The 115,387-nt window shown below is 35.6% G+C and overlaps 1 protein-coding gene across 1 annotated transcript; it reads right to left on the bottom strand.

The window, feature by feature from the left end:
- Positions 1 to 2,214: 2,214 nt before the first annotated feature.
- nkd (NKD inhibitor of WNT signaling pathway naked cuticle) lies at positions 2,215 to 80,803 on the bottom strand. The gene is made up of 7 exons (XM_089097866.1): positions 80,711 to 80,803; positions 79,430 to 79,574; positions 77,104 to 77,318; positions 62,081 to 62,185; positions 39,564 to 39,961; positions 28,654 to 28,833; positions 2,215 to 6,118 (listed from the first exon to the last, which is right to left on the bottom strand). The coding sequence occupies exons 2-7, from the start codon at positions 79,491 to 79,493 to the stop codon at positions 5,509 to 5,511; spliced, it is 1,572 nt and encodes a 523-aa protein (XP_088953992.1). The 5' UTR covers positions 79,494 to 79,574; positions 80,711 to 80,803; the 3' UTR covers positions 2,215 to 5,508.
- Between the last annotated feature and the right edge of the window lie 34,584 nt (positions 80,804 to 115,387).

Genomic DNA, 115,387 nt, shown 5'->3' with positions numbered 1-115,387 from the left:
ATTTGACCACTGTCATCGCTGTAACTTCCAATATTACTTTTTAAATATTCATTACACCCACCGTCTTTAATAATAAAACTCCGTAGATAAGTGAAGCTGTCCACATGACTGATCTTCTCGTAGCCCAAGATCACCTCTTCACCTTCACCTATTCCCAGTCTTAGCAACTTAGTCTTCTTAACATTAATTTTTAAGCTCCTTCTTTACCTTGAACTCCCAAAACCTGCAAAATATCATTCATTTTGCTAAAATTTCATCTGGGACACCCAAATCATTAGTATAATCTAAGTGTGGGAGAGTTTTAGTTCCCCATTTGATTCCGTGCTCTCCCTCAGCCTTTGCTGTGCTTCTTCGGACCAAGCACATCAAAACGATCCATATAAATGGCCATAGAACGCAACCCTGGTCAACTCCTGATTCAAGGCAAAACCAGAAACCCCATTTCCTACCTTAATCTATAAGGACAGAACTCCTTATTCTCAATAACCAAGGAATAGTTTAAGCAAAGAAAGTTTTCAAAGTCCTTAAACCCTGTTTACAAAACAAATTTTGGTTACCGTCCATTAGGCGTATGTCAAAAGTTTTTTTTTTCGTCGGAAGTACATTCAAGGGGCTCATATTTTAAATTTAATTTCAATAACATGGAGTCAGAACCAAGAAAACTGAAGACGGACAGAACAATATATTCTGTCTATATTTTGGAATATAGACGAAACATTCTAATTTCCCTTCTTTTCTTCATTCTACTTTCTCTTTGGCAGCTCAATTTTACATATCGAGGGAATATTCCACAGTGGCTTAGAACCGTTTCATTTATCTAACCCAGCGGTCGGCAACCTGCGCCTCTTTCGCCCCAAAACCATATTTGACCACTGTCATCGCTGTAACTTCCAATATTACTTTTTAAATATTCATTACACCCACCGTCTTTAATAATAAAACTCCGTAGATAAGTGAAGCTGTCCACTTGACTGATCTTCTCGTAGCCCAAGATCACCTCTTCACCTTCACCTATTCCCAGTCTTAGCAACTTAGTCTTCTTAACATTAATTTTTAAGCTCCTTCTTTACCTTGAACTCCCAAAACCTGCAAAATATCATTCATTTTGCTAAAATTCCATCTGGGACACCCAAATCATTAGTATAATCTAAGTGTGGGAGAGTTTTAGTTCCCCATTTGATTCCGTGCTCTCCCTCAGCCTTTGCTGTGCTTCTTCGGACCAAGCACATCAAAACGATCCATATAAATGGCCATAGAACGCAACCCTGGTCAACTCCTGATTCAAGGCAAAACCAGAAACCCCATTTCCTACCTTAACCGCAGCAACATTATTCTGGTACATAGCACTAAACACTTATGTCCTTAAGTGGTATACCATACAAGGATATGACCTTCTCTAAAAGCTCTTCTATCGGCTGAATCATGCGCTTGCTCACAATCTATAACACTGCGGACTAAAGGGGTCTGATGACTCGGGCACTTCTCAATTAGTACTGTACGACTTTTGTAAAAGGGGAAGTACCTAGTGATTTTAGGAAAATTCTGTAGGAAATTACTCTTGTCATCTTTCTTATAGACGGATTTAAGTAGTTTTCCTAATATCGTTTCCCCTTTTTCAAAAACAATACTGATAATCATCAGTAATTTATCTTTTTCACAACCACCATATTTGAAAAAAAACTCACTTACCATACTCCTAGCACCTGGGGCCTTTGTTTTTTTTTTTTTTGGTACAAATGTAGGTTGTTATGGTATCCAGGGGCGCAGTTAAGCAGGGAGAAGTTATCTTGTACTTTTAGTTTAATTTACCTTATGTGTCCGCATTTGTCGGCACATTCTTCATATCCCCCCTCAAAACCCTAGCTGCGCCTCTGATGGTATCTTTGCCATCAATAAGAAAACTGTTTCTGACAAAAGCTTGAAAACCTCATTTTCTTGTCTTGAAAATCATCGAAAATGTTAGATATATCCTTTGTGTCGGTGGGTTTTTTTTGTGCAGATATGAGGTCATGATATCTTTACCATCATTGAAATTGTTTTTGGAAAATGCTTACAAACTTCAATTTCTCTCCATTAAAATCACCGAAGTTTGAGATACGCCCTTCGATTTTATTTTTCTGTACTGACGTAGACTGTCATGATTCTTTACATTCAAAAATATTGAAAAAAAATTTCCCTAACAAAAAACATCAATATTATTATTATTATATTCATAAAAAAATTGTTAATAACGTATTATACAAAATACACTCTGGGGAAAACATAATGAGTTTACTACATATCAGAGGTAGATAGTACAAAAAAGGATTTTTCTACATTTTTGCATATTTGACATATTGTTAAATCCAGGGATGAAACCAAAAAAGAAAAGACTCTTTTCGCAAAAATTAATTAATTTTGTACAAATATTGATAATTCGCTGAAACACTATTACAACACAACATTTGATTCCGTGTTTATAAATACATCGATGAGTTGCAGTTAAAGGAGATATGAAAGTAACCAAAAATGTGGTTAAAGGAACAAAATTGAGTTTGGGATACAAACCAGAACTCATCTTTGAAAATCCATTAAATTCTATAAAATTAAATAAGATTAAAATAAGACTTTACCGAGCACTGTAAAGTTCACTCCTAACTCCCAGTTCCATGTTTCAGTCTTTATGACTTGCAGTCCCATTTCATGACTTAGTGGGAAGATGGCTTTCAAGGCTGTATCTAGAGGAGGGGGGGATGTACCGGATTTGACCCCCCCCCTCCTAAAAAAATGTCTGGCTCGTCAAAACGTAACAAAAATACATGTAAACAAATTTTTGATGCGTTGTTAAAGTTTTTTGTCCCCCGCCCCCGAACAAAAATCTTGATACACCCTTGCTGGGTTTATATTTTTAGAACAAAATTGTCTTTTCTTTAGAATGGGCCACAGGGTTTCTGATAAAATACCATAAGATCAGTAGCGAAGCTGGGGGGAGGGGAAGGGTGGATAGCTGTCCCTGGGCGCAGGGACAGCTGAGGGGGCGTCAAACTTTTTTTTTGTCAAAACTACGATCTTCTTATATTGTGGTAGTGATGGTGAAGGGGGAGGGGATTAAAGGCCGACATTGTCCCTGGGCACTGAAAATCCAAGCTACGCCTCTGTTGAAAATATTTTAAACGGTAAAGGAACAATAAGAAATAGGTTATTTGCTGTTAAAAATATCATGTTTAATTAACATTTCAGTTTATTGATTTTTTTTTTATACAAATATCATATTATGTAATTGTACAAAACAGCTGATGAAATAACCCCAGAAACTTACCAACTCCTCCTAGCTGTCATGATATGCATCTGACAAATTGAATGCTTGTTAAATAGACCCTAAAAACACATACACAGCGTATAATATCAACGAGCCCCCCCCCCCCCCAACACACCCACCCTATGGTTCTTACTTGTAAGTCGTTAAAAACAAATAGGGAATGAGTCTCAAAGAGATAGATATCTTCATACAAAGTATGCAATTAAGCCCTTTCATATCTACTTTAACAGAAATGCAAATCATATTTCACAAAAAAAAACACTTGTATCCAAATGAAGAAGAAATACCATTACTACCAGAATAATACAGACTATACAGAATAACATAAATTAAGAATAATATAACTATAGATGTAATACTTAGTCACTGGAAAGAAATGAAGAAAAACTGAATCACCTCCACAGAGTAACATAACGGAAAATTGAGGCATTGCATTGAAAATTTATTTGGATACATAGGTACATATTTTCAAAAATAAAGATTTTTCGACAATGGTGCGGGGAAGGTAATTAAGAAAACTGCATTTTTTGGCTCAGATATTCAAATGTTGGCAATCGTCTCTTTATTCTACGTACTTAATCTATCTTTGTCGCCATAAAAACTATTTGGGAAAAAAAAGTTTTGACCGTTACCAGAATACTTAACAATCTGTTTTCACATTTGTATATAAATCTGGCCCTTTCAACATTAAAATTCCCTCGAAAACCCAAAACATTCATTTCTTAGCACAGAAGGGAAACCTTTTCTACGACAAGCTATCAGCCATGGCCACTTAAAACTGAACATCCAAAAGGATGTTAAAACCTTGAACGTGTATTAAAATAGAAATTTATTTAGTCTTACACCCGTCCCCAAAAAAATGATCCGGTGTTTTCCCATCATTCAAGATAGCAAAAGTGAAGTGACGTTTCTGAGGTACAGCAGGGACAATCAATGTTTTCTTGCACTTTTCGTTCATTCAATCACCCAGCGTTCATCCTGAACTACCAAAGCAATGCCTTATAGTTTGAAAACGAATGCAAGTCTTCGTAAAAGCTCAAGGAAAATGTAAAAAAAAAAAAAAAAAAAAAAAAAAAAAAAAAAAAACAGATCAGCATTTCCCAGATCTAATTAAAATAGCGGATTTGTCCATAATTTACTATGTAGTAATAAAAAATAGAACAACAGAAAACAGAAAAACAGAAAACAATGTGTTATTTAACAATATTCGTAATGCTTACCTTTATGACTATAGAAACATCGCATCTTTGTAGACAAAAGGCAAAATAAAAAAAACAATTTGGACAATTTTCGTTTTATGGTTTTAAGCCTTAAAAGGACTTATTTTATTTCATTAGAATGGAAATTGATAATTATATTTTCAGAGCATCAGGTGGCATTTATTTCAAAAAGGAAAAAAGGCCTTCTTAAAGTTGAAACTTAAGTCGCATTCCGGAATGAATACCAGTAACACAGTGAGGATTGAAAGATTTATTCTTCAAAAAGAAAACGCATTTCTGCACCCAGAGGGGGGGGGGGGGATTTGAAGCGAAAACAACATCAGTTTAATGTCTGAAATTGTCTTTCTGGTGGTCCTTGAGGTCCTTCTGATTCCGTCTCACAACAGGAGTAGATGTCTCACTCAGGAAACCTCCCTCAAGTCACGGGTGCGAAATATCCCCCCCCCCCTCCCCCTCTGTAGATATACAAGCAAAATATATTTCAAGTTAAAGCTACTACTCTGTCAACACTATCTACTTTTGAGTAACCAGTCAGCAGGGTATAAGTTGTTTTTTTTTTTTTTTTTTTTTTTTCTTTTTTTTTTGGGGGGGGGGGGTACAAAAAAAAAACTTTATAAAACGCAACAACAATTTTTGACACGTATTTTTCTTACTTTTGTGCGCATCGGACTAAAATTTCAATGGAGAGGGGAAGGGGTCAACCAGTCACCCCATGGGTATGGCCCTGTGAAATAGTATTCATTTAGGTAAATAGACCTATGAGCAAGACGTAATAAAGCTGAAGAGAATTTAATAAAACACAATACTTATTAAAAAAAAAAAAACCAATAAATAATTAGGACATTAACTTAAAAACCAGTCATTTGAAGTCCGAAGAGACGGGTAATAAAAAATTACAAATACTGTATGTAACAACACTCCGTCTAGTCAGAAATAAAGCAACTGATTATGTCTGAATTGTAATACATCTTATGTCAAAATACTCTGTTGTTAGAGAACAATTGTTTGTTGTCCATTGTAGTGATGATAATGATGGTGAATATGTTCATGTACATGTCTATGTTCATGTTTCCGTGTTCTATATCCATTTAAGACACTGGCTGGCACTGTTGTTGACCTCTGTCGGGATTTAGTTTTCTTCGTCCGTTTTTCCTCAAATCCACGAAAATCATTAAACACACCGTTCTCTTCATATAACTTAAATGATCCACATAATTTATAATCACTATCACGCTTGGTATATTTGTATTTTGTACCGTCAACGGTTTCCCAATCATCATCATCAATATCAGCCTCTGTGCCTGCTTCTGGATCACAAATTTTCTGTCGCGCAAGCCACCGAGCTACTTGCTGCATAGCTCGGGCCTGATCGCGTTCACGATGCTTATGACGAAGGAGATGATGCGGTGAAGCCATCTCTGAAAAGCACTCTGGTTGACGAATACGATAGCGCTGTGGTTGAGGAGAAGCAACTTCAGAGTTTTCGCAAGAACGACTTCTCAAATGATGAACTGGTTTTTCAAGGCGTGAATAATATGCTGGACGCATAGGCTTAATGCATTCTCTCTCTTGATTGCATATATTATTCAAATCGTGCGACCTAGAAAAAGGAATTATAATTATAAAATATGAATACGCTGAGAATAATCACAGAAAGAGGAAGATGGAAATGAAAAAAAAACTAAATATTTTTAATACTTCAATTACCCTATGTCTGCCAACCAATATAAAAAAAAAAGAAAAAAAAAACAGGGATCATTTGAGACAAGCGCCCCCTCCCCAGAATCTTGAAAGTTGCACTAGTTACAGGGTGAGAGACGCTAAATATACCTATGGGGGAGCCCAATTTTTACCCCACTGCCAATATTCATCCTATATCCACCCCTGCTAATACACATAATCTTACTTTTCACATAAGAAATTCTTTTCCACAACCTGAATTTGACTTATGTGGGTATGCACAAAAGGTTTTGTTTCAGGAGGGGGATGGATGATTTAAGCTCAAAAAAAAGAAAGAAAATTCACACAAATAACTACAATAAAATATAGGGAAAGCCTTAAACTTTTGAGGGCATAGGGCTGAGGACCCGTTTTCTGCCTTTTCATACCTGGCAATCATGATTCTCTAAGATTTTTGTTTGGTTATTTTAAATTATGAAGTTTTTAGGTAGTATGATATTTTCGTTAGCTTTGCCATGTTAAACCGTGAAAACAAATTAGAAAATTATTTGTTTAAATTTGACAACACTTTTTGCAGTGGCATAACTTCGTCAAAATCTTGGGGTGGGGGGTAAAGTTGAAGCCAATATTTCCAAATCAAGTGACAAAGACAGTGAAAACTGAGAAATGAGCCATATAGTACCATAAAGGCAAAGATATATTAAAGAAAATTGACCCGTTTATCTGCATGCTTGAATTATTCAGGCTTATCTTAGTTTTGACAGGAATTTTTAATAAACTAAATTTCAGAGGGAGGGGTGATGCAGGGCAAACTAGGGTCTGGGGGGCAGTTGCCCCCTGTCCCAAAGCAAATTACGCCCCTGGCTTTGTGTCCATAAAAATTTAAACATTAACAGTTTTTTCATCTCCAAAGACAACTACACCTTCAAGGGAAAGCTAAGTTTTCCTAAGGTCCTTCAAGGGAAAGCTAAGTTTTCCTAAGGTGTTTCATGCCATGTTCTTAAACTCTCTCTAATTTTTTACCCACGTTTCTTTTTCTAATTCAGCATTCACTACTATCATAAACTCGATAACTACATACAGAAACCTTTTCCGTACCGGATTCCCTTAAATACCGTACCTGATTTTTTTAGTTATGAGTTTTGAACCTTAACCAGTCCGAGATAAAATTTAATCAGTAAGTATCGGTTCCCTAACAATCTCTGATAATTATATTTTGAATATAAGATTACCTTGTAACATACAGACAGAGTTGTACATTCTCTGCACGCAATGGCATAGAACATGACCCCCCTCAATTGAAAACCACTCTGGCTAAGAACACCTGTCAAGCTTCTCTTTACTTTTGTTTTCAACTTAGAAGTAAATCCATTTGTTTTGTTTATACCGAGTCAAATGAAAATATTAGTTCTCTCCTTTGGCAAAATATTATAACCAGTCATCGAATCCCCACGCAGCAGGGATGAAAGTGTTGTGCATTTCCCAATAAGAATCCCTATGGATAGCTTTAGTCATTGTGACAAGGGAGTAAGACCTCAGACGATATGGCAAATAAGAAATTACTGAATTTATGAAAGGAAAATTTCCCAACGGTGCTAATCGCGAATATCCAATCAAAAGTAAGGTGAAAACAGTGGCATCACTTCATGAAAGCTTGGGGAAAGGGAAGAACGAAGTTTTCAAAATCTAGTGAAGGGGGCTATTTCGTTGGTTTTTTCTAAATTTTCTATGCAAATACAGAAAAAGGGCATTTTTCAAATAAATACACCAAAAAGATATTTTTCCAAATCTAGGTGGGGGGGGGGGCAAATTCCCTGATCAACTCCCTCAACCCATTCAACTGAACCCCTATGCAACTCAACCCCACTACGTTTAATCCAACCCCCGTGCAACTCAACCTCACTGAACTTAACCCAATTGAACTTTCAGCCCCTATTTAACTAAACCCCATTCAATTCAAACCGCATTTAAATCAAGACTCATTAAAATCAACTGGACCCAACTAAACCCCATGAAACCATTTTTTGGTAGAACCCATTTAAGCAAATGTTTGCAGAAATCAATAGCCGGCCTTTGAATTAGCATTAACTGGTCCTGATTTGAAGCTCAAAATTTGCTTATGACTTCGCTTGCAGTTGCCATCTTACATTGTAATGCCCTAAACTAAAAGTCATATCTAAAGATTTAATAATTTTACAGTTTATACTTTAAGTGAAATCGAACTTTTTAATGTTTTAGCAGATACATCTCTTCGTCGTAGGGTTTAAATTAGAAATTACAATTATTAAAAGTGCAATGAGTTTATAACACACATTGAGTGTCAAATATTTATTTGGTTCTAAAAAGAAACATTTTTATATATTTTTTCTTTCTTCTGCTATTGTAATTCTTTACATGGTATTGTTGGGAGAGGGTGGCAGACCGATTGTTTTTCACTCAAACTGGATTACTTGAAAAGGTTTTTTTTCAGTATTCTATTCTTTAATTTAGGGTTATTTGGCAATAAATTATGTAGATGCTTCAATTAATTCACAAGCTGAAAGATAAACATATCATTCAATTTACCATACAACACTTTTTCCAAATATAAAAATTTCTCATGTGTTCTAGATGTGGCCGTACGCTATGTACAAAACGCTGCTGATTTCTTTGGCACATTCAGTCAGAGAAGTGTAAATTCAAAAAAAAGGTAAACTATGTCAAAAATATAACAAAACATATAAATATTCCAAGAGAGGACATAGGCCCAAAGACCACCCCAACTACGTACATGTCCGAGGAGGGATCCATTTGCCAAGTTAGGGCAACATTGTCAAATTAGGGCAGACACACACAGACGAATTTTTCCGGGTGGGAAGGAATAATAAATAGAACTTTTATTTGATAACTTGAATAAGAAGTGCCCAGAAATTTGGAATTTTTTCCAGATTCGGGGTTTGGCTACGAGGCCACCCCTGTTGCTTCCCTAAATTAGAAGTAGGCCCTATGCGAGGGAATATTGCGACAAAGTGGTTTGGACAAAGTTAAAGCTCATTCAGAGGCATTATAAAGGAGATCCGTCTTTGTGTCTCCCTGAAAAAAATTCAAAGAACTTTGTGACAGTATAATGTCTAAGAATGACCTTGTAGTTGATTATTACCTCCAATTGTTTGATTTTACTTTAAATAAGAACCATGGGGACGCCCTTGGCTTCAAGAATTCACCGTAAATCAGGGTTGTACTGCAAATTGATTTCCCAAATTAACCCTCAGGTTAATCGGGTCATACCTGGTTCAAAAGTAAAGACAGCGAAGATCTGTAAAGCTCTAAAATTATTTGGCGAGGAGGCCATCGAAAACAACGGAATAAACTGGAGAGAAAGGAATATATATATATATATATCTCCACGGCCTCTGTGGGTTAAAGGAATCCTTCAGATAACTTTAACATTGTCAGGTAATTTATATCGTCCCTGTGCTTTCAATTACACGCTTCAGAATAATTTCTAAAAACCGCTGGCTAAGCTGTTCTCATAGGGAGTATTAGCACTGCAATAGATATCCAATTACACTTTGATCCTCCTGATCTACATTACCGGGCTGATCATCCCTTTGAGAACAGCCTAGCAAACCGTTTTTGGCAATTATCTCTGAAGTGTGAACATGTCCGATAGGCCTACAACCTTTAACCGTGACAGTACCGAAAAATACATAAAATAACACGGGCAAAAAATTGAAAGTCGTGCCAAAAAGTTATTTGATCAAACTCCTTTTTTACACAGTTAGGTTGCCCAACTTTAACTGGTTTTTAAAGTGGTGTATTTGCACCTGCAAAATGGAATTTCCACTTAAATAAGCATTTAGGTTTGGTAAATTCAGTACAACTGACCTTTATCAAAAAGATCTAAATCAGAGTACTTCAACTGCTATATAATAATTATCTCTTCCATCCCCATTTTTAAGGAAGCTACACAGCGATATGAACAACGATGAAAAGTCTGATAATTGTCTCTACAATTATCATTCTTTAAAAATGAAATAAAATTTCTCTCAAATGTACCCAAAGATCGCCCTTACCTGAAGCCTGTGATCAAAACTATGGGCTGGATTCTTTTTCACCCCACCTCCTTTTCCTACTAATATTAGATACTTTATTTAGTTTTATTAAAAGGGAGAGGGACAAGAACCAATATTTTCTTTTTAGGGTAACCGGTTTCCGAAAACGGATAATTAAAGTACATTTGCTACCGGAATATAGATAAATTCTGTCAGGCAACAGTCTGGAAACCTTTGCCATATATATCTAAATTCTAATTTCAAATTGAAAATGGAGGGCAAACGTCCCTCCAAAACAGGGATATACGCAGGGGGAGAAGGTTCAAACCTTCCCCCTGAAATCAGAAACTTTGTCATTCAAATAATAAAATTAAATTTGTTTCTTTCATTATCGGTCCCCTCGAAAACCAAATACTTTTGGACCCCCTCCCGGGAAAATTCCAGCGTATATACCAATTAAAAATAGTACAATAAAGAAGCTGTCTCGTGTTACAATGCTATAAGCCCCTTAAAACTGGCTTTAGACACAAAAATTATTTATCCAAATTATCCTCAACTGTATCAGTAAATTATTCCAAGGATCAATCCCGTAAAAAAAATGGATTTTTCGATACCACGTGGCCGTTGAATTAAGCTGTTTCAGGTTTCAGTTCAGATCTTTATGAAGTCAAGCACGATCCATAGGCTGAGACCTCGAAAGCTTGACTCTGGACGCTCGTAACGCCAGATGTCCATCGACATTTGGACAAAAGTCATTTTCGAGCCAAGTCGGCAATTCCCAAAACAAAGAGAGGAATGTTCACTCTTTAAACTTCACAAGAAAAGATAGGAATTAAGGTTAGATGCACAAGAAAGCTGTTCAAGTATTCAGTCAGATCGAAAGGGAGACTGTTCTACAGGTACGGATTGTGGAAAGATATTCATAGGTGCAGGTATATCATCAAAGATTTTAACTATGCCTCACGTGGCGTCAGTAAGACTTTAGAGCAGTTATTTAACATGAAGGGCCTGTTTAATTTTGACAGGAACTAGACTTTAAAATGCCCTGTTTGGCAGCAGTTTCTTCGGCGATCATTTCCAGTTCTTGCCCCATCTGCGACCAAGTCCTCGAAACCCGTGGCTACAAATCCTTCTTAGATTCCCCTCAATCTCCAGAATTCCATTTACACAGAACCTTTGGTACTTATGTATTATTGCGGCAACAGTCAAGTTTACGCTGTGTAAAACTTGAGAACAAACCGGTTTATCAGTCTGTATTAAGAGACAATTAGCTTACGCTCAGTGGAAAACAAGTGGTGGGGGAGGGGTAAAGTATTTGGACAGCGTAAAGTTTAAAAACAATTCTTACTTCATTATACGCAGAAAAATTGTAGCTCAACACATTTTGCATGCAGACCCACTATACTTTACCCCCCACCCTAATATGCAAATATATAGCCCAAATTTGTTTATAAAGTATTATATTTTCATCATGTTTTGGTATTTTTCATTAGGAATAACCTAACTTCACTTCTTGAGTAGGATCGCTATAACAGAAAAGTACCCCAAATTAAAATGATATGGAACTTTCTATATTTCGTTGACCAATTGCGTGGAATCAACAGTAACCGGAATACCGTTGCTTATCGGTAAATACCGAGAACGGATGTTCGACCGTGAGATTTTCCAAAAATATCCCGAGATCTCGCGAGGCATCTTGAAGAAACACTGCTTAGCGTATTCTCTTCTTTAACTACCGGAGAAAAAACATACTCGCCCTTCCCACAAGCAGAGAATCAAAGGTCATAGTTGTTCGTGAATCATAGTTGTTTAACATTCTCTAATTTTTAATATTTAACTACTTAACTTAATTATTTAATTATACAGGCTTATGATTTAATTATTCTAACACTTATTATTTAATACTTATAATAGAGCAAATTTTCACCGTAAAGTGGGCTGTGTCAAGCGGATTCGGCCTCACTGAGTTTTTCGGTACATAAGTTTATATCACGCTAGAAAAGTCAATACAGCAACAACAATATAAAATTTCTGAGTGAACAAATTAATTTTTTACTGAAAACGCAGTAGGCTACAAAACTTTTCTTAGAAAAACTTTCACGCCTGATCAGAGCTAGGATCTTCGTCTCCATTCAAAATTCAACTTTTGTATGAATGTTTAAGTAGAGAGCTATCTTATACTCGTGTCACCCACCCCTGCTGCCACCTACAACTTTTTTTTAACACCATATATTAGCACGAGAACCACGTGGTTTATGGTTTTTGTCAATGAGAATTTGAAAAACAGGAATTTTGTCAATTTTATGTATGTTTTCTTGGATGGTTATGTGTGTGTGGGTCGATTTATTTGATGTTTTTCATGGATGTTTAATGGTTTTTGTCAGTGAGAATTTGAAAAAAACAGGAACTTTGTCACATTTATGGATGACAACAGCAATTCATGTCTGTTTTATGGTTTTCTCAGTGAGAATGAAAAAACAGGAACTTTCTCACTTGGAAAACCATAAACCACGTGGTCCTGTCACGAGTAGCACCTGTGCTGTCGACCTCAATTCACCTATCGTGACTCAATAATTCCCCTTAGAAACAACAAATTAATTTTCCCTTTCTTGACAGATCAATCAATCAATGACATCATCTGTCAGACTTTAAAAATTTTCGCCTAGAAACATTTCTCCAGGAATAGATCCAAAATCATTAATGTCTTTGCCTCGGGAACAGTTCTACTGGTCGAACTCCAAAGGATAGTAATAACCAAAGGCCCTGGAAACAATTAGGCAAGAAACATCTTAGCGATGAATTGTTTTAGCGCGCGAGAAGGTTTCATATTAATTTGAAATGCATTAGCACAGAGATGCCAATAACAAAGGAACACGCTGAATTTGCGTTTAGGGATTATTTGGGCGAAACCGTTTTAGACAGGTTATGGAACTATTTCGGCGAAACAGATAGAGACATTTTAAAAGAAGATTTTTGAAGAGATTTTGGAGGAGGTTTTGAGTGTGGTCGTTATAATACACAAGTTTCATTTGAACAGTGTTGTGAGGTCCTCTAACCCAACCCCAAAGGGTCCCAATCCTCCTACCCCAACCCCGAAGGAAGTCCCCTGTCCTCAAAGGTCCCCCAAGCTCCCAGAGCCCCAGCCCCCCCCCCCCAAACGCCATCCTCAGACCCTCAAAGACCCTCCTCTGGTCCTCAAAGGGCACCCGGATCCCCAAAGGACATCCCGGACCCCCCAGGCCCTCCCCCCCGGGCCCCCAGGGCCCCCGCGCGCCACCCCCCCCCCCCGCCCCCCCCCCGCCCCCCCCCCCCCCCGCCCCGCCCCCCGCCGGCCCCCCCCCGGCCCATCGAGCTCCCAAAGGACCAACGGAGTCCCAAAGGCCCCCCCCTGGTCCTCAAAGGTCCCCCAAGCTCCCAAAGAGCCAACCGGCCCCCCAAGGGTCCTCCCAAACACCCTCCCTGGACCCCCCAAAGAGCCCCCTCTCCATTTTTTTTTTAATACTTTTTTATTGCTTTATTATATATTTTATTAACAATTTCCATTAATAATTTAATTCCTAAAACCATTTAACAACCACAAAGAGTCCCCTCCCCAATTCGTAAATACTTTCTAAAATTTTTTAACATGGTATTTTTTTAACTTTTTACGTATCTTAAAATGACATGAAATATGCTTACGGCTCTACCACTCGTACTCTGTGCTTGTTCATGGACACGACGCGGCTTTTCCACTGGTACTCTATTGTAGATTATCGACACTACCTAGTTTATTGCATGCATTAAATCAGTATTTTTTACGCAGTGGAAGGATCAACACACAATTCATATCTGTAAAAAGTGAAGATGAATTATTCGACGAAAGTATGTGCACATGAAAAAATCATTGTCGTGTTGAACGCTGACAAGGAGAAATACCTGAACTATGAAACGAGTGCAAGTGGAGATCTTATTGGCAATGTATGCATACGTTGTCATCACAGTGAGGAGTTAAATTCCTTTGGTGTACCCAAGAATTTCATTCGTGTAAACGGTGGATATGCAAGAGTATCATTACCAGAGAAATTAGTGCTCAAAGAGAATGCCAACTTAAAAATAATTGTCGATGATAGGGGACAGCTCCTTGCTACGGCTTCTGGTAACACATTACCTGTTGATAAATCCTATCATCCTCTTTCCGGTATTAGCATTTCAAAGAGAACAAGAAAAAGACAAGCATACTCCTGCACCAACATCATAAATCATATCTTGTCAATGTGTCAAAACTGCCATCTATGTAAAAATAATGTGACAATAGACAGTGAAATCGCAGGCAGAATAAAAAGAACATTAGCAGACAATATCATCAGTGAATATAAAGATGAATTGACGGAAAGTGAAGCGCAAGTGTACTAATAATGTGTAATAATGTATTTAACTTTTTTTTATATTAATATTCTACATGTAATTATTTCATTAAAAATATTCTATGCATTATTTTTTTAATTGTTCTTTATTTTATGGTATGATAGAACGTCAAAAGTTCAGAATATATATTAAAAAGGTCAGAGATGAAAGAAAAAGAATTTTTATAGATAAAGATACTACTAGCAGGCTCAATGTTTCATATAATATAGAAAATTTCAAGATCTCTTCTTAATTTTACCAAAGAACACATTTCACTTCTAATTTCACCAGAGAAAATAAAAAGATTTCACTTCAGTTGTTTATTTCACCGAGACATAAAAAATTTAAAGTTCACTTCTAAATTTTTCTGTAGAAGATAGGAAAAGTTATACTATGATTTTGATTATTTTCTATGAAGGTAAAAAGTTCTAGTTCATTTTTAAATTTTCTCAACGAAGTGAATAAAAGTTCAAGTTCTATTCTGAATTTTACCAAAGAACACACTTTAATTCTAATTTCTCAGAGAAAACAAAAATCTTCCGCTTCAGTTGTTTATTTCACAAAGACATAAAGAAATTTAAAGTTCAATTCTAAATTTTTCGGTGGTAGATATGAAAAGCAATACCGTACTTATGAAATATTTTCACGGAAGATAAAAAGCTCTAGTTCAATTTAAAAATTTCTCAACGAAGTCAAGGAAAGTTCAAGTTCTCTTCTGAATTTTACCAAAGAACACGCTACAATTCTAATTTCTCAGAGAAAACAAAAATCTTCCACTTCAGTTCTTTATTTCACAAAGACATAAAGAAATTTAAAGCTCAATTCTAATTTTTTCGGTGGAAGATAGAAAAAGTAATACCATACTTGTGAATATTTTCATGGAAGATAAAAAGTACTAGTTCATTTTTAAATTTTCTCAACGAAGTGAAGAAAAAGTTCAAGTTCTCTTCTGAATTTTACCAAAGAACACGCTACAATTCTAATTTCTCCAGAGAAAGCAAAAATCTTCCACTTCAGTTGTTTATTTCACAAAGACATAAAGAAATTTAAAGTTCAATTCTAAATTTTTCGGTGGTAGATAGGAAAAGCAATACCGTACTTGTGAAATATTTTCACGGAAGATAAAAAGTTCTAGTTCAATTTATAATTTTCTCAACGAGGTGAAGAAAAGTTCAAGTTCTCTTCGGAATTTTACCAAAGAACACGCTACAAGTCTAATTTCTCCAGAGAAAAACAAAAATCTTCCACTTCAGTTGTTTATTTCACAAAGACATAAAGAAATTTAAAGTTCATTTCTACTTTTTCAGTTGGAAGATAGAAAAAGCAATACCATACTTTTGAATATTTTCATGGAAGATAAAAAGTTCTAGTTCAATTTAAAATTTTCTCAATGAAGTTAAGGAGAGTTCAAGTTCTCTTCTGAATTTTACCAAAGAACACGCTACAATTCTAATTTCTCAGAGAAAAAAAAAATCTTCCACTTCAGTTCTTTATTTCACAAAGACATAAAGAAATTTAAAGCTCAATTCTAATTTTTCGGTGGAAGATAGAAAAAGCAATACCATACTTGTGAATATTTTCATGGAAGATAAAAAGTTCTAGTTCAATTTAAAATTTTCTCAACGAAGTTAAGGAGAGTTCAAGTTCTCTTCTGAATTTTACCAAAGAACACGCTACAATTCTACTTTCTCCAGAGACAGCAAAAATCAACAACTTCAGTTGTTTATTTCACAAAGAGATAAATAAATTTGAACTTCAATTCTAATTTTTCTGTTGTTAGATAGAAAAAGTAATACCATACTTGTGAATATTTTCATGTAAGATAAAAAAGTTCTAATTCAATTTAAAATTTTCTCAAAGAAGTTAAGTATATTTCAAGTTCTCTTCTGAATTTTACCAAACAACACGCTACAATTCTAATTTCTCCAGAGAAAACAAAAATCTTCCACTTCAGTTCTTTATTTCACAAAGACATAAAGAAATTTAAAGTTCATTTCTAATTTTTAGGTTGGAAGATAGAAAAAGTAATACCATACTTGTGAATATTTTCATGGAAGATAAAAAGTTCTAGTTCAATTTAAAATTTTCTCAACAAAGTGAACAAAAATTCAAGTTCTCTTCTGAATTTTACCAAAGAACACGCTACAATTCTAATTTCTCCAGAGAAAACAAAAATCTTCCACTTCAGTTCTTTATTTCACAAAGACATAAAGAAATTTGAAGTTCATTTCTAATTTTTCGGTTGGAAGATAGAAAAAGTAATACCATACTTGTGAATATTTTCATGGAAGATAAAAAGTTCTATTTCATTTTAAAATTTTCTCAACAAAGTTAAGAAAAATTCAATTTCTCTTCTGAATTTTAACAAAGAACACTCTACAATTCTAATTTCTCCATAGAAAACAAAAATCTTCCACTTCAGTTGTTTATTTCACAAAGAGATAAAGAAATTTAAAGTTCATTTCTAATTTGTCGGTTGGAATATAGAAAAAGCAATACCATACTTGTGAATATTTTCATTGAAGATAAAAAGTTCTACTTCAATTTAAAATTTTCACAACAAAGTTAAGAAAAATTAATGTTCTCTTCTGAATTTTACCAAAGAACACGCTACAATTCTAATTTCTCCAGAGAAAGCTAAAATCCCCTACTTCAGTTATTTATTTCACAAAGAGATAAAGAAATTTAAAGTTCATTTCTAATTTTTCGGTTGGAAGATAGAAAAAGTAATACCATACTTGTGAATATTTTCATGGAAGATAAAAAGTTCTAGTTCAATTTAAAATTTTATCAAAAAAGTGAATAAAAATTCAAGTTCTCTTCTGAATTTTACCAAAGAACACGCTACAATTCTAATTTCTCCAGAGAAAACAAATATCTTCCACTTCATTTCTTTATTTCACAAAGACATAAAGAAATTTAAAGTTCATTTCTAATTTTTAAGTTGGAAGATAGAAAAAGCAATACCGTACTTATGAAATATTTTCATGGAAGATAAAAAGTTCTAATTAAATTTAAAATTTTCTCAAAAAAGTGAATAAAAATTCATGTTCTCTTCTGAATTTTACCACAGAACACGCTACAATTCTAATTTCTCCAGAGAAAACAAAAATCTACCACTTCAGTTCTTTATTTAACATTGAGATAAATAAATTTAAAGTTCATTTCTAATTTTTCGGTTGGAAGATAGAAAAAGCAATACCATACTTGTGAATATTTTCAAGGAAGATAAAAATTTATAGTTCAATTTAAAATTTTCTCCAAAAAGTTAAGTATATTTCAAGTTCTCTTCTGAATTTTACCAAAGAACTCTCTTCAATTCTAATTTCTCCAGAGAAATCTAAAATCCCCCACTTCAGTTGTTTATTTCACAAAGAGATAAAGAAATTTAAAGTTCAATTCTAATTTTTCGGTTGGAAGATAGAAAAAGTAATACCATACTTGTGAATATTTTCATGGAAGATAAAAGTTCTAGTTCAATTTAAAATTTTCTCAACACAGTGAAGAAAAATTCAAGTTCTCTTCTGAATTTTACCAAAGAACACACTACAATTCTAATTTCACCAGAGAAAGCAAAAATCTTCCACTTCATTTCTTTATTTCACAAAGACAAAACTAAATATAAAGTTCATTTCTAATTTTTCGTTTGGAAGATAGAAAAAGCAATACCATACTTGTTAATATTTTCATGGAAGATAAAAAGTTCTAATTCAATTTAAAATTTTCTCAACAAAGTGAAGAAAAATTCATGTTCTCTTCTGAATTTTACCAAAGAACACGCTACAATTCTAATTTCTCCAGATAAAACAAAAAACTTCCACTTCAGTTCTTTATTTCAAAAAGAGATAAAGAAATTTAAAGTTCTTTTCTAATTTTTCGGTTGGAAGATAGAAAAAGAAATACCTTACTTGTGAATATTTTCATGGAAGATAAAAAGTTCTAATTCAATTTAAAATTTTCTCAACGAAGTGAATAAAAATTCAAGGTCTCGTCTTAATATTACCACACAACTCCCTTCCCGTATAAGTACTACATAGAAAGCAACCCGCCCCTCCGACACGTAATGATAAAACAAATAGAGAAATAAAGATAAATGTAATTAATCATTTTTCGGGTTTTCGAGAGAAAAAGTAATAAAATACTAGTGATTATTTTAAGGGACGAGCAAATGTTATATTTCAATTTAATATTTTCTCAACAAAGTGAAGAAAAATTCAAGTTCTCTTCTGAATTTTACAACAGAACACACTACAAGACTACTTTCGTCAGAGAAAACAAACTCTTCCAATTGAGTTATATATTTCACAAAGACGTAAAGAAATTTAAAGTTCATTTCTAAATTTTTTCGATGGAAGATAGAAAAAAGCAATACAATACTTGTGAATATTTTCTCTGACATAAAAATTCTAGTTTAATTTTAAATTTTCTCAACGAAGTGAAGAAAAGTTCAATTTCTCTACTGAATTTTACCAAAGAACACAATACAATTCTAAGGTCTCAAGATAAAACAAAACTCCCCCCAGTAATGTCTATATTTAACACAGACATAAAGAACTTTATTGTTAATGTATAATTTTTCGGTGGCCTAGAGAACAGTCTCAATAGTACATGAGACATATTTTAACGGACGATAAAATGTTCTAATTCAATTTTAAATTTTCTCAATGAAGTGAAGAAAAGCTCAAGTTCTCTTCTGAACTTTACCAAAGAACACGCTTAAATTCTAATTTCTCAGAGAAAACATAAATCTTCCACTTCAGTTCTTTATTTCACAAAGACATAAAGAAATTTAAAGTTCATTTCTAATTTTTCGGTTGGAAGATAGAAAAAGTAATACCATACTTGTGAATATTTTCACGGAAGATACAAAGTTCTAGTTCAATTTAAAATTTTCTGTTCTACATGTTTAAGTTAGGTTAGATTAACTTGTCATGAGCTCTCATGATAAGTTAACCTAACCTTTTACGGCGAGTATGGTTAGGTTAGGTTAGGCTAGATTAAGTTAGGTTAGATTAGGTTAGGTTAAGTTAGGTTAGGTTAGCCCACGTACGCGTCACTTAGGTTAGCTTAGGTTAGGTGAGAGACAGGCAAAAAGTTAGGTGTATCATTCGGTTCGGGGCGGGGAGATTAAGTTAGGGTCGATTAAGTTAGGTTAGATTAAGTGAGGTTAGTTTAAGTGAAGTTAGGTTAGGTTCGCCGACGAACGTGCGCGTACGTAGGCGAACCTAGCTTAACCGAACGTAAACTAAACAAAATTCATCTAAGCTAACTTAATCGAACCTCACCTAATCGCACCGAAACTCACCTAATGATACACCTAACTGTTTGCCTGTCTCTCACCTAACCTAAGCTAACCTGTGACGCGTACGTGGGCTAACCTAACCTAACTTAACCTAACCTAATCTAACCTAACTTAATCTAGCCTAACCTCACCTAACCATACTCGCCGGAAAAGGTTAGGTTAACTTATCATGAGAGCTCATGACAAGTTAATCTAACCTAACTTAAACATGTAGAAAAGAAAATTTTAAATTGAACTAGAACTTTGTATCTTCCGTGAAAATAATCACAAGTATGGCATTAATTTTTCTATCTTCCACCGAAAAATTAGAATTGAACTTTAAATTTCTTTATGTCTTTGTGAAATAAAGAACTGAAGTGGAAGATTTTTGTTTTCTCTGAAAAATTAGAATTTAAGCGTGTTCTTTGGTAAAGTTCAGAAGAGAACTTGAGCTTTTCTTCACTTCATTGAGAAAATTTTAAATTGAACTAGAACTTTTTATCTTCCGTTAAAATATTTCACATGTACTCTATTGCCTTTTCTATCTTCCACCGAAAAATTAGAAATTAACTTTAAATTTCTTTATGTCTTTGTGAAATATAGAAATTAAGTGGGGGATTTTTATTTTCTCTGGAGAAATTAGAATTGAATTGTGTTCTTTGGTAAAATTCAGTAGAGAAATTGAACTTTTCTTCACTTCGTTGAGAAAATTTAAAATTAAACTAGAACTTTTTATTTCCGTGAAAATATTCACAAGTATGGTATTGCTTTTTTCTATCTTCCATCGAAAAAAATTTAGAAATGAACTTTAAATTTCTTTACGTCTTTGTGAAATAAGTAACTGAAGTGGAAGATTTTGTTTTCTCTGACGAAATTAGAATTGAAGTGTGTTCTTTGGTAAAATTCAGAAGTGAACTTGAATTTTTCTTCACTTTGTTGAGAAAATTTTAAATTGAAATAGTACTTTTTATCTTCCATGAAAATATTCAAAAGTAAGGTATTACTTTTTCTATCTTCCAACCGAAAAATTAGAAATGAACTTTAAATTTCTTTATCTCTTTGTGAAATAAAGAACTGAAGTGGGGGATTTTAGATGTCTCTGGTGACATTCGAATTGAAGTGCGTTCTTTGGTAAAATTCAGAAGAGAACTTGAATTTTTCTTCACTTCGTTGAGAAAATTTGAAATTGAATTAGAACTTTTTATCTTCCATGAAAATATTCACAAGTATGGTATTGCTTTTTCTATCTTCCAATCGAAAAATTAGAAATGAAGTTTAACTTTCTTTATCTCTTAGTGAAATAAAGAACTGAAGTGGAAGATTTTTGTTTTCTCTGGAGACATTAGAATTGTAGAGTGTTCTTTTGTAAAATTAAGATGAGAACAAGAATTTTTCTTCACTTTGTTGAGAAAATTTGAAAATGAATTAGACCTTTTTATCTTCCATGAAAATATTCACAAGTATGGTATTGGTTTTTCTATCTTCCAACCGAAAAATTAGAAATGAACTTTAAATTTCGTTATGTCTTTGTGAAATAAATAACTGAAGTGGAAGATTTTTGTTTTCTCTGGTGAAATTAGAATTGTAGCGTGTTCTTTGGTAAAATTCAGAAGAGAACTTGAATTTTTCTTCACTTTTTTGAGAAAATTTTAAATTGAACTAGAACTTTTTATCTTCCATGAAAATATTCACAAGTAAGGTATTGCTTTTTCTATCTTCCACCGAAAAATTAGAAATGAACTTTAAATTTCTTTATCTCTTTGTGAAATAAAGAACTGAAGTAGAGGATTTTAGCTTTCTCTGGTGAAATTAGAATTGTAGCGTGTTCTTTGGTAAAATTCAGAAGAGAACTTGAATTTTTCTTCACTTTTTTGAGAAAATTTTAAATTGAACTAGAACTTTTTATCTTCCATGAAAATATTCACAAGTATGGTATTACTTTTTCTATCTTCCAACCTAAAAATTAGAAATGAACTTTAAATTTCTTTATCTCTGAGTGAAATAAAGAACTGAAGTGGAAGATTTTTGTTTTCTATGGAGAAATTAGAAGTGTTGCGTGTTCTTTGGTAAAATTCAGCATAGAACATGAATTTTTCTTCACTTTTTTGAGAAAATTTTAAATTGAAATAGAACTTTTTATATTCCATGAAAATATTCACAAGTACGGTATTGCTTTTTCTATCTTCCAACTTAAAAATTATAATTGAACTTAAAATTTCTTTATGTCTTTGTGAAATAAACAACTGAAGTTGAAGATTTTTGTTTTCTCTGGAGAAATTATAATTGTAGCCTGTTCTTTGGTAAAATTCAGAAGAGAACTTGAATTTTTCTTCTCTTTTTTGAGAAAATTTTAAATTGAAATAGAACTTTTTATCTTCCATGAAAATATTCACAAGTATGGTATTACTTTTTCTATCTTCCAACCGAAAAATTAGAAATGAACTTTAAATTTCTTTATCTCTTTGTGAAATAAAGAACTGAAGTAGGGGATTTTTGTTTTCTCTGGAGAAATTAGAATTGTAGCGTGTTCTTTGGTAAAATTCAGAAGAGAACATGAATTTTTCTTCACTTTGTTGAGAAAATTTTAAATTGAATTAGAACTTTTTATCTTCCGTGAAAATATTCACAAGTACGGTATTGCTTTTTCTATCTTCCAACCTAAAAATTAGAAATGAACTTTAAATTTCTTTATGTCTTTTTGAAATAAAGAACTGAAGATCTATATTTGTTTTGTCTAGTTATATTTGATATGTGTATATATTAAATGTTTTAAATTAATAAGATTTCTATTAAATAAAGTATATTTTGATATAATAAAATATATTTCTTTATCTCATAAATTAGTAATAGTCAAAATACAAACGTCTTGTCGAGATAAATATCTATAAAATCAGAAAAATTCTTCATTAACTTTATTTTTCTTTATGTCTTTGTGAAATAAAGAACTGAAGTGGAAGATTTTTGTTTTCTCTGGAGAAATTAGAATTGTAGCGTGTTCTTTGGTAAAATTCAGAAGAGAACTTGAAATTTACTTCACTTTGTTGAGAAAATTTTAAATTGAATTAGAACTTTTTATCTTCCATGAAAATATTAACCAGGATGGTATTACTTTTTCTATCTTCCAACCGAAAAATTAGAAATGAACTTTAAATTTCTTTATGTCTTTGTGAAATAAAGAACTGAAGTGGAAGATTTTTGTTTTCTCTGGAGAAATTAGAATTGTAGCGTGTTCTTTGGTAAAATTCAGAAGAGAACTTGAACTATCCTTCACTTTTATTATAATATTTTAAAAAGAACGAGACCTTATTATCTTCCATGAAAATATTTACTAGTAAGGTATTACTTTTTCTATCTTCCAACAAAAAAATTAGAAATGAACTTTAAATTAATTTATGTATTTTTTACATACTGAAATGAAGTAGGGGATTTTTTATTTCTCTGGAGAAATTAGAATTGTAGCGTGTTCTTTGGTAAAATTCAGAAGAGAACTTGAACTCTCCTTAACTTCTTTGAGAAAATTTTAAAATGAACTAGAACTTTTTATCTTCGATTAAAATATTCACAAGTATGGTATTGATTTTTCTAACGACCACATAAATATTAGAATTTAGATTTAATTTTATTTCGGTAATTTTTAAATAAATAAAATAAGGTTTTTTATTATGTGGTCAGTGATTTGAGATTTTTTGATCGTGTGATGTTTTAAAATTATTACGAGAAATAGTAATCTAATTTACTTCGTATAGAAAATTTTAAAATTAAATAGTACATTTTATCTTAACTGATATTATTAAAAAGTATGGTATTGCTTTTTCTATCTTCCACCGAAAAATTTAGAATTGAACTTTAAATTTCTTTATCTCTTTGTGAAATAAACAACTGAAGTGGAAGATTTTTGTTTTCTCTGGAGAAATTAGAATTGTAGAGTGTTCTTTGGTAAAATTCAGAAGAGAACTTGAACTATACTTGAATTAGTTGAGAAAATTTTAAATTGAACTAGAACATTTTATCGTACGTGAAAATATTTCACAAGTACGGTATTGCTTTTCCTATCTACCACCGAAAAATTTAGAATTGAACTTTAAATTTCTTTATGTCTTTGTGAAATAAACAACTGAAGTTGAATAATTTTTATGTATCTTGATATAATAGTATTGTAGCGTTGTATTTTTTAAAATTCATACTATAGATTGATCTTTTTATTCAATTATATTATAATATTTTAAATTTATATATTCCATTTTATATAAAATTATATAATAAAAAGTGCTGTTCTTAGTGTTCCTATATTCAACCGAAAAATTAGAATTGAGCTTTAAATTTATTTATGTCTTTGTGAAATAAAGAACTGAAGTGGAAGATTTTTGTTTTCTCTGGAGAACTGAGAATTGTAGCGTGTTCTTTGGTAAAATTCAGAAGAGAACTGGAACTTTCCTTGACTTCTTTGAGAAAATTTTAAATTGAACTAGAGCTTTTTATCTTCCGTGAAAATATTTCATAAGTACGGTATTGCTTTTCCTATCTACCACCGAAAAATTTAGAATTGAACTTTAATTTTCTTTATGTCTTTGTGAAATAAACAACTGAAGCGGAAGATTTTTGTTTTCTCTGGAGAAATTAGAATTAAATTGTGTTCTTTGGTAAAATTCAGAAGAGAACTTGAACTTTTCTTCACTTCGTTGAGAAAATTTAAAAATGAACTAGAACTTTTTACCTTCATAGAAAATAATCAAAATCATAGTATAACTTTTCCTATCTTCTACAGAAAAATTTAGAAGTGAACTTTAAATTTTTTATGTCTCGGTGAAATAAACAACTGAAGTGAAAGCTTTTTATTTTCTCTGGTGAAATTAGAAGTGAAATGTGTTCTTTGGTAAAATTCAGAAGAGATCTTGAACTTTTCTATCTTCTATGAAACATTGAGCCTGCTAGTAGTATCTTTATCTCTAAAAATTCTTTTTCTTTCATCTCTGACCTTTTTAATAGATATTCTGAACGATTGACGTTCTAGCATACCCTAAAATAATGAACACTTAACAAAATAATGCATAAAATATTTTTAATGAAATAATGACATGTAGAATATTAATATAAAAATACGTTAAATACATTATTACACATTATTAGTACACTTGCGCTTCACTTTCCGTCAATTCATCTTTATATTCACTGATGATATTGTCTGCTAATGTCCTTTTTATTCTGCCTGCGATTTCACTGTCTTTTGTCACATTATTTTTACATAGATGGGAGTTTTGACACATTGACAAGATATGATTTATGATGTTGGTGCAGGAGTATGCTTGTCTTTTTCTTGTTCTCTTTGAAATGCTAATACCGGAAAGAGGATGATAGGATTTATCAACAGGTAATGTGTTACCAGAAGCCGTAGCAAGGAGTTGTCCCCTATCATCAACAATTATTTTTAAGTTGGCATTCTCTTTGAGCACTAATTTCTCTGGTAATGATACTCTTGCATATCCACCGTTTACACGAATGAAATTCTTGGGTACACCAAAGGAATTTAACTCCTCACTGTCATGACAACGTATGCATACATTGCCAATAAGATCTCCACTTGCACTCGTTTTATAGTTCAGGTATTTCTCCTTGTCAGCGTTCAACACGACAATGATTTTTTCATGTGCACATACTTTCGTCGAATAATTCATGTTCAATTTTTACAGATATGAATTGTGTGTTGATCCTTCCACTGAGTAAAAAATACTGATTTAATGCATGCAATAAACTCGGTAGTGTCGATAATCTACCATAGAGTACCAGTGGAAAAGCCGCGTCGTGTCCATGAACAAGCACAGAGTACGATTGGTAGATCCGTAAGCATATTTCATTTAATTTTAAGATACGTAAAAATTTAAAAAAATACCATGTTAAAAAATTTAAGAAAGTATTTACGAATTGGGGAGGGGACTCTTTGAGGTTGGATAATGGGTTTAGTACTTACAGTATTCTTTTAAATTTTAAATAAACTATATCCAACCGAAATAAAAAAGTTTTAAAAAAAAAATGGCGAGGAGAATCTGTGGGGGGTCAAGGGCGGGTGTTTGGGAGTAACTGTGGGGGGGGCCGGTTGGCGGGGGGGGCGCTTGGGGGACCGTTGAGGACCAGGGGAGGGCCTTTGGGACCCCGTTGGGCCTTGGGGAGCTCGAGGGGCCTTGGGGGGGGCCCGGGGATGGCCTGGGGCGGGCGGGGGGGGCCGGGGGGGGGGCGGGGGGCTAGGGGGGCGGGGGGGGGCCGTGGGCGCCCCGGGGGGGGGCCTTTGGGGTCCGGGTGCCCTTTGGGGATCCGGGTGCCCTTTGAGGACCAGAGGAGGGTCTTTGAGGGTCTGAGGAGGGCGTTTGGGGGGGGGGGGCTGGGGCTCTGGGAGCTTGGGGGACCTTTGAGGACAGGGGACTTCCTTCGGGGTTGGGGTAGGAGGATTGGGACCCTTTGGGGTTGGGTTAGAGGACCTCACAACACTGTTCAAATGAAACTTGTGTATTATAACGACCACACTCAAAACCTCCTCCAAAATCTCTTCAAAAATCTTCTTTTAAAATGTCTCTATCTGTTTCGCCGAAATAGTTCCATAACCTGTCTAAAACGGTTTCGCCCAAATAATCCCTAAACGCAAATTCAGCGTGTTCCTTTGTTATTGGCATCTCTGTGCTAATGCATTTCAAATTAATATGAAACCTTCTCGCGCGCTAAAACAATTCATCGCTAAGATGTTTCTTGCCTAATTGTTTCCATGGCCGTGGGTTATTAATATCCTTTGGAGTTCGACCAGTAGAACTGTTCCCGAGGCAAAGACATTAATGATTTTGGATCTATTCCTGGAGAAATGTTTCTAGGCGAAAATTTTTAAAGTCTGACAGATGATGTCATTGATTGATTGATCTGTCAAGAAAGGGAAAATTAATTTGTTGTTTCTAAGGGGAATTATTGATTCACGATAGGTGAATTGAGGTCGACAGCACAGGTGTTCTGACTCGTGACAGCACCACGTGGTTTATGGTTTTCCAAGTGAGAAAGTTCCTGTTTTTTCATTCTCACTGAGAAAACCATAAAACAGACATGAATTGCTGTTGACATACATAAATGTGACAATGTTCCTGTTTTTTCAAATTCTCACTGACAAAAACAATTAAACATCCATGAAAAACATCAAATAAATCGACCCACACACATAACCATCCAAGAAAACATACATAAAATTGAAAAAATTCCTGTTTTTTCAAATTCTCATTGACAAAAAAAACATAAACCACGTGGTTCTCGTGCCAATATATGGTGTTAAAAAAAAGTTGTAGGTGGCAGCAGGGGTGCGTGACACGAGTATAAGATAGCTCTCTACTTGTTTATGATGATTGTGATCATTTTACAGTGATTATGATGCTTTTAGGGATTTCCACGTTAGTCTAGCGTGAAACTTGTTTAAGTGTAGGACGGTATTTTTAACGTAACATAACTTTACCACTCAGCACAGAAAATTACGAATGTAGTGGGAAATCCAGTCAACCCTTTATATTTAAATCCAAAACAATACGCCAAGAAAGTATCCCATTTTTTTTTATACATGGATAAAACTGAACCTCAGCTGTGAAATAAAAGCAAGGTTGTCGTCTTGCGCTGAAACATCGAATTCATAGGAGTAAAAAAAAATAACATACCAAAAACTTAAGCAGAGAACATAAGCTTTAGGGATTTTCAACCGTTCCATACAGTAAACTTTATTATCCTCAAGACTAACGACACACGACTATTGTTGACACCACATATGGCAGGAAGGGTGTCACCCTTCTTCTTTCCTCTATCTTAAAAATTGGCGAATCCTACGAAGACGTTGTATAAATCTGAAAAATGCTTGGACGTGGTGCACAAGATCTCCCCTCCCCCCTAGTCCCTGGGTGCACATTTGGTGTTAATTACCAAGAAAAAGGGTACTAGTGCATTAGATGGTCACTTCTATATACTAATAACAGACGAACCCGCCAGACTGGTTATTTCAAGAGACCGCTATTAAGAAATGGAATGCAGAGTAGTTTTCACTGCGTTTACGATATTTAAACTGTTGTTTTTTTAAGGTTTAGGGGGAGGGAAGGTACCTAGGTTATGTTAGGTTACATATTTAATATATGGTATGCTATACCCCCACCCCCTAATGTGCAAATATATAGCCCAAATTTGTTTCTAAACTATTATATATTCATCCTATTTTATTTTATTTAATTATCATTAACCAAACTTGAATATTTTTTTTAATTTAAAGAAAAAAAACCACCTCCTCCCCTCTCAGTAACGACAAATTTTAAATTCAAAATACATTTAATTTTAACTTTAGACGTCACCTACTCTTTTTGTTATTAAATAGCAGCCGAACTGGACACACTTCAAGTAACCATATACTACCAAAAACTTTCCAATAAAAGAAAAAAATTTGCCATTCCCGTGGAAAAGGGTGTCCTCCCCCAACAGGAAGCCCTTTATACGGTGGCTATTTCTTACCATACCTCTAAACTCTTCCGGATGGTGACCCTACGTGTCTCCTATAAAAACAAATCATAATAATAAAATAATTCAAAATAAACTAATTTTGAATTTTTGATTTTTTTTTTCAAGTTATTCAATTTTGAATAACTTGAATTTTTAGAAGTGACCATCTAATGCACCAGTACCGAAAAAAGTTGCGATAATTTTGGTTGTTGTTTCAAAATATCAGGATTAATAGAAAATAAAAATATAAGAAAAGCACACCTGGATCTTGTGTGGTAGGCATGCTTCGTATGTCGTCTTAAAGGTTCATATCGACTATGAAAGTCTTCAAGGTCATCAGCTTCCACAATATGAGCGTAGTATCGTCTCTCTTCCCCATTATTTAGAAGTCTCTCTTCGTCATAGCGACGATTGTAATGTCCACAGTCTGGATAACGACGCCTGTAAAATAGTAAAAAAGAGATAATGAAAATGCTTCAATAGAAAAAAAATATGGTAAATCCTGATTGCGATAGTGAAAGCAAACTAGATTTTTTTTTTCAAACCCATTTATTCTTTAATTCTAATATTTAGTGCAGAGTTAAAATCATGAGGTAAAATTTAGGTACTTGTGCACTATCTGGTACCCACCGCTATAACTGTATCAAGGAAACCAGACACGAAACCAGCCACGAAACCAGCCAAACGGGTATTTGTAATAGAGAAATGGAATGCAAAGGGTGGTTTTCATTGGGTTTGCAATATTTAAACTGTTGTTTTTTGGGGTTTAGGGGGGTGGAGGTACCTAGGTTAGGTTACGCATTTAATATATGCTATGCTTTACCCTCCCCCCCTAATATGCAAATATATAGCCCAAATTTATTTCTAAACTATTATATATTCATCCTATTTTTTTTTAAAGCATGAACCAGACTTGACTTCTTTTGTGGGTACCATATTATGCACAAGTAAAAAAGATAGGGTACTTAGGCTAGGTTACGTATTTAATATATGTTATGCTTTACCCCCCCCCCCCTCCCTATTGTGCAAATATATAGCCCAAATTTGTTTCTAAACTATTATAGATTCATCCTTTTTTTTATTAGCATTAACCAAACTTGACTTCTTTTGTGGGTACCATATTATGCACAAGTACTACAATTTATTGATCATGGTGCCGGTAAAAGACTTTTGAGAGCTTTATGAATTCTTGTATTTTCTGCAGGCCAATTATGGGTTTTCCAGTTTCTATTCCTGTTTTGTTGGGTCGATTTTGTGTTTTCAGTAAAGAGCTAATTTTTGCGAATTCTAATAACGTAGGGAATTATCACGAGCCAGCTTATTTGAAATGTTTTCAAAAACATGTTGCATAAACTGCGAAGCGGTAATTTTTATTCATTTTGAGTTTCGACTTGCTCTTAACTTTTATCAGAAAAACTTCATTTTTAAGATTAATTTTCGGCAAGGAGGCCAAATTCGTTTCAGTAGGAGCAGGCCAAAACTCCCCTGTTTAACCGCATGCATTGGGGCTTTGAACTCCTTTAATATTGTGTGTGTGTGTCTGCTTTCGATACATTTATAGGCTTGTTGCACTGAATACATTATCAAATGACTGATTAAAAACACATTGACAGCAGGGGCATAATTTGCTATAGCGCAGGGGGGCAACTCCTCCCCCAGACCCCAGTTTGTCTCCCCCCACCCAGATAAAATTTAATTTCTTCAAAAATCTTGTAAAAACTAAGATAACCCTGCATAATTCAAGCATCCACAGAAACAAGTCATTTTTAGTGTATCTTTGCCTTTATGGTAGGCCTACTATATGGCTCATTTATCAGTTTTCATTGTCATTTCACTTGATTTGGGAAAATTGGGTCCAACTTTGCCCCCCCCCAAGACGTAGAGGAAATTACGCCATTCCTTGACAGATGTACCAACAAGATTAAAAAAAAATCAAAATGGGGGGGGGGGGGGTTGAGGGTTAAAAAGAACCTTAAAAAATTCAAAAATTGGGTTTTTTTGCATTTTTGCTACGTTTTTACGAGTCAGACGAAAATTTCGAGGCGGTTATTTAAAACCCTTAACCCCCCCCCCTGGATACAGCCTTGGTTGAGAATGATATAAAATCAATAAAAAAAATGAAAATTTATTAAATAGGTAGAGTTGATGACTATATTAACACATTCTTGAACCGAAGTTTGCGTTGCTTTGAATGAGGCGCGTCCAAAGGGATGGGAAAGCGTTGGGCCTATAGATACATGTGTATTTTAAAGCCCATAAAGCTGTATACAAAAACAAAACAGACTGATATAATTAAAGAAAAACGTTATATGCCTTTCGAAAAAAAATACTTATTACCACTATGTATCTAGAAGACTATTAAATAAAAAAACGAGGTTTTTTTTCAGTTGAAAAGGAAGGAGCAACATTACAACTTAAAACGAACAGAAATTATTTCGTATGACGGGGGATGCCTCCTCCTCTACTCCTCGCTCGGTACGCTGAAGTTTTTAGTACTTTAAAAAGGCTTCGTTTCCCACTTCAACGGCCCTTGTGTTTCAGCAGTCGTTCAAAAGAATTGGAAAAAAGTCGAACTTTAGTGTAAAGAGTAATAATTTTGGTTCGTTTAAGTTTTAATGCTACTCTTTACTTTCAGTTGAAAAAACCTGTTTTCTTTTATTTAATTTCTGATGGTTTTTCAACTCATACCGGGGAGTCCCTCCCTACGTGGAAAATACCCCACCCAAAAAAAACCGTATATATCCTAATAGAAAATACTATATGTAAACAACGGGCGAATTGCATAGCTTACAGCTCTTCCCCCAGGGGCTGCAGGGGGCCATGCCATTTCCATAGGCAGTTATTAAACTTTTCGACTATGTTGAACAAAATGGCTATCTCAAAATTTTGATCTGACGTCTTCGGGGTAAAAAGGGGTGAGGGAAGGGGCTAGTTGACCTCAAATCTTTTTGGACACTTAAAAAGGACACTAGAACTTTTAATTTACGCTTGAAAGAGCCCTCTGCAGATCTCCAAGACCACTAAAACACATCGGTGATCTTTCTTCCGGGAAACAACGAAAAATACTAAACTTTTTCATAGGAGCTTGAAACCTCTTAAGTAGTGTTCTTTTATATACTGAATCTGATGGTGTGATTTTCATTAAGATCGCTAGACTTTTGGAGAATGTTTCCCCTCTTTGTTTACAATCAGGCAAATTTTCTCAGGCTCGCAGCTTTTGATGGGTAACATAAAACTTAATAAACTTATATATTTGGAATCAGCATAAAAGCCAATTCCTTTGCTGTATTAATTGCTATCAAATTCCTCTTTTAGAATTTCAGTTACTGTTGGGACGAATGGTTCCCTACTTACAGTTCGTTACCACGAACTATTTGATAATTTCAGAATTCCCAGTAACAGCTCATCATTACACACCATTAAACAAACTTCCCCTTAAAATTACAAGTCAGGTCAACAAGAAAGAAATAGGTCTACCCCAATCCATCTCCCAAAATGCCGCATAGAGGACAAGTTCGCAGTCTGTTTGAAAAATGAAAAACCCTCCAATTTGTTATTAGTGGTAAAGTAATATTGTAAGAAAAACCCTCTGACCGAAAATCTCAAGAACTTATGATTACACAGTTTCTAATGTTTTCTTTAAAATTCACTCATTTTACCCTCCCCCCCTCCCGTAACAAATTTCTATACCTCCTTGGAAAACGCCTTTACGCTTCGCAGGGTAGAAAACCCAGCTCTAATTATAGGAGGATCATCACTTTATTGTGATTTTTAATCTAAAAAAATTACCCCAATTTCCTCTAAATTCCATTCCATTTCCGCCAGCCTCTTACTAGCACAAAATTGCCAGTATAGGACCCGATCTATTAAGTCAATTTCCAATTTCCTTATAAAGATAAAAAGATGTCCCTTTTTATTGGCTTAGAGCATATTACAAATATGTACTTTATTCAAGAATTAATCGAACTTCGGCGAACGGCCATTAGTGTCTCAATTATAACGAAGTAGGCTATAGATCAAAATCAAATCTGCTAAGTGACGTGAAACATTTAAAACAGCAAACTCGTGTTTTTCTTTAAGAAAAAATGTGCCGTTCTGGTACTGAAGAGAGGGGGGGGCTCCAAAGTCTCTTGCATCAAGTTTGATTTAGCCTTTACTGTTGTTTTCGCGCTCAAACAGCAAACACCGCCTCTGTTGTTTACTAGTGCAGATACGATTTTTTGATTCGCCCTATTGGTTTCTCATGATCGGAAGTGTCGTAAATGGTATTTAACTAAAAGAAGACATTTAAGCAGTGGGCCTCGTCCCTATCTGCGAAATCGTATATTTTATTTCAAATTTCTAGACACTTCTTATTAAAATTATCAAATATATTGTTTTCATTAATATAGCCACCCCTCCCCCAAAAAAGAAAATCCGGTAAAGAGCATTTCAACACTCTTTACTAGAAGGTTGGAGCAGTTGGCATAACTCACAGACACGCACGCTTTGTTTTTTCGGGAAAAAAACTAACAAAATGAAAAAGGGCAATTATATGGACAACACAAAAAGATTGCAAAAACCTCAAGATGTCGGGGAGAGCGCAAGCCCGATCCCCCTCCCTACAACCGTACCTGAGGAAACATAATAATTACCAAAAAGCTAAAGTTTGCAACAATTGGTATTCGAAAAAAAATATAGATGCGTTTTTTTTAATAAGTACTATAAAAATTCTTACACAAAATCTTCTTTTACTATTTTGCACATTGAATTTTTCTAAGATCTATTTTGCATTGTGACTCATAATAATTAAATCTGTAAGACTTACTATAATATTATTTGCAATATAATATTGCATAAATAGATATCACAGTATTAAAATACAATATTAATATATATACTACAGCACTACAGCAAATTATATTTGAAATAATTACAGCCAAAAGACATTTTTTAATATTTTGACCCCCCGACCTCCTAAAAAATTTCTATTTTTAAACTTTCGAATCATCTATTTTGCTTAGAATGTAAAGCCAGTTTGATCATTTCCGCTACGAATTAAGACGGTTTGATGTTTTTTTTTTGTTTTTTTTTTTTATGAGATAATACTCCTTACATGATTAAGAACTTTGCCTACAATTCCTTTTTAAATTGATGAAGTGAGTTTTATCATAAAGAGAGGGTCGGGGGGAGGGGTTAGTCAAAATCTGAAAACAGGCGAATCAAAGAAAAATATGGGGAAATCGGAAGAATTTTATTATTTCTTAAGTGTTCAGACACAAAAAAAATCTTGAATTTGTCAATATACCTTCAAACGAAAACAGAGGAGATAAAGAGGAAAATTTTGTCTTGGGTCACAAAAAAAAATCTTTATAGGAAGGTCACAAAGAAACAGAGAATTTATTTATGAAAATATTATGCCTCAAAAACTTTTCCCCGTTTTTAGTAACCGAAACTATTGCAAGGCCTAACTATCAGGCTATTTGATGTATATTGTTTTTTTCTTCTTCTTTGTTTTGTGTGTGTGTTGAGTCTTTGAAAAATTGAAATGCGTTACATTGAAAATACTTTTCTTCTCTTTTTTTTAGTATTTGTGCCATTTGTTTTCCCTGTTTTTTTCCTGGCCATAGCCTTAGGGGATTCTATGTTGAAGTGTTTTGTCGTAAATTTGTTGGTTGAATAGATTGATTGATTGATTGATATGCATGGTTTTGAAAAGGTAGGATTATTTACCCTCCAGAAATAAGTACACTTTAAAACGGAAGTAGGTTTTTTTTTTCTCTTTCTAGGGCGATATGTGTTTGCATAAAACCTATCAAACTTTTACAAAATTCCTGAACTCACTTGAGCCCCATCGTATTGTTTTTACTCAAAGGGCAAGTTGTAAGAGTGGAAACTTGCTTTAATATCGAAAAAACACCACCATCATCCAGCCTTTGGCGGTTCTTGTTATTGGGGATGTTCTTTTGCTCTAAAATCTTACATCTTTCTGCAAAAATTTCCGTTCTTTTGTTCATATTTGTTTAAAGATCTTACAGCTCACTGATGATAGCAAAAAGTGTGGAAGAACGCCATTTTTCTGCCACATGGAACAGTTATGAGAGAACTTTGATGATATACTCATCATTGTTCTTAGACCGCTGATCAGAGCAGAATGATGAAAGGTGTTTGCAAACGAATGGCATAAAAAGTAAGATTTTAGTTCTAAGATTTCACTTTTAAGCGTTCTTTGTCAAAAGATATAAGAATTTAGCACAATGATGAGTAATCTTATTCTTTTTCACACTTCGTAACTGTGCTTTTCCAGAAACTGAGATCAGACACTTATTACCACCCTAATTTTACCAATGATACTAATTTAAACAAATTTTACCCTATTCTTACACTGAAAAAGATCAAGAAATGCCAAAAGCTAGATGGCGCTGATGTTTATGTTGCCGCTGGCACCAGTTGTAAGTTGCCCAGACTCTTTGGTTCTTAATATGGATTGCAGCTTCAAAAAGTAAGGGTTAACTAGGGCCACATGGGGGAGGGAAGATTAAAGTGGGGCCACCTGGGATGGGAGGAAACGCTGAAGCTTTAAATGGAGTGGAGGCTGAACATGTGCACCTTTGGCGTCGCTTAGGGCTGCAACGAGCCTTTAGTTAAGGAGTAATAATGTCAAGGCGGAATGCCTCCTATCTCCTATTTACCCATGTATATAATCTTAAGGGGACTCCCCCCCCCCCCTAATGTGTCGTTGTACTTGTGAACATCTCTGCTTTGAACGGTAGGTAAATGATTTTTTTGCTTAAAGTGTATAAAAAGTGATTTTCTTTTTACCGCAACTTTGTCATTTCCGAATTTTATTTGCTATTAAATATACTTTAAATCCAATCATGTATGCATGTCAAGTTCAATAAACCTAAATACAGGCTGCAGATAAAAATTAAATTGAACTGAAAAATTAGGCCTTCTTTTAATAATGTGGCAAATTCTAGACCACAAAATTCAATTTTAGAACCGTTTTTCTAACTAAAGCCGATAAAACCATTTATCATGACATTATTTTTAGTTTATGGTGCCTTTTTTTTTACAGCTTTAACTGCAGATTACATTACATGAATCTGCGGATTCAATATCGTCTGCAATGTAAATAAAACAGGTAGCCTAAGTAAGTTAATACTTACAATTTTATTTCCAGGCATATTTAAACAGATCGTTTTTAAAAACCAAAAAAGGCACTTGATTATTTGCCTTCCTTGGATCATTTTACACAAACTCCGGTAGTAACCCTGAAGTAGCTACCATTTTCGACAAGCCAAATTATTATTAAAGGGTAGACACACAAATTTATTCTGCGGAGTTGTTACAAGAGGACTTGAAATCCAACTTAATCAAATGTTCAGTTAGGGGAAAACCCTAGTCAGGTAAAAACCAATGTCCTACATTCCAAAACAATATAAAATATTGTGTTTTGTTCTTCCAGGTTCTATAAAAAAAAATCAAATTATATCCACTCTTGGGAATGACGGGGTAGGAAGCGAATTCCTTCTCCAAAAGTGACGGGTAGTCTCAAATACCAGGCGGCCTCTTGGTGCTCTTGACTTCGGTTTCTCTTAACGAGGAGCAGGGCCACATCGACTAGGTGGGGGACCCGATTGGAACATCGGGACCCGGTGCGGGATTCTATATATTAATTTTTTAAGCAAAATTCAAATCCAGCATATATATATATATATATATATATATATATTACATTTCCAGCCTCCCCCCAGCCCATCCAACCACTCCTCCCTCTGCCCATCAACTCACTCCTCCCCCTGCCCATCAACTCACTCCCCCCCCAGCTTCCTCCTCCTTCCACTCACCCCCCCCCCAAAAAAAAACCTTATAAACAACTAATAAAAACAATAAACAACTAATTCCCCCACAAATACTCATTTAATCTATTTTTAAACGGAGGAAGATGCTCAGCCGCTCTAACACTCAGAGGAAGTGAATTCCATACAGAAGGACCAAGATACTTTAGAGTAAAACCTGATCTCACACTATTTTTAAGCTCCACAACGAAATTATCACAGCTTCTCGTATTGTAATCCTGAAAATCACTGTTGAAACGGTAGAATTCCTTAAAAATTTGCGGGACTAGATTATTCAAACAATTATAAACAACTATCGCGGCTTGGTAGTCTCTTATCTGCCCAACGTTAAGCAGCCTTAGAGATTTAAAACATGTACTGATGTCTTTCACATTGTGTATATGTGTCTCACAATATTTCTTCCTAGAGATCTGTTGGGTTACGACTGATCTATTAATTTAAAACAATGTGAAAGGTATCCTTTAACATCTCCATTTGGGTCTAAACAGTACATTTGACCATATGAATATGGTTCAAAATCACCTTTAGCGGTTTGTGATGCATGTGCCACGTAAATTTTTGGTTTGATAATTGCTTACATTGAATGAAGCTAAATCAAAACATGGGTTCAAGTTTCGTATGTATTTGTGGAACTCTTTAGAAAGCAAATGATGTCCTAAAACAGGCCAAACAAATTCATTTGGAAATTGTTGATGCAGGAATGCAGTTCAACCAAGCAGGCAGCAGCCCCCAAGTAAATCATCTTTGTTGGCTATATTTCCTGTGGTATAATGGAGGACTCTACAGTGAATACATACAGAGTTGAAGGACCCCAATGCCTTGTAAATAACACTTGCGTACTTTAAGGCATATTTGTAGGTTTTTACTTGGTTTTGTGCCACAATTTGTTGGCATCGAAGATTGTGATGGGGCTGTTCTTCTAACATCATATTTTTTTCGGTACTTGTGTACATAATGGTACACACTCAAGAAGTGAAGTTAGGTCAATCCTAATGAAATATACCAAAATGTGATGAAAATATAATACTTTAGAAACAAATTTGGGATATATATTTGCACATTGGGGGGGGGGAGGGGGTAAATTATAGGGGGCCTACATGCAAAAAGTGTTAGCTACAATTATTCTGTATATTATGAAGTAAGAATTTTGAGTCATTCAGACTTTCTATCAATCACCGTCAACGCTTGACTCAAGCGTCAAACAGGCTCCTAGATGGTCAATCATGCTTTAATCAATTGATTGACGGAAGCTTTTGATCAAAATGATTGACCGCCTAGGGTGTCACTTACATACGTCTCTTTATCAGTTTTGTTGTCAAGAAACTACCTTTGGTTACGTCAGTAATTCCCAGCCAATCACTATCTAAAAAGAGTCCCGAGACATAATCTGAAGCGCCAGTAAGCCTCGATGTTTCCGATTATCACCAGAGTATGCACTGTTTTCTTCTGCATGTCTATGCCTAAAGGCAAGAAAGTATTTCTCATTATAAAATTTTTATATAGTCAAGTTTCATTAACAGATGGCAATTTTTTTATTCTGGTATATATACTCTGTTTTGTCTAATGGCTTACTTGAAAGTTATAGGATTTTTTTTTCTTTAAAGGGGACTTAGAATTGTGTTCGGGGGAAGGGGACAAAACATGTTTCTCTGTTCCTCACAAGAGTAGTCGATACAGCCTTTTTCTTTCTGATGTGTTTCAGCTCACAGATTATTTTGCTAGTATATTTACATTGTACGGGTGTTTGTTTGTCATGTGTCTTAAAACGGATACTCTCTTCTTTATATAATCATTAATCAATTGATAATGGAATTATCTTGCCGACGTAGAGTCGGGAAAAGACATAGCAGCCGCCCACAGAAATTCAGGCGGCAAAGCAATTTCCTCTGGAATTGTTTATTTTAGCGTAGAATTTTATTTGACATTTCATTTGTTTATTGACTTTTCTTTCGGGTGATGAAGCCGACTTTATCAGCAACATTCCGATAATTGCAATTGTGGAGGACATTCTAGTCATAAAAGAACAGATTATAAACAATCCGTTTTCATCACTTAAAAGGCCAATCTTTTACGCGTACAGATTAGCAGTCGAGAGCCATGTTCACACGCTTGAACTTAATTTGTAGCCGTCATCACTCTGGACCAATCAGAGTTGCTTGTAAAAGGGGAAGAAAAACATCACCACTCTCCATTTCTCTTTCTTTCTTTTCTTCCTTTTCTCAATAGAACAATATTGGATGTTGTTACCTTTTTTGGAGGGCCAGGGATTCATTTTTGCTTTAATTTGAAGAAATTAAAGAAGAAAAGTTTCTTAAAAGCCAGTCTCCATTTGGAAGATTCTGCAAATCTGCACCACCAATCTGCAAATTTTATTTCAAAGGAGACTTCTTTTCCGGCTCCGTATTGGCAGTTTGCAGATACTACAACCTTCGACGTTGCTTTTTCTACAAGATGGCAGAATCTGCCAAATGAAGACTGGCTTTAAGCTCCGTTCACACGTGCGCTTTAGCTAGACCTTAATTTTAAGCCATCATCACTTTGGAGCAATAAGGGCTGCATACATAAGAGGAAGCAAATTACCGCTACTCTCTCTTTCTTTTTTCTTTCTCTTCTAAATAGAACAGCACCGGGAGGTTTTTTTTTTGAGGGCTAGGAAGGATTCATTTTTATTTGAAAAAATTAAAGCAAAAAAGTTTCTTAAGCTCTGTTCACAAGTGTGCTTAGCTAGACATTAATTTCAAGCCACCATCACTTTGGACTAATAAGGGCTGCGTCTATAAGGGGAATCAAATTATGATTAGTAGATAATGATTATGTCTACACATTGACGATTGCCAAACAATGTGAATTTTACTTTAGTCGAAACATATAAAAAGGGACTCTAGAAAATCTTTAAGAATTAGTCCATTTTTATGAAAATGTAAACTCAGCTCAGCCTATCATCATAAAATTCAAATTTAGGACCGTAGCCCGTGAGAAATTACAAGTTTAATTGTTTTTTTTTTGTAATTAAATTAATTTTATCTAAAATTTGATTTTACTTAAATATCTGTTTTCCTCATATTTTTCTGTAAATAAATGGGGGATAGATGATTAAAAGGGACGTGGAGTCTGGTAGAGAGAATTCTACATTACAGTATACAATGCAAAAACATAACTTGGGGAGAGGGCAGTCTGTCGCTTCCCACGCCCAGGGCCAGTGTTATTCATTTGCATAACAACGGAGGTAGGTATGGGATAAAAGCCAAGAATAACCTTGGCCTGGGGACTTGTTGGCCATGCCGTGTACGATACTGGATGCGTACGATACATTATTAGTTAGCTACTCACCGTATTCTGCACTGAGCTTTACAACATCCGTGACTTGGCAACAAGGGCTCGACTTCACAGCAGTCTCCATGGCATCTTTTTAGAACAGGCTCGTTAACTGTATTTTTACATTTCATTGGAAACACAGGACTCCTCACATTTAGCTCCTTTTCTGTTTCGGCCTTTTCCCTTAAATCACTTAGAATATTAACATCTTTTTTTCTTGTCGGCAAATCGGAAGGAGTTTTGAAACTCCCCCTAACATTCACCTCCTTTTCAACATTGCCAGCTTTTTCCGTCTCGCTAGATTTTTCGGGGGAGACTGTTAACTTGACGCGTATGGTTTTTGAGCCACTAGGAGCCAGCTTAACAGATGAGCCAACAGCATCGTAAATGGTTTTGACCAGACCTGCCACGTCCTAAAAAAAATATCATAAGAAACTACCTAAAAGGTGAACACACAGAACTTGACTTTTATAGTCTATGTCATTACTATACCTATATAGACTTAGACCTAAAACAAAGGTATCAAAGGAATACGCAGATCAAATTTACGCTCTGAAGCAGGGACTTACGCAGGGAGGGATCTTGGGGCTTGATCCACTTCGAACATTGGCGCCCATCAGCTGAATTTTAGGGGGGGGGGGGTGGCATAGCCGGTCTAATCGGCAATTCCAATTCTGTATAATAGAAATCTCAAAACAAAATATAAAATATAAGGCAGCATCATTGAGCCAGGGGGGCTGGATCCCCCCCTATGCCTCCCCATATGGGCGCCCATGCCTCCGAAATCCCAAGTTCTTCTGAATTGCTTAGCACCACTTGTTGAAATTATCAAATAATTTGTTTGTTCCTGGTTATCTTTTTATTCTTTTTCGACCTAAATGCAAAAATGCTAAGTTAGAGCGCTATAGCTTTAAAAGGGTGGTCTGTAGTTCCAAAATTTTGCAAAAAAAAAAAAATGCTATTTTATCTACATAATAACATAAATTTTAAATTCGAAATATTTATTTTTTTTTATTATGCTATGTTATGTTTGTTTTTATTGCTCAAAAAACATTTACGTAATTAGAAATTTGTCAGGGAATCCCCATTATAAAGATATTTCCTAATGCATACTATTTCTAACTATCACAGCAGAAATACGTATAACGTGTAATATATGTCTGCTGTGCTAACTATAAACTTTTAAACTAATATCAGGAATCCTCAGAAAAATTTTATTTTTCACGGGGAATGTTTTTTTTCGGGGGGGGGGGATTTTAGTGGAATATCCTATAGGAGATTTTACACGGGTAGGGGAAGAGATTTCCTGGTATGATTTGAAGAACGTTAAGGAATTAAATAAACAAAAAATATGTCAACTGAAAGTAAGGAGCAACATTAAAACTTAAAACGAACAGAAATTATACCATGCATGAGGGGAGGGGTGTCTCTTCCTCAGCGCTCGCTATTTACGCTAAAGCATGACTTTTTGTCGCAATTCGTTCAAGACTGCTGAAACCCAAGGGCCGTTAAATTTGAATGAGAAGCATTTTTAAAGAACTTTAAGTCTTTAGAGTAAAGAGCGAGGGATTTAGGGGGGAAATCACCCCTTGTATACAGAAAAATTTATGTTCGTGTTAATGTTGCTCCTTACTTTCAGTTGAAAGACTTTTTTATTTATTACACACAAAAAAACTACACAAAACAAGGAAATCACTAACAAAAAACGAAATTTCAAAGCGAAAAATACCTAGCCTGACACATTCAAATATGCGATTGTCTTAAAGCAACTTTTCGTTATTTAACAAAAAAAAAATTTTAAACTAACATCACAAAAAAAAACAGGTCTGAACGGAATTCATAATTTTATTTTTAATTATCGCCAATGCAGAAAAACACAATCGATTCACTCCCAAAACCTTCCTCCAAAGATTCGACATGGTCCCAAGTTCTATCCTAAATATAATATAAATTGTATCTTGCATGACTATGTATGTGAAGGCTGGATGGCACTTTGACGGGGAAAAGATTTATGTGAATGGGACGTTAAAAGCATCAAAGGCGGTAGAGTCCAGGTGTTAACGAATGGCTTAACCCGTAACAAATGCGCCTCGGAATCCCATCCAACAAACAGAGAATACTGAATTGAATTCAAGCCTGAATGTCTCATCCAAAGAATAATCTTGTTTGCAAAAAAGGAGGGTAAAGGAGAATCGTCAAGCAATTCTGCCTTTGAAAACACATTTCTGTAAGGGTCAAATGGAATATAAAACCGGTGAAACAAACACATTAATATTTTAATCATAAGATGGGTACTTATGTGTTATCCTTATGAAACATACCAAAATATGGCGAAAATATAATACTTTAGTAACAAAATTATGGAAAATACAACAAAGAATTATGGAAAGCTGGCCGCCCAAAACTCATATCAGATACCTAGCCTAACCACCTCTACATATGAAATGTTTAATTAAAATATATCTGCAAAGTAGTTTCGGTACTGGTGCATTGTACGAGCACCGCGAAGAAGTCAAGTTTGGTTAATGCAAATGAAGTAAACTAAGATGAAAAAATAATAGTTTAGAAACAAAATTGGGCTATATGTTTGCACATTAGGGGGTGGGGGTGTTGGATAAAGCATAGCATATATCAAATACGTAACCTAACCTAGATACCCTTTTCCGCCCTAAATCCCCCCAAAAAATCGTTTAAATATTGTAACTCACTGAGAAACAACGGCTTTGCAATCATTTATCAATAGCGGTCTTTTGTATATAGCCCGTTTGACGGGTTTCGTGACTGGTTTCCTTGATACAGTTTATAGTGGTGGGCCCGCATAATGCACTAGTACCGTAGTTTATCTTACTCAAGCTGATTATCTCCAAGTGGACACATAAAACCGGTTTACTGCAGATCAAGAACAGTGTGGTCGCTTTAACACGTAAGCACCATAATATGTATGCAGCGTAGGTTCTTTTGGGGCCACGCCCTCATCCTTGGAATTTCGATTTTCAAGTTTTTACCTCAATTTGCTTTTCGTATTCCCATGTACGCACCTAGGCAAACTACATCTCCATTACTATCCCTTGGATTGCAGAGCCTGAATCAAAGACAAACACGCATGAGGGATAGTCCGTCGGGCCAGCAACCCCACTGAGACCTCAAGATTCGTTATATACTTTCCAACATTAATTGCATAATTCAACTTTTTTTTTTCGAACATCTCTTGAGATACATTCATCAAATATGGCACAAACCAAATGGGGGGAAGGGTCTTTTTGTAAATTATCTTCTCCCTAAAATATCGATATTCTTATGATTAATCCTACAGTTTCATAGGCCTATATGTTGCATACAATTTCGCATATTTTCGGTCCTTTCAAAGCTATGCCTCCATTCAAAACAAATTCGTATGTATTCGTATACAAATTCGTTACCTGAGTTAAAGAAGTTAGTCATTTCTGATTTACTAATTTTCGTAGTTGTGTACAACTTTGTGAATCTGATCCTGTATCTTCTGATTCTGACCTAGCTTAGGTTTTGGATCCACATCTTCAACCTCCCACCTCCCCCTCCTCGCAAGATATTGATAAGTCAATGCCTACACGAAGAGTCTCACTATTGAAACTCAAGGTTAGTTGATACCTTTTACACTTAGAAGAGCATAAATTCAACAAAGCAGATGATATAATTAATAGTTTGACTCAACTTAAGCTATGCTGTAAAAAGCACTATCAGGGGAGAAGAGGTTGAAAAACTCCAAATAATCAAACAAATAGAAAGTCCAGCCAGCAGTTTTTTCGAAATTCCAGGGGTGCAAGCCCAGTGCCGATTCCTTCTCCACACACATGCCTGGTATACACGATAGTTTGAATGCCAGGAGCGTATCTGAACACATGCACCCCCCCCCGTCTAACTGACTGACACATTTTAGGGACTATTTTACCTCCAACCCAGCACCGATCCAGGAAAACATCAGTTATCTTCCAAGATTCTGTCTGCACACACCTTGTCCCATATTATGAGTGCTTTTTCCTCTCCAGGTACACATACGTGCGCTCAGTCCTAAGAGGTTTCCAGAGGTTTGAGGTTTACAGAAGGTTGTCCTAAGAGGTTTGTAGACGCAGCAAATCCTTACGAATCTTTTTCTACAAAGTTCCACATTCTCTGTATTTTTACATGTAGGTTTCAAATTTCCTTAGAGGTGGATATACATAAACTTCTATATGGATTGCCCTCCCCCTCTAGAAACAGGCATGAAGCTACTTATCGTTTGCCCAAAATGTTTTCCCATTCATATATTTAGACATTTTAAGAAAATCTAGCATGTTTTTCATTTTGTTTTGAAAAAATGTCAAGGTGTCTCAAAGGTTTTAATCAAATTTTAATATAAAACTTTACAACCATGGAACTTCTTTTACCTTTACAAACTTTCTTTTCTGAATTAAAAGCTGTTCAACACCAATGGAAGTTAGAGAGCCCTCAGAATTCTATGGAATTTCAAGTCGGAAACATCAAAGCCGACTCTTTAATTTATCACCTGGGCTTTATGGGATTTTCAAAAGCTCTGAACAGTCTTTGTTTTTGTTACTTCCCGGCTTTTGATCTTCGAAAACACCGCTTTTTCAAGTGTAAATTTCTGAAGAATTCACTTATATATAAAGAGGAGTTTTAATTTGCTCCTTTAAATTTTAAATGACCAAACAAAAGGCCCCCCAAAAATTTGGATTCACAATTGGCAAATAAATCCATAAAGGGTAAGTTCTTTTTAAAAACATTTTTTTCCTCTTTCCTCAATTCTTTTTTTTGTAACCAGCAACGAGAAATATATTCTTCCCCATTTCCTTTACCTTAGTCTATTTTGGCGAATATTTTCTCAAACCTCTAGGCAAAAACTCAGGTGAACTTTTTTCAAATATGCAAAATACCTATTAAGACTCCCTCCATGGACATGTAACACGCACCTCATCAACAAGTGTATACTAGCAGACCCTACATTAGCCATTGAAAAACAAATAACACGTTTTAATAATAAATTAAATAACCATCCATGGAAAAAAAATTGTGCTACAATAGTAAATGTACTTACCGTAATATTGTTTTCTGTTTTATTGTGTTCTGTTCTAATATTTTACCGTATATAGTTTTCTTGAAGCTTGTGTAAATAAAAGTGTGTAGAAGTTTGTACCTCAGTTCTGTTTTCATAGAAGTTTACTTTTCTTTCTTTTTCTTTGTATACTCCGTCGCTTCTGTTTGTATTGATGGGGGAAAAAAATAATAAAAAAATAATATATATATATATATATATATATAGGCTATATATATATATATAATTTGCAGCATCAGGCCCATCGAGTGTCCGACATGCCATTAGTCCTTTATCCAGTTTAAAAAAAGGTTTGACACATCTGTTGATCCTCTGTTTGAAAGAATCAAGAGACAGACTTCTTTTTTCTTTTTTTTTAGAGCCTAAAGAAAACCGCATTCATTCATTTACAAATATAAGTATTTTTTCACGTGTCAAATGCAGGCATGTGTACATAATTTTTTTTAAATGGATTTGGAGCAAGACCCTGTCCAGGCGTGGGGGGAAAGTACTAGGTTTGAACTTCCCACGAAATTTTTGTCCGACTCAGAGGTAAACATATAAATAAATTGTACCCTCCCCCCCCCCCGAACAAAATCCTGGATGCGCGTTTGGGTCGGATCATTCTGTAACAAAAAATCGAATATGGTAAAACAATGACGGAATTATAGAAAACCCTTCAGAATTCCCGAATCTCACAGGGGAGGATCCATATCCCCTATGTTCGTTTTTAGTCCAAATATTTTCGGTTAAACTAGGTTTCGCTCTAAAAATGTGTTTCATAGGGGAGTTTTGAGCCTACAAGGGGACAAAAAACAATATCCTCATGCAACTCCAAAAAGACTTACATCTACTTGCACCTGCTTCCTTTCAAAAATAAAATCATGACATTGCTTTAAAAAATGAAGTATGATCATTATTCGAATACAAACAAAAAACCAAACAACCTGGAGTAATATAATAATCATACTTTTTTTTATTAAACCAGTTTTTTCCTTAAAACCAAGGAACCGTAAAAACACTCAATAAATACGAATTTACAGCCTTAGATCCATAATTAGAAATTTCGGAAAAAAATCGTCAAAAGCTACCATAACTTGAGGCAACCAATTTCATCACAGCGCGGCTGTAGCTTTGGTCTTTAATTACCAACATCTTAAAAAGAACTCGGTTTCCCTTTGTTCTCGCCGCTCGGGTATAATCAAAGTTTTAAACCCTGGGCCCCCAAGGGGTATTGGCATGCTTACCCGATGGCCTGCTGTTTGGGCCGAGCCTGTTTCTTGCGGATAGCGATTGTGAGCCAAAACGAATGCCTAAATTACTAACAATTGTCTCGTTTGAAGACTGCTTTGAAACCTAATGTTGAAGAGTGAAAAGGGGAATCAAAAAGAATGATACGCAGCAGGGTTGCAACATGACCATAAATGTCAAAATAAGATTTTATTTTTTGAATTTTTCGTGTTAATGTTAAATATATCGTAGTTTTGCATTTCCTTGTCAATCTAGATTTGTCTCTCGCCATTAGAAAATAAACTAATTGAATTAGAGCCCACTTCTTAACACAGAAGTATGACAATTTTCTCTTTTCTCGTTGGGTAAATACTCAGCCAATTTTGGGCCCTTTTTAAAAAAAAAATGACAATATACGGCCATGACAATGGCAATATAAAAAAATGACAAGGGGGCTCAAACCCGGTACCCCCCCCCCCCAGGATACGGCCTTGACTCTAGGTTGTGGCAAATTCCATTGAAATCAATACTAATCGTCAACCGAACATCCACAGAAAATCTTCGAGAAAGTCCAAGAAATCCGAGATCGGCGCTGCAAGGATCTAGAACTAAAGATCTTGAATTTGAATCCGAGTCAAGTTGCCAGGTTTTTAGAGGGATACAAAGGGTTCCTTTTTTGCTCATTTCGACAATCTAATTCCAAAAATATTGTGACAACCCTGTCAATTAGTCGATTGTAACAAACTGGGCTGGACAGTTCACAAATAGAACTTGACACATTATAACAAAAAAGTTTACTATTTTGCATGCATAAATAAACTTTAATTGAATTTCGTCACACATTTTGAAGGAAGGTTCTGAGCCAGACATTTAAATATTTGTGGTCTCATGTATCATATAAGAATTTCCATTTAGGACCAATTGCCGACTGAAGAAGTTATGGTAATAGCCAGAGATGGGATGTTTAAAAGAAAAACTGTGAAGTGTTAAGTGCACTGACTGATACCTGATTAAGAATGTGAAAGGTTACTTTATCATATCTACACATAGGAAGGAAACAAGAGAAACCGCTCCCCCCAAGGATCTTCATCATACACCCTCAAGATAACTCTATACAGAACTTGGTACTGGGCATTATATGGGCCTTTCTAAAAAGTCAAGTTTGGTTAATACTAATGAAATAAAATAAAATAGGATGAATATAATAGTTTATAAACAAATTTGGACCATATATTTGCACATTAGGGGATGGGGGGTAAAGAATGGCATATATTAATTACGTAACCTAACCTAACCTCTAGGTACCTTCTCCCCCCCCCCCTAAACTCCAAAAAACAACAGTTTAAATATCGTAGCCTATACACAATAAAAACCAGGCAATCATTATATTACTCTATAGCGGTTAACCCGTCAAAAACAGGTTTTTCGTGACTGGTTCCCTTGTAAAGGCCCATATAGTGCCCAAGTACCGAAAATTTTAACGTGGAAACAATATAGGCTGCTAGGCCCCCGGAGCCCAGACTTCGTCGTTATTCCCAAAAAGATCGTATCTGATATCTTCACAAAGTTAAGGTAATTGTTAAAACCATTTGCTAAGTTGTTCTGTGGAGCAGAACAACTACAATTATTATTATTATTATTTATTTTTAACCCACACTATACAGAGGTACAATACGTGGAGTATCACGGGGAAAAACACAAAAAATGCGACACAAGACAATATATAAATCAAAAATTACCAAATTACAGTGTAACACATAATAATTTAAAAGAAACGAGAGCAAAAAAAAAAAAAATAACGTGAAAGGAGGGGGAAGAGGAAAAAAAAAAATAAAAAAAAATTACAACTTGCAAAATCTAATAAGCAGGCATTAATATTATCATTATTGGATTTTTACTCACTCTTTACAAATCTAAATTGTATAATGACCAAACAGAGAAAAACAACTAAACAAATAAAAGAAAAATAACTTAGGACTGAAAAAACCTGATAAGGTGATGGTGCGGAGAAAAACGGATACAAGCAGTATTTGAAAGTTTTCTGTGTAGTGCTTCTGTGTCAATGTGGAGCAGGACGGTCAAAGCGTGACTGAACATGCAATTATCTCACAAGTATGAAAATGTAAGATAAGATTTTTAGGCGTGGCAGTATCCATTTCCCAAATCCCTTAAGTCATTCCTTAACGGGGTCTAATATTCCTATACCTCGGCATTTGCAAGCTGCAATATGCTGTTACGGCAACATCATAAGACGAGGGCCATCAAATGTCAAGCCCTCAAATGGCAAGCTGCAATATGCTGTTACGGCAACAGCATCATAAGTCGAGGGCCATCAAATGGCAAGCTGCAATATGCTGTTATGGCAACAACATCATAAGACGAGGGCCATCAAATGGCAAGCTGCAATATGCTGTTACGCCAACAGCATCATAAGACGAGGGCCATCAAATGTCAAGCCAGCCTCTAATACGGGTGATTTCAACTAGCTGATGCCACAGACCAGTTTCGCCTTTCTTGGATGCAGGCCTTTTCGTATTCTTTCCCTTTTCCCTTCATAATATATTATGTAGATTCTACTTTCCATGGTGCGTGTTCTCCGTGGCGAGAACCAAAGCTTTATGCCCTTTGAATCATGTTTTGAGGTAATTATTTGGCATCAACGAAGGCCTTGTTTTAATACCCCCACTGCCGAAGAATATGAGAACACCACTATTCGAATACTTAATTTTAAGCAGATCCATAGATTAAAGTCATAACTCCCAATATTCAAAAAAATACTTCATGTCAAGGCAGGTCGAAAGACACTGAAATTAAAATTAATAAGCCACTGAAATTAAAGACAATGATATTTCCAATGGGGGAGGCGTTCTTAACACCCCCTCTACCCCCATAATTTTGTCCGACTCGTAAAAACGTCACAAAAATGTATAGAAACTAATTTTGAAGCGTTTTTGAAGTTTTATGTAATGTAACCCACCGGAACAAAATCCTGGATACGCCCTTGCTCGGAGACTGGCACGCACGCAGGGGGGCCTCGACCCCCCCCCCCCCAATCTCACATTTGTTCCCCATATTTCTCACAGAATAAAGGATTTGAAGGATTTGCACCCCCCCCCCTGAAACAAATTCCTGCGTACTTGCTTGCATGGAGACTTCAGAAACTAATCAGTATTAAGTCTTAATAAAAATTATACGTCATAATATTATATTTCCAGCATATTATAATTATATATTCTATTTATATTTTTTTATTTATTCTTAGTTTTTTTTCTAATATAGTATACATAATAGTATACATAATAAAATATTACATTTCATTTGACAGGAGATTAAAATTATATTTGCTTTTACACAGAGAAAGATTTACCCCGCTTTCAATGTATCTTATTGGATGATCACAACAAATTTCCATCACTGGCAACCAAGGCCGTATTCAGGGGGGGGGGTTCACTGAGTTTGCAACCCCCCATGTATTTTAGTTCCTTTTTGTACCCCTCTCTTCAAACAATAGGATTTTACACCCTTGCTCCACTACCAACCATTTACTGGCACAAAGAATCAATCATTGGCTGTCTGTGATAACAATCAGTTGCAATCGATTGCAACAAGCTATACCGAACGCAGGGAATTTTTGAATTTTTTCATCACAAGGTAGCAGTTAATTAAAATAATTAATACTTTTTTACTTTAATTAAATAATAAATATTATCAATAGTTTGGTTGGTATAGATCTAAATAATAAATTACTGTGTAAATTAAATGCGTTCTAGAAAAATTTATAGCTGAATCTTTTAAGGAAAAAATCCACGATTTTCGATTCCCAATTTCGATTAATCGTCATGTCACTTAAATTGTGGTTGAGATCCGTTCGTTTTCAGTTTTAGCCTCATTTTTATTTTATAAAAAAAACATCCTTTATTTTTATCTAAATTCTGTCCGATTTTAAGTTTGTTTTAGAATTCACACTTTACCAACTTTTCAAAAGGGGTAGAGATTTCAGTTAATCTTGATTTTGTTGTGAGGCCCCTTGCCCTTCCCCACCAACACAGATACATTTGAGTGTACACTCAACTCAGAAATAAGAGAGAATAAAATATCGGAATCATGGTTCGAGTCTAACTTAGGCAATGTTTTCCCCTCGGTAAAAAGCAGGGGCGGATCCAGTATTTTTTTTAGGGGGGCGCAAAATAGGTTGATCCGATAAAAAAAATAGGGGGGGGGCAAAACAGGTTGATCCAATAAACTTGCGTTAGGAGCAAGTTTAATTAACGCAAACTTGGGTTAATTAAGTAAATTACACTACGTTAGACTACGCTAGAGGGGGGGGGGCGCTCGACCTCCCCTGGATCCGTCACTGGTAAAAAGTCAAATATTCAGAATATATTCCTTTTTGTGTAAGAATTGGTTAAGTGAAGCAAAATCAATATTTAGGGAATGCAGATGAATGAATAATTCGATTGGTGGGGAAGAAGATCTCTTCTTTTCGTAAATGAGCATTTCAAAAATTTTGTAAGGCTATCCTATTTCGTTTTAGGGCTAGAATAGTGCAGTGGTTCCACCCGATTTGTGACCATGCCCACCAAGGCATTTCTAACATCTCGACAAAACTCATGATATTTAAATTGTGTCCTTCAAGTTTCACATTTATTCACCTGAAGGAACCTTAAAAGGCCATCAACTTGGTATTTTTCTAGGTTATCCTCTAGGCATATTTTATGCCAGTGAAAATATTGCCTGTATAAAATACCTTTTATACATGCATCACGTTATTGCAATACTATCACGTATCTTTTTGGCTCTTTATAGTCAGCCAAAGGGTTCACGTCCTGCCCTTAACCCATCAAAATATTGTCATGCCCCCGTAGCGGATCCAGGAGGGGGGACACGGGCCCCCCTAACGTAATCTGAAGTACTGTAATTTACTTAAAAACGCAAGTTTGTGTTAATTAAACTTGGTTCTAACGCAAGTTTACTACATCAACCTATTTTGCGCCCCCCCCCCCCAACAAAAATCATGGATCCGCCCCTGCCATGCCCCACTTATGGGGCCTTCACCCCAACGAACCACGGGGCAAGACAATCAAGTTGGAACTTTCAAGGATAGTGCCGTTGCGGAAGGGGGGGGGAGAAGATAACTTTGAACTTTGGATTGGGAGGGCAAAATAATTTTTAGCGATCCCCGGAAAAGAGCATATCTTTTTCTTCCCTATTTATGCATGTCTTCCACCACGCTTCGCAGCTAGTTTGTGATAAAAGCCTCACACAGCAAATTCATTATAGAACATAATGCATAATTGTTGGTGTCTACCGATGTTCTTTTTCCCGCAAAGGTGTTCCATCCATCAAAGTTATTACAATAACGCCCTTTATTCATCCACATTTTCCTTTCCATCATTTTTATCAAAAGGGTTAATTCAAATCACCCCAGGAGGCTTGTACAGAACCACGACCTAGCATAAATTGAATTGTAAATAATAAACCCCACCCTTTTTAGGGGGCAACGTATGGATTTTCGACATGCTTGACGAGGAATTATTTATTGTGTCTGTAATAGAACAATTGTGTATACTGGGTAGGTTATTCGGATTTAGAAGTTCTTCAGCACCCACAAAAATAAGCTAATAATACGGAAAACATTAAAATGGCATTTCGGAGAGGAGTGAGAATCCTGCACCTCCCTGCTATCGTGCTTGGGACTGTGAAACTGACCGCAGGATCAGAGGTAGGGCTCTAGCCAGGATTTAGATTGGAGGGAGGCATTGAAGGGGGCATTTGAATGGGATTCAACTGGTTTAGATTTTTTATAAATATTAAATAGCCAATAGCTTCGGTTTTCTTTTTATCTCAGACGGTTTCAATCTAGAAATCCTTCCACGTACGACCTTGGGCATAGGGACAGGAGCAGTGGCGGTTCTGGTCTATCTTGTTCCCGGGACAAAATTTTGATTAGACCTCCCCTGTCTCCTAAAAATTTTCCAGCCAAATTTTAACAAAATGCTCATTTACTAACAAATTTTTTCATTTATTTAAATCTGCCTTTTCTTACTATATATGTGAAAAAAGAAAATTTTCAATTCAATTCGCTTATACGTACTGTCAGCTGCACCCTCTATTTTAACTTAATTAAAATTCAATTTTAAAATAACAAAATGATTATAAATGTTATACTATTTATTTGAAATTTCGAGCCCCTAAAATTTCTGTGCCTAGGACAAGCATCCCTCCCCCTAAAACCACCTCTAGACAGGAGGTTGGGCCGGGAGGCCAGAAGTCGTGCACGAGAATTCTGGCGATAAATAAAAGTTCAAATAGGGATAAAATCCTTTTAATAGACAGTGATGATGATAACAGTGATAGTAATTCACAAAAATACCAGATATTTCGGTCACACATCCAGTGACCGTCACCAGTAGTAAAACTAGGTCACTGCATATGTGACCGAAATATCTGATATTTTTGTGAATTTCTATCACTGTTATCATCATCACTGTCTATTAAAAGGATTTTATCCCTATTTGAACTTTTATTTATCGCCATGGAAAGGCAGTGTGGTCTCCGAAATTATCTACGAGAATTCTGGCATGACAGGACACGAGACATTTGGAACTACAACAATGGAAAATCTATTGAAATGTGGTTAACAGGCCGCATATGGCCTGCGAACGCAGGTTTGGCTCGTCTTCTGGAGCCTTTCGCTTTTTAAAGAAAGAACTTATGTTTTGGGACTGCCAACACCGATGACAGTCTCAATGCACTTAATATTTCAAATTGAAACTTCATAATCAATCCTCCCCTTATTTCCTGGAACAGCCGTACTTTTATCACAGAAGGAGGATTACTCTGTAATTTATTGAAAGACGGTTTCCCAGACATCTTGACTGTTCAGACTGCAAATGGTTCAATCATCAATTAACGACCGGAAACATCCGACTTACAAGAGCAAAAATATGGCCAGTTTTGATGGCTCACATTCATATCTCAAGTCATTAGTTTTGAAATTTTCACATTAGAGTATGACCAAAGAGAACAAAAGAGATTACTGTCCTATACTTCTGTGTTAAAAAGCGCACTTTAATTTCATTGGTTTGCTTTTGTGAGCCAATCCCATTATTCCTTAAACGAATATAATAAATGGAGACCCCACATCTTTTTACCCTTTATCAACTTCAAGTTTTTAGCCAGAAAAAAGAACACAAAACCTAATTGGTTGTTTCGCATAAAATTCCAAGTCAGTAATAAAATTAAGCTTTTGAGATATAACATTTCTTTCCAACTACACTCTCTATTTCTCTATGGTGTGACCCGCAAACTGTTTAAATTGAAGGAAAAGAACGGTCACATAAAGTCACTTTGCAGGAATACACGCCTGTGTGGAAAATGCAGCCCCTCAAAATCGGATTGACATGTATATGTGGGTCTAGACCTTTATTGTCACCGGTGTAAACCTCTGTCTACTTCTTTTCTAAATGCCTTTTATATTGGCTGATGTAACGTTTTACGTAATTTCTCAAAGATAGTCAATAAACGTCGGTATATGGTCTTTATCTAATAATGTGCGAATAGACACACACAGAAAATAAGGTAGCAGAAACACATATATCTACTAAGACGAAGGCGAAAGATGGACTGCCTTTAATAGCATACACTTGGCCACAACTCTCTAGAATCGGAAGTCCCAGCTATTGGCTTTTCGCCTGGCCTGGGAACAAACCCTTTCTTACGAATAACTTTAGTCCCAAAACCCCCCCCCCCCTCCTGGACCGAGCTCTCGTTGAAATATATATATAACAACTCTGTTAACATGAGACCCAGAAAAGGCTTCTCGAATTTATCCCAAATATTTTACAACGGAACCCCCCTCCCCGTGGAAAATTCCCCCACATGCAAAATTGAGCAGCCAGAGAGAAAGTACAAAATAGGTACATCAAAATGTCGATCAGACGTCTTAAGGAGTAACAAACGTACTAGATATCCAAAACTGTTTTAGGCTGGTTGCTCTCCAATCACTTTCGACTTATAAAAAAAACTAGAACTCTGAATTTCTGATTGAATTAGCATCCTCCGAAGTATCTACGACCACGAGGCGGAGGTGGGGATGGGGAAAAGGCAGTCCCCCTTCTATACGGAATAAATTCTGCTCATTTTGGGCTTTAATACTACTATTTACTTTCATATTAACAGGATAAACCAGAAATATTCCCGGAAATCAAGAGGGATTAAATATCAAATTCTATCTCCCACTCTCCCCCGCAGCTTCCTTAGAACTAATTCTGTATTTTCCTGAAGGCTCAAGCGAAGGGTGGAAATGATTGTCCAACTTGATAAAAGTAATAAAAATGCATAAACACATTTTTGATGCGGAAGTTTTTTGTACCCCCATCCCCAAAAATACCCCCTAAACAAAAATCCTGGATACGGCCCTCGCGGTTATATATCAATTTCTACCTCCACACTCCCCTCGTCTCTCACTTAGAACTATAATGCCAGAACTTAAAACCATGGATGTCAGAACTATTAATCGTCCGCGAATAAGCCTATGATTCTTTCGAGCTAGTCAATATCGAGAGTGTACCCCCCCCCCCCCCCCCGAGTGCGAAAACGATAAGTACGTGTTGAAGATACAACAATAATAATATGACCTTTCCGATAGTTGCACCCCCCCCCCCTGACTTAGCCGATCCCCTTCCAAAATGTAATCTTGGCTGCACCATGGCTTAGTTGGTCCTATAATAATAATAATCTGTATTTAAAAGCCATATACAAAAAAGACAAATACTAAAGAAAAATTACACTCCATTTGACATCCTTTCCTTCAATACAAAATTTCCTATTGCCACAGTGTAACAGGGAAACCTCGACCTCATTAACTCACGAAGCAGCCTATCCTCAACATCTTGTATAACTGATTCCCTTAAATGCGAGAGCTGATTACACCGGAGGAGGAAAGGGCTCAGTCCATAGTCATTTTCCCCGCATCCAAAACAACTGTACCCGACCTCCGGAACTTCCCTCATTGTCCTTACAACCTTAGCATAAATTGGAAGACAATTTGCTCGAATCTGAATCCAAATCCTCAGATATTTAATGGGCAATCCCAGCTTGAAATATAACTCCTGACTAAAATTCTCTTTTACTTCTCTATACAAAGTAAGGCTCGGACACTTGTTCCACCATGAACCGCCAATGACCATGAACGGTAAGGCCATTCATTAGAGTCAGATGAGATTACATAGCTCACACAAAAACTGTAACATTACTAGACAATGGTTAGCCAATGAGCTCATTCCAAATCACTCTTGTTCAATTTCGAAGGGGGGGGGGGGATTATTTCTTCGAGAAAAATAATATTTAACTACGGTATACGGTACCCTACGAAACATATGGATCGATTGCTTACCATTTTCCATGTTTTATTGCTTACCATTTTCTAGGGACATCATTTGATAGAAATTGGGAGGTGGGCTAAAAGTCACCATGAATAAGAGAAGGACAGTAGACTTCATCCTAGATATATCGCCCTTTTTACGATCCCCTCACAAACTGTTTCCACTTAATTCGTTTATTTTAACGTTCTCTGAGTTATTATTGAAACTAGGCATGTGTGCACAGGGAGGGAGGAGGCTTAAAGAACAGTCATTAGCTTGACAAATTTCCCCCCTCTTCTGAAGCTTCTCCCCCCTTCTTCTGAAGCTTCCCCGAAATATATTCCTGTATACACACCTGATCGAACAACCAGTATAATGCAGTATCGCTATCAGGATGATGATAAATCCATAAATATCAATTTTATCTTCTCCGCAAGAAAGTAAAATATCGCCCAGAATTAAAATTAATTTTATTCCAAAGATAAACAAATCTTGAACTTACTGCTCCAAGATACCGAGGCACGGCAAAGAAATTCAGATCGTAACACATCTTACTTCTTCTGAAAATGCATTCCGGCGATCCAAAATACAATAGAACAAAAAACCATTTAAGCTACACAAACCTGAAAACATAATTTACGACCCCATTAAAATCCAACCCGATTCACGACAACTTTGCCGAATGGATATTAATTCAGATAGAAAACAGATGGACGGGAAAAAACCCTATCGGGGTTGGCTTGTCAAAGGAAGCCGCTATTGTCGGGGTATGGGTGGTGAAGAGGGGTATTTTTCGAAACTCGCCTGGCGGGTGGAACCTAGCCATGTGTGCATTAAATACCATCAATATGCAGTGCGCACACGATTAAAGAATTTGTGGGAATCGGTCGGTTTGATAAGCATTCAAAATGTTAGTTTGACTGGCGAAATTGATCACTTTACCAAGTTTCAATCAGAATTCGACGCCAAGCCTTTAGATGAAAATAAGATACGTGAGGATACGCCCAAAAAGATACAATCTAAACTAGTGGCACCTGTATAATTTTTACCCTGGGGGAGGGGAAATCAAGTAAAAAATGTCCGAGGCGTCAAAGAATTGAAAAACGATAATTTTGCGCAAAAAGTCTCATCTTCCTAAATCATATACATTTTACACATTTCTAGTCGTTTGGGGGGAGGAGGGTAGGGATAAATCTGCTACTGACGCTCGTGATACCATCAAGGAGAGAAGATTCTATCTGATTTAGACTACCACAAGATGCAACTTTTTTATAGTAGGCCAATCACTTTTCTGAGATCAGTAGTAATGGTCATAAGGTACTAACGTGTTATCCCGACCATACTCAAGAAGGGAAGTTAGGTTAATCATAATGAAATATACCTAAATATGAAGAAGATATAGTAATTTAGTAACAAAATTATGGAAACTACAACGGAGAATCATGGGAAGCAGGCCGCTCAGAGCGCATTATTTTAAATACCTAACATAACCTAACCACCTCTATATATTAAATATTTAATTAAAATATACCTGCATAGTAGTTTATCTCAATCGGGCTAAGCTGATTATCAGAGAGTGCACAGAGAAAATCGGTTTTTAACAGATCGAACTTCTTGAGTGTGGTCGGGGTAACACATAAGTACCTGTCATAATTTTTGACCAAATAAACTGATCTATTCAGGCATGAGCCCCCTTTCCCTCCCTACACTTCTCATTAACTTACCTTCTCATTAAATTACCATAATGAATCGGTCTGCGGAAACAACTTCAACAGAGAAGATGAATTGAGGCAACAAAAAGAAAATACTTGAAACTAAATTCTAAACACCTTAAAGCTGTGTACTTTGTATAATTATTCATGTGGGGAAATAGGCTTACATAGTTATGCCCTTGGTAGGCAATGAGGCAAGTACGGATACACAGCCTTAATTTGAGGGAGGGGCTGGCAGTGCCACCCCCTCCGAGTACAATTTTGTTTAAAATAATTGAAGTAAGGCCGGGTTTGCTAACGAGGTAACGTAACTTGATGGGAGATCAACTGGCTCACTTTGGCGCTTGCGCAAGGCTTTGGGAAACTTTGTCGAGGACGTGATGCCACTAAACGTCGATATCCGTTGGCCAATCAGAGGTGACCCCAGTCAAAGGGAAGGTTACGCACTCGTTGCCTGTTGTATTTTATGAGTTGTAATATTTCCGATTGCTCTTTGATACCATCACGGTGTTGTAAATTTGCACCAAGATGCATGGATAATCTAAGCGTCTGGACACCAACGTGAAAGGTTCCTATAGAAATAGGAAAAAAATAAATATAGAAAAATCCTCTCTCAAAATACAATGTTCGAGAACGTAACATTGTTTAAATGATAATGTTTGAGGATGAGGAGATTATTTCAAATGTTGTTACCGGTACTTTTGGCAAAGGTACTCAAAAGCAAAGAAAAGGGGCAAGGAATAAGAAAAGGTCTAGTCAGTTGGCTGGGGAAAAAGACAAGCTTTGCTGATGCTGCAAAACTTATCCCAATCAAGGTGAAAAGCAGACGCGGCAAAAGATAAACAGTGCGTTTTGATGCAATGGACAACAAACTTTTAAGCCAGTTTGATTTTTTGTCAAAAATTCTTCTCTATGAGACTAGAAGAGAACTTAATCAAGTTCAGAATATGATGTCAAGAAAAAAAGAACAAATGGGTAAAGGGAGTGATAAATAGTGCTAGTAGGCTATACCTAGCCCTAGCAGCAGGAAATGCATCTTCCAAAGGATATTACTGCTCAAAGGACCTCATTGAGGTACGCCAGAAAGAATAGTTGGTCTTATGGTGTCCTGCAAGGGGTTCCACGTGTGAGAAAAACAATAAGTATGACCAGGTCTCTTGTCAAGGGAGATGTGATAAATACTCAATTAACTATTAACATAGACTTGGCGGAAGAAATCGAGGAGCGAAATTTCCGACTCCCGATTGGTATGAGGCGACACATGATTCTTAAATCTCTTTACAGTAGGGTGCTAAGCAATTCGGCATAAAGAAAGATACAACCTCGACCCTTAAAATTGATGAGAAGCCGGTATCTTCATCACAACTCTAAGCTATTTTGGTGCCACCAAATGAGGCAGACATTTATAGCGTTGGTGAAGGAGTCTTGATTTTTGTCAAGTTCAGTGATGAAAATAAAATTATTCCATTTGGACGTAAGTATTACGTGATAAGTGATGCCAACCTGTGCATGCTTATAGCCTACAGGCCACAGCACTGTCCAAACTTCTTGTCTTGGGTCTGCACTCCCTTGGGTTCTCCCTAACAGCACAGAAACGTTTCAGTCTTGCGTTTATAACACATACCGTCTTTGAACAGTTTTATTGCGTTGATATGTTTCATTGTTTTTATTTCAGAAAACGATCGATTTTTCAGTCCTTATTTCTCGTATATAGTACTCAAAAGAATAATTCAGGAAGGATTCTTAAAAAAATAGTTGGGGGGGGGGGGGGGGGTTGCCTCCCCCTTGTATCCGTGCTTGCAATGAGGGGGGGGGGGCTGAGGCAGAACTTTTGGGATTCCTATACTTTCTAGGCAAACTCGCCCCATCCCAAAATACTCCTAAGTACGTTCCTTTTTTTTACAGCGTTTTTATTTTCGGTATACAGCGTCACGTGCAACCAGTTTTTTATTAGGGCATTGCGTATATTTCTCTTCTATTTTGTTATTGTGTGGATAATCCTGTCATCGATAAATATTTGAAAGTTTTCATTAAGGACAGCCTGTTCTCTTTGAATTTGAGATAAAATTTTCTGAGAATTAATAAATATTTGCTCTTTTTATTAACATCGGTGAAACTTTGTTTTCTTTCAAGAAGTAATCCTTAGAGGTATTGCTTTAATCCTTATCAATTTTTCTTGAAAATAACTGTATGATATTTGCTAACCCCATCCAGGGGTTGTTAACTGCTCTTTCAGGCACACCAGAGATGCTATACACACACACACACATATATATATATATATATATATATATATATATATATATATATATATATATATATAAATCAGGGCCGTATTCATGCGTCAGGTTGCCAATTTACCCCCCCCCCCCAAAAAAAGATGTCCGACTTAAAAAGTAACGAAAATGCATATAAACAAACTATTGTTGAGTTTTGTAATTGTGAATTTTCTTTTTGTCCCCCCCCCCCAAAAAAATCCTGGATACGGCCTTTCTGGAAACATTTATAGGCTACTGATAATTTTATCTATAATACATTTCGTTTTTAACTAGCTTTAGAAAGCAAATTCGGCTCTATTAGAGTTTATGAAAGTTTTTTTTAGAAATAAGTTAAATCTTACCGGTGGGCATCGTCTCGTGGAGATTTTTCAAGTTTATTCGCGGATTTATATTAAACCAGTTCCATTTTTCCTTCAAGGCCGAAGAGCAGAAAGGCCCAAAATCTTCCTGGAGAAAACCAGATTCGGGATATTTTGAATACCTGAACTTCAAACCACCCTCTTATACAGAGCATATCTACCTCTGTCTCTTTTTGAATAAAAACTTTTCGCTTGATTAATCTAGAGGCATGAAGATTTATCTTGGGAATGGCTGACATAATTAATATTTGACAACATTTTTAGATTTCATCTTATCTGAACAATCGAATAAGTTTTTACGTTTCTTTTTCAAGACCTTGTTATAAGTTACATGTACATGTCATGCATTTTTAAACGTAGTTTATTACTTGCTAATAAGTCATTAAGTCTCATTAGATAATGATGATAAAAATAAATTATTTAAAGATCAAAGAGATACGACTCCGTCAAATTTTCATGCAAGCTAAAGTATCATTAATTTTGAGTTGGATGGAGGTTTGTGCAAATTAATGCACATCCATAGCGTTGGCAATCTTTTAGAGATTGGCATGCTTGATCCATGTGAAGTCATATTCAGGACGAACTGCACCTGTTTATATGCATACCTTAAGAACGTGCACGTCCGCGGGGAGGGGGATATCATGAAGTTTCTTCATTTTTTTGGCAATCCCTGTTCAATTATCAAATATACATATATTTTTTTTTTATTGGGTTTACACGAAACAATTTCTGCGTACCACGCAGCTGCTTAAGAACTCCGTTTTTAAGAGGGAATTTATTGGAGGGTGTGCATTAGACTTGCAGAATTTCTAGAGTCAAATAACAGACATACACATATTGAACAGTGTAAAACTACCATTTCTAGTACTGAACTTAAGGATGTAGTTTTAAAAATTCAGTCTGTTTCTGAACAGACTGTTGTCATTTTTGCAGTGTTTGTCAACTAGTCAGGATTTTCACTTCAATCATTTACAGACACGATACAAAATGGGCACAGAAGCTCTTTTGCAGACCACTTCTAAGTTGACATTCCCTTGTCTAGAAATCGTAAACAAGAGGGGGAACCCGCTGTTGAACATCCGGAAAAGATAACTAACCTATCTTTCAGCAAGAGAGCCAACGGAAAAGATTGCATTGTCCCAGACTAGCTTTATCATCCACTACCATTGCTGATAACTCATTAGATCTTTAAGAGTACGGCATTCATAAAGCGAGGGCAGATTCTGCGGTAAATATAAAGTATCTTCACATAATTTAGTAATGCTGAAAGTGATAACAGCACTTGATGCCATTTTTTATGCCTTTTCCAGATTCAATGATCGCTTCTGGAGCAAATTCCGCTTTGAACTCTTAATGGGGCCCCAAAAGGTAAATCATTACCTTGTCTACAGTTTTTTGACTATGATGTAAAGTTTAAAAAAATAGTTCAAAATTTGCTGTTGGACAACACAATAAACAACCCTATGATGTTACAGTGCCCTCCCAGCAACAAAGAAAAACAAAAGCAGAACAACAAGAGAAAAGGAGGATGCATCATACAAAAAATGTGACTTTCTTGTTGTTCGACGCGGGGGCCGTAAGTTTCCTATTAAGGGTTTTTAACAATGGTGATTCCAATGCTGTACCCCTTAATTTGCTATGTCGTCATTTCCGAAGAACTTCAGAATTATTGAAAATTCCCGCAAATTTCTTTCAAAATAACGTTTTACTATTAATACTAATGAAAATAATAATTACCATTCCTGAATCAGCTTTAAATGACAATTTTTCCTTCAACTCTTGGTTACTACAGGGTATTGAGCCCCTTTAAGGACTCAAAATGGAATTTGCTCCAGAAGTAATTATCGAATTGGAAAGAACATTATAAAAGCATCAAGTGATGTATTCACTGTGAAGACCTGGAACGATTTTATGGTCATATTTTACTGATAACCGTAGTTGCGCCATGCTCTAAACATGGAAGAAAAGAATAAATCGCGAAAAATAGGGAGAATATGGCCTCTATTTGTTTTTATACCTTTATGACGGCTCTTCAAAGAGCATAGTGTTTTTTTAAACTAAGATGCATACCAGACACGGGTACAGAATGTTTATTTCGGTAAGGTTTCAAATTATCAGAAACAGCAAAGAACACGAATAGTTATATACAAGAAAGTAATACAAAAAGAACAAGAAATCGTGAAATCCACTCAAACTAAGAGCATTGGAGACCAATTGATCCCTTGGGTGTATACCATCTACATTAGGGCTCCCACTCCTTACAACTTCCCCCACAATCCTGAGATTTCAGCTCTGAGCTTGGGATCCTTGGATATAAGGACAAATTAGAGGAATCTATTTTTCAAATGACTGACGCCACTTCCCTGTGAACAATTATGACCCCCCACTCCATAAAGAATCCTGATACCTCCCTCTCATAGTTTGTCTGTATATACCTATGTATAATCAGATATGTATTCTACAAATGTAGAATACAGGATTAGAGAGATAGCTTTGAGACCAAAAACAAACAAACTTACATCTTTAGTAACTTTTCCTCTCCCTTCGAGGTCATAAAGTGTGAAGGAGAATTCCTGTCTATCACCATTCTCTTGAGTGCCAACCGACACATCACATTCAAATTCCTGAAAAGAAAACCGTTTAGTCAACTGCTATCATAGGCAGCGCAATAGCGCTGCCTAAGTAAAGAACGATGTTGTCAAAATGTATTATTTTTTTTTCTAGACAAGGGCACTTCGTATCGAAGGAGTTGTCGCAGAAACTTGAAAAAGGGCTCAATCGACTGGTAATTGAAGCGTCTAGCGCCCTTTTCAACAGTTAGAAGTTATCGGTGGAGAACCAACACCTCTTCCACTCTCACCGTTTTCCCAAACACAACCAATGAATGGTGTGAGACACCTATTTTGTTCAGCGTAGCTGATTTCCAGATATAAATTATGTTTTTGAAGAGGACACTCCCTCCAAAGCCCCCAGAGCAAGGGTTGTAAGTTATGCCCTGGGGGCATTTAAGATTTTTTATAGAAAGCTTTGTCATAAAAACTTCAAAAAGGGCTCATTCGATTGGAAATTCAAAGGGCTAGTGCCCTTTTTGATAGTGACAAGTGATTGAAGGGCAACTAACCCCCCTCTCACGCCCACAATTTCCCCAAACACATTCAATATAAGTTTTGAGACAGCTATTTTGTTCAGCGTAGTTTAAAATTCTGGAAATTATGTATTTGAGGATGACAAACCCATCAGAGCCCCCAGGGCAAAGGAAAGCTATGCCCTGGGGGCATGTAAGGTTTGTATAGATAGCGTTGTCGTAGAAACTTCAAAAGGTGCTCATTCAATTGGAAATTGAGAGGGCTAGTGCCCTTTTTAATAGTCTAAAGTGATTGGAGGGTAACTAACCCTCTCATCCCCACCACTTCCCCAAACACGTCCAATCAAAATTTTGAGATAGCCATTTTGTTGAACGTAGTTGAAAATTCTGGAAATTAGGTCTTTGAGGGTGACAACACCCCCCCCCATAGCCCTCAGGGCTAAGGATGTAAGTTATTCCCCGGGGGCATATAATGTTTTTTATAGAAAGCGTTGTCGGAAAAATTTCAAAAAGGTCTCAATTCGACTAAAAATTGAAAGGGCTATTGCCCCTTTTAATAGTCGAAAGTATTAGGAGGGAGAATCTCCCCACGCCCATCATTGCACAAAACATTTCCGATCAACATTTTGATATGGCCATTTTGACCAACGTAGTTGAAAGGTCTGGAAATTATGTCTTGGTGGATGTTAATCCTCCCCCCATAGCCCTCAGGAAAAGGGTTGTAAGTTATGGTCCGGGGGTATATAAGGTTTTTTATAGAAAGTTTTGACGCAAAAGCCTCAAAAAAGGCTCATTTAATTGGAAATTGAGAAGACTAGTGCCTTTTTAATTAGTAGAAGGTAATCAAAGGGCAAATGATTGGATAACGACGAGAAACTTTGTCAACTTTACTTGAATTTAAGCCACTCCAGGCATGTATGGCGGGGGGAAGCTTGGAAATAAGAGACGAAAACTGTAAATTATAGGGGGGGGGGTAAAGATTACTCTCTGAAATTTCTTTTCAAGATATCATTTTACTATTAAAACTAATCGATATAAGCAAGGCGGTATCCAGGGAGTTAGGGGGTTTAACCCCCCCCCCCGAAGTGGTTGTCTGATTCATAAAAACGTAACAAAAATGGACATAAGCAATGTGTTTTTTGAGTAAACCCTCTCACCGAAAAAAAAATCCTTGTGTAAAACACCTCTCGAAAAAAATCCTGGATACGGCCGTGGATATAAATTACCATTCCTGAATAAGCTACAAATGGCATTTTTTTTTCTCACTAGCCTTGTTTTTTTAAATGCATTTTTTATTTATAGTTACTATGGGCCATGGTTTAAGGCATTATTCAAGATTCTGACAAATCCATGAATTTTTTGATATAAAAGAAAAACGCTTACGCCATGGATGAACTTATGCTGTCATTCAAAAAAATGTAATAATTCAAAATGATTTGAAAATAATTATGGAAAATCTAAGCATTCGAAAGTTTTAACTTGCAAATAGTTAGCATATGTCCCAACATGGCCGGATACAGGGTTTGATTCCCCTCCGCTTCCCAAATTTTTGTCAGATCTCATAATATATATATATATATATATATATATATATATATATATATATATATATATATATATATATATATTCATATTTATTTTTTGTAAACCCCTCCTCTCGAACAAAAATCCTGGACATGGCAATAGGTACCAATATGTTGAGAGTTCAAGAAGTTCAAATATTAACAATGTGTTCCGCTACAAGACCTCTAGACTGCGGCAAATTTCATTGTCAAGGGGAGAAATAGAAGTTGGCTATCTAATTCAGTTGAATGATTTGTGACCCAAACCTTCAAACGCAATAGAGGCCCCTTTAAGACAATCTTGTTCTTTACGTCACTGGCTATAGATCATACGAGTGGACATTCGGGGGAACATGTGCACGCAGGGAAGAGGGGGAAGGTCCCATGGGAGAACAAGCACACCATTTCTCTCCGTAGGGATCTTTCCTGGCAAAGGTGAAACATTTCCTTCACAGAAATACATTCATTTCTGCTTCATCAGCGTAATCCTGCTTCATCAGCAAAGATTCATTTCTGCTTCATCAGCGTAATACAAAATTGTCTATATCCATCTTTGTTACGTTTTTACGAGTCGGACAAGCATTTTGGGAGGGGGGGGGGTGTTCAAACCCCCTAACCCTCTTGGATACCGCCTTGTACCTAAGTAATTGTGACAAAACCACAGATTAGTCCAGAGTAGGGAGAAGAGTATTATGTACTGCTATTCAACTTCCACGATAGTTTCATCCACAGTTTATAGAATTATCCAGTAAGTTTATCGCAGACCATTTCTGGTCTTCATTCTCGGTGCGAACAAAAAGCTCCTCCCACTTATTTCTGCATTAGCGGGTTAGTGTGTTTCCGTCAATACAGTGGACTCAACTGATCGGCCTATGTAGGATTTTATAAAAAAAAGGAGGCGGGGGGTTGATGAAATTTGTGAAAATAAGGAATTTTTTCTTCTTCTAATAACTGGTGGAGTAGGTGTGATGGTTTCAGGGGCGGATCCAGGATTTTTTAGGGGGGGGGGCGCAAAATAGGTTAATCCGACAAACTTACGTTAGGAGCAAGTTTAATTAATGCAAACTTGCGTTAATTAGGTAAATTACGCTACTTTAGACTACTATAGGGGGGCACCCCTCGCCCCCCCCCTCTGGATCCGCCACTGGATGGTTTATAATTTTTTTTTCACGTCATGATGTTTATTTTCTACGTTATTTATTTTCTAGATAAGACTACTTTCGTTTTCAATCAATGTTTTCATATGGAATGGGCAGACCTTTCCTGAACTTTAAATAATAAATACCTCATGTTTGAAAATCTTTGCACTTTGTGAATTTAGATAGCGATAAGGGTTCCTGATTGAGACCAATTTTAGGACTTGGGTTCTAATTATTGGTTGATGTGGTAAAAGTTGCCATAATAGCCCTATCCAAGAAAATACCAAACGCCTGTTAAGAAGTGTTTTTCGTAAAATTCTTAGGGAACTTTCAGAAAATTTTATTTCTACTGATCTTAAGTTTAATATGGCCTTATATATATATATATATATATATATATATATATATATATATATATATATATATATATATATATATATATATATATCGGCGCGTACAAACAGCTCCTCTCATTTGATCTGCCATCAGCGGTCCAATTACCCTGGAACACGTATTTTGGCAGAAACTTTCTCAAAATGCCTTTGAAACCAACTTGAGACTTCAAAACCTATTTTTAATTCCTAAAAACATCTAATAATAACATTGCACTACTAATTACCGATTTTCATGTATGTATTGGAATAAATTAATTTAAAATTAGTTTCTTCAAAATTAGTGTTCCAACGTTGAAGCCAAGTTTCGCGTCCAAGAGAAATCTGACTTGTCTACCCATGAAAAGATCTGATGCCGCTTATGTTTATATCTGCAAAAACGTTCTCTGGAGCACTCGCACCTCGGTCCAGGTTTTTATAATGGGTGAGATAGGGAATGATCATACTACTAATTCTATAAACTGTAGTTTCATCCGTTCAATACAAGGTGTCATGATTCGTGGTATTATTATTATTGTGAATGGACTTACAACACTGATTCAAGGCTCAGGGAACAAAAGCCCATTGGTTCCCCCCCCCCCCCCCCAAAAAAAAAATACGCCCATGGCTGATGGGCGTCTAATGCCCCCTAGGGCGTGATATTTACAGTAGTGCTTGTCAATCTCTTCTGCTTCCCCTTTGGTGAAGAGTCCTCATTGGGAGTGGTAACGTCGTTATTGTTTTCCCCAAAGCAGAGAGCCCCTCTCTGCCAGCTTCAAACTGGTAGTAATCGCCCCTCAAAAGAGAGGTAGAGTTGTTCACCACTCATCAATCCTCAGAAACGGAACTTTTTTCTCCTACTTCGGATTACTCATCAAGGATCTCTTCTTGCCCCACTGTTGGCACTTCATAGGTTGAGGGGGATTAATCCTCCCCCTATGCATGATTATGGCAGCCATTACTGGCCTCAGTCCATCCAATCTTGGCAGCGTGTTTCACAGAATACCTAGCCTCATGGTCAGACACTGGGCAGAACGGCCAGTGGATCAGTGGTGACTAAAATTCACAATTAGCAGTAGTAGTCCTATACTTATGCATATTAGTCTCAGGGGTACAAGAAGAAGGCTGTCACCACTACTCATGAAGTATCACAACCTTAACAGTTTCTTTTAAATTTGCCCTTTAAATGCACATGAATTTGACATTGTTCACTTAAAAAATATTTATCCAGATTAAGGCTATAAAATCTTAACGAATTTTCCAAAACTCGTGACCTGTCAGGATCGTTTTTTCAGGCCAGAAAATATCAGTGTGTCAATTAAAAAAAAACAAAAAAATGGAGCCGTTTTTGGGCAAAAATTCATAAATACACAATTATTGTGCGCTTAAAGAGAAATAGAATAGATATTATTACTTATCGGCAGATGCGATTTTAGAGGAGGGCCAGAGGAGGCACTTGTCCCAGGCACAGCAATTTTAAGGGCGCAAAATATCAAAAAAATAATCTGACGGTTATAATCATTTAGTAATTTTTAAAATGTTATTTTTATTAAAAAAATGAGCAAAAATAGATTCAAATAATCTACCAAGCATAAAACTAAAGTGCGCAGTTAATAAATGAAAATAATAAATAAATTATTAATTAATCAATAAAAAAAAATAAATAAAAAATAATTAAATAACAATACCTAAAACAATAATAATAATAACTAAATTGATATAATAAGAATACAAAAATTTTTCAATTAATTTATAAGTTGAAAATAATCTTGATAATAAATACAAATTTGGCCTGAAAATTTTGGGGGGACAGAGGGGGGGGGGCACTAATCAAGATTTTGCCAAAGGCGCAAGAGGGGCCAGAACTGCCACTGTGTACATTGGAATATACCATAGGTAGCGCAATAGCGCTACAGGAGTAAAGAACGATGTTGGCTAAGCTAGACCTTTCAGGGTAAGTTGTGACGAATTTTGAACTAGCCAGAAGACACTATATGTATACTTTTAATACTACTTCTATGGTTACTGTAACTAATGACACTAAGGGCATTAAGGGTACTTTCCCATTATATGGGCACCTCGGCTATAAACAGTCGAGTGAATGCCCTGATGGAGACCCATAAGCGGGTAAGTGTTATCTAAATTGATCGGGAAACGGTTTCTCGTTGGGAAAGTACCGCATTAAGTAGAAACGTTTAGGGGGAGTTTCAATTAAAGGAAAAAACTATACACATGCAAGTATTAAAAGAGCATATAAGCAAAATCATAGGCAGCGCTGCACTATCATAGCTGGTAATATCAATGATATTTTAAAGGAGCAAATTTAATCGGAAAATCAAAGTTCTAGTACCCTTTTTAAGAGTCAAAAGTGGTTGGAGGTAAACGGCCCTCCTCTTTAGCTCACAATTTTACAAACACTTCCAATCAAAATTTTAAGATAGCCATTTTGTTCAGCATAGCTGAACGGTCTTGTAACTGTATCCCTTGGGGAATTGCGTAGGTCAATCCCCCACAGTTATACAATTTGCCCATTATGTCTAAAAACTAAACGTTGCCCTGAAACGCACTGTGTGTGCTGGTTGTCAATAATACATCTCAACAATATCCCAAGAACAACTAAGGGTATTATGTTCAAATTTTCGGGGCTACTTCTAATTCTACTTCTGCTCTTAAAATTTAACCAAATCTAAAGAGTGCAAATGTATCCAAGCTATCAACAAGCATAAATAGAATTTTGTGCGAATGGTATTAAGTTTCATTTTTTAGGTCAACTAGAGGAGGTATAAAGGTAAATTAAACATTACTATTTGTGTACAGATTTTTAACAGGGTGTAGGTTGTCAAAAATTGTTGAAAAAGTTTCTTCAGCATACAAATAGCTGGCCAAACTATAAATTCTTAAAGAAAAACTGAGAAAATTTAAACTATTATTTTCTTTTTCCCTGAAATAGACTATGTCAATTTAAAATGAACGGAAATTAACTTTAAAAAATTCCACAAAACAAGTTTTTCAAAGAAAAGTAAGAATCCAATAATATACCAAGCGTAAAACTACCACAAATCAGCATCGATAAATAAATGAAACACAAAACGAACAGAAATCATAATAAATAACCGAGTCACTTTACTGGAAAAAAAATTAAATTTTTAATGTTTTTACTTTTATAACTTTAATAAAGTAAATATTATTAACAATTTAAGGAATAGAAATCAGCATATATACATTAAACTGACACTTTACATTCATTTATGCCTTTTTTCATTAAGTGCAAATTATGTACTGGACTTGGGAAGGCATAGGGGTTTTGATCCCTACTAATGTTAATTTCTGCTCGCTTTGAGTTTGATTCGGTTATTTATTGTAATTTATGTTCGTTTTGGGTTTCATTTATTAATCGATGCTGATTTGTGGCAGTTTTATGGTAGATTATTTGATTCTATTTTTGCTCATTTTTGGTTTAACGTAATTATTTACTTTTCTTTGAAAAATTTATTTTGAGGAAAAAGTTGTTTTTAATTAATTTCAAGAAAAGGGGAACTACAATTCGAAGGAAAACGTAGACAAATGATAAAAAAAATATGAAATTCTTGGAGTTCTGGGAAAGGCAAGGGTCCCTCTGAATACCTCTGACTAGAAGCACAAAGAAACTTTTCTGAGTCAAACTATGTTTTCCAGTATAATCATTATAAAACTGTTGAAATCTGAGACACGAAGGTCCATGTAACTTGATAAAAGATAACCCCTCGAGACGTCGGAAAGATGATGGACGCTTTCGAAATTTTTCAGCGGTCTAAATGACACTAAAATCCCTTTTCTTCCAGAATTCCACATACATGAGCTTAGCTAGCTACAGCTGAATGAGACAGCTGTTTTGTGAACTGAAAATACAACCGCAAGATACACGCCAAAAGCGAAAGAATATATATCCAAACAAAGTATGAGGGATTTTCCTTCAAATTGCCAGCCTCAAGTGAAACCTTTGCTACGTCAAATACCTCAAGTAAAACCTGCGTCATCTGCGGCCAAAGAAGGCATTATCTCTAAAATTAGGACCAAAGAGTCACGATGCAAAATACATGAAATTTTGTAATTAAAATTCGGTTCTGAAGCCTCACACCAAAAATATAGACACATTTATTTGGAGGTAGGAGGGGGGAGAGAAGAATAAAAAAGCAAAAACCTAAATGGAGACCTAAAAACCTAAAAGGAGAACTTTGAGGTTTCAGAAGAGAAGAGGCCCAAACCTCCCTACCTAAGTTCGTGCATCAAACCCTGACAATACAAGGTATGCAGACCTTTCACTGCCCTGGCAGCAAATCCTTACCAAAGATTGTATTCGGAGGGGAGGGGCTCATGTGAATGGTGGGGAAAGAAGACCAACTATAAGAAACATCTTATTCGTTTGTCTAAATTTAATGTTTAGGAATTATTGTCCATGTCCCCCCCCCCCCCTAAATCGGCAAACGTAGGCTATTTCTCAGAACAAATGTCCACGTAGATCCCTTATTAAACAAATATACTTCTAGATTCACAAACTTGCACTTACTGATCATAAAATTAGAGGCATTCTTTCGCAGATAATTTTAAGTGAAAAAGCTTGCATATTCCTTCCAATTATATTACATAAATCGCATTATTTTTGTATCCAAAACTTGAGTGCCCAATACCTTAAGCCGAGAACGATAAGATCTGAGCTTGGAAACGGTGCCTAAAATATACCCATTGGCTTTCCTAAAAAGGAAACACATGCCCAAGAATGCAACACAGGCTTACGTGAACATTTAATGTTTCGAATAAATATACACGACAGCCAAAGTATTCACACCTTTGCTTGGCTCAATACATAGTTCAATTTAAAAAATGACTTCTTATCACGCACTATCCACTAATTTTAATATATTCAGCTAAAGAAATCGCATTGCCTTTTTACAATCAACTTTGATTACAACATTAGGAATGTGATCAGGAATTTAAAACAAAAGAATCGCTTAGTTTTCCCATTAAAATAAAACGCACTTTGCTTTTCTTTTATGGAGCGAGGGGGAATGAACTCTCATCAAATCGTGTATTGAACAATTATTTCCCTATTAAGTGCCACATAACTGAACTTCAATTTACTAAGTTGGCTAATGGAAAACATTTGGTACTTGTTAATTAAACAAAACACAGCAAAGAAGTGAAGTTAGGTTAATCCTAATGAAATATAACCTTCATATAACCTTTAATTTGTATAATAATATAATTTGGGCTATATATTGCACATAAGAGGGGGGGGGGGGGTAAAGTATTTGAACAGCGCCCCAAGGTCCAATGCTTTCTATCACTTGTCACTTGTCTTTGTTGCTATGAAACCGGTTTCCTGAGATCTAACCTAAGCGTAATTCTTGAGTTTGTTCGTTTAATTAACCAGCGCCAAAAATTTATATATTGGAGCATGAGTGCCCGCAGAAATTACTCCAGGGGAAACCTGTAGAAGGACAGACTTAGACGTAGCTCTTCCTACACGGTAAAAAATCCGTTCGTACTTTTACGCTAAATTATGGTGCAACAAGTGGGCCTTATGCTAAAAATGCATTATTTTACTAACAGACGCTAATTCAAGGTGTTTCAGTCAGAGGTTAAAAATAAGGTATTCTAGCGTACATTGTGACTGATTTAACGTTATGGGCGGACCCACTGTATTCGTCACAGCCAATCCCTGCGATCCTGAAATCACAATTTTTCAACATAAAATAACCCTTTTCTGTTGCGAAACTACAGTCATTTAGCGTAATTTTTCGTTAGTTTGCCGTGAGAGGCGTGGCCTTCTAGTTTTATTTCTACCTATTAAAGAAACCTCCGCGTCTTGATTCTTTGGCGTATAATTGCGATCCTTTAGCATAAATGGATAATGATTAGCCGGCAGGGATGGGGCAATCCACACAAGTTTATATGGGAGGAGGGGGGTCTGCACGTGACTTTTTGGGGTCAGGACAAAATGATTTTTTTTGGAGGATGGAGATTCCTGATTTGAAATTTTGAATTGCAGCTTTTAGAATTTGATTAATTGCAAAATTAATTTACTACAACTATTATTGAAACCAGCATTATTGTTCAACAATTGTTAAAAATATTCTATAATCTAACAGTTGTATTAAAATTAAATCGTTTCCAATAGCAAACAGGTTGTCAAACGACTGGAAAACAGTAGTTTGACAGGTGTACCGCAATCGAATCCTAATGTATTGAACAAAAAAAAACAGCTTTTTCAAATAGAAATCTCAGAACAAAAATATAAAAATAAAACAGCACCATTCGGCCAGGGGGGGGAGCCCCCCTCTGCCCCCCCCCATATGGGCGCCCATGCCCAGGGGGATTATCAGGTTTTTATAGATGATTTTTTCGCAAAAACGTCAAAAAAGGCCCGTTCGTTTGGTCCCTCAAAGGGCTAGTGCCCTTTCTCATAGTTGTCTGTGAATTCAGGGCCCCTCGCCCCCCCACGCCCATCATTCCCCCAAACACATTCCATCACAGTTTTTATCTAGCCATTATGTTCAGTAGAATCAATTTTCCAATAGCAAAAATGTTTTTGAGTAGGACACTCTCCCACAACCCTCGGGGCAAGGGTTTTAAGTTATGTCCTCGGGGCATATAAGGTTTATATAGAAAGCGTTGTCGTAGTTTATTTAATTTCTGTTCGTTTTAAGTTTCATTTATACTTTAATAGCAAGATATTTTTTTTTCGTTTTAAACTTGATTTTCATATTCAATCTCAGCATTACTCGCTTTAAGATCTATTTATTCATTTATATTATTACTTGTTGTATGTTTTTTGCTATGATTGTTTATTTAATTTCTGGTCGTTTTGAGTTTGAATTTTAACAGGTATTTGTATTCGATTGGTTAATGGCCTTAAGTTTAAAATGGCCTTTACTTTTCTTTGAAAAACTTATTTTCCGGAAAGTTTGTTTTAATTAATAAGGAGAAAAACCACTCAGGATAGCAAACGAATAGAAGAAAAAAATAGATGAATGGTATGAGTATTTTTTTACTTACTAAAGTTAAAAAAGTGAAAACATTTAAAATATATTCTGTTTTTAGTAAAGTGGAAATTATGTTCTTGTCTTCACAAGGCAAGGGGGCATCAGCCCTACTCGTGTTAGTTTCTGCTCGTGTTGAGTTTGACTTAGTTATTTATTATAATTTCTGCTCGTTTTGGGTTTCATCTATTTATTGATGGTGATTTGTAGTAGTTTTACTTTTGGAAAATTATTTGACTTTATTTCTGATCATTTTTGGTTTAATCTAGGTCTTTACTTTTCTTTGAAAAAACTTATTTTGTAGAAAAGGTTTTTTCCTTAATTAACAGGGAGAAAAATGTATCATGATTGCTATGTTTCAAAAAAGTCAGAAGATTTTTATCGACAAAAAAGGGAACTTTCAGCTAGCATCAGATAATGGATAGTGTAAATGAAACAAAAACAGGTTCTCACTTTCAGTTTTGTCGAATATGATGAAGACAAAGAGCTTGAAGAACAAGAACAGGTGTTTCGCTTATTAAATTTAAAAACTGGAGTCCACAGTGAAAAGTTCTAGTAAGAGCTTTTTGTGAACTTTTCAGGGAAATAAATTTCTTTTTGCAACAATATTTACAGAGAGAATCAAAACTATGCTTCCCTGATTGAATGATATACATTTGAATCTGATGTCAACTTTTCATGAAAGAATTGACGATAGGCTGTCACACCTACAGGGTATGTCTGAATTTTAAACTTCTAAGATAATTGCCAATGTTCTCAAAGGAATGATTAGCAGACCAATGTATATTCAGTCATATTTTGATCTTTCTTATCTATATTTACTTTCTGAACTTCCCTTTGAGAACAACTTAGCAAACGGCTTTTACTATTATCTCAAAACTGTGAAAGTTTCAGAGCCGACTTTTAGACATGACAGCGACAACAAAGAAGACGTAGATTGGGGTCAACCCAAACATGTCAACAAGCAGGAGCTCTTCGAACCCTTTACCCCCCCCCTCCCAAACACAAGTTTCATGATTTCTATCATTTTTTCTATTTCATATAATTCATTTTTTGTGTACATACCAAGGTCCACCTCTGTCAAAAATATGAATTGTAGCATTTTGTTTTTTATGTTGTCGATGTTTCCATGTAAACCTATTTTACTCCTTTGATGGTTCTGTTACCCCCCCCCCCCTCGCCAAGAAATGAAACAAAAAAGGACAAAACGAATGAATTTAAATGGGGCAGACTCAAATCTGGCCAACCACAATCAATAAGAGCCAACAGTTTATCTAGTTCTAAAATATCAAACTAGGGGTGTCGATTAGGGGGAGGACCACCCCCCCCCTATATTTTCAAACACATTGAATTTTTTTAATTGAAATCCGCCCTTTTTGGGATTTTTACTGAAAAAAAAATGTAGGCTACAACCCCTCTAGATTTTCTGTGAATTTACACCACTCCATAAAATATATACATAAAATACGATACTGTTCTATAAACCGGACTCTTTTTATATCTCAAACTCGAGCACGTTGAAAACCCCTTTTTTCAACGGGATGATCCAAGACACAGATGTACAGAAATACAATCTATAGCGTGGTTGTAATTGCGTATACGATATTTAAAGTGTGTTTTTTTTGGGGGGGGGGAGAGACCTAGGTTAGGTTAAGTTACATATTTAATATATGCTATGCTTTGCTCCCCACTCCCTAATGTGCAAATATATAGCCCAAATTTGTATCTAAACTATTATATAGTCATCCTATTTTATATTATTTCATTAGCACTAACCAAACTAGCAGTATATAAAAGAGTCCGGTTAATAGAACAGTACCTAAAATACTTTGGTTAAGCCGGCCAAGCAGCGAAGGATTAAAAAACCAACAATTAATCTTACTATGTCACTAATCAAGCCCAGCATTAGCCATTCCTTAAAAGCATAGTCTTGACTCGTTTTTATTATTTGCACTTCCTTGAACAAATTGTTCTTTTTATACAATGCTTCCAGTTTTTGGCATTAGAATCAAATTCGCTGTTGTTTCTGGGCAATTAACGGAACGCCGACAAAGTCGGTTCAATACAAAATTTTTACCCACCAAAATTTTGTAGGGAGCAAGGGGACCCTGAAATATGTGCTTGACATGTTGTGACAACTGGATTTTTATATTGACCAGGACTAGCTGTGATACACTCGTACCCTCACTGAAATTTAAAAATTCATAAATGGGGTGTCATTTTGGAAAGGACATAAGTGAGAATTTTATAATTATTAAAAGTAGTTTTCAGAATTTTAGCTTTTTTCTGGAGGGGTCAGCCACTAAATTTACCCCAAAGGTGTTCAATTATCATTTGCTTAATTAATTTTATTGTTTTTAATTTAGTTTATGGTAAACCATTTTAGTTAAATTTATATTTTAAAGTTACGTTTAATTATTATTATATTATTGATTTACTTATACATTTTACTAATTAATTCTATTATAAGAACGGATCTTTGAGGAGGATGAAGATGTCCTGTACGGCTTTGATCCTTCAAAAAGCGCCTTTTAAAGGCTATTTTTTTTATAACATTAAACACCATCCTTAACTTAATTATTATTGAAGCAATTATAATTCGATCATCCTTAGATTATTTTTATATTTAGTTATTATTATATTAATTAATTATAATTGTTATTAATTATAAGGTCTATTATGAGTAATATCACAAGTATTAGGCCCATTAGATATGCCATACGAGGCAGGCACATAGGCAAGGTGGGGGGTCTTAGAGCCCTTCCCCTGAATTTAAAGATTTTTTTGTTACCTTTACATTTCAAAAACATGTAGAAGCCGTGTTTTGCAGTAGCACGGTAGGACGGGGGCCTTTCAGTCATCAGCCCCTCCCCCTATTTCGTATATTTTTCAAACAGTTTGCTTATTTCAGGCTGTGCCAGTGGCAGATCCCGGGGGGGGGGAGCGCGCGCCCCCCTAGCGTAGTTTAAAGTAGTGTAATTTACTTAGTTAACTCAAGTTTGCGTTAACTAAACTTACTCCTAACGCAAGTTTAATGGATCAATCTATTTTGCGCCCCCCCTCCAATTTTTTTTTCGGATCAACCTATTTTGCGCCCCCTAAAAAATCCTGGATCCGCCCCTGGGCAGTGCCGATCCTAAACAAATTCCTCTCCACGTGCCTTCTGAGAGGAAATCGAACTGCAACATTCAATCTGCATTGAAAACTGCCAGCTTTCCTATGAAATTAAAATTAGGTCACACAACATTATTAAAGCGTCCGAGTGGTCATCTCACTATTTCTTATCGCTAGGAGTAGGGAAAGGCTGGGCACGTTTACACTCGGAGATTTTCTATTTGAATGAAAGCTAGAACGAGGTGAATTACAAATATTGGATACCTAGGTATTGTAGTAACAGCACGATAAGCGAAATAAAAGTCATTTAAAAATTTAGATACTCTGTAAACAACCCTTATCTGCTACATCTGAACACCACCATGACGATGCGATGCAGCTAACCTTCTTCCAAAAACAATACTACATTCTACAGGCACACACTGACAAGGGTGGATATATAGCAAAATCTTAGGTGGGGGCAATGTGACAAGGGCGGCAATAAGCAAAATCCTGGGGGGGGGGGCAATGTGACAAGGGCGTCAATAAGCAAAATCTTGGGGAGGGGCAATGTGACAAGGGTGCCAATAATTGAACAAATTGGCAAATTAATTTCAAAATAGAGCGAAAAACAGAAAAAAACAAGGAATGAGGGTGCCAGAAAAAATATTTGGGCGGGATCCCCCGCGCCCCCTAGATCCGCCCGTGCACATTGATTTGGATGGGAAGATTTGTTGCAAGAGGAGAATGGATAAATTCCTCAGATAAAGTACCTTCAGGGATTTGAAGAATCAGCATCGAGAGATCCTTAGAGTTAATTTTGTGCATTAACAACCCAAATCACCCCAATGTGTTTCCATCAAACAAACAGTTTATACCATCTTTTTCAGATTGATGAAAATAATATTGCTAGCCCATATATTCTAGAAGCACCAGTCCTGCAGGAGTATAGCTTCAACATCTATTGATACACATACAGAGGGTAGTGATGTCATCTAGGGGGGGGGGGGCAAGGAGGACAGTTAACCACCCTCCCCCCAATAATGTGGGGAAAAAATTATTATATATCCCATGCCCTTTGACTATCCAGATATGAGCCCCTCTTGCCCCCCCCCCCCCAATAAAAAAGCTGGAGATTCACCCCTGAAAGAGGTTGGACATAGTCACAGCTAAATTTTATGCGATTTTACTTAAAGGTTGGGGTCCTCTTACAAAATCACGCATCCACCAGTACATATAAGACCATATTAGATAAAAATAAGCAGACTGTTACCTCGAATTTCAATTCCTTCTTGATGGGAGCAGTAACCGTATCGATCTTATTTTCCTTTAAGCTAATATTCGTGTCGTCACGATTCAATTTTACACTGGACACGGAATAAGGTATTTGAGAGTTCACTATACTATCAGTCATACTGGCACAGTCATCACGATTTATTAATTCTTCTGTGTCGCTAGGTCGGAGCTCCATATCCGAAGGTAGTATCACTGCAAGAAAACATTTACTTTACAAAACTATTAATTCACAATCATAGGTACCAGGCCCAGCAGAGGCGGTTTTTTTTTGGGGGGGGGGGCACTTGCCCCGGGCGCAGAAATTTTAGGGGGACAAAATTTCAAATGAATAATCTAGCATTTATAATCATTTTGTAATTATGAAAATGTATTTTTATTAAAATAAGGTAGAGGGCAAAGTGACAGGATGTATAAGCATATTGAATCAGAAATTTTCATTTTTACCATATCTTGTCCCCTATAAAGTAAGAAAAGTTAGATTTAAATAAATGCAAAGTTTGTTAATATTTGACCTGCAAATTTTGGGAAACAGGGGAGGGGGATGCTAATCAATATTTTGCCCCAGACGCAAGAGTGTCACTATACCCCAAGATTGTTACTTTTCCCCATCCTTTCCTGGATTTTCCACATAATGTCCTTTTTAGATTCAGCCGTTAAATTCTTTACAGATAAGAGCATTGTCAAATTAACGGAATTGGTTTTACTTATTTATTTCCACGGTCCAACAAGGCAACATTGACGAAAATGCGGTACTGCCCTAAAAACTTCATAATTTTGAAATGGCCAAAATTATGATCGGTACTTTTGGATTATCCGGGCCTCTCTAAAAAGTCAAGTTTGATTAATGCTAATGAAATAAAATAGGATGAATATATAATAGTTAAATACCTGCATATATTAAATAACTACACTAACCTAGGTACCTTACCCCCCCCACCTAAAATCCAAAAAAACAGTTTTTAATATCTTATACATACTGCAAACCACGCTATCATTGCCTAGTCTACAGCGGTTATCATGTAAAAACGGGTTTTATCATTGCCTTCTCTATAGTGATTAAGCCGAGAGGCCCGGATAATGCAAAAGTACCTTATGATCTTATAAAATAGCAGTTTTTAGGTAAAATAGACCTAGGAAGGGCCCATGTGGCATAAACTATTTTATTTTTACGTTCTTAATACTTCAAATTTGCCTTTACTTGAGTTTTTGTAGAAAAATTTTTGTTTCCTCCCATAAAGCATACCTGTTAGGAGAAATGTTGGTCAATGTTGTTTCGCACAATTGATGCATAAGAATTTTATTTTGTTTCCCTTTTTTGGAAGAGCTCAGGCCTACTGGTTCAATCGTTATTTTTTGAATAGGTAATTAAAGACAAACTCAACAACCAGACGCTCCCTCCACCAAGCTGGACTTATTTTAGCTGGACTTATTTTCAAAATTGGATCCTACCAGTGTCCCAAATAATGAAATTTAGTGTTATAGCTGGTATACGCAAAACTATATATTAAAATGATTAAAGATTCTTCAGGAAATTTTGAGACAAATAAAATGTGCTTACTTTGGTCTTATTTGACGAATTCTGGTTGAAGAAACCCCCTTCCACCACCACAACCACCAATCCGCGTCTTATCCGCGCAAGCGGAACGATGCGAGGAGTCGACCCACTGCAAAGCCAGGTGTAAATCTTGGAGCGCCGCCGTGTGTGGCAGTCTCTACAATGCTTGCCACACGCCACCTGGAGTGTGTGACTTCTGAAAGTTGGTACCTCCTCCGCACGATGACAGTCGCTCGAGCTGCATTGGTCATTTAAACCAGAGATAGCCCATGCTAGGAAAATCCCTGATTCTTTTTTTTGTCTCAAAACTATCAGATCAAATGCAAAATACTGACATAATTTCGATTCCTCGTTCAATTGGGTTTTACTCAACGCGTTTGGAATATTTCTGTTTGAGTTTATTCTAAATAAGTTTTACTATTTATAAGCGCATTTTTCCTCCCAAAATACGTTACACCAGTAACTTGACCGGTAGCATCAATTCGCAAAAATAGAGGAAATGTAAATTTTCAAAATCAGCTGCTGTTTTTTCCAATGGAGAGACAAAAAAAAATAAAAAAAAATACCAAAATGCGTATTTCAAAATCTGGGGGGAGGGCTAAATGGTTCCCCTTCTAATTGACGTCATAACACCATGAGAACGAACGGACCAAAACTTGACTTGGAAAAGAGGTGACCGACTCCATAGACCTACGAATAGGCTTTAAGCCATCACTGAGCCGCTCTATATTAAAAAGCATAATTTTACCTGCCATATGTTTGTACCCATTCAGAAACTTGGTTTTCCACCACTTCACGAAATGTGTTGTCATTTTTGTCTTCTTGTTGTGTTTTTTTTTTTAATTGTTAGCAGGACAGCAATCCATCTTCTTTTAGGCCTGACAAATTTTGACCTGAAAAATGTATGCGCTAACTATAAATGAGAAATAAGTAAATAGAAAATACAAAATCAGCAAAGGTTTGTATATAGCCTAGGTCTATACCAAACTGTTGGAAGAGGCAGGGGGGTCGTATGGGAGGGGCAAGGGGGGAAGGCAGTTGCCCCTCTAATAATGTGGAGAAAAGCCCATGCTCCTTGAATAGACGGATAAGGACCCCTGGTCCCCCCCCCCCCAATGAAAATGCTGTAGATTCGCCCCTGGGAAGAGGGGAGGCTGAAACGTAATTGCGACAGTAAAGATTACTGAACTTGAAAAGATCATTGAATGGCAAACCGAACAGTATGTTTATCTTTCAGCTACCTAATTGATGGAAAATACGACGAAGTTACCAAATATTAAGCCCTATTTAGGTTCAAGTTCAGAATGTAAGACACATTTTCACTGAAGCTTAAAAATCTTACAAATCAAGATTTAGCAAATATAAGTGACTCAAAAAAACCTTTATTTGACCCTCATTTGTACAGAAGTAGAACTTTTAAAAACATCACATTCAATTCCCCATTCAGCACTTTCAAGTATAATAAATCACTTTCATTGCAACTGCTGCCCTTTGTAGGGGCAAATTTTGTTTCTGACGTAAATAGGAGGTAAGTTTAAACTTTACCCCCCCCCCTCCCCTAATGTAGAAATATATACCCTGAATTGGTATATATAAGGGGGGGGCTAAAATTCATTTCCGATAGAAATGATTATTATTTTCGTAATCAGCATAAAAAAAGGCATCGAATGATGTATTCACTTTATTCCTAACTCAATAATAATGATTTGGTAAAATTTACCCCGTTTCATGTTTCTAGCCTAACCCCTTTCCAAGATAGCAAAAAGTAGCTAAACTAGAATTTTACTTAAATATTCACCAAGAAAATTGTTATTTATTTCACTATGAGTTGAAATAAATAAAAGTGGAAGGAATGTCATTAACCACAGTTCGTATTTCTACTCTCATCAGCAAAGAACAAAATACACCACAATTCTCTTTCAGCTCTCAGCAAAGCCGAAACAGGCTACATATAAAGACAGATCAAGTCAAACTTAATACAAACATAGCCTAGAATATGCTCATTTTAAAATTACTGATGTTCACTCACCCTGTTCCGAAAATACTTTTTTAATACGGACTTGACGTTTCAAAATGATTAAATCCAAACAACAATGTTCGACAATCCAACTTTTCACTTTCATAGCCAAAGCAAGACTAAAGGCGACAATTGAAAAATTGCTGGAACAGAACGCGCCGCGCAAGGAGTTAGATAGGCATTCACTCATTACTTTTTATCAAATCATTTAAGCATGTAGTTTTGTTAATGTAAATATTTTATTGTAAATATACAAAATGAAGCAAATTTTGAAGAAGGAAAAAAAGAGACTATAACTAGCCAGTGACAAAAAATGAAGGATAAATATGCAGATATTTTGGTCAAAGACCTCTGCTCCACCGTCACCAGTGCACAAAAGTAAATAAAGAGTAAAATATATAGATAAAAGGGTACTGGTGCATTATACCTAACACATGAAACAAGTGAAGTTTGGTTCATACTAATGAAATAAAATAAAATAGGATGAATATATAATAGTTTATAAACAAATTTGGGCTATATATTTGCACAGTAAAGCATAGCATATATTAAATACGTAACCTAACCTAGGTACCTCCCCCCCTAAACCCCAAAAACAACAGTTTAAATATCGTAAACGCAATGAAAACCACGTATTGCATTTCTCTATAGCAGTCTCTTACAATTAACCCATCTGGCGGGTTTTTCGTGACTGGTATCCTCGCACAAAATATAAAAGTGACCATCTAATGCTTAAGTACCGAAATGAAAAACATTTTGCACAAGACCCTCTAGAATATTCCTGTGTCACATCTTATTATTACTGCACCTTATCCACCTGGCTTCCACCCAAGTCTGTATTTCCGCTATAGAAACCCTCTGATATTCCCTACTACTGCTAATATGTGCCTGATAATTATTAATGAAATTATTTTACATTTCTGTCGGGAGTTGGGAATATGAAAAATTTAAAGGTTTAAAGGTCTAAAATTTCCTATTTTTGTGTTTTATACTGTTCAAGAAAAAAATGCTTCTGACAACCTCTGGGATAAACCAACTCATGCACGTAGCGGGTGCAGGGGATTTACCCCTCGAAATTGCTACATTTACAATACACTTTCGAATAATTCACCTTTTGTTGTGATGGAGGTGAGGGTCTTTACGAGATTAGGCCCTCTTCTAAAATAAAGCATGATGTGTACATACCTGGACCCGTTGGCAACTATGAATATGTAAATTTAAAGTTACGAAATAGTATAGTGATGTCATTTGGGGCACGGCCACGTCCGTGCTTTGCCTCAAAAATTAAAGTAATGAAATAATTTGTTCAAAAGGATACTTTTTGAGCAGGAATTTCTGTAATCACATTTTTGCCAATAAATACCAGTCAGAGGAAAATCCATCTTGACCTAACATAAAACATTCCCTTTCATTTTTACGTAGTTTCACGTTTGAGAGTAGCCATGCCTCTAGAAATTGGTCGGTCAAATTCATACAATGCTGGAGCATAGGGCGTCGAATCGATGATTCAGTTACTAGGGACAAGGTTCAGTTACTTTTTTTTACAGGGACAAGGAGCAAGCTTGTCGCCCAACCTTGCTGCGTTGGGGATCGAACCCCGGACCCCGTATTGCCAAGCAGAACATCAATCTACCCTGCTACAACAAGTCAGGGCTCTTTATCAACTTAATTTTACGACAAGGTACAGTGATGTTAATAGGGACAGGGCAATGACCAGCGAACGCTCACAAATCACAAAATGAAGAATATTTATTCAAAGGATACTTTTTTTTATAACTGAAAGTTATAACTTTGGTATAACTGAAAGGATTTTTTGAAATAAAAAGGGATTTTTTAGTGCAAGGATGATCACTTTAGCAAGGTGACATTTGGGTTTGCGTGCAGTATAATATCCACTCTTTCCCCCTCCTAATAAGAATCGAACTGGCGATGTTGTCCCTAGTCAAGGTGGAAATAAAAGACAAACATATTTTCAAGAGAGTATAAGCAGTCTATTAATTTTGCACAACCCGAGTATTGTCTGGGATGTGACCTTTACCAGTATACCAAATGCCTGTAAGCTGTTGTCGGTTCATCGCAAAGGAAAAGATTCCGCATTCGTATATACAGTCTAATTCTGGTTTAAAATCGTGAATTGATGCTTTCTTTTTGTCGGGCTTCTTTTTAGTGTATCGAGAACAATATTAGCAATTAGCGGATTGTAAAAGGGGTACCTCTTAACTAACAAATCATTATCAAGCACATAAATCTTTTTACTTCATACTCTATCCCAAGTGGTTTTAAATATGGATTTCATTTATCTCTAAATTTATGGTGAAAAAGGCTCATACTGAAGTTTCCTCTCATCTCCAGGGATTGTCTATTAGGATGGATGTGTTACCTACCGCTGACCTTGCTTGGGTTCAGTACCGTTAGTGTCATACTTGGTTTTCCAAGTTTCTAATGTGTCATCACCAGCGTTGCCAACGCTTTGAAGCAAACTGTAACAGTTTTCCGACTAAAATTGTACCGCAGGAAGATAACCTGTACCATCTGATCAGCAGGTTATATTCTGCCGTACCAAGAAGAAAATTTTCGATAAACTAAAACTTCAGGTATCCGATTAAAAAAGGATTAATTAAAACCAAAATGTACAAGAAAATTCGTATTATGCCAAAAAATTTCCAAATTTAGTACATTATACCAGGTAGACCTTGACGCCGCACCGATTTATTGGCGGCGCGCCACCGACGAAATACGCGCCGGTGTGGAGAAAATTTTAACGGCGTGCAACCGGTCTGTCTATATTTAGCCTCTTGTTTTTACAGTGATTTAATGATTTCGGTGTAAGCTAACGTACTAAGTGACTTTGTAAAAGTCTATCGACAATGACTTCTATCCGGAAAGGGGGAAAAAGAGCTCTATACGTCTATTAACATTATCAAATAGTTCGTGGTAGATAACTGTAAGTAAGGAGTGGCTTGGCCAAATAGAAACCAAAATTTTACAGACATAATTTTGATAGCAATAGATACATCAAAATAATTGACTTTTTATCCTGACTCCAAGTATATAAAATTCATTAAGTTTAATGTTAGCCATCAAAAGCGACGAGCCTGAGAAAATTCTTGTGATTTTCAAAAAAGGGGGAAACGTGTCCAACAGGTCAATGTATCTCAATGAAAATCGCAAGATCAGGTTTATCGTATCATTGAACCCTACTGTAGAGGTTTCAAGCTCCCATCTGCAAAAAAAAAAATATGCAGTTTTGCATTTATTTTTTTTTCCAGAAGAATGATCACAGATGCGTGTTTATTTGTTTTTTTTCCAAGGGGTTGCTTTATCGAACCAATGGTCTTAAAGATTAGGAGGGCTTTTTTGAACGGATATTAAAAGTTATAGTGCCCTTTTTAATAAATAAAAACGGAGGGAAACCAGCACCCCCCCCCCCCCCCCTTACACGCCCCTTTTCCGTTCGAAATCGTCCGATCAAAATTTAGAGATAAACATTTTATTCAGCATAATTGAAAAAGCCAATAACTGTGCCTCTGGGTTGACATGAATCCCCAGCCTCTTGGGAAAGGGCTGTAAGCTCTAGAATTTACTACTACTAACTACTAATAGCTCAGCGTAGCTCTAAGACTCCTGAGGCCAACGCAGCTACGTACACTTCTGCTCCATCCCAATTTATTCAAAGCCCCCCTCTTCCTACCCTCCAAGGAAGTTTGCATTTTCTTTAAATCTTTCTTTACGAGATCCTCCCAACCCAACCGCGGACAACCTGCTTTTTATTTAGCCCTAGGTGGTTGGTTGAAAAGGACAATATTCGGTTCTTTGTCATTCTTCATCCGCATAATGTGCCAAAACCATCTCAACTTTTCCCTCATTACAGCCTTAAAAAGGGTGATTGTACAGCACTATTTATAGAGCCTACTGTTTGAAATACGGTGAGTCAGGCGGGTACCCAAAACGATCCGTAGGCAATTTCTCTGGAAAACATCTAGCAAATCTTCATCTTCTTTTCGGAGCGCCCATGTTTCAGAGCCATATTTAACCAGTGTCATCACTGTAGCTTCCAATGTTCTAATCTTGGTTTGCAAACCTATCTTCCTGTTCTTCCAAACTTTTTTTTAACTGTGAAAAAACACCCTGAGGCTTGGCTATCCTGCTTTTAACATCTTCACTACTCCCACCGTCTTTACTAATAATACTACCAAGGTAAGTGAAGCTGCCCACCTGATCAATCTTTGATATAAAGGGGGATAGAACACAACCCTGCTCAACTCCTGATTTAATACGAAACCAGCTGCTAACCTCATTTCCTACCTTAACTGCAGCAGTGTTATTCTCGTAAGTAGTGGGGCCATAAGGCTTTCAAGCGCCTGCTCTCTCCGGTTTCAAGCGCATGCCCTCCCTTTTCCCATAGAATTCAAGCGCATGCCCTCTGACGTCACGTGGCACACCTGTTTCTGGGTGAAATTCCTGCCCAGGCGAAATTAGGCATGTCCAAGCAAGATTGGGCATGTCCAGGCAAGATTCGGCATGTCTAGCCAAGATTTCAAGGACAAACCCTCTTCCCTGTTACTAGGCAAATTATGTTACTAGGCCAAAAAATGTCCAGTTACACCCCCGGTGGTTAAAACTACTGATCGAGGATCAGTTTCTTTCTGGAAGTGGGACAGTCAACATGGATGCTTATACATTATTGAATATTAAAAGTGCTGATGAAACGGGACCTAGAGCACCTAAGGTGGCGGTAGCAATTACAAGGGGTTCTCGACTAACCCTAAAATGGGACAAGATGTATAATGGATACATTATAACATTAAGCACATTCAAGTCGGAAGAACAATTGTGCCTCGTGGCTAAGGTGAATATAGCGCATATACATATACTACTAGATGGATGAAATGCGCTGGCGAAATATATTGAAGAGGACAATTTATAGAAAACAGTCTGTATTTGACATTCAAAGTATTAAAATAGATAGATTTGAGAAACAGAAAATCATGCCTAATCTGGTAAAATTGGAAAAGTGGTTAGTTTTGGATGATGAATTTCTAGAATTATCTCTTCAAAGAAAGATTTTTTCTGGAGAACTGCTTAACGATATAATGGGAACCGATTCCTCGTCTTTGGACTATTGTATGAAACTTCGTCGTCGTGGTCCCCAAGCTTTTACTCAATTCATAGATATATTGATTGAGACAAAACAAAATAATATTGTGGTTTTACTTTTAACCACTACATAGATGGCCATTTTGTAATGCTCTTGAGAGATGTTGTTTGAGAGTCAGTTTGTTTTTGCAAGTGAGAGTGTCAACATCGAAACAACTTTTACACATGGCCATTATGCTTGTATACTTTTGGAAGCAGGTCATCCTGTGATAATTGCACTTTTGCTGATGATTATAATGAAAACTGTAAATTATGCAATCCATGTCAATTTTATAGATGTTCAACTTTGAAAATTAAAGGCTGTATTTCTTGTCTTACAGAGATTTGTGACTATCATACTAGAGAATTCTCGTGCTCCAATTGTCACTATGATAAATGCAACCAATGGTAAAATACTTATCCTGGCCTGATTGCAAAAAACCCTAAACCTGAGTTCAGTTTATTTTAATGAGACTGGTACCGTCGTGGTTTTAAATTGTTTTGGGAAGAAGAACCTGGTCTACACTTCCATTGCTGGCATAATAGAATAGTATGATTTTTACGACACCTCTGTGAAGATACTGACTAGTTTGATTATAAACCTACAGACTTTTATTTGGCTGTAACAGAAAGTGATTCTTCATATGAGAATTTTGTATGTGACATTGCTTCAAATACGCAAATTGAAACACATGAATTTTATCATATGAATCAGAGTAGTATTATTGAATTAACAAAGAAATTTAATAAAAATGAAGTTACCCTACATTGTAGAAAATGTGACCCTGGCTTTGCACGTCAAGACAAATGCAAGTTGAATCCTGCCGAGCTACCACCAATTATCGTTTCTGATGATTACCTATACGTAGAAGAAGAATTCTAAAGGACACAGTGTTTTGTACAAAATTTTATCAATAAGAAAATTTAGATACATTTTAAAGAATTTCACTTTCAGGGCACTGAAACTTATATTAAAGAGGTAGGAAAGAGTATTTTTTACTATAAAGTTGTTCCATCGAGGATTGTTACGACAAATCTTGAGGAATTCTATGTAAGCATGTCCACGATTCTGAAACTTAAAATATAGTAGGGTACGAAAATCACAGCTTTTCGTTGATAGATCTTGTACCTGCTTCCGATTTTCAATAGTAGATTTTCCGCTCTGCTCAAGAAAATTTTTAATATGAGGTATGTACAATGTATACGGCAAGCCAAGCGGATCAAAAAATTCTATATTGCTTCTTGTTTGAAAGATGCATAATCAATGACCTGTCTTTACACTCGACGAACTGTATTAACAATGATAAGGGTATTTTTAACATGTTGAATATGCTCCAGGAAATCTGAAGGTATGCAATAGGATTTATATTTGGATATGTAGGGGTCCATGTTAAATACATCAATTATTTGTTCCGTGCTCATGGCGCCAAGTCTAATAAAACACTGCCGTCAGGAGTAATTTCCCGATAAGTTTCAAATTGATTTAGCGAGATTAATGCAATACTTTCCTCCAAAGGTTTGGAAAAGGTACACTCTATCCGTACATTTCCCGTCCGGACAATACTCATATCTTGAGTACCAGACAAATCTAATACAATAATGCCATGTGTTTTTACAAACATTTCTTCACTTACACCATTTTTAAACAATTGAGAATCTTGATCTAGGGATTGCATTATCAATTCATAGAGGTTCCTGTACGATTAATCAAAGATAAACTATAAAGTGGGATTCCATTTACTTTACATACAAGCGATGAAAGCCAAGATAATTCAAATTTATGCTGGGAATCTGCCCATGATCCAACACCGCTAGCACTTTTTACAAAAGCCAATGCCAATTTTGAAGGAATTTCACCATTGATAAATGACGAATCGGTATAGGTACGCGTACCTGTAGCAATATGACGTTGATTCGTGATTCTATGAGGCACGAGCAATTTGATATAGTTACCAGCGGCTCTTAATTTTTCAATTGCCAAGAAACAGAACTCATAACTTGTTGTTGTCGCATATGAAGTATTGCCGACTTGAGAGAGACTGTTACATCGCGGGCAACGCCCATTAGTTTTCGCAAAATATAACTGGACGGTGCAAATAGTAACCGTATTTCAAACATTACATTAGGAAGCAACCACTGAGGTGTATTAAGTATCTTACGATTTAATTTTCCAACTAGATGTTAATCTTTAGTAGTCCCCTGTCTAAGAATATTCGTAGTGTCAGTATTTGTTTTACATTCATATCCAATAGTAATATCCCTTAACTGCTTATAGGACATTGGTGTCATCAACATAAATTGTATATAACATGCATAATTTGACAGATTATTACTCGTGCTCACCAATGTTCCATTTACATAGTCGCTTATTTGTCGAAATAAATTATGTAGTATACAATTTTAGTAAGATAAACTTTAAGTTGCATTTGGTTTTTAATTGTTTCGATTTTTTTAACAATGACATTTAAATATATTAATGTAGAATTCAAATCGATATAGTAGTCTTCATTAGAATAAAGTTGAAAATGGACATTTCAGAGAGTGGTTGTTGCGGGTAAAACTTTTTATAGTATCCATGTTTTACACTGACATCTACATTTTCCGCGTTGAAAAGATTTAGAGATGAGGTGACTGAAGGGTGAGAATCTTTATGTGGTAGATGTGCCATCTTAGGAAAAGAAATCCTTTTTGGATCTTTTTACTTTCTTTGATGCTTTACGCTTCCCGGCTGACTTGAGACTGATGAGTGACGGGGCTTTCTCCTCCTTTTAAGCCTTTTCCCCGCTGTTTTAATCGCTCGCCGAGAGATCGCGCGCTCGATCTGAGATTTTGCGGAACAATTTTTTGAATATCTTTCCCAGAGCCCCAATCATGTAATGTAGAGGATGAAAATCCGCTCCAACCGGTGTAATAAATTTTCTAGCCAAGGGTAGTACAGAGCAAATAAGCTTAACAAACCAGCTACCGAGACTGTACCCGGACATCGACGAACGACCCCTATAATAGTCTATTCCATGCTCCGAACTGGCCTGGTCCAAGATTTGCAACATAGCAATCAATATTAGGAAATACAAAGTGAGTTCTATTAGCCATTTCACTGAATGGGTCGAAAAGTGGATCACCCAATTCGCTTCTTAATGTTAACTGACAGAGCTCCATATACGAGGTGTTGACTGGAACGCAATGAAGGTGCTTTTTATTTTAGTGATGAATATGCTCATAAGATGTTTTTCGTTCAAGAATTCGTAGGAAGGGGACATTGGTATTACCGACTCTTGATCTCTCCACAAAGAATGCATAAAGAAGTATACAACTGTCCGAGGAGAAGGCGATCGGATACTCTGCAAAATGACACGATTCATGCCACTAGCGCTTCCTGCACTTTTACCGTTGATTACGTTATGTTTAAAACCAAGCACTTCTCTTAGAACATCATTGAGAATAACCTTTTCATTGTCGATGGACGAATTACTGTTGATTTTACCCTCTTTCTTTTGAATAATTGAATTGAGTGGCACCATTTTTAGAAGCGGAAATTTTTCTATTGATAGCAAGACACAATTCGTTCATACTCCCAAAACCCTTATATGATAATGTGGCAAAGGGGTACTCAAATGAATTCATATTTTCAATCACATATTGATCTTCAACAATTGGCCAATCATGGGATCTAATTTTATGTCATATGTATGATCCTCTCTTAGGATATCATATCTATTTTTAAGAATACAGTCTACAAGAGCAACTTCATACCTTCCCTCAAATTAATGGCAGGGGAAATTTTGTCCAAAAATCGATCGTTTTATTGAAATCGTCATAAACAGGATCAGAAACATTGGACATGAATGTCATATAAAAATCATTAAACATTATGAAGGTCCTCAGCAGGTATCCAAGAATCAAAATAAGAGTTGTATCCTAGCCAGCGAACAAACAACTGCCGCTTACCCTTATGTGTACGAATCTTTAATACCTTTTCAATTTGATACATCCCAGTGTTTTTAACTTTTTGTAATTCAATATCATAAAATCCGCCAAGAATCTCTTAATCTTTCATGTCACGAAGCCGATATGTTATAGGCTTAGTGTCTAGGATTTTTGACACTTTAAAGAGTTCAGTGAACAAGTAATTTCCCTTTTCAAAAATATTTCTTGTTCTATCGATTCGAACAGTATTACCAACATTAAATTTTTTCTTTCCAGCCCTTTCATAAGAATATTGCTTAAGGAAAAGTATATTCCCGCTAAGATGAACTTCCTGAGGGCTAATATTGAACAAGGATCGATGAGGATGTTGGTTGTATATTTGCATGATTTTATCTAAATCATGAATAAATGCAGCCGTATTTTTCAATATACAATATCTTGAAATTAAAAGTCGAATACTTCCTATTAAACGTTCAGCCAATGCAGTCTTTATAGGAATGTGACCATGATAGAGTATTGTTTAATATTTTAATAAAATTTTGTTTACATGGGGATTCACAAATTCCCTTCCATGGTCTGTTTGAATTTTTTTTTTAAATGAATCTTGTTTAAAGATGGATTTAAGGGCTTTAGCAACTTCATTGCCTTTTTTTGGCTGCAATGGAACTGCATATACATACCGACTAAACACCCTTATTGCGAGTAGAATATACTTGTAGGGTTTATTATGACGTCTTTGAATCGAGTCTAGAATCAAAATATCTGCTTGTAATACATGCCGAGAATAAAAGGCTTTAGTTTTTCGATAGTGATTACCCCTAGTTCTATGATTTCGATGAAGAGTATAACTGGGTTCCTTTTGTAGATAGTCTTGCACACTTTTAGTGTCAATACCAGTGACTTTGGAAAGTGTATTTGGAGAAGTTGAACTTCCTGGTTCTCCGATATTTTCATAAACACCTTTCAAAATTTGATCCATATTGATCGTAACCGTCCACTACCCTTTTGTTTACTACTGGGTGAATCAATACGTCTTCGCTTTTGTCTAGTTACCGGTGTCAAATCTCCACTAGGTGTGCTTTCCAAGAAAGATTTTTTTGTGCTTTCCAAGAAAGATTCTACCTTTAATGGACTATGTTCTCTTAGTTTCTTTAAAATTTGCTTGTTACCGATAAGACTTTTAGGAAAATTTGACAACTTTAAAAAATTTTATAAATAACTTTCAAAGGATTTGACTCTTTTACGATTTGCAATCAGATCCGATAATAAATCAATTAAATTGTAATGCTTGTCCTGGATTATAAATTCATTCTTTTTCTCATCAGTTTGTTCATTTTCAGCGAGATACATCAAGAGTCTTTTACTTTCTCCACGATAGGATTGAGGCATAAAGTCTACAACACTTGTTATTAAATCTTCCTTTTTTGTTGTTTCACTGTTTTCAGAAGGTTGATAAATGACATTGACTTTAAGTAGTTTTTCACAATAAGGTTTATGTTTGTTGATACAACGAAGGGCATTTTGAAACAAAATTAATTTTTCATCATTAGAAATTGTCTCATTGTTAAGAAATTTATTAAGATTATCTTTAAAGTACTCTTTGGGTGAAAGAGCAAGTTCAATTGGCGTCTATTTCTAGGGTTTAGCCATTTCTAGACAATAGTCTTTACAAGTCCGGCGATTATCGGTAGTAACACTGAAAAGAAATTACCACCCGCTTGAACAAGACGTTTTCTATTACAATTTGTTTTCTTTTTGCAAGCTAGAGCACGTACAAGTGATCGATGTTGCCTCGTCTGTTGCTTAACACGATCTGACAGTTGAACATTACCCGCTCTTAAATTTAAACAAAGTTCCGACAAGAGATTAATAAATTCCTTGTCAATACCATGCTTGAGTATTGCTTTTCTAAGTCGTGGTTTTGAGTTGTTTGACGTTTTTGAAAAATGGTTTTGACGGAAACTAAATGTTGGTTTTCATGTAGCTTCTTCAATATTCTGTTTGCGACTAATGACCGTTTTTACTATTCACAGGTAGATATACAGTAATTTCATAACTGAAAATGTCAGTGACTATACGAAAAACTTCAGGTGTGTTTTGATTCAGGTCTAATAATATGTAACCATAAGGTTTATTAGTTGCTTGAGTGTATGCGGAAAGTAAAAATTTAGGTTCGTCAGGATAAATTTTTTGTTTAGAGTTAAAAGAGAACCCGAATCGCGGACAACTCTGTAGACAATATAGTAAGTACGATTTAATTCAAGAGTTCGCATACATTTACTCTAATGAAAAAGATTATGGAGCACAACAGTTACAGGACTTTTTGCGTGACGGGACTGGGCAGTAGATAGTCTTAACATTGCCCGCGACAATTCTTCAATAGATTTAGCTAAATCGTCAATAATCAACCACGACTTTGGTGCAATTCTAGTAAACACGTCAAGTCATTGTATGAATTTTATGCTTGGATCAATCTTCTTTATTTTATCATAAGATTCTTGCCATGTACTATAGCAATAATAGATATTCTTGGGTTATTTAAAAACATTTTATCACGGTTTTGAATGATTTTCGTTAAAAGTGTCGTTTTGCCAGACAGACGGTCCGCAAAGAAACGATCTGAAGAGTGTTTTAAATTGATATATACTCTTCCAGTGCCAAAATGCAACTAACCTAATCTAGCCTCAATCTGTTGAATAAATAGTCAAGAGGAAATAGAATACATGGTTTCTTTAATTCACATATATACAACAATATACAAATATATTAAAAAATAAACACGTTATCACGGCGATCGGGGCAGCCAGCGATAACGGCGGCCGAGCCGATGACAAGATAAAATAAACACTTAAAAACTACCGCTTTGCGCAACGATAAAAATTAAGCAGTGCCGAGCTTGTGACGGAAAAACGACTAGATATAAAAAGGCAGTGTTGACCATTTGACGGAAAAATGCCCCCCCTCCCACGACTATAGAGCTTTCTCCAGACCAAGTTGCTTTCTATAATTTACACATTCAACTCGGTCTAAAGTAAGAAAATTGCCATGTGGTAGTACTCTCACACCACCCTCGAGTACATAGACTTTATCCGATATGGTCGACATGGCATTTTTTTTCAACTCGAACTGTATAGTTTTGATATTTTAAAGAGCGACTGGCCATGACACTCGCTCTTGGAATTTTGTTCCTTAAAGTTCCTATAAACACTCATGGTGAAATTTTCCTTTACATAGTATGCAGGCACCCCTTTGCAGACTTATTTGGTAGTTTCATTATGCGTTTCCACGCAGTACACCTTCGGACTGGGATATACACCTTGGGATACAACATCATTTCTTGTTTCTGATTTTAGATTTAACAATCGATTTTGGGCCTGGCACTTCACCAGCTCCGGATAGCGAAACTCATCCCAGTTTCTGTAATCTATCCGAGAGCTAAAGTGCTCTCTATTTTCCAAATCTTCCAATAAATTATTAATTTTAACTATTAACAATAAAGAATCTGTATCCCCATAAAAAACTTGAACTAGTCCCTCCCTCGGCCACTGGTGCTTACACACATTGTAATAAAACTCTAACATGAGTTCTTTTAAAACTTCTAAAACGGCAATTCCGGCGGCAATGTTTTTATTTAAAACTACATTTCTTTTTTTCCTATGTAAGTGGACCATATTGGAGTCTATGATCGTGAATGATATGAAGTTTGGATTTGCAGTTTAAAGATCTCTTTTTCAAACTTTATTTTCGCCTGAGACCGTTTTTTGACAAAAGTACCAACAAACGTCTTCATGTATGGTTTTTGATCGAACTGAAGGGTTCTGTGAATCCTTGTGACATTTAAACTGTTGGCAAACATCCACCGAAAAAGAACATGGTGTATAACAATATTCCGTTTCGGCTCCAGGTCGGGAATAAGCTTTTGTTTTGAAGGTGTCCAATGTATGCCTTTATTTTCTACTAATGATAAATTGTAGGGACTCAGCGAGTCCCTATGCACCGGTCGATTGATGCACGGGAAAACAAAATCCTTTGCCGAGTCAGAAGTTCCAGAGGGATTTCACCATCAATTTCGAAAAACCATCTATGAGGTTTATTTTCCTCAACAGTGTGAATCTTGGGAAAATCTGGAGCAGAAGAATTGTCAAGCATTGGTAATTCCAACACGGCAAATAAAAGTGAGACACTGCCGACGGATAAAGGGAATTCATATCCAAGAAAACGGCATCCGACTTTTCACGGATGCGTTTTTCAGACGGGTCAGTTTCAAGGATACGATACCTGTGAAAAACCTTAACCCCCCCTCGCATGGATCTTTCTACAAACAGGTGCTGATCCACATCAGTAGAGTAGTAGGTACCATTTTGCTTGGCTTATGTTCCTTCCCATGCTATTTGCTTGGCTTATGTTCATTCTTGTGCTATTTGGGGAGATTACGTTCCTTGACACCTTTCCAGGGCATGTACCTATGGATTTGGGTGGATTCTGTTCCTTTCTATGCTGTTCTACGGCATTATATTCCTTGCTACCTTTCCAGAGCATGGTCTTGTGGATTCTATGGCATTATGTTCCTTCCTATGCTATTATAAGGGCTTATGTTCCCTCTCATGCTATGCTATAGCGCTATGTTCCCTCCTATGCTATTCTAAGGGACCTCTACACGTGATTAAAAACACGTTTTGAAACTACACGCTATTTGCTTGCCTTTCCTTGGTACCTTTCCAAACGAGCGGGGATTCCCCTTGCAAAAAGCGATATATTTTTTTTTTGACAATTGCCTTAACTCGAGAGTAGTTTGATTAAGAATGTAACATGTCTAGAATTGCTTGATTGACATTAGCAAAAAGGGATAAAGGATTCGCGAATTGGACTATACAAACGATATTAATTGAATAATAGAGAAAAAAACACAGCTAGATAGTATTTGCGAATTGGATTGCATGAAGGTGGAGAAAAAGGGTTAAAGTGATTAGCAGTTAAGATAACTCTGAAGAGCATGTTAATTCATGCCTTATTTATTATAAATTTGAGACAACATAAATCTATGAAAATGGTTAATGATGATAGAATGACATTGCGAGTTGACCTAGCTCTACCTCTCCGATGTGTTCTGTATAATACACAAGTGGTATTTGAACAGTGTTGTCAGTTTAAAATAGAGTCTAACGTTATAGTATACTAAAGAGTTGATACTAAGAGAGAAGTAGATGGCAAGAAAAGAATTTTAATAATGAAATTCAGAACAAACCTTAGAAATCCTTGCAAATCAGGTAGTAAGGTGTATGTGAGTACGAACCATCAAGGATCATAAGCACCAACGACCCTAACCAGCAGAGACATCAACCCCCAAGGGTCCCCTATCCCCAAACTCGAAGGGCGCCCCCTCCCTCTAACTTTTTGCCCCCCCCCCCCCATTTTTTTTGAATTTTTTTAGTTTTTTTTTATAACTTTTTTTTATTATTTTTTTTTAACATGATTTATTTTTTCAACTTTTTTTTTACATCTCCAAATCATATCAGAAAAATATAATTACCCTTTTGATTTAAATTTTAAAATATATTCTTGTGCATACCCATACTCCTATTGATGAGGACTGATGGTTCTAATTCAATATTTTTTTCATGAAAGCAAACTTTTTTTTTTAACTAAATTTTTTTTTGGACTTCGAAATTATTAAACTTTTTTTACATCTCTAAATCATATCAGAAAAATAGAATGACACTTGATTTAAATTTTAAAATATATTCTTGTGCATACCCATACTCCTATTGATGAGGACTGATGGTTCTAATTCAATATTTTTTTTCATGAAAGCAAAGTATTTTTTTAAACTAAATTTTGTTTGGACTTCTAAATTATTTAACTTTTTTTTACATCTCTAAATCATATCAGAAAAATAGAATGGCACTTTTGATTTAAATTTTAAAATATATTCTTGTGCATACCCATACTCCTATTGATGAGGACTGATGGTTCTAATTCAATGTTTTTTTCATGAAAGCAAACTATTTTTTTTTAACTAAATTTTTTTTTGGACTTCGAAATTATTAAACTTTTTTTTTACATATCTAAATCATATAATAAAAATAGAATGACACTTGATTTAAATTTTAAAATATATTCTTGTGCATACCCATACTCCTATTGATGAGGACTGATGGTTCTAATTCAATATTTTTTTTTCATGAAAGCAAAGTATTTTTTTTAACTAAATTTTGTTTGGACTTCGAAATTATTCAACTTTTTTTTACAACTCTAAATCATATCAGAAAAATAGAATGACACTTTTGATTTATATTTTAAAATATATTCTTGTGCATACCCATACTCATATTGATGAGGACTGATGGTTCTAATTCAATATTTTTTTCATGAAAGCAAACTATTTTTTTGGACTTCGAAATTATTCAACTTTTTTTTTACATCTCTAAATCATATCAGAAAAATAGAATGACACTTTTGATTTAAATTTTAAAATATATTCTGGTGCATACCCATACTCCTATTGATGAGGACTGATCGTTCTAATTCAATATTTTTTTCATGAAACCAAACTATTTTTTTTAACTACATTTTTTTTGGACTTCGAAATTATTCAACTTTTTTTTCACATCTCTAAATCATATCAGAAAAATATAATGACACTTTTGATTTAAATTTTAAAATATAATGACAAAATATGCTTACGGCTCTAACAATTGTACTCTATGCTTGTTCAGAGACACGATGTGGCTTTCCCACTGGTACTCTATGGCCGGTTATCGACACTACCTAGTCTATTGCATGTATTAAATCAGTATTTTTTACGCAGTGGAACGATAAACACAAAAGTCATATCTTTAAAAAAAAAAGTGAAGATCGAGCATTTTAATAAAGTGTGTTCACATGACAATGTTATTGTAGCATTAAATGCCGACAAGAAGAAGTATTTAAACTATGAAACAAGTACAAATGATAGCACTATTGCAAATGTATGCATGCATTGTCATGACAGTAAGGAATTAAATTTCTTTGGAGCACCGAAAAAAATTCAACTCTTATGTTGGTGGATATGCGAGATTGAGATCTCCAGAGATGATTGCACTCAAAGAGAATGTCAACATAAAAATAATCGTTGATGATAGAGGACAACTCATTGCTACTGTTGCAGGTATCACAGTACCTACTGATACATCCAATCGTCAGCTTTCGGGTATTAGCATTCAACTGAAGGTCAAAAAAAGAAAGGCCTACTCTTCTACTAATATCATAAACCATATCTTGTCTACATGCCGAAACTGTTACCTGTGTAAAAATAATGTGATAATAGACAGTGAAATTACCAGAAAAATAAAAATGGCATTGGCAGAAAATATCACTATAGAATATAAAGATGAATCGATGAAAAACAAAGCACCAGCAAACGTTACTGCCATTGATCAAACAGTCAATGAACCAAGTAATACCAAAGACGAAAAGCATATTGAGCCTGTTGATGACATACCAGTAAAAATTGTGTATGACTCAAAATGGAATAATGATTATTCTACTGATTACGAACCAAGAGACGACAATAGCTACAATATCAAGTGATAACATGGTGAACTATTTTATGGAAAAGATTCAAAATGTCAAAAGTTGATCATTGATATTAGTAATGTATAATAATATATTTTTTGTATTAATATTCTACATAGCATTATTTCATTAAAACATATTATGCATTACATTGTTATGTGTTCATTATTTTTAGAGTAAGCTAGCATATCAAACGTTTAGAAGGTCTAATAAAACATCGGATATGTAAGAAAAGGAATTTGCATACATCTATTGTCAGACACATGGGATAACATTGACAAAATCTTGGTATCAGAATGAATAAATTATTTATCAAAATCCGTTGTTGGATATGTCGTTATGAAAAAATTATATGTTGAATAAAATATGCAAAGTCGACATAGCTTTATTTCATTTTTTAAGGTTAATTTAGACGAGGCTACGTGCGCGCACGTAACCTCGTCTGATGCTGAAAAAGCATATCCGACAATTGATGCTGAAAAAGCATAGAGTTTGTTACTTGCTTACTTACATTTTTTTTCATAATTTCCTGATTTAAATTTCTGTATTGTGCATCCAAATGGCGAATTCAAGAAAGAGTTTGTTACTTAATTGCTATTTTTTCATAATTTATTGAATGAAGTATCTGTATTGTGTATCCAAGAGGTGACTTCAAGAAAGAGTGTGTTACTTACTTTCAAATATTTTCATATTTTCTTGAATGAAATTTCCGTATTGTTTATCCAAGAGGGGACTTCAAGAAGGGGATCGTTACTTACTTAGAATTTTTTTCATAGTTTCTTCAATGAAATTTATGCATTGTGCATGCAAACGGCGAATTCAAGAAAGAGTTTGTTACTTACTTAGAATGTTGTCATAATTTCTTGAATAATATGTCTTTTTTGTGTATCCAAGAGGTGAAATCAATTAAGAGTTTGTTACTTACTTACCTTTTTTCTTATAATTTCTTGAATGAAATTTCCGTATTGTGTATCCACGAGGGGACTTCAAGAAAGAGATTGTTACTTACCTGAAATTTTCTCATAATTTCCTGAATGAAATTTCCGTATCGTATTGCGTATCCAAGAGGGGACTTCAAGAAAGAGATTGTTACTTACTTAGAATTTTGTCATAATTTCTTGAATGAAATTTCCGTATTGTTTATCCAGGAGGTGTATTCAAGAAAGAGTTTGTTACTTACTTACAATTTTTTTTTATAATTTCTCGAATGAAATATCTGTATTGTGTATTCAGGAGGAGAATTCAAGAAAGAGTTTGCTACTTACTTACAATTTTTTCATAATTTATTGAGTGAAATTGCTGTATTGTCTGTCCAGGAAGCGAGTTCAAGAAAGTTTGTTTGCGATGTTTTTCATAATTTCCTGAATTAAATTTCTTTATTGTGCATCCGAACGGCGAATTCAAGAAAGAGTTTGTTACTTAGTTGGAATTTTGTCATAATTTCTTGAATGAAATGTCTCTTTTTGTTTATCCATGAGGCGAATTCAAGAAAGAATTTGTTACTTACTTACTTACAATTTTTTCACAATTTCTTTAATGAAGTTTCTGCATTGTGTATCCAAGAGGTGACTTCAGGAAAGAGTTTGTTACTTGTTTACAATTTTTTCATAATTTATTGAATGAAATTTCCGTATTGTATATCCAAGAGGTGACAACAGTAAAGAGTTTGTTACTTACTTGCGATTTTTTCATAATTTCTTGAATGAATTATCTGTATTGTGTATCCAAGAGGTGAAATCAATAAAGAGTTTGTTACTTACTTACAAATATTTTCATAATTTCTTGAATGAAATTTCCGTATTGTGTTTCCAAGAGGGGACTTCAAGATAGAGATTGTTACATACTTAGAATTTTTCATAATTTCTTGAATGAAATTTCTACATCGTGTATCTAAGACGTGAAAACAATAAAGTTTGTTACTTACTTAAAATTTTGTCATAATTTCTTGAACGAAATGTCTTTGTTTATCCAGCAGGCGAATTCAAGAAAGAATTTGCTACTTACTTAAAATTTTTTCATAATTTCTTTAATGAAATTTCTGTATTGTGTATCCAAGAGGTGACTTCAAGAAAGAATTTGTTACTTACTAACTTACATTTTTTTCATAGTTTCTTAAATGAAGTTTCTGCATTCTGTATCCAAGAGGTGACCCCAAGAAAGAGTATATTACTTGCTTACACTTTTTTCACAATTTATTCAAGGAAATTTCCGTATTGTATATCCAAGAGGTGAAAACAATAAAGAGTTTGTTACTTACTTACGATTTTTTCATAATTTCTTGAATGAAGTATCTGTATTGTGTATCCAAGAAGTGAAATCTATAAAAAGAGTTTGTTACTTACTTACAAGTATTTTCATAATTTCTTGAATGAAATTTCCATATTGTGTATCCAAGAGGGGGCTACAAAAAAGAGATTGTTACTTACTGAGAATTTTTTCATAATTTCTTGAAAGAAATGTCTTTTTGTTTATCCAGGATGCGAATTCAAGAAAGTATTTCCTACTTACTTACAATTTTTTCATAATTTCTTTAATGAAATTCCTGCATTGTGTATCCAAGAGGTGACTTCAAGAAAGAATTTGTTACTTACTTATTTACAATTTTTTCATAGTTTCTTAAATGAAGTTTCTGCATTGTGTATCCAAGAGGTGACTTCAAGAAACAGTTTGTTACTTACTTAGAATTTCATCATAATTTCTTGAATGAAATGTCTTTTTCGTTTATCCAGCAGGCGAATTCAAGAAATAATTTGCTACTTACTTACAATTTTTTCATAATTTCTTAAATTAGATTTCTGCATTGTGTATCAAAGAGGTGACTTCAAGAAAGAGTTTGTTACTTACTTAGAATTTTGTCATAATTTCTTGAATGAAATGTCTTTTTTATTTATCCAGGAGGCGAATTCAAGAAAAAGTTTTTTACTTACTTACAATTTTTTCATAATTTCTTAAATGAAATTTCTGCATTGTTTATCCAAGAGGTGACTTCAAAAAAGAGTTTTTTACTTACTTACAATTTTTTTTCATAATTTAATTAATTAAATTTCTGTATTGTGTATCCAAGAGGTGAATTCAAGAAAGAGTTTGTTATTTACTTAGAATTTTTTCATAATGTCTTGAGTGAAATGTCTTTTTTATTTATCCAGGAGGCGAATTCAAGAAAGAATTTGCTACTTACTTACAATTTTTTCATAATTTCTCAAATGAAATTTCTGCATTGTGTATCCAAGAGGTGACTTCAAGAAAGAAATTGTTACTTAATTTTTTTTTTCATAATTTCCTTAATTAAATTTCTGTATTGTGCATCCAAGAGGTGAATTCAAGAAAGACTTTGTTACTTACTTACTTAAAATTTTTTCATAATGACATATCCAACAACGGATTTTGATAAATAATTTATTCATTCTGATACCAAGATTTTGTCAATGTTATCCCATGTGTCTGACAATAGATGTATGCAAATTCCTTTTCTTACATATCCGATGTTTTATTAGACCTTCTAAACGTTTGATATGCTACCTTACTCTAAAAATAATGAACACATAACAATGTAATACATAATATATTTTTAATGAAATAATGCTATGCAGAATATTAATACAAAAATATATTATGATACATTACTAATATCAATGATCAACTTTGGACATTTTGAATCTGTTCCTTAAAATAATTCACCATGTTCTCTCTTGATATTGTATCTATTGTCTTCTTTTAGTTCGTAATCAGTAGAATAATCATTATTCCATTTTGAGTCACACACAATTTTTACTGGTGTCTCATCAACAGGTTCAATATAATTTTTGTCTTTGGTATTATTTGGTTGATTGACGGTTTGATCAGTGGCAGTAACGTTTGCTGGTACTTTTTTTTTCATCGATTCATCTTTATATTACATAGTGATATTTTCTGCCAATGCTCTTTTTATTTTTCCGGCAATTTCACTGTCTATTATCACATTATTTTTAAAGAGGTAACAGTTTCGGCATGTAGACAATATATGGTTTACGACATTAGTAGAAGAGTAGGCCTTTCTTTTTTGACCTTCAGTTGAATGCTAATACCCGAAAGCTGACGATTGGATGTATCAGTAGGTACTGTGTTACCTGCAACAGTAGCAAGGAGTTGTCCTCTATCATCAACAATTATTTTTATGTTGGCATTCTCTTTGAGTGCAATCATCTCTGGAGATCTCAATCTCGCATATCCTCCAACATAAGAGTTGAATTTTTTCGGTGCTCCAAAGAAATTTAATTCCTTACTGTCATGACAATGCACGCATACATTTCCAAGAATGCTACGACTTATACTTTTTTCAGAGTTTAGATACTTCTCCTTGTTGGACTTAACTGCTACAACAACATTGTCATCTGAACACAGTTTATAAAAACGTTCCATCTTCATTTTTTTATAGATATAATGTGTTTATTATTCTATTGCGTCAAAATGACTGATTTCATACATGCAATAAACTAGGTACTGTCGGTTAATGGCTATAGAATATTATTGGTAAAGTCACATTATGTCTCTGAGCAAGCATAGAGTACAATTGTTAGAGCCGTAAGCATATTTTGTCATTATATTTTAAAATTTAAATCAAAAGTGTCATTCTATTTTTCTGATATGATTTAGAGATGTAAAAAAAAGTTGAATAATTTCGAAGTCCAAAAAAAATTTAGTTAAAAAAAATAGTTTGCTTTCATGAAAAAAATATTGAATTAGAACCATCAGTCCTCATCATTAGGAGTATGGGTATGCACAAGAATATATTTTAAAATTTAAATCAAATGTGTCATTCTTTTTTTCTGATATGATTTAGAGATGTAAAAAAAAAGTTGAATAATTTCGAAGTCCAAAAAAATAGTTTGCTTTCATGAAAAAAATATTGAATTAGAACCATCAGTCCTCATCAATATGAGTATGGGTATGCACAAGAATATATTTTAAAATATAAATCAAAAGTGTCATTCCATTTTTCTGATATGATTTAGAGATGTAAAAAAAAAGATTAATAATTTCAAAGTCCAAAAAAAATTAGTTAAAAAAAATACTTTGCTTTCATGAAAAAAAAATATTGAATTAGAACCATCAGTCCTCATCAATAGGAGTATGGGTATGCACAAGAATATATTTTAAAATTTAAATCAAGTGTCATTCTATTTTTCTGATATTATTTAGATATTTAAAAAAAAAGTTGAATAATTTCGAAGTCCAAAAAAAAATTTAGTTAAAAAAAAATAGTTTGCTTTCATGAAAAAAACATTGAATTAGAACCATCAGTCCTCATCAATAGGAGTATGGGTATGCACAAGAATATATTTTAAAATTTAAATCAAAAGTGTCATTTAAAATTTAAATCAAGTGTCATTCTATTTTTCTGATATGATTTAGAGATGTAAAAAAAGTTAAATAATTTCAAAGTCCAAAAAAAAAATTTAGTTAAAACAAAATAGTTTGCTTTCATGAAAAAAAATATTGAAGTAGAACCATCAGTCCTCATCAATAGGAGTATGGGTATGCGCAAGAATGTATTTTAAAATTTAAATCAAAAGGGTAATTCTATTTTTCTGATATGATTTGGAGATGTAAAACAAAAAGTTGAAAAAATATATCATGTTAAAAAAAAATAATAAAAAAAAGTTATAAAAAAAAAACTAAAAAAAATAAAAAAAAATTGGGGGGGGGGGCAAAAAGTTGGAGGGAGGGGGCGCCCTTCGAGTTTGGGGATAGAGGACCTTTGGGGGGGGTGATGTCTCTGCTGGTTAGGGTCGTTGGTGCTTATGATCCTTGATGGTTAGTACTCACATACACCTTACTACCTAATTTGCAAGGATTTCTAAGGTTTGTTCTGAATTTCATTATTAAAATTCTTTTCTTGCAATCTACATCTCTCTTAGTATCAACTTTTAGTATACTATAACGTTAGACTCAATTTTAAACTGACAACACTGTTCAAACCCCACTTGTGTATTATACAGAACACATCGAAGAGGTAGAGCTAGGTCAACTCGCAATGTCATTCTATCATCATTAACCATTTTCATAGATATATGTTGTCTCAAATTTATAATAAATAAGGTATGAATTAACATGCTCTTCAGAGCTATCTTAACTGCTAATCACTTTAACCCTTTTTCTGCACCTTCATACAATCCAATTCGCAAATACTATCTAGCTCTGTTTTTTTCTCTATTATTCAATTAATATCGTTTGTATAGTCCAATTCGCGAATCCCTTATCCCTTTTTGCTAATGTCAATCAAACAATTCTAGACATGTTACATTCTTAATCAAACTACTCTCGAGTTAAGGCAATTGTCCAAAAAAAATATGTCGCTTTTTGCAAGGGGAATCCCCGCTCGTTTGGAAAGGTACCAAGGAAAGGCAATCAAATAGCATGTAGTTTCAAAACGTGTTTTTAATCACGTGTAGGGGTCCCATAGAATAACATAGGAGGGAACATAGCGCTATAGAATAGCATGGGAGGGAACATAGGCCCTTATAATAGCATAGGAAGGAACATAATGCCATAGAATCCATAAGACCATGCTCTGGAAAGGTAGCAAGGAATATAATGCCGTAGAACAGCATGGGAGGGAACATAATCCACCCAAATCCATAAGTACATGCTCTGGAAAGACGCCAAGGAACATAAGGCAAGCAAATCCATAGGTACATGCCCTGAAAAGGTGTCAAGGAGCGTAATCTCCCCAAATAGCACAGGAAGGAACATAAGCCAAGCAAATAGCATGGGAAGGAACATAAGCCAAGCAAAATGGTACCTACTACTCTACTCACGTCGGCGATCAGACCTCTTTCTTTACCACTGATTTAACTGATTTTACCACTGACCACTGATTTTAAGAATTAAATCTATCACCAAATGAGGAGTGGAAAAATAATATCCCAAATCCAAACCGAATTCTTCATGAATTTTGTCCGTGTTTTTAAAGACAATATCCAACAACGTCAATACTTCACTTGCCAGGTACATTTTAAAATAATCCCACCCATTTTTACACCCTCCCTTTGCCCAAATTGATAATTGACAGTGGTACATTGACGATCGCGAAGTGAATCATAAAACTCTGCGATGAGCGGTAATAATTCCTCACTTAGCTTCGAGGCTGAGGTGTAGTACTCATACGGGTATATGCCCTTACACATTATTAAATTATACATTTCATAATCTGAAAAGCGCTCCTTTATGAGTGTATGAATATAAAAATCATCACTTTTCTATAATTGAATCGATTTACTAAAGGATTTAGGGAAGAAACTAAAGGAATCAAGGAAATGGATTTTATTCGTTTACGCTTTACCATTATCAATTGTTTGCCATTTAAATTCCAAGACTAGCAATTTTTCAGAAGATTTCGGTATGACGTTAAATGAAAAAGAACCATATACCCATGCGCTATCTACAACTTCACCTTTCTGCAATCGTGCCAACGCTGATAATATGAATTTCAAATCATAGTTGGAATTGTGCATGTAAACCGGTAAAAAGTATTGTTGCGTAACATTTAAATTACACGATTTATGCGCGACCCCCCGAAAGTTACTTCCCCTTGAAGAAATTTCTTGGTATAAATGATCATGATCTCGGATTTTTGCACCCCCTCATTAATTTTTTCTTACAAACTCAACAAATGCCTTGGTTTTTGATGGCCAACTTGTCTTTTGGTGATGGATTCATCGGAGAGTGTGTATGACGCAGCGATGAAATTGCCTCATTTGCTGTTTTAATGAGAGCAACCATAGCCGTGCAAACACAATCTTTTCCTCCCAACGTCTCACAAAAATCTACCAATTGCATTATATTACTTGAATCTCTCCGCTCGTTCACAAAAGAGATCGCAATAGCGTCATGTTTTTTCACATGGTTCGAATTTGACCGATCCGACACATCCATGAGAGCAGCCTCAATGTCTAATGTCACCTTGTTGCTCTGTAACAGTGTATTCTGAAAAATTTTGAACCGCAAGGTTGCATTGTCTCCTGAAACCGTCTCCAGAGACCCATGACCCTTACGCTTTTCAAATTATTTTTTAATTTTAATTCGCTACGAAATCTCGATAGACATATTGGGCAGTAATAACAGGTACCCTTTTTGTTCCCATTTACCTTCACCTAAAATCCTGCTAATATTTGGAAGAAGAAAGAAATCTCCAAATATTTAAAAAGCTGTGGCTGGCTTATAGGTGATACTTTCTCTGTGTTTTGCAGGTTCAACAAATACTGCTATTACATGGTAAATTACCCTCCTTTTATTACTTAGTCCTCATCTTCAAATTCTTCATCAAATTATAAAACTGTAACCCCGACTTTAAAGTGTTCATTTGCCTTTTCAAAAATATCAATCCCTTTAAGCGTTATTGGATAATGTCCCCTTAAACAAGTAAAATCTACTTTTGGAAAATCATATCCCTCTTTCCCATTTACAGCCCAATCGTCTAAATCAATCTTACTAGCGTTCATTTGCAGAGTTTTATGACCCGCTACAAGAACAGAATATTTGAAACATTCCAAGCCCGTGTCAAAACGAAAGTGTTGTACACCTTTAGTAGCTTTTAAATTACTATTTTATTTTTTTAATTACGTTATGCGCTCCCCCTCCCACCTCAAAATTTCTATATTGGGCTAAAACAGAACAAAAAAGGCCTTTTAATGTCTGACAAGCTTTTATTATGTTGAAAAAATAGTGGAAAGAAAGACCTAAAAAAAGTTTAAAAAACTGTCTTATTTCATTTCCGAGTCTTTAATGCAAGGAGGAAACTAAAGATAAAAAAGAATAAAAACTCCTTCAAGGTCTGAATGGGCTCTCTGACAGGTAAAAAAAAGAAGAGAAAAACGTCTTTATTAGGGTGAAATAGCTAAGAACAATCTTATTTCTGAGGGAAAGAGTCTTTTAAAACTTGGGGGAAAAGACTTTTAATATCTATGATAAGCTTTTACTATGTTAAAAATGGCGAAAATTCCCTTCAAGGTATGAAAGAGGTGTAAAATATGTCTTTACTAGGCAGGAAATATAAGGTCGGAAAATAGTGAAAAGAAATAGGGCTACAATAGTTGAAAATATGTCTGATTTAAGAGTCTTTAAAACAATGAGTGGGGGAAACTATAATATTCTAGCGAAAATAGCATTATTAGCTTGAAATGGCGAGATGAAAGGCTCTCTAACAGTAGACTAGAAATTAGTGGAAAATATTATTATTAGGTTGAAAAAAAAGCGAAAAGATAAAGTAAAAATGCTTACATCTCCAAATTCAGGCTGCACTTGGGCTCCTGAAGATCCTGGGAGCGCATGTCGGAGGATGGACATGTCACGCTCTTGTGCAGCCAGGCTAGCAATGTCACTGGGTTGTACCAATGCGGTAGTGATATCACTGACTTGCACAGATGAGCCAGCGGGGGTCACCATTTTGTAGTTACCTTCCCACTCTCGTTTCAATTTTCTATCAGGTAGCAATGGAGCATGCGCGGATGGGACTTGGGCAAGCAGCGATGGAGCCTTTCCAAATGGAACCTGGAAAGACAGCAATGGAGCCTTTCCAGATGGGACTTGGGCAGGCAGCGATGCATAATTTTTGGAAACGTAGCAGTTTTGTGCAGCCGGGGTGGTATGTTGGCTGGACACCGTGGCAACTCGATGGTGCTGATCTTGGGCTGGAAACCTGGGTTGGGTAGCTATATCCAACCTCTGCACAGGAGTTGTTTTGCCCACACTTGCACGTTTGTTGGGAGGAGTGAGGGCCGGGAAATTCTGAAAAGAAGAGAAAATTTAGTATAAAATAATGACTCTCTGTTACAGAAGAAAAAAATTAGTACCCTCCCTTCTAGAGAAGAAAAACAGAAGCTATAAATATTTAAACATTGTCTAAAATAAGTCCTCTCCTTTTCAAGAAAGCATAAAATAGTTATCAAATAATCTAGATCTCAAAATATACAGCCCTCTCCTTTCCGGGAAGGTAAAACTTGGAAGCCATAGTTTCGTTATTGCCCCCTCCCACCTTTAAATAAGTCACTCATTTTTTAAGAAACCGTAAAAATAGGCTTGGAAATAGTACGCAATCGTTTCTTTATGTATAGGAATTTTAAAAATGGAAAACAAACCGAACACTAAAGGGAAAAAATACTAGAGAATAATTTATCTGTAGCCATGGTCCGCATGTGAGCCCTATTAAGGGGGAGGGGGGGACACATAATGTTTTTACCGTTTGGAAAAATCTTCTCACCTCTCTTCATCTATTTTTAATAACTATTTTACGCAGAAATTTAACTAAACTGTTATTTCTCTTCATAAAGGAAGTATTTGCCTTCGTCAAAGCCATTTGAAAATAGAACACCCCCTTCATAAGGTATAATTGACTGCAAAAGCAATCCTTCCGCTTTGTTAATAATAAATGTCTTTGTTTAGAGTGCAAGAGACACAAGTCTAATTTTACCAACCCCCCTAAATTAAAGACATTGCTTTCTAGCCTTGTATATCAAAGTTAAAAACCTTAGTTTTCACACTCCCCCTGCGAATATAAAAGAAACTTTTTCAAAAGAAAGGTATAGAATAGTAGACAATAGTAAAGCTAGAAAAAAGAATAATGGCTCTCGTTTTCCCGCGAGTCATTTCAAGATGTACCTAAAAATGTGCATTCTAAAGGGCTGTTAGCACCCCCCCCCGCCTTGTACATAAATTCCACGTCCTAAAATATCTCTATTGAACATTAATTTTGCAAACAATTAGTTTCCCTCTTCCAGACAACCTATAAATATGCGAATCCTGTAGCCTTAATCCCTTCCTTGTTTACCAGACACCCCTTTCCAGAGAGTCTGCCTAAATTCACGCATATGTTTTTGTTAATTTAGACAATGCGCACACGAAAAGATTTTGACACATTTGATGAATGTCTCTGTTTAGATCGCAAGAGAGATATGCCTCTATTTTGTTGGTTTTAACGCATGAAGGAGAAAAGATACTATTTCGAGTAAAATAATTTCTTTTTCGAACGAATTAAATAGTAATGAATGGTGCGAGGGAGGAGGGATTACACAGTGGAAAAAGAGTATGTTTGAAACAAAGCAAAGTATAAAGATTTTTTTTTGGGGGGGGGGGCGGTAACTATAGAGAGATAGGCACTTACTTGCTCATAGGTATTATCCATTGTTAAAGTACTTGTTGCGTCTTCAATTGCTTAAAAGAAACTGATGAGGAAATGCCTTTAACCGGTTTATATATAGCTTACTTTGATAGGGTTCTCTGTGGCTTTTAATAGAAAAGCTTTGCGGGGATTTCAACCACCTTGGAATTTGTCTAGAAAAGCATCGCGGGGGAGTTTTGCTAGCTAGGGGTGTGTCTGGAAAAACATTGTAGGGGATTTCTAGCACCTGGGAATTTTGTCGAGCAACAACGTGGGGGAGTTTCGCTAGCTGGGGGGTGTGTCTGGAAAACATCGTAGGAGATTTCAGCCACCTTGGGGACATGCTCTTGTCTAGAAAGGCATTGCAGGGGGAGCTTACCTGGGGGTATGTCTAGAAAGGCATCGTAGGGGATTTTAGCCACCTGGGAACGTGTCTGCGCATGATTTTGCCTTGTAACGAGGCGGGGGGGTTCAAGCACCTGGGAATGTGTCTAGACATGATTTTGCCTAGAAACAAGGCATGCGCTAGAAATCTAGCCTAGAAACACAATTTTACCTAGTAACGGGGAAGAGGGTGTGTCACATAACCTTTGAACTCTTGCCAAGGGCGGGAATGCTGCCTTGAAACAGGTGTGTCGCGTGACGTCAGAGGGCATGTGCTTGAATTCAATGGGAAAAGGGAGGGCATGCGCTTGAAACCGAGTAGGGCATGCGCTTGAAAGCCTTATGGCCCCACTACTCTCGTGTATAGCACTAATCACTTTAACGTATTTGTCTGGTATACCATACAAGCATAAACCCTTTTCTATCAACAGAATTGAACGCTTGCTCATAATCTATAAAAGTAAGGACCAAAGGTCTTCGATAACTCAGGCACTTTTCAATTATTAACTTAAGAGTGACCACCTGATCAATCTTTTCATTACCCAACGTCATCTTTTCATCTTCACTTATTCCTAGCTTGAGTGACTTAGTTTTCTTAACATTAATTTTCAAACTTATTCTAGCACCCTGAACTCGCAAAACCTCTAAAAGTTAATTTATTTTGCTCACACTTTCCTCTAGGATGCTTAAATCATCAGCATAATCTAAGTCCAGGAGACTTTTTCCTCCCAATTTGATTCCATAGTCTCCCATTTCCTTTCCTGTACTCCTTAAGAGAAAGTCCATCAAAATAATCCATATAAAGGGGGGTAGAACACAATCCTATTTAACTCCTGATTTAATATAAAATCAGCTTCAAACCTCATTTCCTACTTTAACCGCAGCAGTGTTATTCTCGTACACAGCACTAATCACATTAATGTATTTGTCTGGTATACCATACAAGGATAAAACCTTTGCTAAAGCTCTACTATTAACAGAATCGAACGCTTGCTCATAATATATAAAACTGAGGACCACAGGTGCTTGACAACTCAGGCACTTCTCAATTATTAACATAAGAGTGAAAATTTGGTCGTCGCATCCTCTACCTTTTCTAAAATCGCACTGTTCTTGAATTAGCGCACTGTCATAAAATCGTTAGGTACTTCCCCTTTTTCAAAAATCATATTCATAATCTTCAGTAACTTATTTCTAACCTCAGAGCTACCATATGTAAGATACTCATTTACCACACTATCAGCACCTGGAGCCTTATTATATTTTAATCCTTTTAGTACTGTCGATAATTCTTCCTCACAAAGCAAATCTTCCTTCACATCCAAGGTATCACAAACTTTTTCATTTTCCTCTATATCTATTCCTGCAACTCTATCTTGGTTTAGCAAATTCTTAAAATGTTCTGCCCATCTCTCTTTAATTCTTTCCTTATCGTAATTGTGGCCCCATTACTATCTTTAACTGGGCGAAGTCCGGATTGACTATTCCCTCTCAATTTATTAACATGTCAGTACAATATTTTACTATTATGCCGTCCAACTGGATCTTCCAGATCCTCGGCAACTTTATCCATGGCCTCCACTTCATACCTCCTTAGTTCATACTTTTATGCTTTCTCCACTTTCTTTACATTCCTTTTGTTTTCATATGATCTATCACTCAGATAATTCTCGTACCAGTCCTTTCTCCTTTCTATTAAACATAAAGCTTTTTCACTAATATTCTTAGCTGTAGTCCTACCTTTCTTCCCTAAGAGACCTTCAGCAACTTCACAAATTATTTTCCTATAACTATTCCACCCATCTTCCATATTATCAAATTCTATACTCTTAAGTTTAGTATTCAACTGCTCCTGGAAAGTTTCTCTCAAATTCTCATCCTGGAGTCTACCAACATCATAACTTCCTGGGAGGTAGTTACCCTTTCGAAACTTGAGCTTTAAATTTACCCTTGACAATACCAGATGGTGATCTTTGCTTTTAACATCAATAACAGCACTCCTATATACCCTAGTATCCTCTATTGATCCTGCCAGTCTTGCTAAGGTTTGCTGACTATATATATATATATATATATATATATATATATATATATATATATATATATATATATATATATATATATATATATATATATATATATATATATATATATATATATATATATATATATATATTCCTCCCTATACGTTGTATATATTTCTACTTACAAATATTCTGCTACAATTAGGAGGCAGCCCATAATATATAACATTGCTACAACCTTTTATACTCAGCTTTTCCTCGTCAGGGCATTCATCAGGGAATTGATGGAACCAATTGATCAGCAGAAATACAGATAAAACAAATACAAGATACCTAGAGTTTTGACCTTTATTATACATTTAGCGGTATAATGGAAAAGAAATCTGGTACAAAGATGCATTTTGTTGTTAGTAAAGTTTAAATGAAAGGCTAGCACTGCAGAGATTTTGAGGTGCGGCAACACCGACCTTGTTTGTCTCAATTCCAAGTTTCTTCCAATGTTCATTTTAATCTTTGACCAATTTATATTCCATTTCTTCATTTATGTATAGTTTCTGATCCTTTTAGGATTGACGTGTTGCAGTAGCAAAACTAAGACATAAACAAAAAGAAAAAAAAGTCGCCCGTCAAATGTACTTCTGCGTACTAAACGTAAGCGTTTAGGTCACGCTAACTTAGCGTAAACGTTAGTGTGTTTCACACTAACTTTTTCTTTGGCAATTTCTCTTCAATGACACAAACGAGAAAAAAAAACAACAAAATGCTTTCTTCAGGAGCTTAAATCAGTTAAGCTTTATTTTTCGCTATTTATTTCTTTTTTTCATATTTTTTTTTTCGTTTGAAATCGTGCATAAGCTTCTTCTTCTTCTTTTCCAAAACGAAACTTCTGTGTTAAATTTAACTTGTAATCCTACTTTAATAGAAATATTTTGTTTATATATCAATACTAAGCAATAATAGCTAAAATATTTATTAATAATAGAAACATGGTAGCGATTCTCGCAGGAGCAGCCTCACAACAATTTGGGGCTTCTCCATTACAATATTAGCCCTAGGTTTGCAATCAAACTTAATAAATCATTAATTACCAACTTTGTGATAAGTCAGTTACTATTTGTAAATTTACTCAAACGAGTTCAGATACTGAAACGGTATATTACAACTAGCCAAAAAGACCAGGCTTTGCAGGTCTTTGGGCTAACAAAAAGGTGACCACCTGATTTTACGTTCTGAACCTTGTCGAAGTCTAAAACAGTTCTTATTATTTTTATTACTAATTATTTTTATTACTAATACTTCAAACAGTTGCTTTACAGTTTGAAGTACACAAACTGAACAACTTCAACTGTACAAACTTTACAACTTCACTGATTAAGTTGGATCTCTCCATCCCACCGATAGTAGCAGGATGTACGTAAAATTTAATAACTTGAAAATATTCACATGTGAAGAAAAATTATCATCTCCCCCCCCTCCCTTAAATCGAATGCTTTATCCATATGACGGTGGGTCTTAGTCTGAAGTTTATTTTGCTCCGGGAATGTAGCTTTAAACCACTGTATATAAATAATATAACAGTAAGATCACGGGTCAGTGATTTTTGGAACTACATCCTCGGCGTGTACAAACAGCTCCTCCCATTTAATCTGTCATTAGTGGGGCAGTGTATAATGTTGAAGCCAAGTTTCGCGTTCAAGAGAAATCTGACTTGTCTACCAGTGAAAAAATTGAATGTCGCTTATGTTTATAGTTGTTTAAATATTCTCCGGAGTACTTGCATCTCGGTCCGGGTTTTTGTAATGGCTGAGATAGGGAATGATTGTACCGTTTTATATCTATATACAGAGCTTTAAACCAACAAGAAAAATATTCCCAACGTTTGTAGTTCTAATCGACAGAAAACAAAATTTGGCGTCAAACCTACGACTTTGACATTAAGACTCTGGTGCCATACTAACTGATTTAGCTCGTTTTACGCTTTTACTGTATCTACAGACTATATAAGGGCTTTATTTATGGCTGAGGTTTACAGACACAGCCAATCATTATGTAGGAGGATATTAGCTTAAGATTTTCAGTCAATTGCTCTAATTCAGTCCCTTCGTCTTCTGGTTCCGCCCAGTGGTGGAGGTTGTCGAAGCCTTTCTGTTTGTACAGAAGTTAGCTATCTTTAGACTAGACAGAGAAAAGCGACTTTTCAAAGGATAAGTGAATTATATCATCTTTTCCGAAGAGATACGTGTTTTAGGTCATCTTTAGTCAAAAGATACGTGTCTCAAATCATCTTAAATATGAAGATGGTGTTTTCTGTCAAAATCTTAATTTTTACTTTTAACATTATGTTTTAGCACTTACAAAAACACATAAATATACTAATTTTCCTTTAAATAAACCCCGGGGAAACTCTCTATAGTGTTCCAATACCCTGATAGCAGTGAACTTATTTTAACTTAGGTCTCCTGCCGGGCGCTGCTCGGCGTAGTGACGTCGGCCTCCTCTATCCATTTTGGTCCAGCGCTTCGCTCGGTCTGATGTTTGCCATTGCTAGAAACTCGGATAGAATGTCGGGCCATCGTTTCTTCAGTCGACCGCGAGGTCACTTCCAACCAGCTTTGATAGGGTCAAAGTCGAAGATCGTCTTTGCGGGTAGGAGCGGGGGCATCCGAAGTAGGGGCCCAAACTATCGTAAGGTACGCTCGGATCCTTGGGTAGAAAACCGGAACTGCTTGGTGAGATGCAGTAGCTTCTCGTTTGTCACGAAATAAAACCACCGTAGACCTTCTATCCTTCTCAGGCTCTTCGACTGGAATTCATCAATAGCCTTTACGGTTGCAGTTTATGCTTGCCAAGTCTCAACTCCATAAAACATCACGGAACCGAAGAGGGCGTAAAAAATTCGCAGTTTAGTTGAACGACTAATATTTGGTTTTCACCAAATGTGACGACGATTCAACCTGCCCATAGCAGAAGAAGCTTTAGATAACCTTGCTTGCAGCTCTGGGAGAAGCGAGCCATCTGAAGAAATTTTGGATTTCAGGCAAGTGAGCCTTTGGACAACTTCTATACTAGGTGTTCTGTCCAGGCTGACTGGAGAATTGACAGCAAGAGAAGAAGGGTCTATGGCCATAATTTTCGTTTTATTCCAGCTTACCTGCAGTCCCAGATTTGCGGTCTCTTTTCGTAAGATTAGAAGCACTTCCAGCAATTGATCCATGGAGTCCGCTAGGATGCCCAGGTTGTCAGCAAAATCAGCATCTGAGATGATGCGATCTCCAAACTTAAGACGTGAAATCGTCTCGACTGATGAAGAGGGGAAAAAAGAGGCCACATCAGTACTATAAATGCAAAAAAGGGATTTTCTTTGTTGTTCAAGCCAGCGGGCTGTAAGTTTCCTCTTTAGGTTTTCGGTAATTGAGATTCCAATTGTGTGCCTTTTATTTCGACCCAACACCATATTGAGGGGTTTCAGGCTATTTTCCGAAATTCCTATAGATTGGTGTTCAAGAGAAGATTTGACTATTAAGACTAACCAAGACAATATTTACACCATTTCTGAATCAGCTGCAAATGACAATTTTTTTTCACTAGCCCGTTTTTGAAGTGTTTTTCAACTTTTGGCAACTGAATCGTTACTTATATATTATTGAATAATATATATTATTATATAATACATATTATGATATGGTTACGTCTATCGTTCTTTATTAGCATTGCAACCGCGATTATCTACAGTCATTGTTATAATTCCTAACCTACAGGACGTCGAAGACGCTGCAGCTAATTCAGGAATGCGTCATTGAAAGACACAATCAGCTGACGTATAATTATTTTTCAATTTTAAAAATTAAAATGGGGTACTAAATCATACTTAACTTTGTAAAAGCTTGACACTTAGAGCAAAAAAATTGCTACTCAAATTATAAGTGGCAGATAAAATAATCCGTTGAAACACATTTTAAAATTTATTAGGCCAAGTAACGCTTTCTGGAGTTGGATGGTGACAATTAGAAAACCTGTATTATTTAGAAGCAATAAGAAAAGATGCGGTTATTTTAATCGGATTAACGACGCTTCATGACTACTAAGGTCCCTGCGTCAGCCCTGTAGTCTGTTGATACAGCAAGGTTCGATCTGTGGGTTGCATATTACCAAGCTAAGGTCAAACACACTGCGCCACTACAGGACGTGCAAATATTTTATGAATATGTAGCTAATCTATTCAAACATGGTCGAGTCACGATTGATAACGTCATCTTCAAACTGCATTACAGATTCGCAGCATTCATTCTTGTTTCATGTACATTAATAATCAGCTTCTATCGGTGTATTTCTCCCCCTATAATTTGAACTGGGGACAATGAAAAATAACATACAACTTATTATTGGATTCATTCCACACTTACCGTTCAAGATAGCCTTGAAAAAGAAGCTGGGCGTTGGTTTGCATACTCTGGTGTTAGATCATACATGGAAAAAGAAGAAACAAAAAGATATAACGTACCACCAGTATGTGTATTTTTGTCTATGCCT

This window comes from Artemia sp. Qi Xiang Cuo, chromosome 12 (genome assembly GCF_049724085.1).
Source record: "Artemia sp. Qi Xiang Cuo chromosome 12, ASM4972408v1, whole genome shotgun sequence".
NCBI classification, from domain to species: domain Eukaryota; kingdom Metazoa; phylum Arthropoda; class Branchiopoda; order Anostraca; family Artemiidae; genus Artemia; species Artemia sp. Qi Xiang Cuo.
Note: the sequence above shows the minus strand (reverse complement) of the source record. Positions and strands in the feature narration are given on the sequence as shown.

Coding starts and splice junctions, on each gene's coding strand:
- nkd (XM_089097866.1), bottom strand. CDS start 79,493: ATGACAACACATTTCGTGAAGTGGTGGAAAACCAAGTTTCTGAATGGG. Junction 62,186..77,103: donor AGAAGGAATTGAAATTCGAG/GTAACAGTCTGC, acceptor TTTTCTTTTCAG/GAATTTGAATGTGATGTGTC. Junction 28,834..39,563: donor AAAGCTCAGTGCAGAATACG/GTGAGTAGCTAA, acceptor ACTATTTTACAG/GCGTCGTTATCCAGACTGTG.